This window comes from Talpa europaea (genome assembly GCF_964194135.1).
Source record: "Talpa europaea genome assembly, chromosome: 5".
In the NCBI taxonomy this organism is placed as follows: Eukaryota; Metazoa; Chordata; class Mammalia; order Eulipotyphla; family Talpidae; genus Talpa; species Talpa europaea.
The window spans coordinates 55,708,731-55,852,909 of record NC_140071.1 but is presented as its reverse complement, the minus strand read 5'-3'; the positions used below and the strand labels follow the sequence as shown (position 1 = coordinate 55,852,909).

The window sequence follows — 144,179 nt, the reverse complement described above, 5'->3', positions numbered from 1 at the left end:
CAATAATAAGTAAAAGTAAAACAGCAAAGAGGAAGCAAAGGTCAAGTAATGGCGTGATTTATTCCTCTTTCTAAAAGGATGCAGTCTGAATATGAACAAGCCACTCAAATATTTAACAAGGTTTTCAGGAAGAAATAAAGATATCCCTCACTGACAGCAAGCTTTGCATTTTTATATTTTACATCAGATTCCTTCTTACATTCAATGAGTCATTACTGAGCCTCTTTAGAGACAGGACATTATGCTAATGTAGTACTATTATTTATGTAAGCTATTGTATTTTCTTTACTATATTTATCAGGGTTCCTTTGGTTGCCAGTGACAGAAACCCAATCCAAACTAATCAATATTCAAAAAAAATAAACAAAAAACCTTGGCTCACATACCTGAAAAATCATGCAACTTTAGTACAGATCCAGATGCTTAACATTGTCTGGAATCTCTCTCCATTGCTTGGTTCTTCATTTCTCTTTGTTAACCTTATTCTTAACTGTTTCTACCATTGCATTTGCTAAATGGCCACAAGCAGTTGCAATCTAATGTCTATCAACTTAGAACCTTGGTGAAAAACTATGTTTTTGCAGTAATTTCAACTAAAATAACTGGTGTTCATTGCCTTGAATTAACTCAGTTTGTGTCATGTGTCTATTCTTGAACCAGTATTGTTTCTAGAGAGAACCAATACACTGATTTGTCAAGTCCATGTCTGGCCCTGAAAACAAGAAAGAATGAAGCCCCACCCAAATGACCACGAATTAAATAAGGAACCACTGGTTCCCCAATTTAACAAGGGGAGTGGGTATTCAGGAATAAAAATTATACCTATTTTACATATATATCAAAAAAACTATAGACTAAAATAAGACAAATACATGAACAGTTATTACCACTCTCTCTCTCTCAGTATCTATCTAACTTTAAAGACACATGCACATAGCAGTATGATGGCAATTTAAACCGATTCTTTAGGAGAATAAAATGTAGTTATTCCCAATTTCAATGGTGTAAGTGCTCCCACAATAGCCAATTTTTAGTCTAGTAAAATATGTCACTGAAAGTGAAATTGTGAAAAGATGCATCCTCACATTCAGTTCTTTTGAGCCCACATGAACTATATCAAGCATATACTGTAATAATTAAAAATAAGACAAATTGGGCCTCCCTGGTGGTGCAGGCAGTTGAGCACCTCATTGTGAAGCTATCTGCAGCCTCTGCAGCGTGAGTTCGATCCTGGCTGGCGGGGGAGAAACCCACATGGCACAGCAGACCTCTCCTGTCTCGCCTGCTTCGCCCCTCAGCAGTGTATTTTGTCAGTCTGCCTGTTTTGTTCCCCATTCTGTCTCTGGTGAAACCTCTCACTCTCCTGCACATCTGGCCTGTACCCTGGTTCTTGTATAAATAAATAAATCTTTAAAAAAAAATAAGAGAAATTGCTTCCACTTGAGGTGATCAGAGGAGGCTTAATACAGAATGTGGCATATCATCTGACCTTTAAAGGACTGATAGATTTTCAAGTTTACTTTATTAGTGGTAAGAAAAAAGTAAATAGAAGCAGATCAAAGAACCAGAGTTGGAAAAATTATACATTTCAGGAAACTAAATATAGTTTGGTTTTGAATAATCAGGTTATATCACCTTTATCACTTTATCGAGGTAGTCTTGACACAACATTTCATAAGGAAATGAGTGTTGGGCCGAAGTTTTCTATATTCTGAGGGTCCCATAGATAGAATTTAGAAGCTGTCCTAATGTTCTATCTTCTAAAGTCATCTCATTACTTCAACCCCTCTATATCAAAGTTGATTTATGTATAAATGTAAATATAACAACTCCAGTCATTTCAATTTAAAATACTAGTCGCATTGCCTCAAGAGAAGCACAGCGAGAGAAATAATAGAAAATAACATTTGCATAAAGGAGGAATATAGGCTTTGAATTTCAGTTCTGACATATAAAATTCTCAAGAGCATCACGCCTGTCTTTACAATAAGAAAAAGTTGAACAAACTGAAAACTAATAACTTTTCTTGGACATCCCATCCAGAGAACTGAAGTTAGTGGGCAAACCACCACCCCAAAATTTGTATTATAAAATGAATCCAGAAAGTTATAGGCAAGATGTGGTCATCTTGGACAGAAGCTGCTAGACACATAAACTGATAGGGAAGCTTAAGCGGTAATTGTAATGATTTGTTAGAAATTGAATGTGAGCTAGTATGAGAATGAAAATTCCCGGAGGTCACAGTCTTAGAGCAGACCCACACTTTCAAGGGTTTTCTGCCAAGTAAAACCAACATGTTCCACAGAAACAGTCTGTGAAAACATTCAAAATGAAATAGTCCCCAAGTGTTCTGTATGACAAAGTCCTGCTCAACAGAAAAAGACTTTACCAGAGCCTTGTCCTGGCTAGGAGGACATTTTCTACCCTCCAACTCACTGTAGCTTTCCTGTGTGAAGGAAATAATTGTGAAGGTCATAGACTTGAGACACAGAACCACTGAACATATTAGAGAATGATTTATCTACCCTACATTTACCACCACACCAATGAGACTCCTGTTTCACAACAGTGGATTATCACTCAAAAAGGGGCAAGACACAAACTCTCTCTGAGGCATATGTAGGGAAGCCCAAGGTAAAGAGGTCAGACAAAACAAGCCTGTTAGATGAATTTCAATACATTGCCACTGCAGCAGACATTAAATGCAGTTCAATTCCTAACTGTATTATCACAAATCCTCACATTAAGACCTATGCAGGGCCTCCCCTGGTGGCGCAGCCGTTGAGCGCTGGGCTGCGAAGCTGCCCGCAGCCTCTGCAGCGCTGGTTCGATCCCCGGCCACCAGCGAGGGTCCCACATAGTGTGACAGACCTCTCCTGCCGCCCGCTGCTCCCCTCAGAAGTGTATTTCGTCAGTCTGCCTCTTCTGTTCCCCGCTCTGGCTCTGGTGAATTCTCTCACCCTCCACATTTCTGACTGTATCCAGTGCCTGTATAAATAAATAAATCTTTAGAAAAAAATAAAGACCTATGCACAGCAATTCCTATGACTCATTACTCCAAACACATATTCAGCTTTCAGCAAAAAAGTTACATGGCATGCCAAAAGGCATAGGAAAAACAAAATCAGAAAAGACAATACAACTGTTATAGCCAGATTCAGATATGACACTGATGTAGGAATGAACAGAAAGTAACTCAAACAACTATGAATAATATGTCAAAGTTTCTAATGAAAAAAGCAGTGAGCATGCAAGAACAGATGAGGCATCTAAGCAGAAATGGACACTAAGAAAAAAATCAAAAGGAAATGCTAGAAACTTAAGAAAAAATAAAGAGTGTAGAACAAAAGTGAAGAATGCCTTTGATAAAATGGTAAGTGGACTGAATGTGATCAAGGAAAGTATCAGTGAGTTTGAAGATATGTTAAGAAGTAGTTCCTCTGGGGTGGGGTTTGATCACTGATAGTTCAAATTTTGTTGAGAGCTCAAGAGAGCATGTCTCACTACCTAGAACTTTCAGGGACTGCCACTTCTTATCAAAAGTAATAGTGGAACGGTGTTAGTAAAGTTAAGGTTGACACTTGCCCTAACTTTGCTATACTCTACAATGTTCTTCATGATCCGTACCCTTCCAACCTTTGTATGGCATGATCTCTGGGTCTTATATTATGCATTTACAATTTCATACACATGAAGTTAAGTTCCTGTATTATCTGTCTTGAAATGTATTTACATTACAAATTTTATATAATTATGAATTTTAGACATTGCCTTTGTGGAAGGAAGAACAGACTCCAGGGAGGAAATAGAGGGTGGAGGCCCATCTTGTTAATCCTGAAATCATATCTCTGCCACTACTCAAAAGGGCAACCCTGCCAGGGATTTTTATTACCCTGCTCTTCTGGCACAGGTGAGGACAGAGATCTGAGTACAGCAGTGTCAGAACGGTAAACAGTGGGGGATTGCAGGGTAAAGGGCAGGCTGAGGTTAGGGGACTGAAGAGCTATGGCGCCTGTGGTATCAGGACAACCTCATTAAATTGTTACATCCAAGGACAGGAAGAACATGGAGAGAGTTTCAGGGAGATCATTAGAGTGAATCCAGGGTCTAGGAAATCAAATTCTGTGTGAAAAGGTTACATAAATTTGGGTTGTTCAGCACAGAAAAGAGATGGCAATAAAGATTTTTAACATCAAGCAATAAAAAGAAAATGGTGAGTAGACAGTCCTTTTGCAGAAAACAGAATTCAGAACATAACTTTAGAACATAATGGGGTGAATTCAGAACATCTAGTGTTTTATGTTTAAGTGTGTTATCTGAAAGAAGGTGGAAACTGAATCGTCTTATCAGCTACGGCTAGTTTCATCCTATTTTGAAGACCAGAAGTGATAACTATATTCCATACCTATATTGCAGCTAAGAAGATCTATCTTAGCTTGCATTCTGTTAACTATTTGCTTTCATCAAGGAATTCTGACAACTAATTTATTTATCTATGAAATGTGAATAGAGTAAAATCTCTTTCCAAAATCATTCACTAGGTCACTTTGATATAGAAGTCAGTCTGTCATATACCCTATCCAAAGAGTGCTTGATTATTGACAAATCAAAGTATCATACTATAAAAGGTTCTTATCTGTAAAGCAATCCCACAGTACAAAACTCAAGGACAATGCTGTTATTCAGAAATCAAGGGTAGTGGTTATCTTCCACAGCAAATACTCTACTGGTGCAAATGGGATCACTATGAAGAAGTGCACGTTAGTTCTATGAAAAGAAAATGGCTCTCACCAGATAACCCGAGGCTGCATAAAAGCATTCCACTGACTTACTGTCTTAACAAGCTCCAACTGTACTAGCTCCCTAGTGCTTCAGAGGACCATCCAGCAACTCTTGAGGCTAATTCTGGTTCTTACATTAATGTGTGTGTGCGCACTCATCTTCTAAAATTGTTGAAATTAGAGTCCACTTTAGTTAACTAAATGACTTTCATACAGAATCCAAGAATTTTTTTAATTTAAAGGTATTTTACTTTTGTTTCTTACCCAAACAAAGATGTTATTCACCTCAAATCAATATCTGTCTCATAAATTCATCTTTTTCAAGATGCCTAGTAAGATTCTTTTATCACAAATTCTGATAAAATGGAAAGCCTTATATGTTTTAGAAATCTTTGACTTATTTCAAATAATCTATTCGACCCTTACCCTTTCACTCTAATGAGAATAATATATCAAAGGGACAGTAAAGGAGAAAGAGGATCATTAAATCAAAATATGCTGCAAAAGATATGAAGTGTGCAATATTCATAAGAACACTAAGGAACATTGACTGGTGGGAACAAAAGATGAGGGATAATATCTGAAACAACTGCGGCACAAACAATTCAGGAGAATGAATAGAATAATTGTTCTCCATTGATATCAGCGGATGTAGAGTGGAAAGGGAAGGAGCTTAACAGTAAATCTGGTTTTATTTATCATCTTCTGGAAGGTAGTTTTAAAGCGGTAATAGAACTGATCATGACTTTGAGAGCCATACAGGGAGACTAAGATACATGTAACTTTGATTTTAAAGTATCTAAATAGGAATGTTTCCCTTTTTTGAGATCTCAAATATTTTATTCATTCCTAACCTCCAAGTTTGACATTGTATCAAATCCCTGATAAATTTTCTTCTGAAAACCGGGTCTTCTTCAAGTATCCCTAAATAAAATGACTGAATACAGTAGTTATGCAAACCAAAATCCTTTGCATCATCCTCCTTCTCACTCACCCCTTCTACCCACACATATTCGAAATCTCATGAATAGGGCCTCCCCTGTGGTGCAGCGGGTTGAGCACTGGGTTGCGAAGCTGCCCACAGTCTCTGCAGTGCTGGTTGGATCCCTGGCTGCTCCCCAGCCACCCGGCGAGGGTCGCACATGGCGCAGGAGACCTCTCCTGCCGCCCGCTGCTCCCGTCAGCAGTGTATTTCATTGGTCTGCCTCTTCTGCTCCCCGCTCTGGCTCTGGTGAATTCTCTCACCCTCCCGCGCTTCTGACTGTACCCAGTGATTGTATAAATAAATAAATGAATAAATAAATCTTTAAAAACAAAAACAAAAACAAATCTCATGAATCCATCACCTTCTTTCCATTTCTGCTATCAACAATAAGAAAAGTCCTAGCTACCACGGTCTCTTCCTTGCACTAACCTAAGTGGTTATGCTACATCTGCTCTTGCTATCCTCACATGTCAGTCAAAGTGATCTTAAAATGCAATTGTATTACAGTCACTCTTTTCTTGAAGCCTAGCCATATATGCCATTTGCTCTTGGGATGAAAACAAATCTCCCATTTTTTGCCTCCAATGCTCTATATGATTTGGCCCCTTCCCCTTCCCATCTCTCCAATATTTCTTTGCACCATTTTTTCCTTTCACTCATTCTCTGCATTCCAGCCAATCTGACCCTTTCTGCACATTGTTTACACCACGCTCACTCCCCAGGACAGGATATTCAACAAGCCATTCTCTTATACCTGAAAGTTCTGTTATCCTTATTCAATTAATTAATATCTATACATTTTCATCTCTCAGTGATATCATGTGCATAGACTATTTTGAGAACATCAGAGGAAGCACAGAACATATTCTGGGAGAAAGCCAAAGAAGACTTCCTGAAAGTCTGGGGGTTCTAATCTGATTCATGAAAGAGTTGAATCAACTGAAGAAGGGGGAAAAAGTATTGCTGGCAAGGGAACAACAGGGACAATGCAACAGAGTGTTTGGTACAGTTGGACCCAAAGGTTGAGGGAGCAGCTGGAAAGAGATGAAGTGGTAGAAGTACAAGAGATCACTGTACATAAGGTAGATAGCCTGTGGGGGAGCATTAGATATTTTAGGATAAGGACAAAGAATAATAGATTCATTTTAAATTAAATGAGTTGCCCATTGTCACCATTCAATTAAAACACTTCAACTAAGACCTAAGTTTCCTAACACTCAGACTGTATGTCCTTCTACAAGCCTAGCAACCGGAATAAGCTAGGGACTTTTTGAAACACAGATTGTTGGACCCCAACACCAGAGTTTCTGATTTGCCAGCTCTGAGACGTGCCCAGGAATTTGTATTCTGTTAAGTTTCCCAGTGGTACTGATGCTTCTGGTCCAGGGAATGCACTTAAAGTGAGATGCACAAGACCAAGTCACTCAATTAGTTAAACAAAGAGTCAGTCAAAGAAATTTGGTTCTAGAAAAAATAAGAAAGGAAACCTGAGGCACAGAAACACCAGAACGATAATGGGCAACATAAGAATCATTTGTGTTTAGTTTAGGAGCATTTTCTTTTCTTAGTAGCAAACATAACCTTAGGCTGAAAATTAATCAATCCCCTGTGTCTCATTTCCTTACCTGTAAAATAAGGTCATTAAATCAGATGGGTTCTAACATACCCTCCAGTTCTAAATGTTTACAATCTTACAATGTACTTTCTTCTATTTTGCTAAAGTTTTTATTTAATTATTTTTCACTCCATAAATATATAGCTCACATGTAATAGGAAGAGGAGGAACAGCCCAGAGGTTCCTGGGAAGTGGGTAAGAATTAAGACAGGCATCCTTTTTATGGCCAACACCAACAAAAAAGGCTAGGCCATCACGTTAAACACATATGCCTAGATGGATGGTCATTAATCAAACACCAAGATAAAATTATGTAGTTTGCTAAAATTCTCAACTTTTACACAGTTAACAACTCAAGTTTTTGAGATAGTCTTCTAAATAATTGTCTTTGAAACATCCTAATGTTATTATCTCTTTACCTAACACCCCAACTTCACCTTCTTTACCAAAAATGCCACCTTCTTAGCTAAGGTCCCCATGGCGAGACAAATTTTAAAGCACCATGAAAACAATGACCAGAGTCTATGTAATATTCATAAGTAGGTCATGTTCTTTCCACAACAACATCAAAAAGTGTTTTAATAAGATTTTATATAATTCCAACTTTACTACTTTTGTTTAAGTCACACTCTTATTTAAATTGGTCCCTTAAGACCACCTGATTGTCACATTTTTATTTCCCAATGATTAGGTATTGGAATTAATGTATCCAACGTTTTCCTGTATTGACTTTCTGTCCAATTAATATCCTCTGAATAATAACTTATTCATGTTAAGTTGACAGATTTTTTTTAAAGATTTATTTACTTATACAAGAACTGGGGTACAGGCCAGAGGTGTGGGAGGGTGAGAGAATTCAGAGACAGAGCGGGGAACAGAATAGGCAGAGGGACCAAAGACAGTGCTGAAGGGAGCAGTGGGCAAGGCAGGACGGTCTGCTGTGCCATGTGGATATCTCCCTGGCCAGCCGGGAATCGAACATGCGCTGCAGAGGCTGTGGACAGCTTCAGAGTGCTGCGCTCAACCTGCTGCACCACCAGGGAGGCCCTAAATTGACAGATTTTAAATAAATGATATAAATTTGTCACAGACTTAATATTGGGGGAAATAATAATGGACTGCAGTTAGAGTTGAGGCGAGGCCAAAAGATGAGAAGCAGTGATTCAGTAAATACATTATACTGGGGACAAATAATGCACGTCAGGAGGAATCTAATTTTCCATCAGTGAAATAGACTCATTGATAGATCTCTTCTGTCTTTGGTGTGCTTTCTTTAATTTGACCTCTATGCTTAGCAAAAATAAATCCTTTCTATTTTTAAATGCTTTCCCTCAAAGTACTCTTGTTATTTTCCCTTTGACCCACCTTTTTTTTTAAATCACACACTTCTGAGTGTCTCTGATGCCCAGGGTGAAAATCAAATTCTTTGTGGAGGCTCTAATAGATTAAAAGTAACAAAATCCAAGCTCAAATTAGGTTACGCAAAAATAGAATAATTTACTGAAAGGATACCAGATTAATTCTCATAAATGACGAGATGCAGGTCCAGGGAAACTCAGATGAACTTGGTGACTGAAATCAGAGGCCTATGCAAAATCAGTTCTCTCTCCCTTAGGCAATTGTGAGAGAGAGAGAGAATGAGAGAGAGAGAGAGAGAGAGAGAGAGAGAGAGAGAGAGAGAGAGAGAACATTGACTTACAACACCATATATGATTTAGGGGTATAGGTTCACATTTCTATGATGAATGTAAGTAATCACACCTCACTTAGGTTCTTTATGTAGGTTCACTCTCCCATACCAAAGGAACTTTCTGCTACTTGCTAACCTAATAAGCAAAAGGGTTTTTTCCCTATTTTTAAGTAAATATACAGGAATAGACCCAGATTCTTCCTGGTCAGGTCACGTGCCATCACTTGTTCTAACCACTTTAGCAAAGGATCATGGTATTATGTCAGGCCCACTCTGGATGGCATCCCACCGGTAAGCTGGTTAAGGTGTCAAAAGACAAGTGTCTTGATTGGTAGCTTCCTGCTTGTATGGAGAGAGGTATTTTCCCAAACAGACCCTGAATTCTCTACTATTGAAATATAACATTTCACCTCAAGGATATCTAGACAATCAGAACAGATCATAGCTGTGAACGATTAGTCTTACTTTATTTAGTTTGCACAGACAAAACGACAGCCTTACTCCCTAGCAGGAACATCCTATGGAAACTCCATAGCAAGCCCTTGGCAGCAGCTCCTGAAGGGACAACCTCCTCTGTGGTGGCAGCTGTGAGGAGCAGCAGTTTTCAGCAGCAACTCCTGCCAACAGCACTGACACTCTTCTCTTCCAGAATAGCTTCCAGTTACCTCCAGAGATGCATGACCTAGGGAAATGCTCCCAGTACCACATCCAGAGGAAGTTCCCAGAGAGCTGTGCTGTGCTGGCAGCATCCATGCTGCATTATTCTTTCAAGGAACTTGCTCCAAGTGCCCAGAAATGCATAGGAAAACTAGTCAATGAGATGCACCTGGTGTCAAACCTCAGCTGCTTCTTCAGTAGCCTCTTACTCGCCCCGAGTCAGGAGACAGGTCAGGCCCCTTCGGGAGCACTTTCATAACACCAAATTGAACCCCAAGGGCTAAAGTGTTGAAAGGCCTCCTCCTGCTGAAAAAATGCTGTTCATATCCACGTTTCCAGTAGATTCTCTAAGAGCTTTTTTTTTTATTTGTCTCTACATAGGCAACTTGATTATATTTTTTCCTGCCCAAGATTAACATCCATGATGTATTTCTGGAAGAGCATGTTAGAAATAAACACTATTCTGCAAAAGCTAAATTGACACATCTCCGAAGTAGATAGACAGATGGTCACAGGCACAGAAAAAATGCCCACCATCACTTATCATCAGGGAAATGCACCTCAAAACTACAGTGTGATGCCATCTCACACCTGAGGCTCTATCTAAAAGACTAGAAACAAATGTTGGCAAGGGTGTGGAGAAAAAGTCACCCTCATATGCTGCTGGTAGAAATGTAATCTGGTCCAGCAGCTCCCTATGGAAAACAGAATGGAGGTTTCTCAAAATATTAAGAATAGATCTACCATAAGACAAGACAATCCCTCCCTTAGGTATTGACCCAAAGAATGCAAATCTGAAGGGGTATGTGCTCTCTGATGTTCATTGTAGCACCTTTTACAATAGACAAGTTATGGAAACAACCTCAGTGCCCAACAACAGAGAAGTGGATTAAGATGTAGTACATGTACACAGAGAAATACTAGTCAGCATCCTTATTCAGATAAGAAAGATAAACTCTTGCCATTCATAATAAAATGGATGGAATTAGAGGGGATTATGCCATATCAAATAAGACAGAAAGAAAAAGATAAATACTAGTGGTTTCACTCATACATGGAATAGAGAGAAACAAAAGAAAGGGTCAGACAAAACCAAACCAAAAACAAACCCTAGAAATCTGACTGTAAAATTGAGAATACAAAGGTGAGGGTGGAGAATAGAAAGGGGAGGGGCATCAATGGGCTACGAGAGAGAACTGTGGGTGTCTTGGTGATGGAAGTGGTGGGGTAACAAACATCTGAAGAGTTGCTATCCATTTCATTTGTATCTAGCTCTGGTCATTTCTGCCAGAAGATAAGAAGTAAAAATGAACAGAAACTTCAAGAACTAAAATACATTTAGACAGTCTGCGTATAATAGAGAAGCGATTGATGACACCATGTGGAATGCGCACTGAAGCACATACGATGGAATTGCACCAGACCATTATTTTATTCTTTTGTCAACATTAGCCCCTCTCTTGCCTTTCCTCTTGTTTCCCTCCTCTTATCCTTTTTGGAGAAGACAAGCGGAATGGTGTATCCATAGTCTTGGCTGCTTATGAATTTTATGGTCAAAGTTTTGTTCCACTGAATGACACAGAAAAGTGATCATGTTAGTCTTGCTTGGGGTAGCCAAGGACCTACTGATGAACCTGTAAGTTGGGAAGAGATCACAATGGTTTCCAATTTGTCACTATCCAACAGGATCTGAAACTAGACCTCTCCAAATAACAGCTCTTGCTTTCCTTTGTACGTTCACCCCTCCAACCATTTTTTTCCCCAAACTTCTCCATCCTAACAAATGGTGGCTCTTATTGCCTGTTTGTTCAATCATCCAGTCACCCTTTAATCTGATCTTTCATATCCCTCATTTAACATATCAGCAACTCCCTACCTTCAAAATATACTCAGAACTTCACCTTATTTCACTACCTTCATTCTATCATGATGGTACAAGTTGTAATTATTCCCTGTCTCCTGCAAACTATCCCCTCTTGTCCCTTGCCTTTCCTCTAGTCTATTCATGGTATAAACCCTCAGAGTTTTGACTTATTTAAATATGTTGTTTCAGGAATCTGCTCTATTCAAAATTCTCCATCAGTTTCCAGAGTTATATAAATATACATACATATTATATATAAACCTACTTGTGTGCACATATGTGTGTTGTATGTATATATATGTATATAGCTACACACACGGCCCTGTACAATCTGTTCCCTCCTGCCCGACCACACTTAGCTCTCTGACCTATGTTCTACCACTCCCCTTCCATCACTCTTATCCCATGTTTCAGCCACACTGGTTCCCTTGAAAATCCTTAAATATGCAAAACGGCCTCCTGCCTCAGTATTTATCATTCTCTTTGCTTCTTCTCTCCTGTCCTTTAGATATCACAGAAACCTGACCTGACATTATCTAAATGTAGGTGCCACACTCCTAATCTCTCTTCCCGGATTTTTTTGCACACTACATATTTTACTCATTTATATATTTCTTGTCTGTCTTACCCTAACTCATGCACACAAGATGTTGATCTGTTTCATTCTCTCCTGCATATCCAGTGTCCAATATCTCTGGCACATAGAAGTTTCTCAGTAAATATTATTTTTTTTTTTAAAGAAAGTATACAGCTTTTGTACTACACTCCAGCATTTGGTCAGACATTATTATAACACATTTCCAGAAGACGCTGAACACATATTTTTGAGCATCTTCACCAGAAGGGGGCAGCAAAGCTTCACCAGCTCAGCAAGTAGCCACCATGCTGGGTCAGCAATTTAGAGGAGACAACTGACGGAAGATTAGGCAAACCAGGCTTGCCTCGGAAGCTGGGCTTAAAAGAGACCAAAGAGCTGGCTGGCTAGGACTATGCCCTTACCAAAAGGCAAGGAGAGACACAGGAAAAGAGGAAGACAAGTTTTGTCCAGAGTGACACCCACACTGGGGATTCATAGGAAGAACAGAGTATTACAGAACTAGTTGCAGAGAATTAGGCAAATTATCTCATCACAGTGAGGCAAACCTATCAGTAATGGCCACAGAGGTACACTTCTCAAATACAAGTCTATTTATCTTTATAAAGTAGTGAAAATGTACCTAACTCTAAAGAAGACAGGTTGCTAATTGTGCAGGTCCCAACAAGTGTGATACCTCTTCTTTGAGGGTCATGTTTCTTTTAATCATTGAAATGCTCCACATATAAGTCAATTAAAAACAAAGATGGCAAGTGCTCGTGTCCACGTTACTGCAAAAGAAAACCAGATGTTGTTGTCTTTGAATTATCAAAATAAGTTAAAATAATTCTAGCCATAAATGATCAGAAAAATTCTATTTTCTATAACCTTACATACCTCGGTTCTGTCAGGTCCTTCCGCGTTGCCATTGAGGATGTTCAAGTGTGTTACATTGTAGAGGCTCTATTTGCTCTAGTACATTACAGAAAATTACCTCAAATAGGAATCTATCCTGCCAAAGAAAGCTTTTTGGGAGACCTTCACATTACCTAGTTTTACAACAAATGCTTAGGAAAATGCTAGGATTGTCTTGTATCTGTTAACAGCACTTTAGGGGAACACAGAAACAGAACAATGGGAAGCAAAAGAAAGCCTCCATGGTACAGGAATTCTTACACTCTGCCAGGGGCGTCATCTGCAGCTGAAATCTCAGTGGGGAACTCGGGGCACGTGGGAAGATGTGCCATCTGGGAGGCTCTGACTTATCTCATTTCTCTATGTCCTATGCCACTAAAGAAAAAGTACATCCTCTAAATACACCCATTTTCTTTGTACCAGTCATATCACTATCCCATTATGATGCCCTGCTTGCATGCTCCCTGGTAATGAGCTGAATAGTAAGCTGTTAAAAAACAAGGGACAATCAGTTGGAAGTGCTTACCACATGGTAATGCTTAATAAATAAATATGGTACTTTTCCTTTCATCAGGGAAAAGCGTTAACCTTTTCAAATACTAGGAAATAACTGAAATCATTTATATTTTCAAAATTGTAACCTTTTAATACTTTGAAGCAAGATATACACATTGCAGTGGGCACAAATTTATTTCATCTGTCTGATCGTAATCATTTCTTTTTATCCAGTTCCTATCATGTTTGGCTCTTATGGGCAAGATTTTCCATTTAATTTCTTTTAATTCCATCTCCTTTTCCTCTTGACTACTCCTTGGACCCTTTCTTTCTTTCTTTCTTTCTTTCTTTCTTTCTTTCTTTCTTTCTTTCTTTCTTTCTTTCTTTCTTTCTTTCTTTCTTTCTTTCTTTCTTTCTTTCTTTCTTTCTTTCTTTCTTTCTTTCTTTCTTTCTTTCTTTCTTTCTTTCTTTCTTTCTTTCTTTCTTTCTTTCTTTCTTTCTTTCTTTCTTTCTTTCTTTCTTTCTTTCTTTCTTTCTTTCTTTCTTTCTTTCTTTCTTTCTTTCTTTCTTTCTTTCTTTCTTTCTTTCTTTCTTTCTTTCTTTCTTTCTTTCTTTCTTTCTTTCTTTCTTTCTTTCTTTCTTTCTTTCTTTCTTTCTTTCTTTCTTTCTTTCTTTCTTTCTTTCTTTCTTTCTTTCTTTCTTTCTTTCTTTCTTTCTTTCTTTCTTTCTTTCTTTCTTTCTTTCTTTCTTTCTTTCTTTCTTTCTTTCTTTCTTTCTTTCTTTCTTTCTTTCTTTCTTTCGATTTATTTATATATGGGCCTCCCCTGGTGGCACAGGCGGTTGAGCGCTGGGTTGCGAAGCTGCCCGCAGCCTATGCAGCGCCGGTTCGATCCCCGGCCGCCAGCTAGGGTCTCACAGGGCTCGCACACAGACCTCTCCTGCAGCACCCACTGCTCCCCGGAGTAGTGTATTTCATTAGTCTGCCTGTTCTGTTTCCCGCTCTGACTCTGGTGAATTCTCTCACCCTCCCTCGCTTCTGACTGTACCCAGTGCTTGTATAAATAAATAAATAAATAAAAAGCTTAAGATTTATTTATTTATGCATACAAGAACTGGGTACAGGCCAGAGATGGGGGGGCAGGTAAGAAGATTCACCAGAGACAGAGTGGGGAGCAGAGCAGGTGGATCTACTGAAATACACTGCTTAGGGGAGCAGCAAGTAAGACAGGAGAGGTCTGCTCTGCCATGTGGGTCATCTCCCTGCCCCTAGCATCGAACTGTGCTGCAGTGGCAGCGGAGAGCTTCATAGTGTTGCAACTTAATTCCTTGTGCCACCAGGGAGGCCCTGGACCCTTTTCAGTACCCCTTGGCTTAACTATGAAAACACCATCAAAAATCAATTTGAAATCCCCAAAATCCTTTCTAGTCAGAATTGCAAAAGACTGAATACATATTCTGACTCCATTTAGAAATCAAAAGTAAAGCTCTAGAGTTATTTAGATTTACTGTATTTGATAAAAATCCTTCAATTGAATGATTAAAGCCAATAATAATTTAATGGGATTTTTAATGCTGAAATTTTAAATTAAATTACTTCTTTAAATTAAAATAACCCATCACTAAATATGACTATATTTTTTTCTCAAAGTTTATTTATAATCTTGAGATTTAATAAATAAGCACTAAAGATGTTAATGAAGATTATAAACTGAATGTTTGAAAACTCATCTAAGCCAGCTTAATCATTTCTAATAATCAGATAAATTTTAGTATATAACAATAGCCTGGTTCAAAAGTGATATATCAGAACTATAGGTCCCCCCCCCTCAATATCTTGCTCCCAGATAGAATATTACATTACAAATAAATCTCAGGTCAAAATTTGCCACAGCTATAAATACTAGAGGACCAGTAGGGAAAAATATTGACAAGATGTATTTTTCATCCTTAAAAGGAAAGAAAATTCTGACAAATTCTACAATATGAATGAGACTTGAGGACATTATGCTAAATGAAATGAACCAGTCACCCAAGGCAAATACTGTATAATTTTGCTTAAATGAGTGAGTAGTCAAAACCATAGAAACAAAAACTAGAAAGGTAATTGCAAGGGGCTGAGGGAAGGGAGAACAGGAGTTATTGTCAAAGGGACAGAGTTTCAGTTTTATAAGATGAAAAGTGTTCTGGAGATCTGTGGTGAGGATGATAACCAAAATTTGAATGTATTTAATACCGCTCAATGGTAAGCTTTAAAATGGTGAAGGTGGAAAAGTGTATGTTATCTGTATTTTACCAAATTTTAAAAATTAAGGAGGAAAAAGGTAATTAACCTATTCATAAGCTCAATTATGTCCTTTTAGGTGCTTTTCAAGAAAGATTCTCAGGGCAGATACAGCAATATTCTAGTTGAAGGATTCTGGCAGCCTTTTGGTAAAACAGAGGCCTCCAAAAATATCTAGACACTTGACCCACCACAGTCCTTAAGTGTAGGATTAGGGTACTCTCAAGAAATTGCTAGATTCTTGTTTATCTGTGCATATTAAATGTGAAGGTAACTGAGCAGTTCTTTTTGCCAATTTGTATAACATAAACCCTTATCGGGGTGAAAAGAGTTCTACACTGGATACTTTGAGAAACTTCTACTGAGCTCTTTGGAGAGAACCACACCCACAAACTCATCAATGAATTCTCATTGCTTTGGAGATTAAGATTAAAATATTTACCATTATCAGTGAACATAGAAAACAAAGCATCTATGATAGCCAGTGAAATCCTGTATGATTTAACCTTTTTTAAAATCTTGCCAGTCTCATTTTACATTATATTCCCAAAGACTTTTTTTTCTAGTTTCTTGAACTGAAATTCATCATTCAGTCACAGAGCATAGGCTCTGTGACTACAATGTGACTACAATACTTAGAATTTCCCATTTCATCCCATTGCCCATTATCTTTTCTTCATATTGATCTCAAGCAGCACTTCTTCAGTCTGAGCTCCTAGACTTAGAAAAACCCTTCAGGTATAGTGTTCCTCATACTACCTGTACCTCTTTTATGCAGCACTTATCATTTTAATTTTTTTTTATGTATCATTTCACTGTCTCCTATACTAGGCTGAAACTTCCAGAAATGTTGAAACATCTTTGTTTTATTTATCATAGAATTCCAAGTATGTGATATATAGTAGTTGCCTATTAAATATTTGTTTCATAACAAAAATGATGAAACTTAATAGAGATAAGTGTAAGCTCTGTATTTTGCTCAAAGTCTGAATGAATAAGAGGAACTGGATTTCAGTTTATGATAAGTTCAATATAAACGAAGGGCAGTACTACCACGAGAAAGCTACTGTAATCTCTGACTACACTGAGGCACATGAATGTAAGGGGCAAGGAAAAACACAACTCTGCTGTCCTCTGTGCTGCCAGACTGTCCTTGGCAAGGTGCTTTTGTGCTTGCTGCTCCTGGAATGCTCAGTCCTTGTGTATCCACATGGCTTACCTTTATCTCTTTCAGATCTTTGCTCAAATATCACAGCATCAATGAGGGTCCCAATAGGAAACAATGCATTTGAAATAGGATACTTCAAGCAAACCTTATGAACAAAAGGACTATTTTCCAAATTTCGGGTGCAAGGAAAGCATAAAAGTTGGTGGAACCCACACACCCTTCACCCCCGCCCCACCTCCCTTCCAAGGTCTCAAGGGACAAGGGAAGGGGATAGTTACAGGAACCAGAAGGGAAGAGAGTCTTGCGGAGCTAGTAGCCTTGGGGGGAACTGTAACTGTCAATTTTACAGACACCACCGAGGATCTTCACTCAGTGACACCTCCCTCTCCCCCTTTCCTCCAGTGTCTTACTAGGGAATCCAGGAATTACCCCAAACAGGAAATCAGATGTCACTGGAAATATTGATCAAGTCTGTAGTCCAGCCTCCTAAGATGGAGCATAGGAAGGTTAAGAGAATGGACTAGATCTAGAGAGGCAGATAGAATATAACTGGCACAGTCATGTTTTCAGTGAGGTCCTTGCTTACCACTATTTTAAATCATAACAACAATATGTTGTTGTGAAGGAAATGTCCTATTTTCCTTCAATACTTAATTTTTCTCCATAGCACATTTTACTTTTTAAACTTTTGTCCTGCTTTTTTAATTTAACATACTATATTGTTTACTTATCATTTGCTGTCTTTTCCCCATTAGAATGTAAACTCCATGGGGCAAGGGATTTTTTTTCTGTTTGGTTCACTGCTGTATCTTTCCACTATAGATATACCACTTGACATACGTGCAATAAAAAGCTCTTGCATGAATGGATGCAATAGGTCTTCAGCTCTACATTTTCAAGGAGGGGCATCAAATATTAGAGGCATGCACTAGGACAGTGAAGGGTCTGGCCTACATATGCCATAAATGGTTAAGGGTCTGATCTCATTTAGCCAAGGAAAGGAATGCAAACGGACTACCTTCAAAATCATATAGGGCTAGTAGTTGGAGGCTAGTCCCATAAAATAAATTTATTCTATTAATGTTTTCAATCAGAAGATAGAATTAAGGGCAGTGAATAAAATGTTATTCAGGGCAAAGGTTTCAGATAAATATAATAAAGAACTGTTGCTTAATTAGAGTTGTATACTAACAAGACAAAGAAAATATGCCTTATTCAGAAGTAAATTGCCCACCACACCATTGGAGAATCCTAACAGAAGTGAGTGGCTCTCTTCTAGGATATCATGGAAGCAATTGCTGAATTGGATGGAAAGTTGAACTAAATTCCCTATAGAAATGCATCAAATATATATTTTGACTGAATGTTTATATCAGAATGAATGTTTATATCTGTTTATAACAGAATGTTTATATCAGTATTTGCCCAACTTTAAGGTCAAAACTGAATATCACTGTCATAGCATAAATTCTTGGATATCAAAATGAAGCTGGAATTTTATTTTAACATGTTAATTAAATGTTATTAAATGATAAGTTATTTTTTAAAGTGTAGCTTTATGATACGATCATTAATCATCACGTAGCAACAAAGCTAGGTGGGTTTCTAGGTGGCCACTGCACTGAACATTTACGATATTAAATGCTCACCCTCACAAGTGGTTGGTGAAGATGCAAGAGATGCTTTTGCTGGACTTCCAGGATAGGATATCTCCATTACATTATTATGATTCCCTTCTCTCTAATAATAACCAACCAAAGTTTTTCCCTTTGAACTTTCTTAACATCCCTTGTTATCTTTCTCAACCCAAAGATTCTGCTGTTGCTGATGGCTGTAACTTTGATGATAACCCCATACATTGAAGCCCGTGTCCTACTTGAACAAAATGCTCCCTGAAGCAGACTTAATTTAGTGGCACTTACTCTTTTTTTTTTCTTTCAGTTATTCGTTGCCTCACAGACTCACTTGAGATTTTCTTTCTTGAGCCTTAGCTCTAGTAACATAACGAAATGGTAGTATAATTGGTTTTCAAAACAATAAATGTATATTTATTGTTCAGATATCTCTGTATTATCAGATACGCTCCTCTACTCAGCAATGTGACTGTTTGGCCCGCCAAAGAATGAGAAATTAAAGATGAATTCCATCTCAAGACTGTAGACGCTGATTAGAAAAGCAAGGCCAAATTTCTATGCATCCCTAATTTTCAGTCTTAAATGAAATTCTGTTATTCAGAATTCTGTTTTTCAGAATTCAGTCTGTAATTCTGTTATTTTGCAGATAAGGAAACTGAGTTCACACAGGTTCAGTGGTTTGAACAGAAGTAGCACAGGTAGTTAATGAAACAACCAGGCTTTGATCTTCCATCATAATGCATTGATTCTGTCCCACTGTGCATATTCCTGGGAAAAACTATTAAATATATAATTAAACTGTCCAATTTCATGGCTGCAGTGTGTCTAGAACTTTCTCCCATAATTAATACCCTGTCAGAACAAATCTCAAACCATAATGTTTTTTTTATTAAGAAAAGAATTACTGATATGGACTTCTTTACTTACTGGGTAGCTACAGTAATATTAGCAAATGAAAAGAACTGACTGGGAACTCATGATCCCTTCAGTAAAGTGCAGAAATGACAGCCACTCTGAACATTAAAGGATACTGGACAGAAATACACGAAATATTCACCAGTATGAATGATGCTACTTTGGTGAATTTGTGAATTGCATGTCCACAATGCCTAAGGTCTTCAACTTAAATGTCAGGACACACTTCAAGTTTGGCTTTTTGCAGGAAAGCAATAGGCCGCTCCAGACCTTGCTGCTGCCGGAGAATGAGCTAGAGTGAGGAGTCACAATGTGTAACGGGTTCTATTAGGTTAGATTACTGTGGGAAGACAACGCATATAAATCATACCTGTTTTCTTTTTCTCCGCTCTCCCTCTTTCTTGTTCTCTGATAAGCGGCAATTGCTTACACAAACCATTTCATCTAAATTTTGAAGCCAAATAACTATCTTTTGTAATGAATTGGTAACATAACATTTGAAGACAGAATTTTTGAAACTAGCAATATTGGCAACATTAAAAAAATGAATTGGTTATGAAAGATTTCTTTGAATTATTAACTCAGAAAAGACAGCTCTTAAGATAAGGGCAGTAGACTGAAAGTGATTGGAAAGTTACTTCAATTATATGGGAAGAACTGTTTAAATGAAAAGTTAGTGGTAAAAATGTTTATCCTTTACAAGAAATGAATGTCATTAATTCTACCCTATGGTTTTTGTAGTAGCTTCCCAAATTGTAAAAGAGTTACTATTAAAAAACAAAATATTAAAATTATTTCTTTCTATAAGACAGTCACATATTATTCTCATTTGATAATCATGACGATGGACTAACATTTACCATGTAAGACAAGCCATTTTTATAAGTGAGGTAACTCAGAGTTATGTGATTTGCTAAGGCTCGAGTAGCTGAAAATCACAGTCTTCTTTGATATTCTCACAATATCATGCTTTTCTTTGAAAGAAGTTTTTTCCTTTATGTATTTTAAGGGCTGGGGAATAACAATACCTAGTACAAAAAATTCTGACTTTTTAATGTTTAATATTAGTTTTAAAACTACATTAATTATTTTGGCCAAGATTTATTATAAAATATATTACGCATTCTATTGTAATATATAACTATATTATATAGAATTATAATTTTAATATAACCAACATGGTATTAATTATAAACTCAGGATATTTACTGTTACTAGAATATATTAAATGGAATTTCATTTCATTTCAGTAGTAATAACATACAAATTAGCAGTTACTGGTCAGCTGAAAATAAGAAGTAAGATTTTTTCCCAGCTTTATATGCTCACTTAGTCTTACATATCCTGAAGAGAGTTAAAACAAAAATAAGTGATCTTTTCCTGAGGTTTCTTCCCAACTCCACTTCTGTTTCCCACAAATCTCCAGGAGTGTTGCTTTCCATTCTTAATAACTTTAGCACTAGCTTCATAATTTTACTACTGCAGGAACATTCATATATGTAGGGATTACTTTGCCAGTATCTTTCTGGCCTCATTGCACCCCTGCCCAGTCTGAGTCCCTTGAATCACTGTCTCAACAGAGCTTTTATAAAACCTTCATTCCTTTGATCCTTGTCCTTTGACCATGTTCACTTTTTCAGTCCTGAGCACAATATAAATCAGCTCATGGTGCTGTCTTTGTTTTCTTCCTGGGATAGTGAACATTTTGAAGTCTCAAAGTCTACATAGAGATTTTTCAAACCTCTGATAAGCTCTAAGATTCAGTAATCTTTTATTCTGTGTTTGATTATCTATACATTCACCAGGAAAAAATGGATATATTTTACTTTTATTGATATTTCATTGGTTTACAATATTTTATATGAAATAGAAGTATAGGATCACCCACTTCAGGTGATGTTACCCCACCACACCACTACCAAGACTCCCATAGTCCTCCACCAGAGTCGATTGTGCCTCTTCCCCACTTTGTTCTATCCCTTCCCTATCTTTTGCCTGCCCTACCCTACCTCAATTATACAGTCAGACTTCTAGGGTGTGTTATTGGCTTGGTGCTATCTAACCATTTGTTTTCTTTCTCTATTTTCCACATATAAATGACAACATCCAATATTTGTCTTTCTCCTTCTAACATATTTTGTTTAGAATAAACCCCTCCAAATGGCCAGAATTTACCTTTTTTATAGCTGAGTAGTATTTCATTGTGTATATGTATGTATATGTGTATGTATGTGTGTGTAGGTGTATGTATCACATTAACCTGATCCATTCATCAATATTTAGGCATAAAGGTTGTTTCCATAGCTCTGCTATTGCAAATAATGCTACAATGAGCATAAAAGAGCATAGCTTCAATTACAGTTTTTGCATTCTGTGGGTAGATAACTTGGAGTGGAACTGCTGTGTCATATGGTTGATCCATTTTGATATTTTGAGAAATCTTTATACTGTCTTCCATGGGGTCTGGATCAGTCTACATTCCCAGCAGCAGTGTTTGAGGGTTTCTTAACTCCACATCCTCACCAATACTTGTTTCTGGTCTTTTTGATATGGGTCATTTTCACAGGTATGATGTTATATCTCCTTATGCTTTTGACTAGCATTTCCCTGATGACTAATGATGAGTGGTTTTTCATATGCCTATTATCCATCTCTATGTCATCTTTGAAGAAGTGCCTAAATAGCTCTTCTGCCCATTTTTCAACTAGATTATCAGCTTTCTATTTGTTGAGCTGTATAAGTGTTTTTGTAGATCTTGAATACAAGCCCCTTGTTGGATCTATGGTGTGAATTTTTTCCTCCCGCTCAGTTGGGTTTCATTTTGTTTCAGTGATAGTTTCTTTTTCTGTGTTGGCAAGGTTGAGAACAACTGCTCTGAAAACTCATTTTTCAAATAGCTATGTAAACATGGGATAGCAAATTCAATTTTACTTTCTCACAACAAAACATTTATAAGTATTCTATACTAAAGTTTTATATGAAATTCAATATTTACTGAGTGTCCTGTGTTTTATTTACTAAATTTGTCAACGGTGACTTTTTAAATGTGTCATTTCTGTGACTTTATTCTTTCACTTTATATGAAATAAGAGACTAAATTACATTTCTTAATCAGAATATCTTATGACTTTTTGTCTTTTTTCCTTTTTCAAGACTGCAATAAATTTTGTGCCACTAAAGCTATATTTATTTTTTAAAAAAATAAAAAAAGCATTGCCAGTTTAGCCAAGTCTTTGTTTCTAGAAACTACCTATATTCTCCCTGGTGTTTTCCATGTGGTTCCCTTCAGCAATGGAAGGCATAATTTCTCTAACATCAGGTCCTCCCTATGACCTAGAGGTTAAGCCTCAGTGCTATTGCCGCTACTGCCTGAGTTCAATCCAGGCCAGAGAGCTAACTCACATATGGTACAACAGACCTCTTCTGTCTCCCCTTAGCAGTATATTTCAGTAAATCTGCCTGTTCTGCTCCCCACTCTGTCTCTGGTGAATCCTCTCCTGCCCTCACCCCGGCACCTCTGGCCTACACCCCAATTCTTCTACACATAAATAAATTCCAAAAAATTTCTCTGACTTCTGCCACACCTTTCTGACTCTAGTTGGAGAGAGTTTTCTGTTTCTAAAGAATCATGTCATCAGATTGGGCCTACCTGGGTAATCTAGGGTAATCTTCCTATTTGAGTCCATAACTTAAATTACATCAGTGTAATATAACATATTCACTGGTTCCAGTGATAATGTGGACATCTTTTGAGGGCTACTCTGCCTACCAAACTGTCTTTGGTATAATCTTCATTGCAATTTGAGAACTGTAAGACCCCCGTCTAGTGAAGCATATCCTCGAATTGTTTCCCGAGAAAGGATGGTGAAAAGAATATGTAAAACTTTGCATATCTGACTTTAAAATCAGATTTTTTTAAAAAATCTCATATTTTATTAATTTCTACATTGGAAATCATTTTCCCTCAAAATTTGTCTTCTTTGGATTATGTTTCTGTCAAAAAGTCCAATGCCATTTTATTTTCTGAATCTTCAGAAATGATCAACACTGTCTTCCCTGGAAGCTAAGATATTCTCTTTAACCAATGTGCTTTGAAATGTCACAATAACATGCTTTAACATAATTTCTAATCATTGAGAGCATGTGTCCTATTGTCTGCCTTTAATTCTGAAAACTGTTTTATTATGTTTGCTTTCCTTGCTTGATTGCCTTGGTTAGAACCTGCAGTACAATATTAAATACACCAGGAAGAGTGGACATTCTTATCTTCGATGGTAGGTGAAAATGTTCTTCCTTTACTGTTTAGTATATTAGTTATGGGTTTTTCACAGATGTCCCTTATTGGGTTAAAGAAATCTCTTTAGATTCCTAGTTTGTTGAATGTTTTATAATGAAAACAAGTCATCAAATAATGTTTCTTCATCCACTGAGAAAACCCAGTGGGTTTTGAGCCTTATTTTAAGATAAAAATAAAAAGTTATTCTATTATCAAGGCATTACATTGATAAATTTTGTATATTAAACCAACCCTGCATTCCTGAGATAAATCTCATTTGATCATGTTGTAAAATGCTTTCATATGTTGATGGATTTAGTTTGCTAGTTTTTGTTACGTATTTTTGTGTTAGCACTCACAAGTTACATTGGTGTGTATTTTTCTTTTCCTGTGATGTGTTTGGTTTTGTTATAGATTTTTTTATCAGCTTTGCAGGTGGGAAATCATTGTATATGGACACTGTAAACAAGTGGAAAATTTTCTATCTGTCAAGGAAAGCTATACTGTCTTTTGAGTTACTCTTCTAGCTCACTGGTCAAGTAATAAAACTTGTTTTTATATTCCAAAGCTTATTTACAGCCTTTTGATCACTTCTTTTCATTGTTGTGAATCCAGTTTATGAAGCACTGTCAACAGTTACTACAAGTGGCCCCCTCCCTTCACTCCTTGAATAAACACTGATGATTTACCTCTGGCATCAACACACCTACCAACTGAAATTTATCGAGAGTCCAGTGGCGTCCACTCACTTCAGGGGTTAATCCCTGTTGCACACAGGTGGAACCCTAGGCACAAGCAGGTAAGCAACAAAGACAGTGCCATCAGCAAGGAGAGCTACAACCAGGTAGTGCTGCTGCCTCGGGAAGAGGCTTAGGTATGAAGATGGGTCGCTGGGACGCCTGTGAATGTCAGCAGCTAATAGAGGCAGCAGGAGGAACTCCAGGAGGCGTTGGGTGCGGTAGGGGAGAAGGCACAGGCAAGTTCTGCTGCGTAGGTAAGAAGACCGGGGACAGCAACTTTCCCACGGTTCCGCCCGCGCCGCGGCGGCCGCGTGCGCCGGGTCAGAGCCGGGCGCCGCCCACACGCCTCCGGGGCCGGAACCCGCAGAGGTGGGTGCGCGGGGCCGCCGGCGACGCGGGGCGCTCGGGTGCTGAGGCCACAGCCGAGGGCTCCGGGCGGCCGGCGCCGCTCGAGCGCTTTCCGCGGGGTTTGGCTCCTGTCGCTTCCCGTCTCCCGAACTGGCACCGCCGCCGCCGGGGCCGCGCGAGTCCTCGGAGCCGGGCTGCTGGCGGCGGGGCGCGCCGGGAGGGGGCGCGGAGCCGGTGGCTCCGGGACGCGGACGCAGGTGAGGGCCGGCGGCTGGACGCGGCCCGGGCGCCTGCGGGAGCCGTGTGGCCTCGGTCGGCCCGGCCGCGGCGGCTCGGGGCCCCCAGCTCGCCCCGGCGAGGACGCGCGGAGGGCAGGGCAGGGCAGGGCTGGGCTGGGCTGGGCTGGCCCCGTCGCCTCCTGCCCGGCCTCAGGTGACACGGCGGCGGCTTAACTTTCACACCTGAGGTTCTCCCGGAGGCCCCAGGTCCCCCGCGCGCGAGTGGAATTACGCGGGGTCTGGATACCTGAGCCCTAGCGGGGAGGCTCGGGGGCGTGGTGGGGGAGGGCAGGGCGCCAGCCCCGGGCCGGGATCCGGCCGTGGGCTCCGGGGTCGCGAGTGGGGCGGCCTCCGGGTTGGGGGACTGCGTGATGTTTCATCTCACAGATGGTGGGAAGAGTCGGCACACACCCCCTCCCAAGGCCGGTTCCCTCGGCTCAGATCCACTTTCTTTTGTCTGGTGTCGGCTTCTCAGCTGTTTTTGTTGCAGCCTTGGGTCCGGAGTGTAGACTTTCTGCTAAGGCAGAAGTCCTAAGTCAGCTCTAAAATGCAGCGAGGAGGGGGTGGGAGAGGGTCCTTTGTGTGTGTGTGTGTGTGAGTGTGTGTGCTGTGGGTGGGTGGGGGGTGGTATTAGCCTTAATTCCCACTAACACGTAGATATTACCGTGTTCTTTCCGAGATAGTGCTCAATATTACTGTAGCATCACATAGTTTTAAGTGCACCGGGAGAGCATTAATTAGTTAACTTCAAAGGAACATTGTGTGGGCAGGTGACTATTAAATTGCTCCATTTTATAGACCAGCCGGCTGAGGCACCCTCAAGGAAAAGTGATTATATCAAAACTAAGTAGTCAGCCCTTGTGGGAGCTGGGACTAGAACTTGTCTGAGAGTTGTCTTCGTTTAAGTCCCTCAATCTCAAACAAAATATTTGAGGTTCAAAGAGTGACAGTCTAATACTCATTAGACTTTTATTTACTCATTAATTACCAAAATCTTTCTTAAAAATAAGGTTGAGTCCTTTCAGACGCCTGCAATATACCCCTAAAAGTGATACTTATAAAAAATCACAATTATTTCAGTTCTTAAATCGGATCACTAGAGTAGTGGTAAAGAGTAAATTCTTGTGCCTTTCACCTGTTAAATCGCTGATCGCTATATAAATGTGATTATCATATATTTAGTGATTATCATAGCAGAGACCCTACATATTTTTTTTTTGATGAATAAATAGTACAGAGGCCGGCTTTTAGGTATCTCTGAATATTGAGCAACAAACTTACTTTTCTCGTGCAGCATAATTAAAAATTTATAGTAGTTATTTAAATAATTTCAGCGAAATTAACCGGTAATTGTGTATATTAGGTTGTTGTGCTTTCTTATCTCCCCAGAGCTGTCAACAATTTAAAAGTTCCCCTAGAGATTGCTCTTAAATGATTTTGCTAATAGATCTTTTATTGTCCCACTTTGCCTCTTTCATTTATATATTTGGCTTTTCAAAGTGACTATTTTTTTCTTATAAAATTCAAGGAAGAGCATTGTGAAAAAAAGCTTGTTTTCTTGGTAAAACAGACTTATCCAGGACTTTTATGAGTTTGTCTGAAGATAGACACCAGTCTTTAATAAGTAACTCTCATACATCAAACAAGAATTCTTCCAGTTAAGTATCCAGTGAATCAATACTTTATTATTTTAATAGATCTCTGTAATATTTTACAACACACTACCACTTTTAATGCCTTTTTCAAGCAACATAAAGCTAAAAATTTTTTACTAAAATTTGCTAACTACATGGCACACATTTTGGTGCATAATATGCCTGAACTTATTCATCATAGAATAAACACAATTCTCTTTCATCATGCCATCATCAAAAAATAAAAAAATGATAATATGTTTCCTCTGGTGAATTAATGAAGTAACTCTGGGAAATATTTTAAATTCCATGGAAGTTGCTTTGTGACTTCAAAGGGTGACTATAGAATCTTGACCATCCCCCTCCCCCCCAAGACTCCCCACCCCACTGCTGCCATTTATGTTTTTAAGCAATGATTATTCCAGGTAGACTCTTTAGGGAGATATTGTTATTCAGTTATTTTGACTCTTTTGAACTTTCTAGTCATTTAACAAGCAACAATAAAAAATTATTTTAGAATCATTTTTCCTCTTTATAAACACTTATTTTTTGCTTTTTTTTTTCTTAATTAGAAAACTATACAACTCAGTTTAAGCACCTAAGCTTGGCAGAATGACTTCTGCATGGTATTGAAACTTAAGTTCTACCTTTAAGATTTTCTCACTCTTAAGAATATTTGAAAGGTTATATTGAAGATTATGAAGGGAATTTCAAAAGTGCAGATTAAAAAACAGTTTTAAATAATAGCAACATTGTTACAATAAGTTTGCAAGTTTCCCAGAGTGTCTGCTCTGAAGGGGGTAATGCTTACTTATAGGCAGAAGTTTTATATTTTTGTGTACTTTTGCACATACTTAAACATTGTGGAACTAATGATTTATATTGTAACCTACTAATAAGTAGAATGCAATCAATAAATAATATATAGTACTGGAACAGCAATAAATTGGGGGTGTTTTATATAGAGGTTTGAACTTCACATAAATGCAAGTTTACACCTTTATAAAAATTTAGAATAATACAGTTTGGCTGTACATATATACTTTGAGAGAAATATAGCTTGAGTGAAAATGATATCAACAAAATAGAAAACTGCAGTTTGCAAAAAAATCAGCAGCAAGTTTTTATGTATATATGCAACAAACTTTCCTGGGTATACGAATACCAGATACATTTATTTTTCATTATTTTGCTGTTGAAAAATTTGGAACTATATCCTCTTTATTGTGGACCATATACTATAATGTCAGAAGTCTGTTGTAACTATACTAGCAATTAAGGAGGTAGTGGTCTGGTCCCCTAAACTCATAATTAAATGTAAACATATGAAATTGTTTTCTGTAGGATCAGTTAGAAAGAAGGAATTTTCTGTGCAGCCTGTAGCTTGAGAACAGAGGCAATACTGTTTCTGCAAATATGTGCCATTCTACTACATAATATGCATAATCATGAGTGTATAAAAAGGGGTGATACTCAGATGGAAAAAAAAAGTTGTATTATTTAGCTTTCAGATCTGTCATCTTAACTAGTAACTTACATGGTAACTTTGAGAGAAATCAGATTTTGAGGTACAGACTGTTGAAGTGACTTGTACATTACCAGCAGACAAGCAGATGGCTCCTCCTAGAACAGCCCATTTTAAGATGAGCAAATGTGATGGTAAACATTATCTCCTAGCTATCTACATCATGGTATGTCTCCCAGATAATGGGCCATACCCATCTCATCCCATCCATGAATTCCACCTTGCCTCTGGCCCTCAACTTTAATTGCTACCTTTAGGCAAAGGGTTGTTTCCTCTGCAAGGAAGGAGATGCAGGGAAGAGATGAGGATATATGTTTTATGTATAACATGATGGTTTTTGTTAGTGTAGAAACAAATAGTTCATTTTTAAGGTATAGTCACAACTTCCCCTCATCAAAATAACCCCAATGAAATAGGGATATAAAAATGCTCTCACACTAAAAGATTTTGACCCTAGTATATAAGAAAGTGTACAAAAATAGAATTAAAAAGGTCCAAAATTAAATATCCATGATATGATAGATATTAACTTAATTGACAAGGTGTTTGCTTGCTTTCTCATATTTTAGGACAATATTGAGGGAATGACTTGAGGAAACTGAGGAAACTGGAGCTGTTGCCTTTTAAAATCTTGAAAAATTTCTCCATAGCAGGCAAAACTGTTAAAGATTATTTTTTTATAAAAGAACTGCCCTCAAGTTCTGTAATCACTTTACCTAGTTATTTCACTGATAGATTGATAGCTAGAAAACTTTAGAAGCAACCCATCAATCATTAGCACAGATTTTAAAAGCATCTTCAAAATATCCATCATAAAATTGCTGAGATAAGCATGAGAATTATTCTGAATTAGAATTGCTTGGCCTTTGCAAAAAAAAAAAAAAAATTATTTGGAATTGAAGTAGGAACACCCATTTAAGCAACATGGAATGAGCAGCCTCCAGGGTAACCTTTTGAAGATGGAGAATGAAATGAAAACTCACATAAAGCCAAAAAACAAGAGTACTCTTAAAAAACACACACAAAATGGGGGAAGTACCCTTAATTAAGAAGCATATGGGGCCTCCCCGCTGGCGCAGCGGTTGAGCGCTGGGTTGCGAAGCTGCCCGCAGCTTCTGCAGCGCTGGTTCGATCCCCGGCTGCTCCCCGGCCACCTGAGGAGGGTCCCACATGGCGCGCAGGCCTCTCCTGCCGCCCGCTGCTCCCCTCAGCAGTGTACTTCGGTCCTTCTGCCTGTTCTGCTCCCAGCTCTGGCTCTGGTGAATTCTCTCACCCTCCCGCGCTTCTGACTGTACCCAGTGCATGTATAAACAAAAAACAAACAAAAAAATAAATAAATAAAACATGCCTCTATTAAAAAAAAAAAAAAAGAAGCATATGGTCCTCAATTGGGAGGAATTTCTCTTTATCAACAACTCCATATCCCCATCCTATCCTCCCTCTTGGCACAGACTGCTTGATAAATATAGGCTAAGACTTCATTCTGCCCTTTGAGTCAGTTGGCTCAGATACTTAGGTTCTCTATCAACCAGAAAATTGGTAAGGCATCCCTCTCTACCTTTCACACACTGCTCTATGAGGCAGGAACTGCTGAATTTTCCTTCACATCTGTGTTCCCAACAAATTCCAGGAAGCCACTAAGCAAAGTGTATGGGATTTGTAGTGGTTGCCACAGAGCAGGTGGAGTCCTGGGACACAACATACCTACCAGGATTGGCAATTAGTTTTTTGTTGTTGTTTTTTTTTAATGGGTCATGTAGGTTCCTCGCCTATGGAAACATAATAAAGGATAGTACAATATGCCCCTCTGAAGCATAGAGTAGAGAAGTAGGTGGCGAAGACCTGTTAGAGACAATGAAACCAGATCAAATGCTTTGTGCTTCAATGAGCTCTGCTACTGTAAATCTAAGCAGGCTGGTGTGGGGGGTAGGGGGAGTGACCAGGGGTGATTTCCTTGCCTTGTCTGCTTCACACTATGGGCAGATCTCCTCATGACTGAAATGTATAGTGAGAAAAAGAAATATAGCAACCTGAAATGAAACCTCTGAAATGCTGTGGAACAAAGGAAGATGTATTATTGAAAGGAATTGTAACATAACATTGATTTCAAAGACTTGAAAGGTGGTAGTTGCACAAATACTATGTTTTATATCCACAGTGCTCAATCTGTACTTCATAGGCTCTGTAAGTAGTGAAATATTTAATCCTGTCATTGTTCTTTTCAGGATGATATTTTGAGATTTCTTTTAATTTTTTGTATGAGGGGAAAAGTACAACTGCTGCTTTCTGGAATTAGGTGATTCTCAAAATATAAATGTTAATGAAGTTTTACAAGTTGCATCTGATTTTGCTGGGGTTTTCAGTAATCACCATTAAAAGTTTTACTGTAAATATGGATGTTGGAATTACTGAGACTCATAAATGATTGTTCATGTTGTGTGGCAGAAGTCTGGGAACATTTAAAGGCTAGCTTAGCCCTATTCAGTAGCCTCGAAGGACCTCAATGACTGGGAAGACAGAAGAAACCCCAAGTGCGGTGTGGTTGTTTTAGGATTATGTGCCACATATTCATCTTAGTACATGGTCTAACAGCATTATCCATGCTGCAGGAATATCTAGAACAGCTGGTTGTCATGGTGTTTACTGCCAGACAATAGTAAACATAAGAACAGAAGAATGGGCCTCCCCGGTGTCACAGCGGTTGAGCGCTGGGTTGCAAAGCTGCCTGGAACCTCTGCAGCAAGGTTTGGTCCCTGGCTGCTCCCCGGCCACCGGAGGAGGGTCCCACATAGCGCGCAGACCTCTCCTACCGCCCACTGCTCCCCTCAGCAGTGTACTTCGGTTCTTCTGCCTGCTCTGCTCCCTGCTCTGGCTCTGGTGAGTTCTCTCACCCTCCTGAGCTTCTGACTGTACCCAGTGCTTATATAAATAAATAAATCAATCTTTAAAAAAAAAAAGAACAGGAGAATAAATGACAACAAACTATGTATGTCATGTTGTGGCCTCCATACCTCCAAAGAAAGGAGGGCAAGCACACAGTGGCAAAGCACATGTTGAAAGTAAAAATCTACCAATATCCATATGTTAAGATAGGCATGTGTGCACAGTTTATGTGAACTCTTAAGTTATTGTGCCCTGTTTTATTTTAGAATGGCTTAACGAATAGTACTTCTGATATCACCCAAAAATAGATCCAGAATGAGTATAGATCTTGCAACCTGGAACCTAGTTACTGCTTCCATGCTTTACTGTCTACTTTTCTTAGTTAAGATAGGAGCATATAGGCAAGGCAGCCAATGACTTTTGTTCCTCTTCTATTAAGTGACTTAAAAATCACTTTCTCCACATCTCAACTTAGGACTATCTGAAAGTGCTTCAGTGTACTCATTCCTCTTGTCCTTAGACACCTGAAATGTCTAAGGACAAATTCTCAAAAACATGAGAATGTTCTCCTTACAAAATGGTGGAAATAGTTTGGGAACTTCTCATAGGCCTCAGTTTTGTCATCCGTAACATGGAATTAACAATCCCTACCTCACAGGAGTGTCCTGATAATTAAAGGAGCTAATGCTACTTAATAAGTACTGTACTGATAAAAAGTAGCTAGTATTTAAAATAATACCAACCCTTTGACTTCATGTTTACATGTAGAGATTTTAGTTTAAAAATAGGAAATATACCATGTTTTGGACCATTATTAATTTTCAAAAAGAATTACTTTCTGATGGATAATTTCATATAAAGGATTATACATAAATTAAATAGATGCAGTAACATATAGACGCCCAACCATCTTTGTTATTATGAAATTCAAACTGTGTTTTACAGCAGTCTCTAAAAAGTCAATCTTTATAATAGCTTTATGAGGCTAGTGAGACTGGCTTTATTTGGTGGTGGTGCTAAATTTATCCTGGTGATGCTTATTACCAGTATCCTTGCTTTAAGCAGAGTAAGGAAAGACTTTTTGATCTATGCTTGCTTGCTTGCTTATTCCCTTATTCATTTGACTAACACAGTGCTAGCTCCACAGCAGATTAAACTGCCAAGGAGTTTGCACTCAGCAAGGAAAAGAGACACAAAACAAGTAAGTAAATGTGTGATAAATGTTCTGAAGGAGAGCAACAAAGGCCTTGGGTGGGAAATAGGTTAAAGATGACACTCTTTTCTCCCCCAGGAAGGAGCATTTAAGCTGAGACTTGAAGGAGATGGTGTTGCTCCCTAGAGACTCGAGGCAAACTTTCCAGAGATGCAGGGAGAAGAACAGGAGAAAGAGGCCAGAGAAACTTTAAGAACCCTGGACTGCTGGGCTGTGTAGCAGACTAGAACTGAATGTAAGCAGCAGCCAGCTCAGTAGAGCACTGGGAAGTTCCCGAAGGAAGAAGGAAAATAACAATTTGTGTTTCATTTTCAACAAGGACTCTACCTTCAATGTGGAGAGTAAAATGGTTCATATTTTCAGAAAATAAAACCTTGGTGACTAGAACGAGAATTTTGGGCATTTTTTATGTTGTCACATTGAAGATAAATATTATTTTATAAGAACATTCAAACATCTAAAGCACTTTTCCCTACTAACACTTATTATCCACTCTCATCCTTCTCCCTCACACATCCCCTTCAGCTTAGATGTCTCACTTCATTTATTAATGTCTGGTAGCTTTTTTAAAGAATTTTACTTTGTGGAATCATCTGTTCTGTCCATTATTTGTCATTGTCATTCTGATTTGCTTTACTACAGTAGTTCCTTTGAACTGCTGCCATTTTGTTGTAAATTGCAACATTTCATCTTTCCTTATGGCTCAAGAGTATTCTATAGTGTGGCTAGACCACATCTTATTGATCCAGTATTCTATCAATGGGCTTTTGGGCTGCTTCCATGTTGGAGCTTTTGTAAATAGTGCTGCAATAAACATTATAGACCATATAGGTTTTATTTTGTTTGTTTTTGCTTTGATTTAGGTTCTTTGGGTAGATGGCCAGGAGTAGGATTACTGGATCATATGGTATTTTCATTTTTATTTTTCAAAGGTGAATCCAGATCCCTTTCCAAAATGTCCACACCAGTTTACATTCCCATCAACAGGGTATTAAGTTTCCTCTTTTTACATCTTCTCTAGCAGTTGTTAGGGTTTTGTTGTTTTGTTTCTAATATGTGCCATTCTCTGCTGAGCCTTAAGATCTCATGGAATTTTACCTTGCTCTGTTTTAGATTTGCTTGTAAATCTTCTAATTTCTCCCTTTTGGAATGGAAATGTCAACCCTATGCTTGCCCCACCATTTTGTTTTGAAAGTACACTTGTCTGGTTTCTAGCTGGACAGGAATTTTGCCTCAGTATGTATCAGACCTCAAGTCTTACTTGTGCTGAATGCTAATATTTTACCATAAAAAATAAATAGCAAAAAAGGTAAATGAAGGTAAATTAACAAAAAAGGTAAATTCCATGTCATCTGTAACATGGAATTAACAATCCCTACCTTACAGGAGTGTCCTGATAATTAAAGGAGCTAATGCTACTGTACTTTTTTCAATACTGTACTGAAAAAAAGTAGCTAGTATTTAAAATAATACCAACCCTTTGACTTCATGTTTACATGTAGAGATTTTAGTTTAAAAATAGGAAATATACCATATTTTGTACTATTATTAATTTTTAAAAAGAATTACTTTCTGATGGATAATTTCATATAAAGGATTATAAGTAAATTAAATAGATGCAGTAACATATAGACACCCAACCATCTTTTTTATTATGAAATTCAAACTGTGTTTTACAGCAGTCTCTAAAAAGTCAATATAATAGCTTTGTGAGATTAAAGCTATTAATCTCATAGCTCAAAGAACTATGTCTCCTCAAAGAGACTTCTTTGTGGAGGTTATAATTCCAGTAGTTGATTTTACAGAAATTTTCTATCAAATTTATTGTAAATATGTTTCTCCATAGGGACTCATCGACTCCTCTTACGTATTTTAAAGGATATTGGTGGGAAGTAAGATTTTCATAGGCAACATTTTTGGGAGCTATTTGCATGAAGTAGCAGTTCTCAAAATATAGTGCATTGCCCCTGATGTTTCTAGACTTTCCATAGAATCAGATCAGCCCATTTTCTCGGTAATTTACTATATTAATATTTTTCCTTAATAATACAAAGCAATAGTAAGTAAAATTTGAAGCAAAACTTGATTCCCTTAGCAGAATCAAGGCAGTGGAACAAACTATACTAGTAGTCATTTTATTTCTCACCGCCGTATATATGCAGTTTAAAAACTACTTATTGAAACAGTAAATATTATTGACTTTGTTAAATGTTTAGTGATATACTGAAGGCCAATGACAATCTTGAGGAAAAGTCCTTGTTCAGTTATTTTAGTTGAAAACTCAACTATCTACCCTTCCATGGCGCACCATTTTTACTTGAATGATTGATAAACTATGGTCATACAGGCATGGATTTCTGGAAGTATTTGTTGCAAGTGGCAGGATTTGGCCTTTAAACAAAAAATTATGTTGGAAAACTTGTATCTACTACTAGTAGTTTTCTTGCCAAAAATTAAACTTTTTTGCTGACTAACAAATACTAGTTTTTGGAATTTTTTTTTAATTTTAACAATTTTTTTAATATATAAATTTTTTTTATTTTTATATTCCCCATACAATTGTGACCCCCTTATTGACCCCAATCCTTCCCCTCCCCGCCCCCCACCCCCCATAGAGTGTCTCTGGTTCATAGTTGTTTGTTGATTTTGATTTTTACTTTCTTATAGTTATTCTTTTTCCTAGTCTCTTATTTAAGTTTTCTAGATTCCTGTTAGGAGTGAGACCATCCGGTATTTTTCTTTTTCTTTCTGGAATATTAATTTAAAGAAATGTTTCCATTTTGGGGAAATATGCACAACTCAGTCAACCATTATTTTCTAAATACCCAGTATATTGTGGAAGTACCAGAAAGCCACAGGTATATCAAGATAGGTAGTGACATACAGCAAGAGGATTTATGAGCAGGTAATCAAGAGAAAATCAAGCAGATATAGGTAGCTAGCTTGGCTCAGGTCAGAAGGGATAGGTGATCAGAAGGTTACTGTGACAAGGAATATGACATAGGTCTGAAGAATTAGGTTCCAAGGGGAATACTCCATCTTTAGAAAACATGTGTAGCTGGATCTGATCAGACAGAAGTGGAGTAACAGAAAAGGAACAGGATCTGGGAAAAAAAGCGAAAGACTACTATTCCTGGATTTTTAGGGCTTATCAACCTGTAAGTTCCACTGCAGTCATATGAACACTAATGTCAGGATTCTATCATTTGTTAGCATCTGTTGACTCAGACATCAGCCCCCTGGTAAAGTCCTTTCAAGTATTTTTGAGCATTTTGACACATCAGTAGTTACTCAGCAAGTTCATTTCTATATTATGTTGTGCTGTTTGACAGGATCAGCCTGTCTGTGCTTCTCTGCTTGCTTTAGTAGTTCTCTAGATGCTGACCACAAGTCCTCAGAGTAGTAAAGCCATATGATATATGCTAACCAAAATTGTTTAAACCCCAATGTTTTACAGAGCTGAGTTCAGAAAACAGTTTCCAGTTGTTTACTTATATTGCTCTTCTCTTCTAAAACCCATGTAATGTCTAGGATTGTGAGTTTGAGATGGATGTGAGTTAGTTGCCAACAATATAGTATATTCATATCTGTTCAAAGATTAATATTTAGTTAATATGTTTGTTTTCCATGGTTGACTCTTTATTTTAATAAATTTCCTTCATAGAAGCCTCCTCAGCTTTCCTATAAATATAGCACTGTTGGGTAACCTCTGGTTCTCAAGTTCAGTATGTAAACACAGGCTTATTTTTTCCCATGGATTCCTTATGTCCCTTTGCAAAAGGACTTGTATTTGGTTTTGGAATTGGAATCGGAACACTTCGAATTGGAAAAAGCCTTCTTGTAAGCTGAGATCTCTTCCAGATCTTGTTCATTTGATCTTAACAGATATTTGTTGAAGGTCTTTTTTGATTATAAAAATAGAGAACTGAATATAGTGCTTTTTTAAAACTCACAGTTAAATTTTAAGACACATACAGATAGTGTAATACTACATGACTAGTGCTATTATATAGGTGTGTGCAAATTGATATGGCAACACAGAAAAGAGTAATAGTATTTTTCTAGGGCATGCCTGTAAATGGAAACTTTAAGCTCAACCTCAAAGGATGAAAGGATAGCTTTAAATGAAGTCAGGGGCAGGGGAAAGAGAAAATGACATCACAGGAAGAAAGAATAGTAAATTTGAAAGTGGGAAAGCAGAAAATAGGTATTTATAGGGAATCACCTACTATGCTTGTTTAATATGCATATTCCTACCTTAGAAACATTGAATTAGAATCTCTGGGGGATTTGGACCTACATTTAAATAAACTTTCCAGGTGATTTTTATATCATAGCTTTGAGAATATGACTTTGAGCTGGGATCTCAATGATGAGAGGACATCCAGCCATGCAAAGATCTGGGGTTTGGAGGTCTAGACAAGTGCTATCCAATAGGACTATTATGTAATTCATATATGTAATTTAAAAATTCTAGTAGCCACACTAAAGACTGAGTGAAGTTAATTTTTACAAAATATGTTAACAGTATATTAAAATTACTACTTCAGAATGAAAGTAATTTAAAATATATTAATAACATATTAATATAAAAACTTACCATTCTTATATTTATACTACGTATCCATAATCCAATGTGTATTTTGCACTTACTACATATGTCAGGGTCAGATTTGCCACATTTCAAGTGCTCAGTAACACATCTAATCAGTAGCTATTATATAGAGTAGCACAGATCTAGACAGGGAATAGTACAAAGGCCCTGGAAGAGATTCATGCAGAGTTGTGCATTTGACATCTGTAAATTGAAAATATTGGTCTAGAGCTTTGGAATAAGATCAAAACCAGATACACAGGTTTAAAAATCATTGCTACAGGAGAGTTGTCACACAATAATTTTCAGTGACGATTTATTAGAATCACTTATCAGACTTTTGCTAACTAATGATATATGACTTGCACCACCAGGAGAGCTTGGGAAAATCTTGGTGGCATTGGGGGGTGGAGAGGAGTGTGTGCCTATCAGGCTGTGGGAGAACAGATAAGGAGTTTCTGAATAGTTGATTCTGATCCTTCACTGCAGTCTCCACTCCTGCCTGACAACCTCTGGTGGTTAAAAGGGAGATGACGATAAACGATGCTAAGAAACACGTTGGAAAGGTGAAAGGAGTGCCGTAGAAGTTAAGTAATAGAGGCGAGGGTGGGGGGAAGAGGAGGACCTGTTAAGCAAGAGGAGGCAGGACATTTGCAAGTTTAAGGTTATTTATGATCATTTAGGACAAATAGAGTGGTTTATTGGCTAAGATGCTTCTGAAGATGAGTCCATGAAATACAACTGCTGCCTAGCTACCTGAAGGTAAAAGCTAGATGGACTACAAGAGGGTCTTGCTGGGTGCTCCCCACCAGAGTTCTTGTGTGTGTGTGTGTGTGTGTGTGGTGGTGGTCTATTTTTTCCCTGATTTTTTTAATTTTATATATTTTTACATCATTTTTCATTTTTGTACAATGTATGCATTTTCATCTTGGTTATAGTCCCTGTAAAATTCCTGCCACCCTTGTTCTGATTCTACTCCATTCTCCCCCCTTGTAGTGTGTCTCTGGTTTATAGTTGCCTGTTGATTTTGATTTTTACTTTATTATAATTAGTCTTTTTCCAAAAAAGAAAACAAAAAATACCGGATGGTCTGATTCACAGCAGGAATTTAGCAAACTGCCAGAGTTCTTTAAATCCTTCCTTTATATTTGGTTAGGATACATCTACATTCCCCCTCCTACAGACCTTACAGCTGTTGCAATTTAGTCACTTGTTTATACACATACATTTCTGTCCTCACCCTCCCCACACTATAGGATAACTTGGGAAACTTTTATTTTAATAAAATTTATTTTTTTAAATACCCATATCTGACTCCATCCCCATCTCAGAATAAGTTGAAATTTCTGGAAATAGGACACAGGCATCACTGTTTCTTGAAGCTTGCCAAACAATTCTAATTAACTGGGGTAGAAAAGTATTGCTTTATAACATAGTGTGTACCTCTGTGACAAAAACAAGTTTTACTCATCTTTGTAACTCCAGAGTTTGACTCATTGTGTAGCATATGGTTGGTTACCTCTCAGAAAATGTTTGTTAAATATATAAAAATGGAATAACTAACAAATGAGGAAATGTGGCCAAGGAAGTAGATGGTCCTTGTGGATGACCAAATATATTAACATACCTTTCTCATAATGAACAGTCATCAAGCAAATTAAGTGTACCTATTTTGGAATCCTTACTCATGTTAAAACTATTACTCCAAATAGGTTCAATTAAAAGTATTAACATAAAATCTGAGGTATAAAAATTGACTATGAAATTGGTAGGGCTATTCTCAAAGTATTAATGTTTGACTACCAGACAACAAGATGTAGCATAGATAACTGTTCCACTGTACAATATACAAGAGGAATTATTTTATTTAGAATAAAAGATTTTCCTATCAGTTTAAAGTTTTCACAGAATTAACTAAAACTCAGTAACTCCTGCTATATTTATAACAATGTCATGACTATTCAGTATATCCTATTTACAAGAACATTTATAGCTTACTTTGTCACTTTGTTAAAGCCATTGCAGTAACTTATTTGACTCTTGAATAGTTGTCTCTTGCTACTTTTTAGTGAGAGATAGATGGAAAGAAATAGACATAAAGTGTTCTCCAAAAATATAGCATGTTGGTTGTTACTAACATAATGCCACCATCCTAGTTAAATGGCATTTTCAATACTCGCGATAGTTTATAGAGTGCCTCTAACCTAAGATCTGGTAACTAGTGATTACCTCAATAAGTGATAATTCTATTTCTTCTGCTTCCAAAATAGCTAATACTTTGCTAAGGGTTTACTTTAATATTCTAAAAATGCATTTATTTTCCCACAGATGCAAAGAAGTGAAGAATTAATAACTAAAAATGATAATCAAGAAGAAACAAGTATTCTTCGTTGTTGGAAATGTAGAAAATGTGTAGCAAGTTCTGGTTGTTTCATGAAATGTCTTGGGAATGAAGTGCTTACAGTGAGTATTGCCAACTACAATCATTTTCCTAGTAAAGAATGCTTTGTGCACACCCACACTTGTGCCAATATGACCTTCCACACCCGATCTACTTATACATTATTTTACAAGACCCATTGAAAACATTTCAAAGTGGTTTCCATTTGGAAATGTTTTTATTTCAAAAGCCACCCCCACTTCCACAGTCACAGTTAGTGTTACTGTTAGCTGCTAACAATAACATAATCTTAAAAGTTTTAAGTTCAATATTCTAGACCTAAGCTGTAGATTACAGTCATGTTTTTTAAGCTCTGCCATAATGGGCATTAATCATCACCAATTAGATTCAAGATCCTATTAAGAAATGAAAAGCCTGTAATATATTTATTTTTAAAGTATTCATATGGGCCTAGGAAGAGAAAGTTCATGTATCATTTAGAAGTCACTATAGGAAAACCTGAGTAATATTTTAAAATATTTAATTGGTCATCCTAGTAAAAATAAATGTTCTTAAAAAATAAAACCAAGGGCCTCCCTGGTGGCACAGCGGTTGAGCGCTGGGTTGCGAGGCTGCCCACAGCCTCTGTAGCGCCGGTTCGATCCCCAGCTGCCAGGGAGGGTCCCACATGGCACGCAGACCTCTCCTGCCACCCACTGCTCCCCTCAGCAGTGTATTTTGTCGGTCTCCCTGTTCTGTTCCCCACTCTGGCTCTGGTGAATTCTCTTACCCTCCCGCGCTTCTGACTGTACCCAGTGCTTGTATAAATAAATAAATAAAATCTTTTAAAAATAAATAAATAAATAATAAACCCAAAATCCCTCAGCTTCTCTATGAGCAGCATGAAAGAGGCAGTTAGAATTAGTTGCAAACTTGCTAGTAATCCATGGACTTTACAGGGAATTCTCAATTTAACAGAGAATAACTGTATCTCCTGTCATTGTGTTCTTCCCTTCTTTGAGAGATACTCAGTTGTTTTGTTTTGTTTTTTTTTTTTTTTGGTTGTTTGCTAATTTTGTTTTGTGCATCATCTACTTTTTTTTTTTTTTTTTGAAAGATCCATCCATTTATACATACAAGAACTGGGGTACAGGCCAGAATTTTGGGGGGTGAGAGGATTCACCAGAGATAGAGTGGGGAACAGAACAGGCAGATCGACTGAAACACACTGCTGAGGGGAGCAGCGGACAAGCCAGGAGAGGTCTGCTGCACCATGTGGGTCACCTCCCTGGCCGGGGATTGAACTTGTGCTATAGTGGCTGCGGTGAGCTTCATAGGTTGCATCTCAACCCCTTGCACCACCAGGGAGGCCCTGTGCATCATCTACTTTCAATCCTGATTGTTTTCCCCCATTCTAACAAAGTAGCCAACTTGAACTGATAATAGTGGATAACTCTGGTTGCATACTTGTCACTATATGCCAAATACTTTTTAAAAAGTGACAGAATATTTTAATTGGAAAAATCATTCTCTGGGCCTCCCAGGTGGCTCAGCAGTTGAGCGCTGGGTTGTGAAGCTGCCCGCAGCCTCTGCAGTGCTGGTTCGATCCCTGGCTGCTCCCTGGCCACTGGAGGAGGGTCCCACATGGTGCGCAGACCTCTCCTGCCGCCCCCTGCTCCCCTCAGCAGGGTACTTCAGTCCTGCCTGCTCTGCTCCCCGCTCTGGCTCTGGTGAATTCTCTCACCATCCCGTGCTTCTGACTGTACCCAGTGTTTGTCTAAATCAATCAATCAATCAATCAATCAATCTTGTATAAATAAATAAATCTTAAAAAAATCATTCTCTGCCATAAACACTTTATTAGGTGTAATTTATACAGAATAAAAATATTATGTATATTGTTGATAAATTTTTTCAGCTCTGCCATGAATCAGCTCTGCTATTTCCATTACTTCCGAAAGTTGCCTTCCGAAAGTTGCCTTACACAGAAAGTTGCAATTCTGTGTCTCACAAGACATCTACTGTACTGATGATGTCTCTCACCATAGACTAGTTTTGCCTATTCTTGGCCTTCATTCAAATGGTATCAAATAACATATACTCTTTTGTGGCTGACTTATTTTGCTTAATGTAATATTTTAGGGATTTTTTTTTTAAAGATTCATTTATTTATACAAGCACTGGGTACAGTCAGAAGTGTGGGAGGGTGAGAGAATTCACCAGAGCTAGAGCGGGGAACAGAACAGGCAGACCTAGAAGTGCACTGCTGAGGGGAGCAGCGGGCGGCAGGAGAGGTCTGCGTGCCATGTGGGACCTTCACCGGTGGCCGGGGATCGAACTGGCGCTACAGAGGCTGCGGGCAGCATTGCAACCCAGCGTTCAACCACTGTGCCACCGGGGAGGCCCTAGGGATTAATTTATGATTTGTACCTATTAGTGGTTTGCTCCCTTTTTTACTGGGTGATATGTCATTTATAAATATACTACAACTTGTTTTTTTTCTGCTGATGGACATTTGAGTCTCCAGTTTAGGGTTATGAATAAAACTACTACTGATAATCTTGTAAAGGACTTTCTGTGTGTTTTGTTGTTGTTGTTGTTGGTATATACATAGGAATGAATTTTGGGTGACACAGTTTTTTCCAAAATGAATACCTATAATAGCAATGATGAGAATTCATTTGCTTTACACCTTTGCCAACACATGATATTTTCAGATTTGGTAATTCAGTCATTTTTATATATAGATATATATAGATATATAGACATATAGTGGTATATCACTATAATTTTAATTTGCATTTCCTTAGTGACTAATGATAAGTGCCTTTTTATATGCCTATTAATTAAGCATTGTTTTAAATTATTCCTTACAGCAACTTTTTGAGCAAGATAATATATCGTCTTCATTTTACAGAAGATTAAATAATTCGACTCAGAGAATACTTCTATGTCCTATATCCTGTAAGCACTGAGGCCTGTGAGTCAGGGCTCTTAATTGCCACACTTTTTGTGCCTTTTTCCTCTTCCTTAGAATATAATGCAATTTTACACCATTCTAGTAGAGTGACTGATTCTTTTATTTACCTGGAGAACTCCCAGTCATTAATTCATTAAACAAATATTTACTGAGCAAGAATATTTAAACATTAGTATAGGATACATTAAGATGCTCTGTGGAAGAGAGTGATACATAATCAAAAAAGCATTCTGATCCTCTAGGCGCTTTAAACTCTAATTGAAAATAGACCAACCAGTGTAGCCTGATTTAATAAGTACTATACAGAGGAATGCAAACAAACTACTGCTTGGACTTGTCACAGAAGACCTCCCAGGAGAGGTAACATAGTTTATATATATAGATAGATAGTTATCTATGATGTGTGTATGTATTTATGTATATATCTATTTACAACTTTTATAGTTTATAAACCATAAAGTTCACCCATTATTAAAACAATAATTCGAGGATTTTCAGTAAATTTTTGAATTGTACAACTACCACTATAACATAGTATTAAAAACTTTTCATTACCCCAAAAGTTTCCTCATGCCCATTTTTATGTATATACATAATTAAAAATACTGAAATTATACCATAAAATAAAAATGTTTACCTTACTATAATATGTATGGTATACATATACATTGCACATACTAAATATTTATAATTATATAAAAATTATGTATTAAAATATATATAATTAAGACATACATATTTAAAACTTACTAACTACCATGCTAAGGAATAATTCAATATCATTGTTAAATCCAGAGGGAAGAATGAGTATATAATCAGACAGGGATGTTGAGAAGACTTTAAGTATTGGTAATATATTTATGAAGCTGAGTAGTGAATATATTGGTATTTGCTTCTATTTAAGTCTTTCTTGAAACTATACAAACATGTTTTACATTTTACAAATGTATACATTTCATAAAAAGAGTAGAGATGAACATAAAAGGATCTGTTTTGGTTAAAGGAAACTGCAAAACAAAGTATTTAGTCTAAAAGTAATTTTGTCAGCTACCATGCTACTACTAAAATTATCACCTGTCAGGTTACCTAGATTTATTATCTATCTATGCAATTTAAAATGAGTATCTACAAAATGGTTGTTTTTGAAAATGTTTGCTCTCTTTAAATGAAACCACACTATCGGTAGATACTTATCTGGAAATTTTCTGGAAATTCAGTATCACCATGTTTAGTATAGCTCCAGTTTATTTTCTCTTTTGTATAGTGTTCCACTGTATTCATTTATCACAATTTATAATTCATTCTACCATTGATAGACACTTGAGTTATATAGAGTTGTTTTGTTCATACAGACAGTGCTGCTATGAGCTTTCTTATACCGATCTTGGCATATGGGGGCAGGACTCTGTTACTACAAGTGTGTATATGCATTTTCAGCCTTACTAGATGATGCTAAGCTGCTTTCCAAGGACAGTTCCAAGAGCAATGGTTGAGCATTGCTGTGATTTCACATCTTCACCAATGTTTAATATCTTCTCATTCTAAGTCCATTTGTACTTTCTGTGAACTGTTTTCTTTCTTGCCTGTTTTTCTATAAAGTGGTTTTGTTTTGAATTTTTAAAGTTCTTTATGTATTCGAAATACTAATCCTTTATTGGTTATTGTACTGCTAATATCTTTTGCCAGCTTACATACTACTAGTGGTAACTTTTTATGAGCAAAAGTTGATAATATGATGCAGATGAATTCATTAACCACTTCCTCTATGTTTTATACATTTTGTGTAAGAAATCTTTCTATACCCTAATAGGAAGATCTTTTTCTTCCTTCTTCTGAAAACCAAAGTTGACATAGGCAAGTTTATTGTGGGCCCCTCTGAGCAACAGGTTTATTTCTCATTCACTCTTATACTGAGATTGTAACCATGTTTATGTAGTGGGTTCCCCCTCAGGAGCTCTCCCTGTGAGCAAATTCTGGACTTTGTCTTTTGTTTTCCATATCCCATGCAGACATAAAATAGCCCTAAAAACATAAAATAGCCCTAAATAGAGGATCAGGAAACTGGGAAACAGTATGCATAGCTGTTGGCTCCAGATCCATACTTCTGTAGCCCTCACTAAAGCCAGGAAATAGAATCCTCACTCTGCCTTTCAACCCCCATAATACTAGGAACTAAGCTCTGAAATCAGTGTAATTTCTACTGCAGAATATCAAAGTACCTCCCAAACCAAGTTTACCAGAAGAAACAGTGCAGCAAAGTAACAAGAAAAACCCTAGAAATAAATCAAACAAACAAAATAATAGAAAGGTCCTTCATGTATGAAGTCTGACTGTGAGGGTGATTAGTTTCCAGTTTTACTTTTATAGTTCATTTTTATACAGTTTTGGACATGTCAAGTTTATGGGACAATAGAGATTTCTAGAAGGTGACTGGTTGTATTGATAAGGGTCTCTGAACAGAGGTCTGGACTAAAAGCATGGATTTGGGAATCACAGGCATATATATGGTGAGTGAAGATGTTAGAGTAAATGAGATAACCATGTAGAGTGTGAATGGAGTGAGAAAGAAGAGGACCTGGGAACATTGAAAGAGAAGACAGAAGAGTTCACAAAGAAAAAAAAAAAAAGACCAGTGAGAAAAACAGAACTGAAAAATCAGGATACAGTGTTATGAAAGTTAAGAGATGGACATCTTCCAGGAGGAATTGGTTAATAATTTGAATGCTGTAAGGAGATGAAAAAGACCAGCGTCTTCAATGTGCAGGTTGGGCACTGCACAGCTTTAGAGGATGCTAGTCTTTGAAAGATGCCAGATTGATGCAAAGTTGGCATTCAAGCTATATGACCATATTAATAGATCCTGAAAGTTAAAAGTGCATTTTGTTTTAGTGAAGAGATCATTGGTCAATATTCACTATCTTTATGAGAGTACTAGGTGAAGTTACGAGATTCCAGTGAATTGAGGAAAATGGAAACTGAGGAATAATCTACACTATAAAGTATTATAATTAGTTGGTATGTCTCTTTTTTTCTGTCTTTTTAGTACAACCACCCATACAGTTGTGGCCGTGAGTGTTGAATTGATTATTGCATTATATACCTCCTCCTTCACCTTTTTTCTTTAGAAATTTTGCTCATTTTCTCTGAGGCTTTATTATCTTGGTGTGGTCTCTTTCTGTCATGACTAAAATAATGAAATAAATCATTTTTTCATCTTTTTACACTTAATATTTTTAATTTTCTCTTTTCTAAGTGTTGGCACAGATTTCTTCCATATTGAATCTTACCACATGATATGGACTGAATTCTGGGCCACCACAAATTCATATGTGAAGTCCTAACCACCAATGTGACTATAATGCAGATAGATCTTTAAGGAGGTAATTACCATTAATTGAGGTTGTGGGACAAAATATTCATGTAATATGTAACTGATAAGGGCTACATGCATACCTCTGTTCATTTCACTGCTATTTCCTATAGCCAAGTTATGGAGAAAACCTAATTGCCCAGTGACACTTGAGTGGATAAAGATGTGGTATATAAACAAAATGGAATGCCACTCAGCTATTTTTAAAAAAGGTGAAATCTTGCTATATGCCTTCTGGAACTGCAGAGGATTATGCTAAGAGAGAGATAAGTACGAATAGATTTCATTCACATGTGAAATATATGAATATAACTCATATGTAAAATATAAAGAAACAAAACAAAGAAATAGAAAAAAACGCATTGGAATTCAGCTTCAGAATTGAGACTGTTAGAGGGGAGGGTTGGGAGAAGGGATCTCTGTGGACTATGGTTGAGAAATATGGGTGTGTCAGTGATGAGCATTTTGTGGAAATCCACATCTGAAGAAGTATGTACATGGATGTCTAAATCATATACCATGTTGTAAACCAACCTCATCTCAATTAAAAATAGTACAACTTTAAAAAATGAGATTTATCTCTTTTTCCTACGTTGTGGAAACAGCATAGGTATCATCTGCAAGCTAAGAATAAAGCTCTTCCTCATTCTGAACATATGGGCACTCTGATCTCAGATTTCTAACCTCCAGAATAATAAGGAATAAATGCCTGTTGCTTAGGCTACCCAGTTTATGGTATTTTGTTATTGCAGTTCAAGCAGACAGATACAACAACAGGTCCTATAGTAGGTACTGACAATTCAAAGAAAAGCTGAGGAGAGTTTTCCTATCTTTGTAAAGCTTTTAGGCCAGCTGTCAATCATGTAAATATTAAATTACTAGCGGTATGATTGACAAAAGGAAAAAGTAGAGAAACCAAAATAGGCTTGGACTTAGTTGTAAGGGAAAGGATTCTCTGAGGAAATGTCTTGCATGGAGATATAGTGGATGAATAAGTGAGGGCAGTACAGGAGGAAACATTCCAAGTTTTGGGAACAGTATATTCAAAGGACCTGTGTTGGAGAGAATATGATGTCTCTATGGAACCAGAAGATTTCAAATGATTGGAGTTCAGATTCAATAGGAACTTTGGCAAGATTTGAGACTAGAAAGATAGGTATTGATTAGATAATTTATGGTTTTATAAGCCAATTTAAGGACTTTGATCGTTCTCCTAAGGCCTGAGGAGTGACACTGACCATTGAATTTTAAAAAGATCATTTTTGCTATTGCGTGAAGAGTAAATCAGAAGGTAGCAACAATGGATGCATAGGATTGACCTTAAGTGAAGCTTTCAATTTTTTCTCATTCTGACTTTTTGAGAAAAAAAGTGTTATTATCCTTGAGGTACCCTTCAAAATACAAAAAGCCAGGCAGTCTAATATTATTTGATTCCTTTACATCTCTAAAACTTTAAATATTTAATTAGTAATGTTACTCTAAATGACATTTTTTGTTAGCTGATATCTTTACCTGTAGTGTTTACAGTTGCAGTAAATGATATAGTTGACTCATTTTTAATGAATTAGCTAAGTGAATTTTATTAAGATTGGAAATTCCAAGTGTTAGACATCTTGCAAAGTGTTACATAAATACTAAATTGTTTGTCAATTTTTTACATTTAATCTGTTCAACTTAATTAAAAATCTTAAAGATAATTAAGTGATAAATAAGATAATGCATAAAATTTGTAATTTTATTTTTTATTTTTTTAAAGATTTATTTATTTATTTATACAAGCACTGGGTACAGTCAGAAGCGCGGGAGGGTGAGAGAATTCACCAGAGCCAGAGCGGGGAGCAGAGCAGGCAGAAGGACCGAAGTACACTGCTGAGGGGAGCAGTGGGCGGCAGGAGAGGTCTGCGCGCCATGTGGGACCCTCGCCGGCGGCCAGGGATCGAACCCGTGTTGCAGAGGCTGCAGGCAGCTTCGCAGCCCAGTGCTCAACCGCTGCGCCACCAGGGGAGGCCCAAAATTTGTAATTTTAAATTAAAAGATCCCACCAACTAAATGGCACAGCAACTGGAAACATTTCCTACTCTTAAAATAATGCATTAGCTCCCCCTGCTGCTGGAACAGATTATTTCATTTACAAATTATTTTAGTATTTTACTGACAGCATTAAGTAAAATAGTCTCTTAATTACTTTCTCCCCCTTCCTTTCCATATTGTGATAAATCTGACACTTGAAAAAATATGACCAGTAATATATTTTTTTAAATTCTAATAAAAGGTTTTCAAATTCTCAGTTCAGTTCGATCCCAAGTAGAATGTTACCACTATTTTAAAGTCTTTAAATTTCTCAAGTTGCTTCCTATTTAATCACTCATCTTAAATTAGATTCACTGAAACTTTTTATTACAGATATTTGTGTGCTCTTATAAAATTAAATTATGGTAGACTTATAAACTTAATTTCATAGTTTATATCAAATATCAGTAAAAATTACATGAACTTAAATATCATATATTTTCTAAGATTGTAAATACAGGTGAAGTGGTTGGCAGTCTCATTTATAATTAAGGACTCTTTGTTTCACTTTGTCTTCATTTGACATATCTAAGTTTTCATACAAAGAAAAAGAATACTCTTCACTCTTAAGCCAGCATTTTATGCTTTTCCCACCAGTATCAATTCCTGTAATTGATTTTCCCTCTTTCATTGGGTATTAAAATATGCTTTAACACTACACCCAAGATGATAAAGCATACATTGTATAAAAATGAAGAATGATCTAAAAATATATAAATTTAAAAAAATAAAATATGCTTTAACTTTTAACTATTTAGAGAAAAATGTCTACTTGCTTTATATTTACAGATGTCAAATGAAAGAGATCAGGTTGGGCATTGCATATCAGAATTAGCCTGATATGAGTTTCAACATATAAGTTAATATCTTTTTTGGTTAATTAAATTCCTCCTGTTTTTTGTTTGGTTTGTAAGCCTCAGGAAGAATAGCAGTATGGCACCTTAAAACAAAACATGCTCAGGTAAAGATGAACAATTTCAAATAATATATATCAGAGATTTATTTCATTAGTACAAATTATAACACTCTATTTGTATTTTGTACTATTTCAATGAAAATAGGGATTGGCTCTCCATGGTTCATCTTCTAGTCTTGCTGGTATTGATTTCCATTTTTATTAGGCTTTTTCAGACACTCTGAAAATTGCCTGATATTTCTCTGCTCCAAGTATTCTTGTTTGGAAACAGGGATCTTTTTGCTTTTCGTTTCTACCACTTTGGCATGGGCTATTCTTTGTGGTGTTATCTGTTACAAACTTAGACACTGGATACCGTTGTTTCTCTCATTAATCTCTCAGAGGTTTGAATAAATTTCTGGTCCACTGAAATCTCCCCTCCTGTACTTTCTAGTTGAGCTATTGATTTTTTTTAAAAAAAATATATTTTTTTATAGGTTTTGTGTTTTTGTAACTTTTCTTCCATTACATAATATCTTCTTCATACTGCCATGCACTTGCCTAGCCCTCTCTCATAGGTAATTTCAAGGCACACATCTCCACCCTGGCCTGCCATGCATTTTTTTTTTTTTGACATGTTGGGAGACCATACTGTCTCTACTATATATCACATTTATTTCTACAGTTCTACCTCAGTTATAAGCTGAAATGTCTTTTTGAAATTTTTGTTGATCTTAATTCTTAAACAGCTGACATTTAAGCAGGGCTTTTTTTTCTATCGACACAATTGCTCCTCTCCCCTCCCCTCTTGTACTTTCCTTGCATATCTTGCTAGAGAATATAGCTCCTTTATTCTGTCACTAGAAGAATGCGGACAGAGTCAGAGATTGAAGGCTGTGGAAAGTTGTCCTGAATGGCACTATTTTTTTCTCGACAGAAAAAAAGTATAGGGAGTTGGATTTGTCTATTCAATAATTACAGCTAAATTTTAGTGAAATGGGAGTTTTCTTCTTAAAATCACAGATAGTTATTTCCTGAAAAAAGAACATTTTTCTTTGTGAATTTGTTTTGGAGGGTGAGTGAGATGAGCTATAATTGCATTTACATTTTTGTGTTTTACTCAAATGTGAAATTCATAAAACAAATCCTGAACTGGTCATGAGTAATATTTTATATTTTGATAAAACAGGATAGACATGATGCAACTGATGAACAAAATATGTGTCATGTGTGGCACTTGAATGTAGACACCCTTCCAGAATGGATAAATTGCCTGATACAAAACGTAAGTCCCCTAATTTTATAATGAAATTAGGAATATGATATCTTCAGAATATTATGTCCTTGTGTTAGAACTATTTCTGAGTTGCATTATTTCAGGAGATATGGAAGGGTGTGTAACCCTTGATTACACTTATTAGTGTCTTCATTATGACTGGAGCACTCTAGCTTTTTTACCTCAGATTTTGCACTGGTATTTATCCTTCCTCAATTATTCTTCACACAGTTAATAACTTGTTCCCTCATTTCCATAGATTTTCACTTTCAGTGAGACACTGCTGGGCCAGTCTATCTGCTGCCCTTCCCTTCTGCTATCACTCTTCACGTTTGCTTTCTCCCTTCTCTGCTTTATATACCTGTTTGTATTTGCACACAAATAATGAGAATATTATATAGAATATATATATAAATGTAATACTTGTAAATATGCATAAGTGTATATATATGGCATACCTCGTTATGTAGACACTTATCCACACACACTTAATGGATTACTTATTTTGTTAATTGCCTTGCTTCCCTACTAGAATACAAATGCCATGAAGTTAGGGGTTTTTATGTTTTGTCATTGCTGAATCCCTAGCACCAAGAACAATATTGAATAAGTGAAATATCCTATATATATCATTCATGTATACACATATATAAAATAAATTTGATAATAAATGACTTATTGCACAGTCCAAATCAAAATGCCCCACTTGCAAGGTTTCTTAATGAAATATTATAAAAGCAAGACACACACGTCTTAGAAAGGTATAAGAAATATGATTTTTTTAGAAAAATATAGTTGCTTTAATCTACTGACTAGCTTACATTTTTGTTAAAAAAAATACATTTGATAGATATGCCTTGCATCTGTTCTTTCATTGTATGATTTCTTGGGAAAATGCCAGTGTACTGCTATGTAAGTCCTGAACTTCACAAAATGTTTTAAGGCACTGCAGATGTTCTACTATCTCCACTGAAAAGATAATTTTAAACCAGTTCACTATTAATTTCCAATTGTGTATAGAAAATGCACTATCTGATGATGCAACTAATATCTGCTGCTTGTATGTAAAAAAAGGCAGGAAGAGCTTTATTCTTTGGTTGGATAAAGTTCTGTCCCACAGTGCTTGGTATGCAAGAAGTGTATCAAAACAGACACTTTTCTGTGAGATTTTACTTGCAAATTAAGCTCTGTAGACTGATCTGCTTCCTGGTTCCATAGTGCATTTTTCCTTTCATTAGTTCACACTGTATCCATATTCAACCTATTGTTTAATAGGCTCTTTTAGAATTCTTAGGAGTATTGTTTAGGTGGGCATAATGTGCAATATGTTATCATTCTAGAACTTCATAACTGCTTATCTATATTTATTAGAAGACTTGTTTCTATTTGCTGTTTTTTTTTCTACTAGTGAAAAACAGAAAGCTAGCTTTTTCTATGGCATAGAAAACTTTCCTGTGATCAGATTTAAAAAACACACACACACACACACACACAAAAAAAACCCTCATTCTTTTTGATTACTTTACAATGAAAGTATTGCCTTCATTTTCGTTTATTACCTGTAGGCCCAGTGGACAGTTGGAAAACTGAATTGCCCTTTCTGTGGGGCCCGTTTAGGGGGCTTTAATTTTGTCAGCACTCCAGAATGTTCCTGTGGCCAGCTTGCAGCTGTACATCTCTCCAAGAGCCGTACCGATTATCAGCTAACACGGACAGGCCGACAAATGAAACCATCTCTGAAGTACTTGTCACATCCTAGAGTTCAGGGTTCTGACAAGGAAACTCTGCTGACAGGTGGCAATTCCAAAAGCAGAAATCACGGACTTTTAAACATGGCCCAAAATAATAATGGCCCTGGAAGATTAACAGAAGCACTCTGCCTGGAGGTACGATCAACGTATTTTGAGATGAAGAAGGAAAAACTGCTGTTCAAAGCTTCAGATCCAAAATACCAGCTTTTTGTTCCCCAGCTTGTGACTGGCAAATGCACTCCAAGAGCTTTTCATAGAAAATCACATAGTCTGGATTTGAACATCAGTGAGAAACTGACTTTATTACCCACTTTATATGAAATACATAGTAAGACCACTGCCTATCCCAGGCTAAATGAAACACAGCCTATTGACCTTTCAGGCTTGCCTTTAGAAGCTAGTAAAAATAGCTGTTCCTTTCAGATTTCATCAAGTTTTGATCCTAATATGCTGCTGCAAAGATTTTCAGTGGCTCCCTGTGAGACTCAGACACAAAGAGGAGGAGAATTTCAGTGTGGTCTAGAAGCTTCTGCAGTGTACTCTGACCATACTAGTTCTAACAACCTGACTTTCCTGATGGACCTACCCTCAACTGGCAGGAGCATGCTGGAGGCCTCGGACCAGGAAGAGCACCTGTCCCCCTTGGACTTTCTACACCCAGGCAGTTTTTCATTGGGTGCCATTAATCAGAGGCTCAGTAAGAGAGACAGGAGCAAACTGAAAAATTTGAGAAGGAAACAGCGAAGGCATGAAAGATGGCTGCAGAAGCAGGTAATTTTTTAGAGTTTACTAAAAAACTTTTATCATAAATGTTGAGGTCTGGGAGAGGAATTAGCTTTTGAATACTTGTGTAAAGAAAACTTAGTCTTAATAATTTTTGAAATGACATTTCTTTCTAGGTGGACTTAATAATCATGTAGCTCTGTTAGAATGTATATGTCTAACCCTTTTTCTGTGCTAACACATGTGTAGGCCTTTTTAAAGTTTTTCCCAATTCTACTAATATCATAAAGGAACATTAATCTCTGATTACTGAAACTAGATCATCATATACATTTTTAGTTAGGATTGTTTGCAGTGATTGTATTTCACTAAGCAAATACAATCAAGTAACAAATTCATTCACTTTCACATTACATTTAGGTTAAATATTTTCAAAGTGCCTTATTAATTTATGTGCCTATATGATCCAGATATGGCTAAATTTTGAAAATGATCTAAAGGATAATTGGCCTCATGGTAACTTTGTAGGAGAGTGTGATTCTTCATGGTAGAAACTGCTCCTCTACCCATAATGATATGTTCAAGGATGCAGTGTGTGAAAGAACTGGGGAAAACCAATTAAAGCCAATAGATGAGGTATTCATGAAAAGTTGGAAACTTGAGGACTAGTAATTTCTATATAATACTATTTCACAAACTGCCTGTATCATTTATTTGTTCATAATAGATAATAATCTTTATTAATCAGTGGACTGTAAACTAACAGTATCCACAGAGCTAACATACAGAATGCTATAACTTTATATTATTTTAAAAAATTAAGTAAATTCATTATTGCTTAGATCCTAATCACAGACTGCATAAAATAAAATTACTACATTACTTTACATCTTGTAGTTAGTGTAATAATTATAGGTAACTGTCTATATTTTTGAATGGTTGCTGAAAAGAGCATCCAATTTGGTTTATTTATAAGTATTGAAGTACTGTGGCTTCAAACTCTATAATGTAGAATATAACAAATGCATATATTTATGCATCATCATAGTATATACTTTAATTTAGTGAATCTATAAAATTCAAAAATGTTATAGAAAATCTTACTTGAATTTAGATAAATTGGGGATGATCATATGTTAAGTGAATATTCCCTAACAACTGGGAATTTAAAAGAAGAATGAAGTTATATTTGTTCTGTACTGTAAACACATGCAAATAGCATCTTTGCAATTTCAAAAATGTGTTTCTTTCTTGGATTGGGTATTTCTGAAAACCTGAGGCATATGATTATTCATTTCTGAACATAGAAACACTTTTTTACAGAGTCTAGAACAGAGCAAGACCAAAGTTAATGTCTATTTTTTATGAAATTACTTTTATTCATTAACACCAAGTGATTTAACCAATCTGCTTAGCTAATTGATCAAGCCAGGAGATAAATTCCAGAAAGAGTTAATGCCTAAGATGAATGGCTTTGCTATTCAGCTTACTCCATTTTTAATAAAAATTAGTTAATTCTATAAACATTGATCAAATATCTGTTTGAGATACCATGCCTCTGGGAAATTATGACTTTGGGTAAAAATGACTTCAATACAGTTCCTATTCTTTTTTAAAATGAGAAAGATAAGCATGCAAAATATAAAGAAAATTTACCTATTAATAATGTCTAGGTTTAAAATAATTGGTTGGGAAATCTGTATTTCTAATTTTCATTTGGCATTTTTGATGATTTTTTATGAAAGCTAAATAGCTTTCTATGATAGTGCCATGATAGAAAATGTTAATGATACTGAAAAATTAAATTTTTGAAGCTTATAGATATTGAGATTGATACTGAAGTAGAAAATACATCCAGTTTTCAGTATTTTTGTTTAGCAGTTGTTGAATGAGCATCTATTTTGGGAAAAGACAATGTTGAGCTAAATTCAGTCAAAAAAACACCCCCTTTTTATTTAGCAAAAAAAAAACCCTTTTTATTTTGTAATTATCATGCAACAAAAATGATTTATTCTTGGTACACAATTCAGTAGTCTAAATATGTTTATAGATTCATGTAACCACCATCACAATGAGGATATAAAACAGTTCCATCATACTAAAAGCCTTCTTGTGCCTTTGTAATTGTGCCGTGATTGTATTTTTATAATCATACCCTCATACCAACTCTGATCCCCTGAAAACTAATAATCTGTTCTCCATTCCTTCTGTCTTTTTGATAATGCTATAAAATAATGTTATAAAACTGGAATCATGTTATAAAATATGTATCTTTTGACACTGACATTTTTTACTCAGCATAATTACCTGTGAAATTTATTACAGTTGTTGCACATATTATTGTTCAGTGGTATTCCATTATATATGAATGAACTAGTTTATGCATTTTTCTGTTGAAAGACAGGTGAGTTTGTTCCAGGTTTTGGCAATTATGACTAGAGCTGTATAAACATTTATGTTCAGGTTTTTGTGTGAATCCAAGTTTTCATTTCTTTAGGGTAAGTAGCTAGGAGTGGGACTGCTGAATCATAATGATAGTGAATATTTACCTTTATAAAAACTGTAAATTGTTTTCCAAAATAACTGTTATCATTTTCTTTTTAATCCAAGCAGCAATAAGTGAAAGCTCCATTTGCTGTGCATCCTTGCATAACCTGGTAGTCTCAATATTTTTTATTTTGTCAGGTACTAGTTATGTGGTAGTATCACAATTATAATTTTAATTTGCATTTTTCTAACACCATTTCCCTAATGATGCCGAACATTTTTCAATGTGCTTATTTTTGCCTTTTACAGATATTCTTTAATGAGGTATGTATCAAAATATTTTCGTCATTTTTTTAAATTGGGTTGTGTTCCTCATGTTGAGTTTTGAGAGTTCTTCATGTATTTGGGTATGTCCTTTTTGGGTTTGTGATTTGTAAAGATTTTCTCCCAGTCTGTAGCTTGTCTTTATTCTCTGAATATTTTCCCCTATTGAGCAGACATGTTTAATTTTGATGAAGTCCAATTTCTCAAAATTTTTTTGTGGATTATACTTTTCGTGTCATAACTTAGAACTCTTCCTAACCCTAGATTATGAAACTTCATCCTATGGTTTCTTCTAAATGTTTTATAATTTTTAGTTTTACATTGAAAATGATGATTCATTATGAGTTTTTTAAAAATAAGATTGAGGAGATGGAGATGCATCATTTTGCACAGCAATGCTTGGTTGTTCCAGCACCATTTGTTGAAAATACTTTCTCCACTGAAACAAATGCTTTTGCAACTTTTTCAATAATCAGTTTCTGTGTATGGCAGGGTGTATTTCTGTACTCTCTATCCTCTATCAATAGCCACTTTTTCTTGGTTATTGTAGCTTTATAATAAGTCATAAAGTAGGGTTTCATGATTCCTTCAATTTCTATTGTAGTTCCTTTACTTTCCACGTAAAATTTAGAATCAGCCTGTTCATATTTTTATACAATTTTTTATGCATACAAGAACTGGGGTACAGGCCACAGATGCGGGGCGGGGAGTGTTGAGAGGATTCACCAGAGACAGAGTGGGGAAGAGAACAGGCAGACTGACTGAAATACACTGCTGAGAGGAGCAGCTGGTGAGACAGGAGAGGTCTGCTTCGCGTGTGGGTTGCAAGGGATCACAGGGGATCACACTCCTATTGCAGAGGCTGCAGATTGCTTCATAGTGTGGTGCTTAACCCCTTGCACCACCAGAGAGGTCCAGCCTGTTCATATTTTTAAAAAATTCTGTTGGCATTTCATCACATTAAATCTAAAGATCAACTTGGAAAGACTAATGTACTTTCTATGATATTTTTTAATCCATGAATATTGTATGTCTCTCCTTTTTTATGAAGATCCTCTTTGATTTCTTTTATCAGTGTTTTTCAGCTTTCAGCAATCAGAACCTATGCATGTTTTGTTATACCTAAATGTTTACTTATTGTTGTTATTATTTATTTTAAAAAATTTGGTTTACAATTATAAATTGCTGTTATACAAAATATGATTGATTTTTGTTTTGACTTTGTCTTGTGATGTTAGGAATAAGGTCTTTCATATCTTTTGTCAGATTTATCACTAAGTATTTATATTTTTATACTCTTGGTAGATAGTATTGTTTTATTAGATTTCAGTTTCTAATGGTTCATTGATAATATATAGAAATACAATTAATTGAGTTTTGCTTGTATATCCTATAAGCTTTCTAAGCTCACCTATAAGGAATAGTAATATTTTTGTAGATTCCATTGCATTTTCTATTTGGATGATCATGCTATGTGCAAATAGACAACCTTACTTTTTCCAATCTGGATTTATTTTTCTTTTTTGCACTATTGAACTAGTTAGTACATCCAGTAAAATGTTGAGTAGAAGTGTTAAGAACAGACAGCCATGTCTTTTTCTTGTTAGGAGGAAAACATTCAGTTTTTCACCATTAAGTATATGTTAGTTGTAGGTGAATGGCCTTTATCAGGATGAGGTTTCCTTTTATTCCTAGTTTGCTGAAAGTTTTATTATGAAAGGATGTTGAATTTTTTGTCACATGCTGTTTCTGTATCAGTTGGTCTGACTGTATGTTTTCAATGTCGATATTGATTGTAATTACTGAGCTAGTTTTTCATTCCCATTGTAAATACCATTTTATTATGCTGTACTTTTCTTTCTATATATTGCTAAATACTAGTTGTCAATGTTTTTAAGGGTTTATTATTTTTTGCCTCTGCACATAAAGGATATTGGTCTGAAGGTTTTCTATTTTTATAATGTGTCTTGTTTTGGTATCAAGGTAGTTGGTCTTATAAAATGAGTTAGGCAATGTTCTTTACATTCTTGAAAATACTATGGAAAATAATTTTTTTACTTATTTTTTTAATATTTTATTTTATATAATTCTTACATCATTTTTAATTTTTTGCACAATGTATGCATTTTCATTTTGGTTATATTCCCCATACAATTGCACCCCCCCCTTATTTTGACCCTAATCCTTCCTCTCCCCTGCCTCCCCCCGATAGTGTGTCTCTGGTTTATAGTTGCTTGTTGATTTTGATTTTTACTTTATATTAATTAGTCTTTTTCCTGGTCCCTTATTTAGGTTTTCTAAATTCCTGCTATGAGTGAGACCCTCCAGTATTTTTCTTTTTCTCTCTGACTTATTTCGCTGAGCATGATCCCTTCTAGCTCCACCCATGTTGCTGCAAACTGCACATGTTTATCTTTTTTGATTGCTGAGTAATATTCCATTGTATATATGTACCACATCTTCTTTATCCAATCATCTATATTTGGATTGTTTTCATAGCTTAGCTATTGTAAATAGTGCTGCTATAAACATAAGGATGCAGGTGCCCTTTGGAGTTAATGTTTCTGTGTCATTTGGGTAAATACCTAGGAGTGGAATTGCTGGATCATATGGAAGCTCTATCTTTAGTAGGTCAAGAAATCGCCACACAGCTCTCCACAATGGTTGGACCAGTTTGCACTCCCACTAACAATGCAGGAGAGTTCCTTTTACTCCACAATCTCACCAACATTTGTTGTTGCTTGTTTTTTTAATATGTGCCATTCTCACTGGTATAAGATGGTATCTCATTGTAGTTTTGATTTGCATTTCCCTGATTACAAGTGATGTTGAACATTTTTTCATATGCCTGTTAGCTATTTACATTTCCTCTTTGGAGAAGTTTCTTTTTAGCTCTTCTGCCCATTTTTTGACTGAATTATTTTCTTTGTTTTTGTTGAGTCTCATCAGCTCTTTGTAGATTTTTGTGATCAGTCCTATATCATTAGTATTGGGTGCAAACATTTTCTCCCAGTCGGTGGGGTTTCTCTTTGTTTTGGTTATTGTCTATTTTGCTGTGCAGAAGCTCTTTAATTTGATGTAGTCCCAGCAGTTTATCTTTGCCTTAGTGAAGGCACTGCTTTGGGTGATGTGTCTGTAAAGATATCTTTGAGGCACATGTCATGTAGTGTTTCGCCTATATTTCCTTCTATATATTTTGTGGTTTCAGGCCTTATGTCTAATTCTTTAATCCATTTTGAGTGTTAGTTTTTGTGCATGGTGTGAGGTAGTAGTCAAGCTTCATTCTTTTGCATGTAGCAACCCAGTTTTCCCAGCACCATTTATTGAACAAACTTTCTTTGCTCCAGTGCATATTCTTTGCTCCTTTGTCAAAGATTAGTTGACCATAAATCTGTGGGTTTATTTCTGGATTTTCTATTTGGTTTCATTGATCGGTGTGTCTGTTCTGGTTCCAATACCGTGCAGTTTTGATGATTATGGCTTTGTAGTATAGTTTGAAGTCTGGGACTGCGATGCCTCCATTCCCTTCTTTTTTTTTCAGGAGAGCTTTGGCAATTCAGCATTTTTGGTGATTCCATATGAATTTCATCAATAATTGTTCTATTTTTTTTGAAGAATGTCATTGAAATTTTTATTGGAATAGCACTGAATCTGTAAATTGCTTTTGGTAGGATGGCCATTTTGATAATGTTAATTCTTCCAACCCATGAGCAGGGGATGTGTTTCCATTTCTTTGTGTCTTCTTCTATTTAACAGTGTTTTATAGTTTTCTTTGTATAGGTCCTTTACCTCTTTTGTTAGGTTTATTCCCAAGTATTTGATTTTTTGTTTCAATAATAAAAGGGATGGTTTTTTTGATTTCTTCTTCTTCAAATTTATTGTTTGTGTATAGGAAGGCTACTGATTTTTGCGTGTGGATTTTATATCCTGCCACTTTTGATTAATTTTGTATCCTGCCACTGATTGATTAATTAGTTTTTCTGTGGAGTTTTTGGGGTTCTCTATGTATATTATCATATCATCTGTGAATAGTGATATTTTTCACTTTTCGTTCCCTATTTGGATTCCTTGTATGTCTTTCTCTTGTCTTATTGCTCTAGCTAGGACTTCCAGTATTAGATTGAAAAGCAGTGGTGAGAGTAGACATCCTTGTCTTGTTCCAAATCTTAATGGAAATGCTTTCAGCTTTTCACCAGTGAGAATGATATTGGCTGTGGGCTCCTCATATAGGGCCTTTATGATGTTGAGGTATGTTCCTTGTATCCCGAGAGTTTCAAGGGCCTTTATCATAAATGAGTGTTGTGCTTTGTTGAAAGCTTTGTCAGCATCTATTGATATTATTATATGGTTTTTATATTTCTTTTTGTTGATGTATTAGATACCATTGATTGATTTTCGGATGTTGAACCATTCTTGTGTCCCTAGAATAAATCCTACTTGGTCGTGGTGAATTATCTTATGGATACATTGTTGGATTCTGATAGCTAAAATTTTATTGAGGATTTTTGCATGAGTGTTCATTAGAGAGATTGGCCTGTAGTTTTCTTTTTTTGTGTTGTCCTTGTTCGGTTTTGGTATTAGTGTAATATTGGCTTCATAGAATGTGATGGTATAATCCCTTCCTTCTCAATTTTTTGAAAGAGGTTGTGAAGGATAGGCACTAATTCGTTTCTGAATGTTTGGTAGAATTCATTTGTAAATCCATCAGGTCATGGGCTTTTGTTTTTGGGGAGGTTTTTGATTATCATTTCAATTTTGCTGCTTGTAATTGGTCTGTTTAGGTATTCTATTTCTTCTTTAGCTTTGGGTTATTGTAGAGCTGTAGGAATTTGTCTATCTCTTCTAGATTGTTGAACTTGTTTGCATATGACTGTTCATAGTAGTTTCTGATTATTCTTTTGATTTCTCCTCTTTCATTTGTGATCCTATTTATTTGTGCTTTCTCCCTTTTCCTTTGTGAGCCTGGCTAGGGGTTTGTCTATTTTATTTATTTTTTCGAAGAACCAGCTCTTGGTTTCATTGATCTTTTGGATTGTTTTTTTAGTTTTGATTTCATTTATTTCTGCTTTGATTTTTATTATTTCTTTTCTTCTTCTGGTTTTGGGGGTTTTTTGTTGTTCTTTTTCTAGTTCTTTGAGCTGTGAGATTAGATTGTTTCTTTGAGTTCTTTCTTGTTTCTTGATGTGAGCCTCTATTACTATATATTTTCCTCTTATTACTGCTTTTGCTGCATCCCATATGTTTAGGAAATTGGTGTCCTCGTTGTCATTCAACTCAAAGTATTTTTTAATTTCTTCTTTGATCTCATTAGTCCAGTGGTCTTCCAGTAGTGTGGGTTTCAATCTCCATGAGGTAGGAGAGTTCCTTGCCTTCTTTTTATGGTTTATTTCTAGTTTGATGCCTTCATGGTCAGAGAAGATGGTTGGTATGATTTCATTCTTGGTGTACCTGTTGATGTTTGTCTTGTGTCCCAGTATGTGATCGATCCTGGAGAATGATCCATGTGCACTTGAGAAAAATGTGTACTCAGATTTTTTGGGTTTAGTGTTCTATAGATGTCTGTTAAGCACATGAGCTCTAGATCCTTATTTAGTCCTTACTTATTTTTTGTCTCATTGATCTATCCATTGTTGATAGTGGTGTGTTGTAGTCTCCAACAACATATGTGTTTTCTCTGATGTCTGTTTTCAGAGATGATAATAGCTGTCTGATATATTTTGGTGCTTCTTCATTTGGTGAGTATATGTTAATGAGTGTTATTTCTTCTTGAAGTATTGTCCCCTTGATCATAATGTAGTGACCGTTGGGGTCTCTTTTTACCTTTGAAATGTTTTATCTCATGTAAGTATAGCTGTTCCTGCCTCTTTTTTTGGTCCATTTGCTTGTAGGATTGTTTTCCACCCTTTCACTTTGAGTCTGTTTTTATCTTTTGTAGTTAAATGTGTTTCCTGGAGACAGCAAATGTTTGGGTTTGGTTTCTTAATCCAGACTGCGACTCTGTGTCTTTTTATTGAAGAGTTTATTCCATTTACATTTAGAGTTAATATTGATATGTTAGTGTCTGTATTTGCCATCGTGTTTTTCTTTCCTCTGATTTTATTTATTTATTCTTTTAATAAATTTTCTTTTTTTGGCCTTGTTTTGTTGTTATTCATCCCTCTGTTGGTTCTGGCCAGAAGTCCAGTGAGGCAGTGGTACTTTGAGTATGTTAATGGTCACTGTCACAGAATATCTCCTCCTTTTGTGTTTGTTTAATTCCAAAGGTGTGTTTTGAAGTCCCCCAGACTTCCCTGGAGGTGAGGCGGCTGGATTGCACTATGGGCTCCAAATCGCTGGATCCCCCTCTGGGCTCCATATCCCTGCCCAGTGGGACCAGGCTTGTGGGGGCCTCCAGCTCACCTCTGACTGCGCAAGGAGTCTGCTTCTGGTTTCAAGCAGTCTTTATTGAAGAAAGGTCCCTATTCTAAAATGGCGAGTCGGAGACACACTTTCCTGCTCACATGTGGTCTGCCCTGGCTGTGGATGCCCACTCCCCTTCTGGGCTCGGATTGCTGGCCAGACGGGCCTGCCATGGGGGTGCTTCCCAGCTTACCTCTGGCTGCGCAGGGAGCCTTCTTCCGGTTTCAAGCAGTCTTTATTGAAGGAAGGTCCCTGTTCAAGAATGGCAAGTTGGAGACGCACTTTCCTGCATGTGCGGTCTCTACTTAATTATTTTGTAATAAAAGTTTTTGCTCCTGAAGATTTCCTTTTTGGAAGGTTTTTAACTATGAATTCAGTTTCTTTAATAACTATAGGGAAATTCATGTTACCAGTTTCATATTGGCCTTGTGTGGTGGTGGCCTAAGTGTGGTGGCTTATAATTTTCAATGAATTACCTATAGAAGGTTCTTGAATAATGTCATTATAATGACATATAATTCATTATAATGTTTATGGAAAAAAATCCCAGCTAATGCTGAATAAAAAATGACATTATTCAAGGACCTGCATTTCATTGTATGTCTTTCACTTAAAGTAGACTTCAAGAATCTATTAATTACCTTAAGTGAGGACTTAACTGTATTCCTTTATTATTCTTTTATTTTTTTTTATTTATTTATTATTTGTTTGTTTGTTTGGTTTATACATGCACTGGGTACAGTCAGAAGCGCGGGAGGGTGAGAGAATTCACCAGAGCCAGAGCGGGGAGCAGAGCAGGCAGAAGGACTGAAGTACACTGCTGAGGGGAGCAGCAGGCGGCAGGAGAGGTCTGTGCACCATGTGGGACCCTCCTCCGGTGGCCGGGGAGCAGCCGGGGATCGAACCGGCGCCGCAGAGGCCGCGGGCAGCTTCGCAACCCAGCGCTCTACCACTGCGCCACCGGGGAGGCCCTATTATTCTTTTAAAGCCTTTTAAATCTTCAGTGATAGTCCCTTTTTAATCTTGACAATGGCAATTTGTGTCTTCTCTACTTTATATATATATATATAGAGAGAGAGAGAGAGAGAGGTTTACTAATTTTATTCATCTTTTTAAAGAACCAGCATTTGGTTTTGATTATTTTCTCTATTTTCAATTTTCAAAATTACTATTTTCTGCTCTTAGCTTTATTATTTACTTTCTTCTACTTGCTTTGAATTTATTTTGCTTTCAAAGTTTTTATGATAGAAATATATTGATTGGAAATCTTTCTTTTTCCTCATGTAAGCAATTAATGCTATAAATTTCCCTTTAATTTACTGCATTAGCTACATCCTATGAGTTTTGTGTTTTATTCTTAATTTAATTCACTTCAAACTGTTTTGTAATTTTCTTTTTTTTTTTTTTTAAGATTTATTTATTTATTTATACAAGCACTGGGTACAGTCAGAAGCACAGGAGGGTAAGACAATTCACCAGAGCCAGAGCAGGGAGCAGAACAGGCAGACAGAAAAAGTACACTGCTGAGCAGGGGAGCAGCAAGTGGCAGGAGAGGTCTACACACCATGTGGGACCCTCGCCCGGAGGCTGGGGATCGAACCTGCGCTGCAAAGGCTGCGGGTAGCTTCGCAACCCAGTGCTCAACCGCTGCGCCACCAGGGAGGCCCTGTTTTGTAATTTTCTTTGAGATTTCCTTTGGACCAGTTTGTCTGAGTGGTTAGTATAATCAAAAAAAAGGCTAAAAAATCAGCATTTTAGAAAAGTTAATAAAAATTTTCACTTAAAGTAGACTTTAAGAACCTATTAGCTATGAAATGTTTCCTTCTTTGGACTGAGAGAGGATAAAGCTGCCATTAATATAGTTGCATAGTACTTTTAAATAATTCAATTTTAAAATTAAAGTATTTCTGTGTTTGCATTTCTTACCTTAGGTCAATGTGATATAAATTAAGGAAAGTGTCTCTTTAAAGCCCTTGGAAAACTACTTTGAAAAGACCTTAAATTTCTGTGGCGGATTGTATACAAGAATACAAAATAACTGACCAAATATCATGGTTTGTATTAAATCACTGAACCATCTATTATATCACATTTTTCTCAGTAAATTAAGTGAGTTGCAACTACTTGTATTTTTGAAAAAGTGTGATTTAGGCACTGGGGAGAATACAGAGCAATGCACTGAAGACCTGCTAATATAGGTTTATCTAGGAAAGATAAATACTTTCTTCAAAGGCAGTAAGTTTAATGTTCATGGATTTGTGTATAGGGATCATTTTGAGGAGTATATTTAATATCTCGTCACTTCATTCATTATCTTCAAATTACACCTAAATTATATTCCAGAAACATATTTGGTTGTTTTTCTAAAGAGGACTTTTTTATGCTTCTGATTTTTATAGTTATCTGCATTTTGAACAGTTATTCCCCATTCATTCTCTTCCTCAAGCAGAAAATTAATGTTTTATTGAAGTGAAAAGCCTCAGTAATGAAAATATGACAATTTTAATTAGATGACACAGATTTTGGTGGTTTTAATAAATGGAAAAACATAGCCATGAAATGGCCTTTAGGAAAGGCAATAAATTGGAAAGAACATCATGCATGACCTTTAGTCATGTATGAGACAGATCAATGTTTATTTCTCACTCTACTTTGTTTCAAATTATTATTTCAGTTAAAGCTAGTCATTGTCTTCATTTTATTAATAAAAAAATTATTTGGGGCTTTCTCAAGGAGGTTCTTCCTTGATGGGACTTCCAGGAAATCACCATTTAGTAAGATACATAACTAAATATCTTGCTGACTTCCTACCATTTTAATTTCAAAATGTAGATAAATGAATAGGTATGGAGCAAAATTGCACAGAATTATGTAATTTTATGTTACCTTAAATACTTATATTAGTATAAATTTTCAAAAGATTAGCACAAAACTGTACATAATAGGTGATCAAGAATTTTTTTTTAATTAAAAAAATACAATTCAGATTGAGTATGTATTATAGAAAAAGATTTAGAGTAGTTTTAGATTTATAGAAAAGTTGTGAATTCAGTAGCGTTTCCATATGCCTCATCCCCAGTGTCCTCTATGATTATTATTTTACATTAGAATGGTATATCTGTCACAATAAACCAACATGTAAACATTATTAACTAAAATTAATATTTTACTCAAATCTCCTTAGTTTTTATCTAATGTTCTTTTTTTGTTTCAAGTTCCCATTCAGGTGAGCACATTACATTAATTGTACTTATTCTCATTAGGCATCTCTTGGCTTTGACAGTTTCTTGGACTTTCCCTATTTTTGATAATCTTCAGTTTTGAGGAATATTAGCTGATATTGTGTAGAATGTCCTTCAGTTGAGGTGGTCTGACATTTTTCTCATGATTAAACCTGAGTTATGGGTTGTGTCAAGATCAGCCCACATTCAGTGGTTTGCTTACAGGACTCACAGAACTCAGCCTATATAATCATACTCACAACTGTTTTATCACATTGAAAAAATCAAACAAACAGCAAAGGGAAAAGGTACACAGGGTGAAATCTAGAAGAAACCAGGTGCCACCTTCCAAGAATCCTCTCCAAGAATTCATTGAATAATGAATTTAATTCCCCCAATAATGCATTGTGACTATACATGTGAAATGTTGTGTACCAGGAAATCTCATTATTGACTCAGTGCCCAGAGTCGTTATTGTGGGCTGGTCACATAGACACCATCTGCCTGGCACAGACCCAAATTCCAGAGTCTAGAGGGAAAGCAGGTGTTCAGTATAAATCATAGTGTTTGTGCAAATATTTTACACACAGTGAGACACCCTTACCAATTAGGATGATGAAACCTTCCAGAAATTCAAGTTCTGAGATGCCAGTCAACAGCCAACCTTGTATGTGCAGACAGACCTGCTATATTAATTCTTTTTTGTACTTGGATTTTTGAGAGGAAGACCACAAAGGTAAAATGCTATTCTCATCACATTATATGTTCATATCAAAAATATATACCAGCCTGATGTCAACTTAGTGTTTTGAAAGTTTTGGAGCAGAGGGAAACATATCATGGTCATATATCCTATATGTGTTGGTTTTCTGTTGCCACTGCCATAAATTACCACAAAAATGGTAGCTTAAACCAATGCACAGTTTTTCATCTTATATTTCTGGAGTTCATTGTCTGAGGATGGATGTTATGAGGCTAAAATCAAGCTATTAGCAGGGCTGCATTTCTTCTGCAGATACTAGAGTAGAATCTATTCCTTGTTTTTTCTAGTTTCCAAGATCTGTCCACATTCTTTGGCTTGTGGCCTCTTCAGAATGACATGACTCCAATTTGGTTTCCTTTGTCACCCCTGTTTAAGGGCCCCTGTCTTTACATGGGCCCACCTAGGCAATCCAAAGTAATCTTCCCATTTAAGATCCTTAATTTAATCATAATTGCAAAGTCTCTTTTGGCATGTAAAGTAACCTAGTCATAAATTCCAGGGATTAGGACATAAACACCTTTAGAGAGCCATTATTCTATCACTTCTTACTACATGCTGAATATTTTTCTGAGTTCTTCATTTATTCCTGAACCACTTTATGAGATAATTTATATTATCACATTTTTATGGATGAAAAATCTGAGTAGTTAAATAACTTCCCTATGTTCACAAATCTAGAATGTGGCAAATCAAGGTTCCAAAGTTTATGTTCAGCTTTTTAAAAATCCTCACACATTTTATTCTTTCATGAATCACAAAATATTTTAGTATTGCTTATCTTTCTTCTTCATTCATCCTTTTCCTCATTTAAGTAATTCTCATTAGGTAGCTCACTCCTTGTTAGCAATTATCCTAAATATTGTGTGTATAACAATGAGTGAAATAATGATTTCTCCCCTAAGTAACCTTTGGGTAAATGGATGAGACACATGTGCACATAATCATTTTCTTATGCATTTTATAAATGCCATAGCATAGTGAATTTTTAATTCTGATCAATAGTTTACTCAATCCAGGATTGCTTGAGCCAAGACCTTGAGTGGCAACCGAGACCCAAGAGTAGTAAAAAGTAAGCTTGATTGGGAGAGGGAAGGAAGATTGTACAGAAGTGGTTACCTATGAGGCTAATTATGAGGGGGAGGAAGAATGTAATCTGGGGTGCTACATGGGGTCTCCAAGTCTGTTAGATATAGTTTACTTATTAAGATGGGTGGTACTTCACAGTTGTTATCTTCTGTTTTATTCTATTTTGTATGTCTCCAATATTTAATAATATATTAAAGAATCAGTTATAAATCATACTACTCTGATGCTATGCCCTTTTTATTATTTTTTATATCAAATCTTAAATCATTTACCTTTGTTCTCTTTGTGGCAAAGCTAGAGCATCTAACAGATAATATAGACCGGCATTCTTTCACTTAAGAGGCTCAGTCCTCAATAATGCTTTTCTAATACTGCACAGGAATAAAAATTGAATACTTAATAATACAACAGAAAAAATTTTCACAAAAAATAATTAAATATCTGTGCTGCACTGGAATATGCTATTCAACTCTAAAATCCTATGCTTTTAAGACCCTCTCTGGAGTGCTAGCAATAGCTTGTAAAGGTAATGTGGATTATCTTGTTTTCCAACACCAGAGGGCACCAAATTTCCTCTTGCAGCTAAACGATCAAAATCATTTCTTTGCATCAAAGAATTTCATATTCAGGGGTAGAATATGGAGTGGTATATTTTTAGTCTTTTGACAGATAAGTAGAATCATTGTGATTTGTGAAAAGGAATTTACAGAATAGTAAGGCAGTAAATTGTTGACAGATAAGAATCTGTCAGTGCTTTTACGAAGCTACTTTTCAGGGCTAATTATTTTTGGTTTGTTAGAGGAAATAAAAGAGCTACTCTGGGATAATGCTTGAGAGATTGCCTTGAAGCAGTTATGCACACTCCATCTATTCTGGTTTTAAGTTTCAGGTGACATGTGCAATTTTCTGGAAGTAAGCATGTCCCCAAAAGTCAGAAAAAAAAAATCAGTGGCAAATGTTGTGTGCTCTGTGTAGAGTGGGATGCTGCCAGAGGAAAGAAAAATGACATAAGCCAGTAGATCACAGTGAACACTCCATACCTCAATATTTAACAGAATTTTTTAACTTGCATTTGATAAACCATCCCTCCTCCTTTGTTGCATAAAAGTGTTTGGGATGATTTGATGTTGTATTAGTTTCCTTTCACTGCTATAACAAACTGCCATAAAATCATGTGTTTAAAAAGCACAAATTCTTTAGTGTTTCTGGGAATCAAAGTCTGAAATAGTTCCAATGGGCTAAAATCCAGTTGTTGTTAGGGCTTCATTTATTTCTGGAGGCTCTAGAGGAAATCTGTTTTCTTACCTTTTGTGGTTTGTTGACTAATAATTTGGGGAATGGTAATAGTTGAGATCTGTTAAAGAGTCCTTGCTTTCTCAAAAAGGAATAACTGAATTCTGCTCTACAAGTCAGCAGTCTGTGCCACCCCTAACTTTCATGCAGGTGGCAGCATCCAACCTAGCCTGGATGATTGTGCTTACTATGCGCGTTAAACCCAGAGAGGAAAGTAAAGAAAATGGATGTCTCACCTCATGCAAAATAGCAAAAAGCCTTTCTTTTTAAGATTTATTTATTTATGCATACAAGAGCTGGAGTACGAGCCAGAGGTATGGGGGGCGAGAGGATTCACCAGAGACAGAGTGGGGAACAGAACACGCAGATTGACCGAAGTACACTGCTGAGGGGAGCAGCAGGTGAGCCAGGAGAGGTCCGCTGTGCCATATGGTAGCTCCCTCGCTAGCCAGGGATCAAACTCGTGCTGCAGAGGCTGGGAACCATTTCATAGTGTGGTGCTTAACCCCTTGCATCACCAGGGAGGCCCAGCAAAAAGCCTTTGTAGTCACTATCAGTATGTGTGAATCAAAGAGTGGTGCTCATTTTAGCACACATACATAGTATGACTAGGCCAGAGTCTGGTAAGACTGTAGGAAAGAACTCAATGATAGATTTATAGGTCATGAAAAGGAGACCTTTGGCAATGGTAATAAATGACAGCAGGTTTGCATTTTAAGAGAGATTACACTTCTGGGCACATTGTGGAGAGTCAGATAAGGTGTCTAGAAACCAGAGATCAGAAAGTGAAATACCAGTCTAGTGAGGACTTTCATAATATGATTAGGAATTGAGAAAAACATTAATGATATGATAGAGGAACTAAATCAAGGTAGAATTTAAGAAATTCTTAAATGTCTAAATGTCCTACCAAAAACATTTCAAACCTGAATTATCCAAAAGTACACTAACAATATACTGGGATGTGAAAATTGATTATCCTTAGCAGTCCATCCTATAGCATATTACCAGGAAAATTATCTCAAACACAGGTTATTATAATTTTTTCTGAGTTTGATATTAATATGTTTGTATTTTCTGATTCGTTACTAGAGAAATTGAGGCATGTGAAATTATAATTTGGAGTGAGGAGATCTGGGGAAGGAATTGTGAAAACAGCTAAAATAAGATGAAACTATGGGTAAAGTAAAGTACACAAAATTTACATAGCCAGTACAAAGAAGGAAATGACTAAAGATCATGGTGCCTACATAGTAAAAATTAGTTGCTTGGGAAACTAATATTTTTGGTAGTACTGAGAAGCAATCTTATTTAAGCCTCTCAAAAAAAATGGCAAACCATGTTCTCAGTAGCTTTCCTTGTAGTAAAAAAAAAAAAAAATTGGAGAACTGCTTTTATATTGTACATTAATCATAGCCTCATGCAGTTCTGTAAGGAATCAGTGTCATCAAGGTAGATAACTATCATCCATTCTTTTCAGGAAGTGTTTGAGTACCTATGTTACATCAGGCTGTGTGCTAAACACTAGGAATATAAGAGAACAAATTACGTATGTCTTCTGCCCTCACTGGAGTTCATAGTCTATTAGTGAAGATATTAAACAAGTACATACAGTGTTTGTACTGGTATAAAGAGGCATAGGGTACCTGCATATACTTGGCAGTGAAGTATAGAGGTCACCAATGTAGCCCTTGAGGAAATGATGTTTTACTGAAGCATGTGGTGTTAATCAGTGGAGGAAAAAAAGAATGTTTCAAGCATAGAATTGCAGGGAGTTCAAAACTATATTCTCTTGCTGGTGTTCTAGTCACCAATTAAGGACAAAAAATATATAGTAAAAATGAGATACCATAGTAAAGTAAGTAAAGTTAAAATAAGTAAGATCTTGAGAGTTGAGAGTGAATTCAAATTGGAAAAACTTCTATGGCAGAACTTGCACTGAGTTTTTTATAGTTACTAAGCCATTTAAGTGGATCGGCCTTGGGTCAGATTAACTCAATAGTATTGATGATAGATGCAATAAAAATTATAATGGCTAGAGGGCTGCTTTACCCTTGAAAGAGTTTATGGTTCAATAATTCATTTTCAACAGATCAAGGCTAGACTTATGGCAATGCAGCCAAGTTTTCCTAACAACTTATTTAGCCAAAAACTATATTAATTTACTTGAATATTTAAAGTTTACTTACTTTATCTCTCTGTGGTTCCATATACTTGTTACCTTCCAAGTATGGTAAATCTTTCAGGCCACAATTTATATCTTTCAGATATTAAAGGATGACCTCTAGTTTTTAGGAGTCAGATAAGATAATGGTGATAAGCATGGGCTCTGTTCCTAGACTGGAGGTCTTAATCCTAGTCTTAGTATCTATTATTTAAGTAATTTTAAATACATTTAAAATCTGTCAGTTTCTTTGCTAAAATGAGCTAATAATTCCCCCTACCACATATAATGTCTGTGAGGATTTCATGAGCTAATAAAGTATTTACATGATGATATGGTATCCACAAGAAACCATTTAATCATTAAAAAAAAAGAAAACCAGCCAATTCTTATATTCACTTACTATAAGCCAAGTTCTGTTTTAAGTACCTTATGACTATTAGTGCATATAATTTTTTGGAACCATCCTAGAAAGTTTTTACTCATTCCCTCTTTACAGATCAGGAAACTGATTTACATATAAAGAGGTTTAAATATCTAATGCAAAGTCTGAATTTGGGGGGTATGACTCTAAAACCAATATATTTTTTATGTCTTTATTAAGCAAAATTATCCTTGTTTTTAAATGCCAAAAATAGAACATTCAAATAAGGAAAAGACCTCTGAAAATTTTTCATTATCTACTCCTGTGTATGCATATATTCAAGTATAATAATTTTGCCAATACTATTTTCTAGCCTTCTTTTTCTTAATAATAGTATTCTGTAAACATTTTCTATAACATTAACTACACATCTATATCAGTATTTTACTGGCTATGTCATACTTCCTTTTCTGGATATGTCATAATTTATTTAACTTTCTCCTTCTTTAGTCATTTTGTCAGTGTATACTTTTTGGCTGATACAATCTATTCTTTTCATATATTTCCATTTCCTCAGGATAAATTTCTAGAAGTTACTATTGGTAGGCACATTATCATTTAACTTTATACTGCTTGTTCCTGTGCATTCGCTACACTGTCATTATTCCCCCAAAGACTACAGGCCCTTTAGCTGGACTCTCAAGCTTTCAGCCAGGAGACTGACATCTCAGTAAGAGACCCTGGCTTTCTTAATATTCAAATAAGTCTTTTTTTTCTAGTGTCAATTATCAGTTGACAATTTTTTAATTTTGAAGATAAACTTTTTAATAGTGATTTGTGCTTTCTGGGTGTTTTATTTGATTTTGGTTTTGAAGAACTTAATATTGCTTCTCCTACTAAATAGACCTATATTTTTAAAGAAAGCACTGTCCCTTATAATATAGGTCTCCCAACAGTATCTCAGGTATTAGGGCTTTTATAAATAGTATAGTTTAGGACATGCTTCTCAAATAGGATCCATGGACAGGTACCATCAGCATCACCTGAGAACTTGTTAGAATTACACCATTCTGAGTCCTTCTCTATCCACTGAATCATAATCAGCATTTTAATAAATCCCCTAGGTAGTTCATGTGCTCTTTAGTGTTTGAGAATCATTACTTTAGGCTATTTTGTTCCCAGCTCTCATTGTCATTTAGAAACAGCTCACTTTCCTCCTGGTAGTGATTGTTTTTGCTTATATTGCATTTTTCTGTCTGCTAGTAAATACTACAATTTATTTGGGAAAGCTTGCTATTTTGTATGTGTCTGGCTCAAGACAAGAATGGAATATATTTTATAAGGCAACTGTCTTTTAAAGTATTGTTCCTCAGTTGAGTTAGAAGCCATTGTATTGATTGTGGCATTTTAAAGCAAGCTGAATTATTAATTTGACTTCATTTGGCAAATAGAAACATTTTAAAATCAGAGCTCTTAAGAAACATGGTTCGCTCTCTCATGGAGCTATTATCTTTCTCATAAAGGTATACTAGAACTAATGAATATTTTATATTGTATCTGCCTAGATATAAGTAACTATTATCTTAAAATACAAGCATTACCTTCATCTGAAAATGCTTATTTTGAAAATTGTTTCAAGGGTAGCAAATCTGCATTTAAAATGAGTAACATGAGAGAAGTTATACTTCAGATTACAATTCTTTGCTGAACATAACAGATTATATATATTTTTATACATTTATTACATCATTTGTATGGGGACTATAACCAACATGAAAATGCATGCATTGTACAGATTATATTTTGAGATATTACCTTTTCAAATCTTAGATAAAAAACTAAACTACTACTTATCCACCAATTTATATGGGTATCCCTCACTACTTAAGCTCAGGAACCAAACAGATTTGAACACACCTTGGGAAATACACATTTTCTGTGTATTCTTGCTCCTTGTTATTTGAACTCAGGAACCAAATAAATTCAAATAGTAAATTACACTTGTGTCCTTCTTCCATGCTAAACAGCTGTGCAATAAATACACATAAGGCTATAATATATAGTAGCATTTCACTAGTTATCTCTTACACAAAATGTTAATTTGTGTTTCCATGGTATATTATAGATGGAAATTAAGTCTTCTTTTTGGAGACTTGAAATGCCTGTCAGTATGATCTAGGGTCTGTGTAAATCCCCTATGAAAAAAAATCAATTACAACTTGCTTAAACCAGCATTTCTAGTACAACTATATGACAAGGACCAGCAGGCCATATGCCAAAATGTTGAGGATCACACATTGTATATATAATAGAGCTTATGAGAGCTTTAACCATATGAGTCTTAGATACCTCATCTGTAAACTGGATTTTAGATTTAAACAAGCTTCCAAGTATCAGAGTACCTGATACAATGCAAACTTGGTAACAAGGCTACTTCAAATGCCTACACAATAATTACTCACTAAACTTGGGATTTACTATAATGTCCTGCCCTGAGATTCTGTCTTCTCTCTGATGACATCACTGATAATTTGCCCCCTCATTCAGTCTGCTTTAACCAGATTGGTCTCCTCAGTGTCTCTTAAGAATACCAATCACTTATTGTTCCTTCTCCATGGAAAACTGTATCTTTAGGTAGCCACATGAATCTCTGACTTCATTCACATTGCTATACGAATGTCACTTCCTTTTATTGACAAGTCTAAATGACTTGCTTACTACCCCTCACGTACATTCTCTATCCTTACACTGTTGATTTTTTTCCATGGCACTTATTAGTACCTACCATATATTTGTTTTATTGTTTCTCTTTCCCCCCTGGACTTTAAGTTCCACAAGAATAGGTCTTTCGAGTTTGTATTTACTACTGTACATATACAAATTCAGTAAGAATAAATGGCAAACATTTTATTAAAATATAGAAATTCCATTATTATTTGGGCCTTTCACAGTTGTATTTTAACATAAATATATAACTTTGAAGCTATAATAAATACAATTGGGGCAGATATTGTTAGTTCACTAATTTAGCACTTATTTCTAGTCTCTACCTTCCCTGCTTTACAATGGAGGACATGCCCCCCACACACATAAAAAACCACAAAACAACCCTAAAAACTAACTGCCAGTCTCCTTAATAGCTAGGACAGACTGTGTAGCATAATTTGGGTCAATGAATAGCAGAAATCTCCCAGGACCTTCTAGAAAAGGTGTTTTTTTTTTTGTTTTGTTTTTTTGTTTGTTTTTTCTGTGTGCAAAAGGGTCAAATGTGATTAGTTCAGATACCTATTCTTGTTTTAAACAAGAACAAAATGCCTAAAGCTATGGAAACCACCTCACAGTCTATGGCCTCAGACTTATTAGTACATGAGAAAATAAAACTCTTTGTTTATGCCACATATAATACGTTACTGTGTCTATTCTATTTGAAAACTTTATTAACACATAAAAATCTGTGTGAGGATGATAAGCTCAGTGTTTGGCACATAGTAAATGATTCTTATATTGCAACAACTGTTACTATTTCATGCCTTTGAATATTAAGAAGTGAGAAATGGTCATATTCTAAATACTTTTAACCACCCAAGCAACCCTAGTGGATTTGATGATGTTCATTTTCAGTATAGACTGCATTATAAATTAAGAGTGTCCAAAAAAAGTTTAAGTTTTTTAGACCTGTAGTTAAGTAACTATGTAATTGAGAAAGTTCAAAAGTCTCATTGTAGTGAATAATCTTATGAAATATTAATTCAGGCCCCCTTCTTACATGTAACCTTCCTTGCTATTCCTCCACCATTCGGTCTCATCATTCAGTTGGAACACATGCATTGTCCACAAATAGTGGACAAACTTTTCAGGCAAAAGAAGTCAGTGAAGTAGATATTCTGGGATTTTTTATTTGCTTGCTTGTTTGTTGTTGATAATAATGGTGTTTTTAATTTTCTGCAAAATCAAGAGTCTAGAAAGCAACAGATTTTTATTTGTAAGAACTAAGCTTTTTGACAGAAGAAAAGTTTTGAGAAAGTCCAAAGACAGAGTCCCGAAAAGAGTAAAACATGAACTTTATGCCATAAAAAATTGATCAAAAAAAAAAAAATGAAGGATGACTGACATAGAAATTGATTTTCTGGCAATCGTAGTTAAAAAAACATTTTTTACTAGGGGAAGGAGACCTTCATCCATCTTTTTTGCACCCTGCAAAGGTTTGGGAAAAGAAACCAAGTGAAAACCAAGATAAAAATCAGGGCTCATGGAGATAGCTAGTTTTAAAGAAAAGTTATCTAATTTCAGTTGCAGGTGTTAAGCTGGTTGTACATGTATATGGGTGTGAGGACATCTACCCAGAGTTTAGTTGTCCTGAGCATGGACAAAAAGGACATATCTGAAGGGAGAATAGTGAACCTATGATCTGAGGACATATCTGAAGGGAGAATAGTGAACCTATGATCCATGAGGAAACACAACATTAAAATAATGTCTATGGGAGGGGGGAGAGATAAAGAAAGAAACAGAGACCTTAAAGAAATAATAGAGGAAAACTTCCCAAACTTAGAAAAGGAACTAAATATACAAGTCCACGAAGTTCAAAGTATACCAGATTAAACAAAATGAGACCTGCACCAAGACACAGAGTAATGACTTCCAAGTGTTCAAGACAAAAGAGAGAATATTGATGCTAACTAGGAGAAAGAAGCACATAACACATAAAGGAAACTTGATCAGGCTAACAGTGAAATTCTCTGAAGAAACATGGTGGGCAAGGATAGAATGAAATGATTTGATCAAAATACATAAAGCTAAGAAAATTTCCAGCCAAGAATACTCTATTTTGCAAGGTCCCCCTTCAGCAATGAGGGAGAAATATATGCCTTCTCAAACAAAGAGAAGCTTAAAGGAGTTTGCAAACACTAGTCACCCACTCCAGAAATGTTCAGAGGAGCTCATATCTAAACTAAAAAGAAGAACACACACAAAAAATTTAACAAAGAGATAGGACAACAAAATTAAGGACAAAGCAAGAACAGATTTTCATATATCAATAATTACTATAAATGTAAATGGAATAAATGGAACTTACCAATTAAAAGGCAGAGAGTGCATAGTTGGATTAGGAAACAGAATTAAACCTTCTGCTGTCTCCAGGAAACACATGTGAGTTCCAAAGATAAACATAGAATAAAGGGTTGGAAAACAGTACCCCAAGTAAATGATACCCAAAGGAAGAGAGGGGCAGTCATATTAATATCAGAGAAAATAGATTTCCAGCTATAAAATGAAACAAGAGACAGGGATGGACACTATATAATGATTATGAGAACATTAAGAAGACATAACAATCGTCAGTGAATACTCATGAAATAAAGGCGCATCAAAATATATAAGGCAATTACTGTCATATCTGAAAGCAGACATTGGGCTATTGTGACAGGGGACTTCAATATCCTGCTTTCACTAATGAACAGATGGACCACACAGAAAATAAATGAGGACACAATAACCTTAAACAAAGAATTATACCACATAGGCTTATTAGACACTTATAGGTCACTGGACCCCAAGAAAGGTGAATACACATTTTTCTTAAGTCCAGGTGTGACATTCTCCAGGATTGACCACACATTGGATTACAAGATAAGTATTGACAAACTCAGGAAGACTGAAATCATACCAAGCATTTTCTCTGACTAAAAAGGTACCAAACTAGAAATCAACCACAGAAAGTGAGCAGGAAAAACCTTTAATACATGGAGACTGAACAATACACTATTGAATGGCTATTGGGTTAATGAAGAAACAAAATACAAATGACAGTGAGGACACAGCATTCAAGAAAAAGCAGTACTAAGCAAAAGTAGTACTAAGAAGGAATATATACAGCAGTATAGTCCACATCAAGAAACAAGAAAGAGCTCGAATATTGATAATTAACCTTATCTCTTACCTCAAGGAATTAGAAAAAAGAACAAATAAAACTAAAAGCCTTTAGAAGAAATAAATGAAATAGAAGTTAAAAAAACAGTCCAAAAGATTAATGAAACCAAAAGCTGGTTCTATTTAAAGTAAATGAAAGACAAACCTCTACCTAGGCTCACAAAAAAAAAAAAAGGGTAAAATTCAAATAAATAGAAAAAAAAAAAGAGGAGAATTTACAACAGCCATTGCCAAAATTCAGAGAATAATAAGAAATGACTATGACATTATATGCTATTAAGTTCAGTAACCTAAAAGAAAAGGACAAATTCTTAGAATTATACAACTATACAATTATTATATCATATGCTTTTCTTATTATAACTTTTTTTAGTTTATTTCTATATTTCATGTATTTAAAATACTTTATTTTTAAAAGAAACTGTTCATAGAAATTACAAGTTTGTCAAGAAATCTATGGCACCCAAAAAAAGGGGGAGACTGAATAGGGAAAAAATTGAAAACCTGAACAGAGCAGTGACAAAAAAAGGAAATTGAAACAGTAGTAAAACTTTATTGCCTTGGGCCTCCCCCATGTGGCAGCGGTTGAGTGCTAGGTTGCGAGGCTGCCCACAGCCTCTGCAGCACCAGTTCGATTTCCAGCCACCGGGTGAGGGTCCCACATGGCCCGCAGACCTCTCCTGCCGCCCGCTGCTCTCCTCAGCAGTGTGTTTCGTCGGTCTGCCTGTTCTGTTCCCAGCTCCAGCTCTGGTGAATTCTCTCACCCTCCTTTGCTTCTGACTGTACCCAGTGCTTGTATAAATGTATAAATAAATAAATAAATCTTTAAAAAAAAAACTATTGCCTTATAATGACACATTTCCTTGAGTTTTCAAGGTGCCATGTCTTTATTTTTCCATCTGCCCATTTTAATATTTTAGATTTCCCTCTTTTTTAAGTATTTGTAGCAGTAACTTAGAGATTTGCAGTAATTCTACTTTTCCAGAAGGTATTTTTTGCTATAGGATATTTTTTAAGCACTTCCCTCTTTCTGTGATTTTAAATGTTTGGCCTTTCCAAGTTTCTGTATTTACAAAAACTTGATCTTGGGGCTGCTAAGTCAGAGGGACCTGAAAGAGCCCAATTTGCTGATGTAAGTGTGAGGTGAGGGGCTAACTGATATTTGTGGTACCGCCAATCCTTCCCTGCAGTTCCAGACCCATGTCTGCACTCTGCATACTTCTCCCTTTAGTTCAAAAATTATAAAATTGTACATATTTTATACCTTTTTATATAAAATGTGTGCTTTTACCCTTTCTCCCCCTTTTTTTGGGTGCCATAGACTTCTTGACAAACTTGTAAATTCTGTGGACCATTTCTTTTAAAAATAAAGTATTGTAAATATATGAAATACAGAAATAAACTTAAAAAGTTATAATAAGAAAAGTATATGATATAATAATATATGTACTACTTTATTACAGCATTAAAAGGGATCTAGCAATGGGTCTAACTGCTATTATTAATCATCCCAGTATAAATGATATTTGGAAGTTACCTGCAATAACCGTAATGTCATACAAAACTGTCTTTGATTTCTGTTGGTAATAATCATAGGTATAAATACTGCTGAGATTTGCCTCCTGTAATTATCATTGAAGGAAATGATAAATTTCAAATAGAAGTTAGACAATATAGATATGTAGTTTATTTCCCCATTCTAGTTCCTGAACCTTCCCTATATTCTATCCATGGATTGAAGTTTAAGAAATCTTAATTACAGATACTATTAACCATAAATTTATTGATGGTCCTTATTGATTTCCCTGTGTATTAATTTAGGTTCACAAGGTGATGAAATGAATTCAAACGATACTTTTACTTTTCACTAGAATTATTTTTAAACAGTCCCTTATCTTATTTTGATTTTATTGGTCAATTAACAAAGCATCTGAGTGTTATTTATAGGTTAAACTCTAACTATAGTACTAATTTTCAGAGTTTATCCTCTTCCAGCCACATTATCAATTCGAAAGCAATGAAATATTTGCATTCAAATTTTTGCTGCTTTTTTAAGTGTAATTATATCCCACTCCCTCCACTCTTCTATTATAAATTTCCAAATGTCTTAGGTAAAGAAAGTTTGTGTGGAGGAGACAAAAATCTCTCTGTATATCCCCTGCTGATATTTTAACATCAACATTTCTTATACTACCACCTAAGTGAATTTTTAACTTTTCAAATCAAAATGAATCTTATCCATGAAGCAGAACAGCATACCAAATTAAGGCTGAAATTTTCAACTTTTGGGAACCATCAGATTAATTCCAAAAGAACCAATATATTCTTATTTCTTTCCTAAGAAAAAATTAATATCTGCTCTTGCCCATTTCTCTATAATGTAGGAGCCAAAAACCTGGTCCAGACCCATATCTTCTGTTTGGATTGAAGCAACAGCCTTGAGGAACGTGTCCTGCCTTCAGTTCCTGTTAACTTCTGTTGGTTATATGTAGAACTGGGAGATCTTCCTTAAACATTCCTCTTTATTACAAGAACCATTCCCTGAAATATATACCGATTCACAACACAGCATCAATATCCTCTGTCAGGGAACTGCCAATCCACATTTAACTATTATTATTTCCTCTAATGTCTCTGCTATCTGTTACATATCTGCATTTAGATTTCTAATTCTCATGTCCATAGCCTTGCTCAAACCATTCTTACCTCACATGTGCCTTTCTTCAGTAGTTGCTATCTTTCATTTCCTTTAAGCAATGATTTCAAACAACCCATCTAATGACACATTTTTAAATTAACTCCATCCTACTCTAGTCACTTTTTGGACATGACTTTACTATTTTTGTGCTGTCTTCATTTATATATTTCCTCCATTGGAAATTATCACACCTCTCTGTCATAATTTTTAAGAGGAAATGCGTGGCAGTTTTGTTCTCCCTAAAATTTCCCCTGTGATGGGTTGTCATTGCCAGCAGCAGCCCACATGTGGCAAACTTAAGGTACCTCATTTGTGTTTCCTTGTGTCCCCAAGAGCACTATAGTGTCTTTTTAGTATTCCTGCATGCCCAGGTAAAAGCTTGAAAATTATTTGTTTGTTCCTTTCTAAGTAGATATGAAAACGATGTTCAAAAGATCTTACCAAAGGCTCCCTGATGTATTTCCCTGAGATAAGTTGCTCTTCTAGCAAACCACTATTTGTCTAAACTGGGAAAGTAGGGGGGCCATTAGAGGAAATCACATGCCTTTGGAAATTGTGGTTAACACCACAGTTGTTTACCTCTTTATTTTTTAATTGCAAATTTATTTTTGAAATAAAGCTGATTTTCAAATGGAGTACATATCGTTTTGGCATATATGTAAAGCAGTGACCTACTTTTTCAACTTTAGTTTGAGACTTAATTTTCAGTTATTTGTGGACTTTCACTGTAAGAAACTATAAGCATTTGCTGTCTGTGGATCAGGTAAACCTTACCCACTATGATTATATGATAAGAGTTTCCTCCTCTCTCCCTTCTCCTTCCTAACGCAGCCACAAAAGTAAGACTTCTTTGGTGCCTTTTAAAAAGAAACTAGTATATTGTGGGCCTCCCTGGTGGTGCAGCGGTTGAGCGCTGGGTTGTGAAGCTGCCCTCAGGCTCTGCAGCACCGGTTCAATCCCCAGCTGCTCCCCTGCCACTGGAGGAGGGTCCCACATGGCGCGCAGACCTCTCCTGCCGCCCGCTGCTCCCCTCAGCAGTGTACTTCGGTCCTTCTGCCTGCTCTGCTCCCCGCTCTGGCTCTGGTGAATTCTCTCACCCTCCTGCGCTTCTGGCTGTACCCAGTGCTTGTATAAATAAATAAATCTTTAAAAAAAAAAAAAGATTTTTACCCAAAAAATAAATAAATAAATAAAAAGAAACTAGTATATTTCATAGACAGACATGAGATGTTGTCATTTGAATAAATGGGTAGACCACTGTCTTAGACTTGTCTGTATTTATCACATTTTAGTAGGTAGTCGTGTTGATAACTAGCCCCGTCTATCTGAGAAGTTAAATAGGGGGCCAAGTTTTAGACCATCAAACCAGTGTAAATGTATATCCTTCCTCTTCAATTTGACAAATCTGGACAAGGAAAGGGGGACTTAATTAAGTGAATGTACTTTCATTTCCCTGCACACTCATCTAAACAGTAAACAAATAATTGCAAAATATTCTTACCTTTCTCCCCTAGGAATTCAAAGTCAGATTCTGGATTATATTTGCAAAATATACCCATAACCTTAAAAAAGGGCATTCATTTAATATACTCTGGTGTCAGCATCTTTATTGGGCATCTCATTTAATTCTGAGAACAAATCTATGAAGTAAGTAGTATTATTCCCATGTGCAAAGAAGTAAACTGAAACTCAGGTTAAATAATTTGTCTAAGATCACAAAATACTGAGAAAATTGGGAATTTAATGTCTTTCTGAGGCATACACTTTAAGTATTTAAAAATTTATTTATCTTGGGCCTCCCCAGTGGCACAGCGGGTTGAGTGCTGCACTGTGAAGCTGTCTGCAGCCTCTGCAGCGCAGATTCAATTCCAGACTGGACAGGGAAATTTCCATGTGGCATGGCAGACCTCTCCTGCCTCGCCCACCTACAGCTCCCCTCAGCAGTGTCTTCGGTCGTCTGCCTGTTCTGCTCCCCACTCTCTCTGGTGAATTCTCTCATCCTCCCGCACCTCTGACCTGTACGCCAGTTCTTGTATAAATAAATAAATCTTAAAAAAAATTATTTATCTTAACTATAATTAAATGTTTAGCTCTTTAATTTGCTTCTCCCAACTAGATTTTGAAATACTGAGAAAAGGATATAATTTAGAAATCTTCGCTCATATTAAAATTACCAACTGGTAAATTCAGCTAATATTGATAAACATAATAGTAAAAAGTATGAGCACAAAATAATTGACATATTCTATTCATACTGTGCCATTGACATATTAGCTAATGGTCTTATAAATACTTTGAACATATTTTTATAAATATATTTATAAAATTTATATTTAAAATATAAATATTTTAATAAATATAAATATTTTATATATAAATTATAAAATATAAATATTTTATATAATATAGATATTTAAATATAATTCATGGTCTTTGATCTCTAAATGGAAAGATACGGAACAAGATTAGACAATAATATACTTTATTTGAAGGAGTTAGATATTTCATATGCTTGGTCTTCTATACCAATGTATTAATCTGAAATAAAGTATAAATAGATGAATTAGGTATGTATAAACTAAACAAAAAAACTTCTACTGCATATGAACCAGATTAAATCACTCATTAAAAAAATCATGAAGTGTAATGTGTATGAATACATGTTATTGGTGTTTGCCACCATTTTAACTATGCTGAATTCTTTTAATGTTGAACATTTGATAAAACATGTATGTTGTTTTGATGTTAATTGCAATTAATACATATCACTTTCAATTTATATTTTGTTTGTGACCAAAGTATAAAAATTAATTACTCCATTGTACTAGTTCTGCTGCTATTCATTAATTTAATAAACATTTAAGTGTTTACTGGGTGCAAGGTCTTGTGCTAAGAAACATAACATAGTAGTGGAAAGTGACATACATGATCCTTGCTGTTGTGGGTGTTAAAATTTTGTGGAGACATATAAATAAATTAAATATTACATTGTGATAAATTCAGGGAAGAAGAGATTCAAAATGCTACAATAGTAATATAATGCTGAGCTAAGAATTACATTCAACAAATTTATATTTAGGGAGTATGTGCCAGGATTTTCCCTTGTTTTTTAAAAATTAGCCAATGGGAATAAATCACAAAGAATTTTTAGAATGTTAAAAGGTACTTTATGTAACCCTACAGAAAAAAAAAGTATATGGGGATTTAATAACTTCTGAAATTAATGACATTGAAGTCTGAGATTTGATCATATCTTCCATTGATTACAGCATTTAAAATATACTGTGCACTAAAACAGAGTTTCTTTTTTTTTTTTTTTTGTGCTTTTTCAAACATTTGCCAGTTATTTATTTATTTTTTTTTTTATAAATTTTATTGTTATATTCCCCATACAATTGCAGCCCCCCCATTCTGACCCCAATCCCTCCCCTCCCGCCCCTGCCCCCCTAAAAGTGTCTCTGGTTCATAGTTTTTTGTTGATTTTGATTTTCACTTTCTTATAGTTATTCATTTTCCTGGTCCCTTATTTAAGTTTTCTAGATTCCTGCTATGAGTGAGACCATCCGGTATTTTTCTTTTTCTTTTTGGCTTATTTCGCTGAGCATGATCCCTTCCAGCGCCATCCATGTTGCAGCAAATTGCATGTGTTTATCTTTTTTGAATGCTGAGTAATATTCCATGGTATATATGTACCACATCTTCTTGATCCAGTCATCTATTTTTGGGCATTTGGGTTGTTTCCAAAGCTTAGCTATTGTAAACAGTGCTGCTATAAACATAGGGGTGCAGGTGTTCTTTGGAATTGATGTTTCTGTGTCCTTTGGGTAAATACCTAGGAGTGGAATTGCTGGATCATATGGAAGCTCTATGTTTAGTAGGTCCAGAAATCTCCACACAGCTTTCCACAGTGGTTGGACCAGTTTGCACTCCCACCAACAGTGCAGAAGAGTTCCTTTTTCTCCACACCCTCGCCAACATTTGTTGTTGCTAGTTTTTTTAATATGTGCCATTCTCACTGGTGTAAGATGGTATCTCATGGTAGTTTTGATTTGCATTTCCCTGATGACAAGTGATGTTGAACATTTTTTCATATGCCTGTTGGCCATTTGCATTTCCTCTTCAGAGAAGTTTCTTTTAAGCTCTTCTGCCCATTTTTTGACTGGATTCTTTTCTTTGTTGTTGTTGAGTCTCATCAGCTCTTTGCAGATTTTTGTGATCAGTCCTTTATCATTAGTGTTGGGTGCAAAAATGTTCTCCCAGTTGGTGGGGTTTCTCTTTGTTTTTGTTATTGTCTCTTTTGCTGTGCAAAAGCTCTTTAATTTGATGTAGTCCCAGCTGTTTATCTTTGCCTTCACTATCACTGCTTTGGGTGATGTGTCTGTAAAGATGTCTTTGATGTGCAAATCACGTAGTGTTTCGCCTATATTTCCTTCTATATATTTTATGGTTTCAGGTCTTATGTCTAGTTCTTTAATCCATTTTGAGTTGATTTTTGTGTATGGTGTGAGGTGGTGGTCAAGCTTCATTCTTTTGCATGTAGCGACCCAGTTTTCCCAGCACCATTTATTGAACAAACTTTCTTTGCTCCAATGCATATTCTTTGCTCCTTTGTCAAAGATTAGTTGACCATAAATCTGTGGGTTTATTTCTGGATTTTCTATTCGATTCCATTGGTCTGTATGTCTGTTCTTGTTCCAATACCATGCAGTTTTGATGATTATGGCTTTGTAGTATAGTTTGAAGTCTGGGAGTCTGATGCCTCCATTCCCTTCTTTTTTTTTCAGGAGAGCTTTGGCTATTTGGGGTTTTTTGTGATTCCATATGAATTTCATCAATAATTGTTCTATTTCTTTGAAGAATGACATTGAAATTTTGATTGGAATAGCATTGAATCTAAAACAGAGTTTCTTAACCTTATCACTGTTGACATTTTGTACTGGAAGATTTTGTAATGGAAGCTGCCTATGCATTATAGGATGTCAGCAGCATTCCTGGCCTCAACATACTAATGCAGTAGTTGCACAGGGACTTAGTAGTCCTCTTACACCCCCAGGCATCTAGTCCTAACAATAAGGAATGTTGCAGACATTGCCCAAGGTCTCATTGGGGCATAATCACTCTTGTTACCACTTCTATATAATATTTGGCATCTTTCATGAAGGGTAAAATATAGAGGTTTATAAAATGTTTACAGTGGGAAAATATACTGTGATCTTACTGATTTTTTTTAAATGTCCAAAATGTTTTATTTTTATCATTTCATATTCTTTTTTTTATTTTATAAAATAAATTTTATTTTTATATTCCCCCATACAATTGCAAACGCCCCATTCTGACCCCAATCCTTCCCCTCCCGCCCCCCACCCCCCAAAAAGTGTCTCTGGTTCATAGTTTTTTGTTGATTTTGATTTTCACTTTCTTATATTCATTTTCCTGGTCCCTTATTTAAGTTTTCTAGATTCCTGCTATGAGTGAGACCATCCGGTATTTTTCTTTTTCTTTTTGGCTTATTTCGCTGAGCATGATCCCTTCTGATATTTTTATAAGACATGCATACACACATCAAAAACAAAATTCAAATAGCATAAAATATTAACAATGGTTATCTTGGTTATCAAAATAAAGTGTGATTTGGGGTTTTATTTTCTTTGTATGTTTCCTGCATTTATTGCCTTTTTAATCAGAACCATGTACTCATAATATAAGCCATTTAACTGGAAGCTTCAATGTCTTAATCAACTCAGATTGCTCTAACAAAAATGCAACATACAAGTGTATTAAACAAATATTTATTTCTTACATTTCTGGAAACCGGTAGATTTATTGTGTGGTAAGGACCTACCTCCTAGTTCATATGTGTCATGTATCCTTATGTTGTAAGAGGCAAGGGAGCCCTCTAGGGTCTCCTTTATAGGAGCACTAATCCCAATTATGAAGACGCCACTCTTACATTTCAAACAACTCCGAAAGACCACACCTTTGAATGCCATCAAATTGAGAGTTAGAATTTCAAGATATAAATGTGGGAGGAAGAAAAACAAACATATAGGTCATAACATACAATAATACATGCAGATAAGACAATATTTTAAATTTTGATTTAGAATAGTCTAGATAGCATAGTGTTTGAAAGGCTGAAGTACATGTGTATATGAACTAAATTTTTACTGATGTCCATGATATTGGGATAAAGCAAGTGCCTAATAGTTTGTTGTGTAACTATCAGTGCAAGGAACATAATACCCCCCTAAACTTGAAGCACTATTTTGGAGAACTGGATCGTTCTACTTTCTGCCTGTAATAGTTACTTATCAAAAAGACTTGCTTATTCCCAGAATGGAGGTTTAAAAACTAGGACAGCACACACTGGATACAATAGAGTGAATAAATGTGACTTCCCTTAGTAACATGTTGCTGACTAGCCTACAGAAAGGTAATGTGTCTCAAGATTTTTCCTGTTCTTCTTAGAGGTTTTTTTGTTTTTAAAAAATAGGTATTAGTTGGCAATTTGTTCTTCTCAGGGTATTCTTTTGTTGCTGTTTTATTTCTCATTGTGACACAAATGAAGATTTCACACACATACTCAGGATCATCTCTAGGTTTATACATAACTTCTAACTCCCCACCTATAACCCTTCTTCCTTTTACCCCCAGTCAAGAAAGAAAATTAGAATGCAAATAGTTTTAGAGTATAGGGATAATATAATAGCTTCAGTATAAGAATTGAAAAACTAAATTATTTGCAAACATCAGTAATTTATTAAATACATTCGTTATTCCATTCAAGTATTGAGTGGCTACTGCATGGCAAGGACTATATTAGGCACAGACTTAAAGTCTAGTGGGAATGGCATACATTAAGTAAACCCTGTAACAAGTATGTCAAATCCAAACTGTAATAAATTCTCTGAAGAAGTACATCTTGTTATGAGAGCATCTAAGTAGGGGACCTATTTCAGGTTAAGGAGACAGAGAATATGTTCCTGAAAGTGTCTTTTTTCGCCAAGGACTAATCAGTGAGTAGGAGTTAACTATGTTAAGTTATGAGAAATCAACATTCCAAATAAACCAACCACATGCTCCAAGATTTTATGATAAAGGAGGATAGTATATTTAAGGAAGTGAAAAAAATAACTCAGAGGGCAATAGTGCAGGTGGTAGACGTGAAGTTGGTGAGATTGGATGGGGTAGAAGGGACAATAGTATAAATATTGGTTCTTTAGTCTAAGACCAATAGGACGGAACTGTAATTTTTAAACCATGGAGTAGCATGATAAGAGAGGGCAGTTTGAAAAAATTATTTTGGCAATCTGTACAAAAGTTGATAGATGTGAAAAGAATGTAATGATCTATTAGTAATTCATTGAAGCAATCCAGGCAAAGAGAGAGTAGTAGTTAAGATAGAAAATACAGGAATGGATTCAAGAGAAATTTGAGTACTAGAATAAACAGGATTTACTGACAAATTGGGAAGAAATATCAAGCTCTATTTCTAGCTTGAGGAACAAGATCAATTCAGTAAGCTGAAGAAAATTAGAAGTGCCTTAGTTATGGAGAGAAGACTGTGAGTTCAGTTTGTTACATAATGAATTGAAGTGTCTTTAGGATTACACAATGGAAATACTAAGTAGATACTTAAACATATAGTTTTAGAGCTCTAAAGAGAGATAAAGGGTTTGAGCTCTAATATTTGTATAAAGGTATTATCAGAAACTATAGGGTTATTGCCTAGGGAAATTATACAGCTTGAGAAGAAACAAGAAGGCACTCTAGAGCTAAACATTATGGAGCTCTATAAAACTCCTTATAAACATAAAGCTCTAACTTTATGCAAGTAAAGATAAATATTCACTTGATGAATGAACAAAAAAAAGAAAGAACATTATGTCATAAAATCAAGAGAAGTGACCTATATTTCAAGACAACATTGTCAAATGCAGCCATGAAAGTCAAGCAAGATGAAAAGTATCTATTGGGTCTAGTGACAGCTGGAAATGGATTGAAGAAACTTTGCAGAAGTGAAAAAATTTAGTGAGCAAGTAGAAAAAATCCTTTTGAGAAGTTTGTGCCAAGAAGGGGAGGGAGGGAAGATGGTAGTTGGAACAATGCAAAAAACTAAGGGAATTTTTTTTTTTTTTAACGTGAGACATCAGAGAAAGAGAAGTTGTATCCAGGAATATGAAAGTAATGGCCAATGGAAAAGGTTTTTAGAAGAGTAGAATACAGTTAATTATTAGAGAAATGTATAGAGTCTTACTTGAAAGACTTTTAGAGATGCCTTGATTTTAGTTCTGTACTAGATGGTTTCTAAAATTCCTTATAGCCCTATTCCATGCTTGAAAGGACTCAAGGAAGACTTTATCTAAGGTAAGCTGAGAATCCTAAATATTAAATGATCTGTATGTTTTCTAATTTACTAATTCTTCATTAGTCTTTTTCATATTTACAGTCTTTATTTGGATTCTTTTTAAAAATTTTGTCTTTGTTTTTATTATAATTTGCATTAATATCCTGTTCTTATCTGATTGATTATAAGCCTCTTTTAAAATCTCATTAAACATACTTACTTTAAAGTTTCTTTTATATTTCTCAATTATACATAGTCATTCAAAAGTGAATTTTCATTCATACAATTACTTAATACATTTTAATTGGAGGTTTGTTTTACTGTATATTGTGTAAGTTTTGACTGTGAGTTATCTTTAGTGGGAGTTGTTCCCTATGAACCTAATGCCCTAAATTGTAGTAGAAAGCCCCTAGGGCCAGTTTTGTGTTTGACTTTGCTATGGTAATATAGCTTTGACTAATGCAAAATTTATCATAATGTTATTTTTCATTATGTTTTCCAAGCGTCTTGGGAAGTGCTCATTCAGACCTCATGCCCACAGTTAGTGCATATTTGGATTGCTGGTTTCCTTCTACTGACTCTTTGTCCAGAGTACCTCACTTCTATATCATGTTCCTTAGAACAGACCTTTTTAGCTCGCTGCTGTACATATTGCCTAGAGCTTTGACGCCCACTTATTTCTTCAACATATATATTAGTTTCTGAACATTTTATCAAGCATTTTAATTTACATGCATATCTCATTTTATTGCACTTTGCTTTATTACTCTTCACAAAAAGACTTCCAGTTGTTTATTTAAATATATGTGTATTTGTATATATATATATATATACAAATATATTTAAATTATATTTATTGAGGGACCATTGGGTTGCAACATTACATGTTTTGGAATGTAGGTATATAGGGTCACACTTCTATATATGTATGTTATGATACCACAGCCACCACTAAAGCCTCAATAATCTTCTGCCATGGTCCATTGGGCCCCATCCTTCCTTTTCTTCCATCTGCATCCTCCCCTTGTGGTAACCTCAGTGCTGTAGTCCGATTTCAATGACTTGGGCATTTTTTAAACTATTTCTTTATTTTGATATTTTTATATTCCATATATAGATGAAAAAATTCTGTATTTGTCTTTCTCCTTCAGACATTTTTCCTTTAGCATAATCCCCTCTTTCTCTACCCATGTTGGGAAAGACAAGAGTTCATCTTTTCAATAGACTTCTCAGTGGAATTCCATTGTGTGTATATATACCATATCTTCTTTATTCACTCATCTTCACTGAGCAGTTAAGATGGTTCTACAGTTTGGCTATTGGAAATAGTTCTGCAGTGAACAAGGAGTGTGTATTTCTCTTCTAATTAGTGTTTTTGTGTTTTCAGATAGAAATCTAGTAGATGAGGCTTGCAGGATCATATGGTAAATCTGTTTTTACTATTTGCTACATCTCCATACTATTTGTTCTACATTGAAGCTGGACTAGTCTACATTCCCACCAACAGTACATAAGGGTTCCTTTTTCTCCACATCCTTGGAAACACTTGTTTTTGTTGTTTGTTTGTTTGTTTGATATGGGCCATTCTCACAGATATTGTTCTGATTACATTCCCTGGTGATAAGTGATGATATTTTTTAATGTGTCTTTCAGCCATCTGTATGTCCTCTATGAAGAAGTGTCTATTTAGATATTCTTCCATTTTTTTTTGATTGGGTTATTTTGTTGTTTTTGAGTTGTGTAAGGTCTTTGTAGACTTTGTATACTAGCCCCTTGTTGGATGTATGGTGTGCAAATAATTTCTCCAGGGACTCATTTTCTTTTTTTTTTTTTTAAATAAGGAGATCTATATTCTTTTTTTTTAAGATTTTTTATTTATTTATACAAGCACTGGGTACAGTCAGAAGCATGGGAGGGTGAGAGAATTCACCAGAGCCAGAGCAGGGAACAGAACAGGCTGACCAACGAAACACACTGCTGAAGGGAGCAGCAGGCAGCAGGAGAGGTCTGCACACCATGTGGGACCCTCGCCTGGTGGCCGGGGATCGAACAGACACTACAGAGGCTGCGGGCAGCCTCGCAGCCCAGCTCTCAACCACTGCGCCACCGGGGAGGCCCGGGAATCATTTTCTTTTAATAATGTTTTAGTTTGCTATGCAGAAGCTTCTTAATTTGATGTATTCCCCATTTGTTTATTTTTGCTTTTGTTTCCCTTGCCATTGGAATCATGTCCCTCAAAGACAACAGTGAGGCTAGTGGCACACAGTGTTTTGCTTGTTTTCTTTCACGTGTTTTAGAATTTCAGATTCTACATCTAATTCATTTTGAGTTAATTTATTGTGTATGGTATCAGACAGTAGCCTAATTTCACTCTTTCACATGTGGTTGTTCAATTTTCCCAGTAAATTTGTTGAAGATACTTTCCTTTTCTCCATTTTATTGTCTTGGTTTCTCTGTCATAAATTAACTGTTCATATAAGTAAATGTTTTGTTTTTTTTTTTTTTTCTAGGCTCCTAGTTCTGTTCCATTGGTCTGTGTGACTATTTTTATTCCAATATACTTTTGTGGTTACTTTTGCTTTGTACTATAAAGTCTTTTGGTTTTGGGGTTTTTTTTTTTTTTTTGCTTTTGGTCATAATTTCTTGGGCCAGGGCCTCCCTGGTGGTGCAGGGGTTAAAGTCTTAACGCTATGAAGTTATCACCAGCCACTGCAGTATGAGTTCTATCCCCAGCCAAGGAGCTGACCCACATGATGCAGCAGACCTCTCCTGTCTTGCCCGCTGCTCCCTTCAGCAGTGTATTTCAGTAGATCTACCTGTTCTGCTCCCCACTCTGCCTGTGGTGAATCTTCTCACCCCCTGCACCTCTGGCCTACACCCTAGTCCTTGTATGCAAATCAACTCAAAATGGATTAAAGAACTAGACATAAGACCTGAAACCATAAAATATATAGAAGGAAATATAGGCGAAACACTACGTGATTTGCACATCAAAGACATCTTTACAGACACATCACCCAAAGCAGTGATAGTGAAGGCAAAGATCAACAGCTGGGACTACATCAAATTAAAGAGCTTCTGCACAGCAAAAGAGACAATAACAAAACAAAGAGAAACCCCACCAACTGGGAGAACATTTTTGCACCCAACACTAATGATAAAGGACTGATCACAAAAATCTGCAAAGAGCTGATGAGACTCAACAACAACAAAGAAAAGAATCCAGTCAAAAAATGGGCAGAAGAGCTAAAAAGAAACTTCTCTGAAGAGGAAATGCAAATGGCCAACAGGCATATGAAAAAATGTTTAACATCACTTGCCATCAGGGAAATGCAAATCAAAACTACCATGAGATACCATCTTACACCAGTGAGAATGGCACATATTAAAAAAACTAGCAACAACAAATGCTGGCGAGGGTGTGGAGAAAAAGGAACTCTTCTGCACTGTTGGTGGGAGTGCAAACTGGTCCAACCACTGTGGAAAGCTGTGTGGAGATTTCTGGACCTACTAAACATAGAGCTTCCATATGATCCAGCAATTCCACTCCTAGGTATTTACCCAAAGGACACAGAAACATAAATAAAAATAAATCTTAAAAAAAATAGTTGCTTGGGCTATTCCAGGTCTTCTGTGGTTCCATATAAATGTCAGTGTACTGCACACGCTATTTCCTAGAATAAAGGTATTGGAATTTTGATAGGGATTGCAGTGAATCTGTAGATTGTATTGGGTAAGATGGCCTTTTTAACAATGTTAATTCTTTCAGGTCATGAGTATAGAATATCTTTCCATGTCCTTATTTCTTCTTTCATTTCTTTTAACAATGTCTTACAATTTTTGTTGTACAGGTTAATTCAGTTTCCCTTCCTTTGTTAATTCAATTTCCAGATACTTAATTCTTTTTGACACAATTGTAAATGAGTTTGCATTCTTGATTTCCTTCTGTTTTAGTTTTTGTTTGCACATAGGAATGCAACAGATTTTTATATATTGAGGTTATAGTCTGCTGATTGTTTCTAATACTCTTTTTAGAGGATTATTTAGGGTTTTCTATATATTAGGTTGTCTGCAAATAGTGATACTTTTTCTTCTTCTTTTCTAATTTGGATTTTTTTATTCTTTCCTCTTCCCCAATAGCTCTAGCTAGGACTTCCAGTACCATGTTGAATAATAGTAATAACAGTGAGTAGCCATGTCTTGTGTCTCAGAGGAAAAACTCAATGGTTAAAATATATTTTTATGACTAATATGGAAGCTAGCATATGTTAGAAATCCAAAGCTGTCAGATTTGGAATGTGTACTTATGTAAATCTGAAGTCATATTTGAGGCTAGAAATATAGATTTTTATGACACAACAATGACATTTATGAAAATTTACATTTCCTTAAGAATCAGGAATGAAAAGAATTCTGGACATATATGTCTGTATATTTACAGTAACTTCCATCTGCTGTTTCTTAATCACTGCTATTTTTTGATAACCTTAATATCTAAATTTTCCATGATATAACATGTATTTTGTAGCAGATATATGAAAAATGCAATAGAAGAAGATTTAGAGGTAGGCCTATTCAAGTTATATGAAGAGATTAAATGATATAATGAAAAACCACAAGAGGGAAGACTTTTTTCTAGGAATAAATCATAGTCCATAAAGTTAGATTTTTAGGAACTATAATCATTATTTTTAATTGAAGTTATTTGAACATTAAAAGCATATGATGGATATTTATTGAATGAGTGATTGAGTTTAGTTTCTGTTTTTTTACCCTCATTCTATTGAAGGCTATAATCCAAGACTTAATCAGTATAGGACCTTCTCCCCTCCTTTCTCCTTAGGTCTGTGTTCTAAGCTCCTAGGGCCTGCCAGATATCAGCATATTGGCAGATGGGGTAGATATTTGGCCTGGTTGATACCTCCTGATCAGTTTTACCTGGCTACTTTTTTACTTGTACTGACGGAAAGATCTTTACTGTCTATTCAGTGCCAAATCAGTGTAGTCCTCTGCTTCTCTTTTACCATGCCAAGCATGAGAGAATTCTGAGATGTTACTTTCTCCTAAGATTATATTCTGGGGACTGATGGTTATAGGCTTCTCTGCTGTCAAAACCCCTAACCTGATGAGATTTTTTCTGTCCTGTCCATCATTCTCCCAGGGGTTTTACGCTGAGGTAAAATATGTTGTGCTCTCTTAGAAGTCCACTACAGCCTTTCCCCAAACCCAAAGAATTTTCATCTACTATGTGTTAAGTATAAGGAAAGAGGGCTAAGAAGAGCAGGAAAGAGGTCTTCCAAATCTATCATTTATGTAGATTTTGAAAATCTACAGCCCAAACTTTAATGATTTAATGTTTATATTATCTGCTTATTGCTTTGTCATTTATTCCTTGAGACAGTAAAATATGTGCTCCTGTCTGAATGGTGATGAAGAGTCATGGTAATCAGAATACAAAACAAAACACACAATGGTTACTATATAAATTTTTTTTGCTACAAAGAAACAAAGAAAATAAAGGGAAAAGGCTGGAAAAGATGCCTGGGAAGTTTATTAAATGAGAAGAAAGATGACTACAAGATCTCCTTATCTCTAAAGTAATATGTGACATGCGGTGGCTTAGGAGTATCTAGATTTAGTGGTTCTGAAACTGACTGTCAGGGGTAAGGACTGTCACTGGAGGCAGAAAAATGACTTTTGTTATAGAAGTGTTCTCTTTCAGTGATATCCCAATGGGACTTCTCACTTGTCTAGTAGTTAGAAACTAAGATCTTTTTTTAAATCTTTAAAAAAAAAAATAGGGGAATACAATTAAAATAAAACTGAATTCAAGGCATATGATATTTTAAGGCTTTTGGGGAAAAAAATAAAGTGATTGATAGTAATGTCAATGTAGCCTACTCCAATCAAATGAAAATTAGCTCCTGCTGGTTTTGCTTTCCAGATGTTTTGAATTCCCAGGGCAACCACTCTGATTAGGGCCCTTGAACCTTGGTGCATGACCTAATTACTACTTTTCTCTGCCACTTACCACTCATAGTCTTTAAAATATCTTTTTTCTTCTCTTTTTAAAGGATTAGTTCATAGGTTTTACTTGTTTAATCTGTTCACCACAGCATCCCCAGTAAATATGTACTCTGACTATGTACTGAATTGTGCCCCCTCCCAATTCAAATGTTGATTGTGTCCTTGTCCACAATGTGATTATACTTGGACATAGGGTTGTTTTTAAGAGGTAATTAATTAACTGAGGTCTAAGGTAAAGTCCTACCTAATCTGATAGGATTGTTGGCCTGATAAGACAGACACCTCTCTGTACATACAGAGGAAAGGTCATGTGAGCACATAGCCAGAAGGTAACTGTCTGCAAGTCAGGAAGAGAGTTCTTAACAGAATCCAAACATACTGGCATCCTGATCTTGTCACCCCCAGATCTGTGAGAAATAAATTTCTTCTGGCTAAGTCAACCACCTGAAATCATGTTTAAGTTAGTCATAAATATTTGTTGATTGTGTTGGAAATTAGCAGTATTATATTACTTTCAGAAAATGGTGAGATTTCTCAAGCTAGCAGAATGATTTTTCTAACCATTCAGTCTCTATCACGCCTACATAGTTCTGCCATTGCCCAGCCCAAAACAACCATATGCAGTACACAAGTACATACAAACATGACTGCATTCTAATGGAATAGTATTTTCAACAACAGGCAGTTTACCCATTCCTGGCTAATAGCAACTAACCCATCTTAGCTCCCCATGAAATATTCCTACTCCTTATTGTAAAAACTGGCATTCGTTTAGAGTGATAGGTACCTCCTCTATTATTTCTCCATCTTGTCCCCTTGCCTCAAATCTCCTTTCTACTTCTCTCCTTAATTCCAACTTCTTTTCTTCCTGCCAAGCCCATTAATTAAGATTTAAGAAAATATTAAATAATCAAGAAAAAAAAGTCTGTATTCACAGTGGTCTTATAATAAAGAGGGGCATATTTAGACAGTCAATATAGATATTGTGAAAGATATAAAAAGGGATAGTGGGTGTATAATGGAGGAGGTAAACATTTTGCAAAATGTAGAATAGTAAAAGAGTGATCAGGCCTCAAAGATGAAATAAGTTAGAACACTAAGAAATGAGACTGGGGAGACTGCAAGATCAAGAAGAGGGAAGACAAGAAAGAAAGAAAAGAAATTAAATCTGAAATAGAGAAAGCAGATATGAGATCATCCTATTTCTACAAAATATGTTATCTAGGTTTTTAAATAGAGGGATCAACATCTACTAGCTTACAGAGATACTCATGATATGCTGGTAAGTAAAAAAAAAAAGTCATCATGCACTTATGTATACATATGCTTTTATATTTTGTGTAAATCAAGAGAAGATATGAAAGGATTCACTTGTACTGCCTCTGAGATTGTTATATATGGAAGATCCAGAGTGGGGTAGAGATGGTTTATTGTGATTTTAGTTGTAAATAACAGAAACATGACTGATAAGAACTTGAGTTGGTATTACTTTTTCATGTAGAAAGTCTAGAGATACTTTCTGTAATCAAGAATGAAGGCTCTGACTGTCTCCACTTTCCTTCTGTTCTCATGCATATTGCCTCATGTAGCAAAATGACAAAGATCAAAATATCATCATGTTGAAGAAAGGAAAAGGGATGTTAACTATTTCTTCCCCTTTCAAATTGGAAACGCAAAACTTTCCAGACACTTTTAGCATACATTTCCTCATATCTCATTGGCTAAAGTTGAGCTAACTAGAGACATTAGAAAGCCTCAGTATTTCTGGGTTTACAACAGAGAATGCTTGTTAAAAAAGAGGAGTTGCTTAGAAAAGTGTTGATTATCCAACCTATAGTGTCTGCACAGTTTTCTTTGCTTTTATAAGTTACTGTATTGTATTGTTTCATTTGTTACTGTTTGTTACTCTATATTTAGAAAATAAAGCTCCAAATTCAAACTTGCCATCAGCCAACCAGCTGGGCTTTTAGCAGAAAAGGGTCATATTTCTGCCCTTCAGTGTGTCATGTGAAGAAACACAAAAAAGATGCTGAATTTTTAACATAGTGACCTCCTCCACTAGTTAGTAATCATGGTTTGGTCAGTTACCTGTAAACTAATTTGCCTGATTTTTAAGTCCTTTATCTGAGGTTGGATGGAGGTTTCTCTGGACTGAAAAAAGAGCATGAAAATTTCCTCCCTTCTGAGAGACACAAGCAGAAATGTATTCCATATTCTATTCAAAAAGAGCTATCAGGTAGCAGTGTAGAGCATGAACTGCAGAGATCTTGAAAGAGGAAACTCTTAAGTTCAGACAAGAAATAATGAAGAATGAACTGAGGCAGTAATAATGATAAGAAAAAAAGATGTAAAACTAGAATAAGCAAGTGGAGTGTATATGAACTTATTGATAGTGAGATGTAAAAAGTAAAAAAAAAAATGTAAACAATTGCTAAATTTCTTTCTTGAACAAATAATGATTCACATGTGGTAAGTCACTAAGATTTTGAATAAGGTGCAGATTTAAGGGAAAAGTTAACTTATCTCTGAATATGGCATGCTTTTCTATGCCTGAGTTAAAAATCCACAGAGAAAGGGTATCTACTAAACTAAAAGATATCCATAGATTAATGGATTCTTTTAGGGTTTAGCAGAGTGATCTGGGTTAAAAAAATAGAGATTATTGAGTAATCAGCATAACAAGTAATGGCAAAAACATTGGAACTAAAGGTAAAATTGCTCAAGGAGTACATGTACTGTTAGAAAAGAAAATATGGAACTACAGAATGCCAGCATTTAAATAGGTGGCTAAAGGAAGAAAGGCCAGAAGTATGAAACTGGCTTAGAAATTAAAAGAAACTCCATTCAAGTAGCATTCTTGAAAAGGACAATTTTAAGAGAAGAACCTTGCCGACAATGTTAAATACCACAGAACTGTCAAATACAATGATTACTAAAAATAGTCTACTGGATGTGGCAATTGGGTCATGGATGACTTTTGGCTACAGCAGATTTATTTTTAATTGTGAATAGTGGAAAAGAACAGACAGAAATAATCTTTTCTTTCTAGGAACTTTATTCTGAAAGGAAGGAGAGACGTGATTGTAGATAGATGTAAATGTATCATACAAGAAGTTATTTTCCATTGGCTTTTAATAGAAGAGATCTGTACATGTGTATCTCCTTCAGGGAGAACATGTTGAGAGAGGGTAATCATTCATTTTGTTTAAAAAAAATGAAAGACATGTTCATACATTGGAAAAAAACTAGGAAGATAGATAGTTAATGTGTGAATTTTTCACTGGGTTCTTCTATTTTCAGCTTCTCACCTTAAATACAGCTTGATTTTTAGTGACAAATAATCTATCCTTTGCCGGGAAGCCTTAGTGTGTTATATTCACCTTCCTCCTATGGCTGTCATTAGTATTATATTTTTTTATCCTTGGCTTTTAATAACAACAGTAATGTGTTTTGGTGTGGGTCTTTTTGCACTTAGAAATTTGGGTGTTCTATCGGCTTTCCTAATAGTTCTGTCCTAAGGTGTGCGAAATTCTCAGCTATTTTTTTCTTTAAGTTCTGAGTTTCTTTTTCTTCTGCGTTACCCAGTAACCTCTCTTATAGTGGAGGTCTGATGATCTCATAGAGTTTCTTCATTCTTCCTAATTCTTCTTGCTCTTTCCTCTTCCAACTGAGTTATTACAGGAATTTTATCTTCAATTTCACTGATTCTCCCTTTTACAAAACTGGGCCTACTTATTATACTTTCCATGGAATTTTTCATTTAATTCATTGAGGTGGTTTATTTGCAGCATTTCTATTTTAGAATGTTTTTATATGACTTCAGTCTGCTTGAACAACTTCTGCTGCTCTGTTTGCTTTTTAATTGCTGTTTCATTCTTTGTTCAGTTTATATGCTAAATCTCGTTTGTCTTCATAATAATTATTTTAAATTTACTGTCCATTAGACTTCCCATGTCTCTGTCATTAAGAGTGCATTCTGAAGATTTATGCTTCTCATTTATTCTGCACAGGGCATTTACTGTTTTATCGGTAGGTGGTGCTGTGATTCTAGTGTTGGAGTTCTGTTTTGTTTTTTAGGACCACAATTGTGTTGGTGAGATGGGTCATTCATGCATTGTCTTGGTTGGAGTGGGGAAGGAGAGGTAGAGGCAGCCCGACCCCAAATCCCATGCCATATTCTGTCTCTTTCTGATTCTGTTCTCAATTTGTGCTCAATTTGAGCACAAAAATTGTGCTGTTCCAGGCCTAGCCACAGATATCTGCAGCCAGTGACAACTAGCTCCAAGTATTGACTTCCCTGGGTCTACATGGAGCAAGGGGAGGACAGTAAGCCTTTATGTCCAGTGCTGCTGAAATTGCTGAGTTTTAGTGTTGCTCAAACTTGGCAGAAAATGTGGCTTTTCCATTCCTCTGAAAAAGGAGCTCATGGGGTCCTAGTGATGTGTTTCCCCAAAGCTTTGAAATTTCCCCAGTTATTCCATACCACAGCCAGACAACCTGCTAGGCAGAGATACCGGGCATATTTTATAGCTCGCATATGCTAAGTCTTGTTGTATGGGAGATAAACTTCCCTGCTTCTTCTAGGGGGACGGGGAGGGACCTCCACTTGCCACAGTAGTCTGTGAAAATTCACAAAAATTTTAAAGTCCAATCACAGCTTCCAGCTTTGGGAGGGGATGCTGTGTTTTCCCCACTTCTGTGTAGGATTCTAAAAACTTTGTCACTAAAGTATTGGAATTGCCCCTGAGTTCCATGCTGCAGCAGATAAGGTACCTTCCTGGGTGGGTGGTAGCGCAGTTTTTCTGGCTGGCAAAGACTGAGACTTGGTACAAACTTCCTTGCTTCTCCTGGAACTGGAAGAGGATCTCAGCCCGCTGTACTACTCTGTGAGAATTCACAGGGATTCAGTGTCTGAACATGGCCTCTAGCTTGGGGGTGGGGGTCCTTCCCTGCAGTAGTTCTAGAGACCTGTACCCTAAGTAATTCAGATCCTTCACCCATTTCTTCACTCCAGCCCTACCAGTGGCAGCAGCATTGCCTGAACTCCAGCAGTAACTTTGTATTCTGCCACTGCTGTTTGTTGTCTCACCCACCCTCCCCAGACTCTGCTAAAGGGTTTTAAGCCACTCAGCTTTAAAAATGCAAGTGCATGGGAAATCAGATATACCCAGGTGATAAGTTGAAGTTGATGCAAGGTGTATGAGATATTCAGTTGTTCTCTGTATATCCTTAAGGGTACATTTTCCTGACATAGCTTACTCTATCCTGTTTTCTGGGCATGTCCTGACATTCATATTAGTTTGAAATGGCAGAAAGTTACAAGCCTGAAACTCCTTTCACACAGCTCCTGCTTTTTCTTTATTTCCCACAAGAATATTTTTTGGAGTTAATCATTTTGATTATCTATTACATTTTAGGAACCTTACCATTATGCAAATCAGGAAGTAGGTGTAGTTGACTTTTATAGTACGTTCTAGAAATCACATGAAAATTTAATTTTATATATTAATAAATTATTGGGGTATGATATTCCCACTAAAAATTAAATTATCAAACTATTGAGTACATGGAGATAAAGCCTGTACCAAACTGTTGGCCTCATATTGTCTCTGTTCTAAATATACTATCCTTTAATAATGGAAGCTCATGCTGTTTTGATTGTGGGGAACAAGAATTTACGGAGTGAAACTAAAGGAAATAAAGAACAAACAAACCTGGGTTAGGGTGTTCTTGTCCTTAGAATGGATAGACAAAAAATTAAATGGTGTATGTGTATGTGTGTGGCCTGCTATCAAAATCCTTAATAACATGCTATACTGATATAATGATTTTAGGTCACCAAACCTTTTCACATTTTACATATGATGGTATGATAACAATGGGTATACAAAGAAGTAGATTAGGGGAAAATCTGTTATTTAAATACAGGAAGGATGAAGCTCAAAAATATCACGTGATTTGCCCATTGTTTTGAAAGAGTTGCATGTGGGCTATAGAGAATGGTAAGGATATCTGCTTTCATTTAGATAATGTCTTCTGAGAAGGACGAAGTAATATTTTAGGTGAGACCTAATGGAATGAGAAAAGTGACAGCTGTTTATAAAGATAAGGGAAAATATTTGAGGCAAAGGAAATAGCAAGTGTAAAGTTATGTGGAATAGTTAAAAAGAGAAAAGGCAAGTATGCTAAATAGCAGAAAGTACAACTTATTGAAGCAAACTATAATTTAATCTACATTTGGAGACCGATTTTTTTTGTATACCACATGAGAAAAAATATATAGTTTTCAAATCCTACTTTCCTTGATACTTGTATTTTCATCAGATTGTTCTGGGAAATACAATTTTCATAACAGAGGAAAAGGAACCAAGAAAGAAGTAAGTGCTAACCTATAATGCTTATGCTTAAGATGGCACGTATTATTTCCACTTATATTCTATTGGCCAGAATAAGTCACATGACCAACCTGAGGAAGATGAAACAGCAAAGTATGTTTTCTTAAAAGAGGGAATCTAAACAAATAATTGGATATAGCAATATAATTTACAAAGATATAATCTATATATATGATACTCTTAGCCAAAAATATTTTTCTCTCTTACACATGCAAAATAATTACCCACTCCATATAATGGTAAGTGATAAATCCTTTCCTAGACTCAAATGCAAAATTTTGTAATAATTTTGTATCAAGTCTGGATCTAACCCTTCTGAGCCTTCTCTCAATCCTATGAATGCTAGAATTTCTGAATTCTGTTATTCTCCTTTCATTGATGTTTATGAACCTAAAAATAGCTATTTTGAAAAAGTGTTATGCTGATTATGATATCACAGTGGAAATGCAGATTCAATAGAAAATCAGGAATTTTGAGAAAGTATAGGTTCTAATTTTTAAATACAAGATAATTTTTCTAAAAGTACTATAGAAACTATAAAAATATGAATTTAAATATTTTTGAGTGAAAAGAAAAAGAGTAACAAGTATAGCAGTAAAGACATTTTTGAAAGGGAGATATGCTTACTGCAGATAAGAAGAAAACAGAAAGATCATGTCATCTATATGTAAGAAGGAAACTTGTATAACATTACATATAATGAGGATACCAAAGAAAGAAAGGAACAGAATATTTGAAACAATAATGACTGAGAATTTCCCCCAAATGAATGTAATATACCAAACCACAGATCCTGAAGCTCAGAGAAATTCAGATACTTATCTAGTTCTAGTCAATTTTGTGTACCTCTAACTGCATCAAAGTTCTTCCCTTAACTACAATTTTCACGAATTTTTTACCCCATATCACTGTGCTGTGCCTTTCCCTCTCAAATTAGACTTTCTGAAACAAAGGTTAGGTAATAAACCAAAAACCGAAAACAAAGTTTTGTTGTAAGAGATGAGTCTTAATGGACCTTCATCTTTTAAAGTCTTTATGACTTTGGATTTTCTTAATATTTGAGACTGCAAATTTGTTGCTTTTCTCTATTCTTTATCTCCTTCTGTTAATCCATTAATAAAAGCATAAAGTATTAGATTGAACTGTATAATATCATCATTACTGTGAGACTAAAATGTCAGATATCAGCAATTTCATATGATTTAAACTAATAAAAATCCTATTACCAACCACTTCCCCCAGAGCAATATACTCATAAGCACATAGTCTGCCCTTCATATTATTTCAGATGACAGTTTTACCAAATGTTTAGTCACTGCATAATCTGATTCTCCATCTTTCAGTTTCTGATTACCAGTTAGTTTCCTCACTCTCTGCAAACAAGTGCCTCATATTTTAGATTTTGTTTGGACAGCATAATACTCTGAGTTGACAACTTATCTATTGGGAACACTAGCTCCCATCACTGACAAACATCATATCAGAGTGATTTTATGTAATTGTACTCATGTAAATTTCTACTCAGCACACAGTTCTTTTCTCAGTAATAATCCAGGGATCCAGGTTCATATTTCTATCATCTTCTATCGTAACTCATTTGCATCAATCTGGATGGTAAAAGCAGGTAGGATCTATCACCAGTGAGACGTTTATCATGGGGCTAAGCCTTGACTCACCCTATTTTACAAAGAATTCAGTCAGATCAGTCAGTCACTTCTTGCCATACCTAATTGACAGGAAGCCTGGATATGTGGTCTGGCTGTGGAACAGCAAGAATAAGAAATGGGCTTAGTAAACAATTGTAAGTGAGCAAATGAATTTCAATGGGCTTTAATAACATTTTAATTTAAAAATATCAAGAAGTAGATATAACATATACTTTAATCTGAACACTGCTAAATATTAGCCTGACTCTTGAGGATAGGAAACATTCTTTCTGTCCTTAAGTTATGATCATTGCAGATCAAACTAAATACTAACCAATTGCAAAACGTAACTGGGATAAGATACTCTAAGCTAGCATTGGTGACACAGAGACACGAATATGATGGTAGGTTACAGAAGCAAATATTGGGAAATTCACACTCAAGCTTTTTCATTGTATGGCTCCAGACTTCAGTTGAGGCCCCACTAATTCTGTTTTTCCTGTGGTTTGCGTCTTTGTAGTTATCAAATACTAACTTACATTTTAAATCTTAGGGTATTATTTCAGATTTTTAGTAAAGCAAGAACATAAGCTAGGGAAAATAGATGTTTTTGAAACATTCAGAGACATAACTCTATAACTGTATTTATGCCTAGCAAAGTGATTGATGTAAAACACAATTAAGATGTAATAATTTTTAATATATCCATAATTTCCTATTAATGAGATGTTTTGATAAGTTGAATATTTGTATTAAGTGACCCACTATGAACCACCAGCTTTAAAATAATTACAAGATTAAAAATAGAACTAAAACCTTACCCCATATCACTGCAAATTTGAGACTGCAAATTTGTTGCTTTTCTCTATTCTTTATCTCCTTCTGTTAATCCATTAATAAAAGCATAAAGTATTAAATTGAACTGCATAATAACATCATTACTGTGGGACTAAAATGTCAGATATCAGCAATTTCATATGATTTAAACTAATAAAAATCCTATTACCAACCACTTCCCCCAGAAGGTCCTTACCCTTTCCTTGGTGCTTTAGAGGCCACTCCAGGGTCTTATAGATCTTGTTTAATTATTTTAATTGTATTTATCATCTCATAGAACTATAAATATAATGCTGACAGGTCTACTGATGTTATGATATATCTAGGAATGACTATTTTGGTTTTTGTTACCTGCGTTCATATTCTAGAGCTACCATTTACTATCTATGTAAATTCAATTAATTTATTTAATCTTTACTTTTTAATGTATACCTTTAATCTATGCTTCAATTATTTAGAAGTAATAATATGCTGAACCCATGGGTATATTAGGTAGGGTGTCTGTGTGTGTGTGTGTGCGTTAACTAAGTGTGTTAGAACCAAGATTTTTTTCCCCAGCCACCATTCTTTATATCCCATGTCCTTTTCCTCCCCAACCCTCTTAACCTCAGAGCCCTCACTACATTTATTGATGTCCACTGGTTTTTTAAAGTTTCATGTTATCTTACTGTCTACCATGTAAATGTCCAGTATTTGTTTTTATCATTCTGACTTGTTTTGTAACACATAAGTCTCTCAAATTCCCAGCATTTCATCCTTTCTTATCTAAATATAAGAAGACATTAAGTTGGTGGCAAGAAAGAAGTCATGGTTACTTAGGAAATGCTGCTGAGAGACTTGGGAAGATTATTCAAGAAAGCATGCTAGAATTGATTGATAGTGACTTACCGAGCATTTTCAGCAAGTATTTAGAGAAAGTCAAGTTAGACTGAGTAGAAATATACTCAGGCAATGAGGAAATGTACACGCAATGAGGAAATATACAGGCAGTGAGGAAAAAGAAATCACATGTAACAGGATCAAGTCTCTTGTGAAACTTCGCTGATTAAGAGAATAAAGGAATGCAGCATGAGCTGGAGAGGTCTGGTTTTTTTTTTTTTTTACATGTTTACTTTTGTATGAGAGATACTAGAGCTGTATTATTTATGCTCAACCTTATATTATTATGTATCTTATATAGTCAATCTTATATTATTAAGATTGAACTAGTTGAGAAAGGTAGTGAAGTAGTAACTTGGAGATAAAATAGTGGCTTAAATATGTAAACTACCAAGATAATTTTTGAAAATTTTTAATCAATGAATGGCTAAATCAGGTTTATATATTTCAAAACTTAAGCAAAGATTTCTCACTCTTCCTAAATTTATCTGTAGGCTCATGCAGTTCCAATAAAAATTCCAACTTTTTAAAAAGAACTTGACAAGGATATTCCAAATTTAATATGGTCCTAGACTAGGACAAGAATAGTCCAGATACTCTTGAAGAATCACAAAAAGATGAAAAGATTTTATCAGATATTGAGGCTTATTATAAAGCTACAATAAGAGACTGCGATAATGGCATAGGAATAGACAGTAAGCTAATAGAAGCCTTAAAAACCAACCCATGCTTATGTGGTCTCTAAGTAAATAGCAAAATGGCATTTCAGAGAGAGGAGGAAAGTTCTTGCAATAAATGAACTGTACTAGTTAATAACTACATAAATATAAAAATAAAATTAACACCTAATGCATATCATATATTTAAAATCTATTATGAAATGCTAAATAATACTATCTTGATGACCATGGGAAAGGATAAGAGTTCTAAAATAAGATAAAAATTCTAAAATAAGATTGTTATTGTAAAGGAAAATTTTTCTTTAAAATTAAGAACTTCGGGCCTCCCCTGGTGGCGCAGCAGTGGAGCGCTGGGCTATGAAGCTGCCCACAGCCTCTGCAGTGCTGGTTCGATCCCCGGCCACTGGGGAGGGTCCCACATGGTGCAACAGACCTCTCCTGCCATGCCCGCTGCTCCCCTTAGCAGTGTATTTCGTCAGTCTGCCTGTTCTGTTCCCTGCTCTGGCTCTGGTGAATTCTCTCACCCTTCCGCACTTCTGACTGTACCCAGTGCTTGTATAAATAAATAAATAAATCTTTAAATAAAATAAAATTAAGAACTTCATTCCATCATAGAATACCATGAAAAGAATGAAGAGACATACCAAAGAAAGGAAAAAATATTTGCAACATATCTAACCAGTAACCACAAATAATTAAACTAAGCAAAATTGCCTACAAGTCTATAAGAAAGTCAGACAACTCAATTAAAAATAAATATGCTAAATACTCAAATAAAAGAAAATTACCAACAAGTAGCAGAAAAGCTGGCAGAAGAGAAGCAAAGTCATCTAGATAAATTAAATATTAGTTTAGGGCCTCCCTGGTGGCGCAGCGGTTGAGCGCTGGGTTGCGAAGCTGCCCGCGGCGCCGCCGGTTCCATCCCTGGCTGCTCCCCGGCCACCGGAGGAGGGTCCCACATGGTGCGCAGACCTCTCCTTCCGCACGCTGCTCCCCTCAGCAGTGTACTTTGTCATTCTGCGTGTTCTGTTCCCCACTCTGTCTCTGGTGAATTCTCACCCTCCCGAGCTTCTAACTGTACCCAGTGCATGTATAAACAAACAAACAAACAAACAAATAAATAAAACATGCCTCTATAAAAAAAATCTTTAAAAAAAATTAAATATTAGTTTATACAATAGAAAGGTTTTTCTGCATTCTTAATTTCTGTATGCTTCACTTACACTTTTACATTTCATGTAACATAAAAATTGCCTGCAGTCAAAGGTCCACTCAAGTAATTAATCATTGATTTCCATTTTTTCACAAACATCAATGTGAGGAAAAGAGAAAAGATTAAACTGTGTAGGTTCCCATTGTGATTCAGTGGACTGAGTCTAGACTTAGTTTAAGGAAATGTTTCTTAGGCTCCAGCAAAAACTAGAGGACCTGGAAAATAGGATAGGCAGAACAGGATGGCAGGAGCAGGGAGGAAGATGGCCTAAACTGATATTTATCATGTGCTAAGCACTGTGTTAAATGCTTTAAGTGGTTTTACTTTATTTAATCCTAACAGCCTCCTGTATGAGACAGATGTGAGGTTAATAGGAATTGGGCTACCAGATCTTATGCTGCTAACCTCTGATCTGCCTCTTTCCTAAAAACCTTTTAAGTAGCTTCCTTCTTAATTATTCCATTGGGGGTGGAGGGTGATTATTATATTTTCCATCTGCAAGACTGATCTCAGTGCAGTGTCTTTGACTTGTCTACCTCGTAACATACTTTCGATTTTGACCTTTTCTTGGCCTTGAGGTTCATAAAGTTTAGAAAAGAGAGTATTCCCTTGTATTGTAGGAGCATGAAATATGATATATTCTTGCCCTCCTTTTCATCATGTGTCAATGTCCATATAGGGCTCCATAACCTTGTTACTATCCACTTATGCTGTGTTGGCAATGGGATACATGTGAAATGTGTAATCCTGGAACTGTATACATCTAACACCTAACTGGTGCTTGTTAAATATAGGTATATTTAATGTATTTAGGTATATTTAGCATTAAATAAAAATACTGAAACGAATAAATTAAGACTTCTGGGTGTTTCATATATGTTTTCAGTTTCTTCTTATTTTGTAAAGTAGAATTTCTATATTATATTTCTAATAAACATTTTCATTCTTTTTAATAAAATAAAATCAGTCTCTCATTCTTAAGGAATCGAGTCTCATTGACTAAGAAAAAATTGTTCTTGCTTATGTTTTGCAGAGTTTGAATACTGAGATGAGTACAGATGATGACAATGAATATGCAGAGGAAAAGGAAAGCTATATCTGTGCAGTCTGCCTAGATGTTTATTTCAACCCCTACATGTGTTATCCTTGCCACCATATCTTCTGTGAGCCCTGCTTACGGACTCTAGCCAAAGACAATCCTGCAAACACTCCATGCCCACTGTGTCGGACAATTATTTCTAGAGTCTTTTTCCAAAAAGGTAACTGTTCTCATTCATTAACATGATTGCCTGATTATTCTGAATACCTTTATGGTTTGATGAAGCCCCATTTGTTTGTTCTTGCTTTTGTTTCTCTTGCTGAGTTGAATCCCAAAGGGCATCACTGAAGCCAGTGTCATGTCATACTTGTGAGAATAGCCCATATCAAAAAGACTAAAAACAAGTGTTGGTGAGGACATTGAAAAAAAGGAACCCTTATAAACTGTTGGTGGGAATGTAGATTGGTCCAGTCACTGTGAAAAATGGAATGGAGGTTTCTCAAAATATTAAAAATATATCTACTATATAACCTGGCAATAGTCCTCCTAGATATCTATCTTAATGCAATTGCAAAACACTATTCTAAAGGATATATGCACTCCTATTGCAGCACTATTTACAATTGAGTGAATTAAGAATATTTGATATATATACACAAAGGACTACTATTGAGCTCCCTTTTAACAAATACCCACTGATGCAATCTAATCTTTTCTATGCACTAGAATTCAGTAACACTTCCAAATAAGTTTTCAATATAAAAGAGGGTAGAGCAATGGCTACAATATACTTTCTGGAAGAGGACAATGTGGAAGAAGAGGAGAAGGATAAAGAGAGAGGAATCAGAATTCTTAAGTTATAAACTCTTCATTTGGTTTATATTATCTCTCACAATGAAATCATCATCATTTACTCAGTGTCCTGTTTATCTCATTTACTAGGGCATTTAGAGAGCTGCAAGTCAATTTGCCAAGAGTTCATTGTTAACTCAATACCATTCATCTCACATAATTTTTAATTTCTCAGAAAATACCCTGAATTACAGTCATTGTTACTTAAGTCCTACAAGAATTACTGCTGTTGATGAATGATTTTTCTTAAAGATTTATTTGTTTGTTTGTTTGTTTGTTTATACAAGCACTGGGTACAGTCAGAAGCACAGGAGGATGAGAGAATTCACCAGAGCCAGAGCAGGGAGCAGAACAGGCAGAAGGACCCAAGTACACTGCTGAGGGGAGCAGTGGGCACGGCAGGAGAGGTCTGCACGCCATGTGGGACCCTCGCCGGTGGCCGGGGATCTAAACGGCGCTGCCACCAGGAAGGCCCTGTTGATGAATGATTTATAAGCCATTAGATAACGTCCTCCATTCTTTTCACCCATATGAATGGCACTGAGAAGTTCTTAACTAGGTGATGGTGCTGTTCACACGTAGTGGGCAAAGTAGACTTGAATAAATAGCTGTGCGTTGCTACAGAAAATACAATGAAACTATCCAACCTCAAATTATTTGACCATTGAACACATGAGGATAAAAATTCACTAGCCATAACCACCCCCAACATACACAACAAGTATACAAGACTATGAAAACACTTTTTCATCAGTGTGTGCTTGAATAACTGGTTCTTGGATATGGAATGGGAAAAGTAGTTAAAGGGAATTGCAGGTTTAATACATAAACTCACTTGCCTATAGTAGTCTATTTTTTATTTTGTTTCTTTTTTGTTTACATGTAAACTTTGTGACAATCTGTTTTCCTTGTGAATTACTTAAGTAAGAATTAATCCAAGATAGTAATTAAGAGAAACAGAAAATTTAGGTTTAAGCAGAAGCACGAAGCCTGAAATAGGAAACTGAGGAAATGCTACAGGTAATAATTATGGGATGAAAGTAAGAGGGAACACTGATGGATGCTTAATATACTTCTTAGATTAGTAACCAACTCTGCACTGTTCCCTCTAAGAAGAATTTCTCCATTAAACAACTCAGATCATGCCCTACTTTCCATGGCTCATATAGACACCATACAGAAAGCTATACATACATATGTATTAAAGAGACTGATGATAGTCTATATATAGATTATATATGTTATACACTATAGAGAAAGACTTCATACATAGTCTTTTTTTCTTTCTCTTTCTCATTAGCAAGCATTTTAAGAGACTGAAAATTTAGTTTTACATTTTAAAAGTTTTACATTTTAAAGCTTCTTCAAATCATAGCATTAGACTCAGTAAATGCTCTACTTATCACATATAGAATTAAAAAGGTTATGAAGTAAACATGTCTAAAGTGTGTTTTTCCTTTTCATTATCACTCCTGAACCCTGACCACACTCTGACTTTCCTGTTACTATGCTTATACATAATTCCTCTTTTTTTGCCTATATGCTTTGTTCATCTTTTAATCCTCAGTCTTCTTGAGGGCAAGGATTATGGCTTTTTCATCACTGTGTCCTCCATATCTGGTATCGTGTCTGTCATAGAAGCTATTCAGTAGATGTCTGTTCTATGTGTATGTACATCAAGTTACTTCAAATGTGAATATGAGGGAACTATGTTTGCTTGAGTTAAAAAAACGATTGAATCTCCTTTTGTCGTCAGCCTTAAAGAGATCTGAATTTATTCTCAGAACACTGTGATAATCATTTTTCATTTTCTTACCATTTTATTCAATTGAATACATTAAAATACTATTTTCTTTTCTTTAGAACTTAACAATGCCACAAAAACATTCTTTGCTAAAGAATATTTGAAAATAAAACAAAGCTTTCAGAAATCCAACTCTGCAAAATGGCCTCTACCAAGCTGCAGAAAAGCATTCCATCTTTTTGGAGGTAAGGCAACAAATGCAAAAAAGAATAAAAAAGAAGTCTGGTAATTTTCACCAAAGTCTCTCCTTAAAGCTCTTTTCTCTGTGTCTTAAAAATGGAAATAGATTTCTGTATTGATCAATTTTAAGTAAGGATTTTACTAAGTATCCTTGTTGAAAACTTCAGGTATGCATATGAAAAAAAATGAGACCGGGGCCTCCCTGGTGGCACAAGGGGTTTAGACGCAGCGATATAAAGCTATCCGCAGGCACTGCAGCACGAGTTTGATCCCTGGCCAGGGAGGAATCCACATGGTGCAGCAGACCTCTTCTGTCTTGCCTGTTGTTCCCCTTAGCAGTACATTTCAGTCAATCCTCCTGTTCTGTTCTCTACTCTGTCTCTGGTGAATCCCCTCACCCCCTGCACCTCTGGCCTGTACCCCAGTTCTTGTATGCAAAAATAAATAAATATTTTTAAAAAGAGAGAAAGAAATAAGACTATGATAAAAGCAAATTTGAGAGAAATGCATGATTAAGTTTACTTTGTTTTGCTTTTTGTAATTTTTAATATGTAGATAATTCAATTCATCTCAAAAGTAACAGATTTGATTTAAAAAACACTGGTATTTATAAAGATTCTAATACAATATCATAACTAAGTTAATATTTTACAGTTGTACAACAAGTTTAGGGCAAGTAGAAAGTGGAAGAACCTTGGTATAGAGAGTATCTCATATGTCTAATAAAAAAGGAAAACCAGTTTTTGGGTCTAAGGTTGAACCTGTTATCTGACGGCAGGGACATCATGGAAAAAACTTTTGTTTCTCTTTTCTGAATTGTAAAATGGGAACAGTTGTATCTATGAATGTCATTGTTATGAGGATCAAATGAGCTAATGTGAAGTCACATTTTAAATAACTAATTGTGCTAATAGATATAAGGAATTATCAAAGTATGGAATAGTCAAGGTTATCTCTAATAACTTTTTCACCTTTGAGAGTTTGTTACTGTATAATGATTATCTTACAATATAAATATAAAATGTAATTTAGAATATATATACTAAATGTCATTTTAAATCTTTTTAAAGACAATGGTCTATCAGAACATGAACTACTGTGCAGTTTTAGTATTTACTCCTTATGTTATTATGAGCTTTGGTTGTAAAGGTTCAGATATGAGATCTTCAGGGATTACTGATCTCCCAGGAACAGAAGAAACACCTACATAAGATGACCAGTAAGATCAATACAGCAAAACCCATTATCCATAGATTTGGCATAGAAACATTTAAATTTTATTTATGTCACAAAATACAGTATGAAATCAAAATAAGAATACCTTAAAGGATTTCATGTCAAAGAAGAGAAAATTTATAATATGAATTATATGCTTTAAAATGTTCCTTTGTATCCTATCTTCTTCTCTACACCCAACTTTTTAAAAGAATGAAGCACCTTTCTGCTAACCCTGCAATTTCCTTTGTCTTTTTATATTCTCTCTCACTGAAGCTATAATTTAAACAGTTATTTCTATGTGATTTCCTTATTTGTCCTCCCCATAGAAGTTCCACAGATCTTAACTTTTTTATAAGTATTTATGGAGGAGGTTCAAAGTAGTTTTATTATACAATCTAACTTAAGAAATGTATTACTATAAGGAGCTTAACAGTGCTGAGCTGTCAGGCTCAGCCAAAATGGAAAGAGTTAAGTCTTTAGTCTCTTGGTGAAGTGGTAGAAGCAAGAGTCTAAAACCAGAGGAAATGTTGGCTTCCCCTATTCCATTTTTCCTCATGCACCAGCACAGCTGTGGCTGTCTCTTACTGCTGAGGGAGCTCCAGATAAGAATCTGGCAATTCAGTGGTCCCTGGAGCATGTATGTTTGGGGAGAAAAGGGTGGGTGGAGACTAGGAATGGGAAGAGTTAGGAGTGGAAAAGTACTAGATATTAATTCAGAGTGGGGTCTCCCCTTTGTGCATGCAGTAGAGGTCTTGGTAAAGGCACCGATACAAGCCCTCGAAGCCTCAAATAAAGGACCTGGAACTACAGGTGCTGGGACTAGGAATGCAAATATACAAAAGAACTTCACTGTCCACAGGGACGGAGACCTTGACCACAACTCCTTTAGGGACTGTAATGTACTGACTATACATCAAGTTGGGTGTGAGGAGGGCAGCTCTCTCCTCAAGGCTTACAAGTAAGACTTATGTAATTGTCTATGATTAGGCCTGAAAAGTCATTCAGGATTTTAATCACAAACCAGATTTATTAATAACCAATATTATTAAGTACAGAAGCATCTTCTGTACTTTTTGTTTACTTCTTGCTTCCATGAGGTTTGTATTTTTCATATCTTTATACTAGCTACTTATATATACTAAATGTTATTTAATCTTGCTTGTTTTGAACTTTTGCAGCAGTAACTGTTCTTCTGCATGTATATGTGTCCTTCTGCAGTTGCTTTGTCATTCTGTGTTTTTTCTTGAGTTCATTCATTTCAAGAAATGTAACCACATTCATTTTTATTTCTATACTATTGTACATTATGTGAATATGGCACAATTTATCCTATGCAAACAACTGAGTTGCTGCTTTTGTTATTATAAACAATGCTGATGTAAATGTTCTTTTCATATCTCCTGGAGCTTAAGAATTCCTATAGGATAAGTGTCAGTGGAAAACTAGTGGGTCATAGGAAAAGCACATCTTTACCTTGATAACCTAAGCCAGATCATTTCCTTAAATGACTGTACTGATTAACCCCAGCATGTCATCACATTTGATATTTTCTGTCCTTTATATTTTTCCAGTCTAATAGGTATAAAATCATATTCCCTTAGAGTTTAATTTCCCTCACTCGAATTACTAACTTTACATATTGGCCATTGCATTTCTTCTTCAATGAAATGACTGCTTATAAGTTTTGTTCATTTTCCTATTTGGTTGTATTATTCTTGTTTATTTTTGAGAGTCATAAAGTGTTTTCTGGTGACTGCTTTTTCTGTTGACTATGTGAATGGCATCTATCCTCTCCTAGTTATGGTGTTTCTCTTTATGATATCTTAAGTTCTGGCTGTTCATTTTCTTCATCATCTTTCCATCTATATGCCTTCAGAAATTTTTCTCTACTCCAGGGGCACACAGATATTTTCCTGTGCATTTTTCAATAGTTGTAAACATTTCTGAGATTGATTCATGTTATTGTTTCCTATATTTTGGAAGGGGGGTGGTGGTTTTGGTGTGTTGTTTTGCTGTGTTGTAAGTAGGCATCCAATTACTTTGGGATTTTTTCCTATTTAATTATTATTTTTTATTGAAAATAATTAGTTATTTCCCAAATGCTCCATAGTACTCATCTGGTGTATTTTAAATTTTTATGTATGTGAATCTATTTCTGAGAACTTTATTTGGTTCTATTGGCTTATTTGCTTATTCTTTTGTCAATTCCATACTGTGTTAATTACTACAGCTTTATACTAAATCTTGATACCCTCTTCCTTCAAACTTGTTGTAATGCAAGAGTATCTTAGCTAAAAGCAAATTTTGGCTCTTTGCTCTTCCATGTAAATTTTAGCATTCTGCTGTGAAATTTTATGAAAAATGCCATGGGCTTGAGGAAGGGAGGTCCTACTCAATGTATGAGTCAGTTTGGAGACACCTGACACCTTACTCTGATAACATTCTCTATCTACAAACTGGTTTTTCTTTGATTTAGGTTTTCTAAATTTTTAGTATCTTATGATAAAGTTTCATAATTTTCTTTACAAATATATTATACATATTTTGGTTAGATTTATTCCTTTGTATTTGCTAAGTTTTTGTCCTCTTCTCAAATGCAGAGTTTTGCCAGTCCTACTTCCTGATTTATGGCATATCATCATTAGTAATTCAAACAGTCATTTTCTTTTTCCCCATATCCTACTTTCTATTATATTGGATTTATTTTATGTGTATCTCTTTTTTTTGGTTTCCTTATATAATGTGTACTGTTGTTTTCTGCATTTTTTAATTTATGAAAATGATGTTTTATATTGTATTCTATTTTTTATTTCTTTCACCTAGCACTATACTTTTAGATTCATCTAGTTGATATATGTACCTCCACTCTTTGGTTCTCCTTAAAGCTTATTACAGTATGCATCTACCACCTTCCATCTGTACACAGACTAGAATACAGAATACCTTTAAATCTCTAAGTTAATTCTTAACTTTAATTAGTACTACTACTACTTGTACTACTTGTAGTAGTACTAATGAATATCCTAGTTGCACCTAGTTGCGCAGCGTGTAGACTCAGGAGCAGAACATCTAGGTCACAGAATATCAATATACTTAGCTTCACTAAATAATGCCAGCAGTTCTTGCAAATGGCCAGTATACATACTTATCAATAGTGCTTGAAAGTTGGAAAAACATACAACAAAGGGAGATGACCCAGTGTTGACAAAGAATAGGAATTAGGAACCCTTGTTATATCATGCCTGTATATCTGATGTCTAATAATTTGATATCACTTCAAATGCTTTTTAGCCTTTAGAATACCAATTTTGTGACTGTTTTCTTCATTATTTTAAGAGGTTTCTATTTTCTAGGTTATCAGTTTTCCAGAATTTCTTACATTTTCTAGATATTAACCCCTTAAGCCTTACAAATTTTTATTCCATTTTATCATCTGAATATTAAATTTTCCCATGGTATCCCTCATTGAAAGAAATTCTTAACTTTAACGTAATTAAATCTTTTTAAATTTTATTTGTGTTTTGAAGTTTTATTTAAGAAATTCTTCCCCAACCCCAGGTCAGAAAGGTTTCCTTAGCTTCCATTATGTTAACTTTACAGTTTTACTTTTCTCATTGTGAGATTTAATCCAGAGTCTATCTCTTATGTTATAGAAAGTTATCTTTCTTCAAATAGCCCACTTTTTTTTTTTTGAAATTTATTTTAAATGATGCTTGGTCTTTTAAAGTATTTCCTAACTATTGTTGCACAAAAATGTTACTGGTTGAGATTTTGACCTGATACTTAGCAGCCTTCCTAAATGATCTTACTAAGTCCATTTATAGGGATTGGGGAGCATTCAGTGAAGACAATTATATCTGTATTATCTTCAAATAAGTACAACATATCTTTCTATCTAATACGTATGTTTTTTTTCCCTTGCTGTACTTCCTGAGTTAGGATATCTATTTGATGTTGAAGAGCAAAAGTGCAGCATCCCTGATTTTAAAAGGAATATTTGTAATATTTGCATTGAATAGAATGTGTTTTTGAGGTAGGTAGATACCCTTCATCAGGCTTTAAGAAGGATTCCATTTGTTCCCAGTTTGCTGACATCTTTTTCTTACATGAATTATTAATTTTGTGAATTTTTTCCAGTATTTTTGAGGTGATCATAATGACTTTACTCTGTTAATGTATAATATTCGTAGATTGTGATAGATTTTCTAATGTTAACCTGCTGTTACACTTCTGCTTCTTTCGTACACTGCCAAATTTGGTTTGCTAATTCTTTGAATTCATTCAGCCATGAAGTTATTTTGTACTTACTAGAATAGACCCATTCTTTTTCATTCTACTAGGCATTGTCTTGGAGATAATGATGAGTGAGCAGATATATTTTAATTTTCGTTCTTCTTACAAATATATACTTTGAATAATGGAAAGAGTTAACACTCCAGAGAAATGTGAGCTATCACTTTACATCTCTCATCAGGTGCTAATTCTTAGTTCCCTGAAATATCTACCATTTCCAGGTGTTGCATCCTCTGTTTATTAGTATCCAACTGACATTATCAATCATGATATTTCAGTTGATTCCCTAAAAAAAAATTTTACCTATTACGCAAACTAGCTTAGAAGTTATTTTTTACAAAAAAAAATTTTTTTGACAAAAAATAAAAAGTTCTATATTGCTGATTATTTTTTCTAAATATAGTCAAGTCAAAAAATGGGAACAAAACATTTAATGATTTAAATGACTTAAAATGTTGTATCTCCAAATATTGACTATTGTAAATAGTGCTGTAACAAACATAGGGTTATAGGTTTCCTTTCTTGTTTTTCTGACTGTAATAGAAATATGAAGCAGAAAGGCAAGTGTTTGAGACTTATTTATGACAAACCCCTTCATTTCTTGTGCATGATTTAGAAATTGCTTTATTTGGTCTGAAGGTGTTAGATTGATTCTGCATGTCTGAACATGCTCAGTATAAATAAAAGAATATCCACATGGAAAAGAGTGTTTTTCACTAATAGAAAACAAAACAGTACATGTTCCAACAACAGGAGTTTGAATATAACCTAGAAATCTGCCTTCTCAGAAAGTTGGAAGTAAGTCAGAGATTTTAAATGTTCTGTAGACTTGGTGCTGCCTTTTAGAAGAACTTTTACATTTCCCCCAAAACTAGAATAATTTAGTTCACAAGATAGTATATTTGAAAGGGCCTACAAATTCTAAAGTGTCTTTTTCTTTTCCAGTTACAGAATTAAGCCCTATTTTTGCTACAGGATTTACTCGTGAGTTTAAATTTTATTTCAGAGGATGACCCAGTAATAAGCCCTACATTAACATAAACTACTTTAAAAACAAGTAGTTATATACAATCCCACTAAATTGTAAAATCATAGATTCAGAAGAGTCAGAGAAGATACATAATTAACTTCTCCAACCAACACAGAATAGGCTCAACAATCACACCCAGAAATGAACTTGTACACTCTGCCTGTAACATGCAATGACAGGGAATTCACTACCTGAAAAAGTAAGCTTGTCCATTTTAACTACTCTATCAGAAAAATTTCTATGCTGAACAAAATCTTACTTCTCACAGGTTTCTGTTATTGGTTCATTTTTACTCCATATGACCATTCTTCGAATATACAAGGATATGTTTGATTTTTTTTTTTTTGCAAATCTTCATTCCATATACTAAATTTCCACATTCCTTCAGCTATTTCTCATGAAAACTAGTTTCAGTGTCTTGATTGATCCAGAAATGCTGACAACAGAGTTACCCAAATCATGTCAATTACATTCTGATAAAATAATCTAAGGGTACAATGCCTAGAAACAGAAAGAACTAAGATTGATAGACTTATCAGTGCAACTAGTACCTGTAACAGATTTGTAAAGTGCTAGATCTTGTTTCTGTAGATTGTTTGCATTCCTTTTAATGTTACCCAGGATGATTCTCATGTTGGGTCACTGAATCCATAGGCTGTTTAGAGCTGAATAGTTCAATTAGGCAGTAAACTCAAAATTAAGTTTAGGGTCCAGATAAATTATAGAAATTGTAAATTTGGTCAAATATCTTCATTTCATAACTGGCATTTTTAAAACTACCAGTAGTGTTTTAGTCCCTCTCTCTTCCTCTTCCCCCCACCACAAACATAGACACACACCCAAATCAATCCCCCTCATTATTTTTTTTCTATCTAGAACTTGTTTATTAATTCCATATGAAGTTGGATATTGAAAATGCTATCTTGATTTAAAAATGTGTATATATGACAAGTGCATACATACACACATACTTTTAAAGTCCACCCTACCACAAGATCACTGAAATTTACAAATACAAATTCTCCAAATTCTCATGGTGGGAGAGGGAACACCATGTAGTCTTTACCTTGGCCCTGAGTTCACAGTTCTAATACTGTGCTTTCTCAACTAACCTAAAGAATAGATGGCACAAAATTAAAATGTTGGAACATGAAATAAGATAAGCAGGTACATGACACTAGATTTTTTTTAAGTTTCGGTTAAGAACGGCTAGGAAGGCAGTAAAGGAACTCAGGACAGCCAAACTCAAACTGAACTATCAGTGTCTAATAAATGGTATAAGTTAATTTTTAAAAATGCTTCAGAAAAATGCTTCAGCAAAAAATCTTGCTGGGAAACTGGTCAATCTTGGGATAAAAATTCTAGATTAAGGATGTGGACCTTAAGAGAGGTAAAGGAAAACTTAACTCTATTTCTGAGACTTTGTCATCATGTTATCCCAGTTTTGTAATCACACTGATGTTGTTCTCTTGTGGGTGATGAAGGATACTCATCCCTAGCACACTGAAGTGTGCAAGGGGTATAAAAATATACTAAGACTGAATCTGGGTCTGTGCAGTGGCTGCAGGTTATTATTTGTGATGTGTTGTCCTTTTGTTCCAAATCATCAGAAAATGTGGAAAATTATAGATATCCACTATTCTGAGATATAGTGGCAAAAGAGGATGCAGAACTGTCCTCTCCTGGTTCAGCAGTGAAGAACAGCAATCTTGTTTGATCATCAGCTACAATCTTGTTTGATCATTGGCATTAGTATATGAGGAGGCCAAATTGGAGGGATGCATATGCCCTGATTCTGAGGACAATGAAGAAGAAAACCACAGAATCCTGGGGAATCCCAGGGGTAGACATTGGTCAAACTTATTTCTGACAATAACAGCAGTGGGGATTTCCTCTTCTGAGCAAAATATAAGTGATAGCAAGTGATAATTCTCAATGGCAGTATCTTGGGGGGGGTAACAAATTATAAAATTCATACTTATAAATAAATCAGAGAGAGTTTTGTAAAATTAAAGAAGACTGAATGAGTTGAAATTCCAATATGGGGAAGTTCCCCCAGGAAGTCTAATACTGCCAGCTATTTGCTTCACGAGAAGAATTTCCTGAGTCTGAGAATTATCAGGGGATTAATGTTGCCATAGGCTAAGAACTCAAGTAGGGATAAAGAAATCAGCAAGGTTTTGATAACCATATGGAGTGACATGTGAGATTGGAAAAAGAGTGCAAACCTGTAGCCAAGTTTCCCCATATGACATATGCTGATACCAGTGCAATACAATAGGCTATGTAGTTAGCCCAAAAAGCAGAATGAAATCCCCTACAGCCTCATAGAATTTAGGCAGAAGTTCATAATATTGGGGGGGGGGGCTTAACACATTTCCCATATTGAAATATGAAGAGGATGGAGGGTAGAACTCGATAAAGTGCCTTTTATGTAGTTGTCTGTGTGAAGGGTGCTCTCCGGGGTCCTACAGTGCACAACAAGTGAACTCCTAAGTTGTAACAACCCAAGTGCCCTGGTCCTGGCTCATTTTCCTGTGCAGGCAGTGAGCTTGCTCAATAGCCTCTTAGCTTGAAAGTAGCTCACTTACACAAATCTAGGCATTATTATCAGCCCTTCCTCTCAAAGACCTCCTATCAAAAAATCCAATGAAATAAGCCAAATGAAATAACTGGTGAATTGTACCAAATATTTATAGAAATAACACCAATCTTTCTGTAAATCTTCAAAAAAACTGAAGAGAAGGGAACACTTCCTAATTCAATATGAAAAGCTAAAGACATAAGAAAATTATAAACCAATATCCCTTATGAATATAGATGCACAAACCCTCAAAAAGTTCTATTAAAATGATTTAAATAGCATATTAAAAGAATTATACACTATGGTGTTTTTGCAAGGAATACAGGGGTGGGTTAAGAGAAGAAAACCAATCTAATATACCATATTAATAAAATGAAGGGGAAAATCATCTTGATTGATGCATAAAAGACATTTGACAAAATCAAGCACCCTTTCATGATAAACTTAGGATTAGATGGGAACATCCTCAACATGATAAATGGAATTTATGAAAAACTCATAACTAATATCAAACTCAGTTTGAAAGTCTGAAAGCTTTTCCCCTAAGATTATGAATATGACAAAGATGTCCTATTTCACCACTGCTATTCAACATTGTGCTAGAAATTTTACCAGAGCAATTAGATAATAAACACAAATAAAAGGCATCCAAATTGGAAAGATGTAAATTAATCTCTGTTTACAAACAGCATATCTGATACATAGAAAATCCTAAAGAATCTATGAAAATTTTTACACCTAATAAACACATTAAGCAAAGTTATAGGTCATGAGATTAACACAAAAAATCATTGTGTTTATCACATTGGAATATTAAGAAAGTAACTTCATCTGTAAGAATAAATAACTAGGACAACTTTTAACTAAGGATGTGAAAGACTTGCACTAAAAACAACATTGCTGAAAAAAAATTTTAAAGAACTAAAGTAGAAGGATAGCTCATTTTCATGAACTAGGAGACAATAGTGTTAAGATAGCAGTCCTAACCAAAGCTAAGCTATCTATAGATTCAACAGAATTCCTATGAAAATTATAATAGCCATTTTTCATAGAAATGAAAAGCTTATCCTCATATTTGCATGGAACTTCAAGGGGGTCCTGAATAACCAAGACAATTTAAAAAAAAAGGACAACATTGTAGGATTCACACTTCCCATTTCAATACTACAAAGCTATCAAAACTTTGTGGTACTGGTATAAGGAGAGACATATAAATCAACTGAATAAAGAGTCAGTATGTCTGTGATCAACTGGTTTTTTGACAAGGGTGTTAAATTCATTCAATCAGGAAAAATGACTCTTCAACAGATAGTCATGAAACAATTCAATTTCTACATGCAAAAGAATAAAGTTGAACTCTTCTCTCATACCATCTGCATTGAGTCCTCACTTAACATAATTGATAGACTATTAGAAACTGTGACATTAAGTGAAACAATTTATATGCTGAAAGCAGGTCCCAGAATAATACCATTTTGTTCAATGTCAGCCAGGGTGGTGGTGTTTTTTTTTTTCCTCATTAATATCATAATAAAACAACTTTGAATGAAACAGTGTTATTTAAGGACTTGCCATACAAAAATTAACTGCAAATTAATAGACTAATGACCTAAATATAAGGGTGAAAACTGTTAAACTCTTAGAAATAGAGGTCAGTCTCCTAATCAGTGGATTCTTAGGTATTATACCAAAAGCATGAGCAATACAATTTAACTTCATCAAAATGTAAAATTTTGTTATCAAAACAGTATCATGAAGGTGACAAGGCAACCTACATAAAAGGTGAAAATATTTGCAAAACATAACATCTGATAAGATTTAAATAGCCAGAATATATAAAGAACTCAGCAAGAAAACAAACATCTCAATTTAAAACTTGGCAACTGACTTGAATAGACATTGCTCAAAAAAAGATTACCAATAGGCACTAAGTACATATAAAGATGTTCAACATCATTAGGTAAATGAATGCAAGTCAAACCCATAGTGAAATTCACACCTACCAGGGTAACTATAATAAAAAAGAAAAAGAAATTGGCAAGAATGTGGAAAATTGTAATCCTTATATTTCGTTGATAGCAATGGAAAATGATGCATCCCACTATGAAACAAGTTTAGCGTTTCCTCCTCAGAAAGCTAAACACAGAATTATCATATGACTCAACAATTCTACTGGGAATATACCCAAAAGAATTAAAAACAGGGGCTAAAACAGATACTTGTGTGCTAATATTCATTGCGGCATTACTTACTACAGCCAAAAGATGAAAACAACCCAGATATCTATAAACAAATTAATGGATAAATAAACTGTAGTATATACATACAATGGAACATTATTTGGTCATAAAAAGGAATGAAGTTCTGATGCATGCTACCATATAAGTGAACACTGAAAACATTATATTAAGCAAAATAAGCAAGACAAAAATGGATGGATTTATATGATCCCGTTTACATAAGGTGTCTGAAATGGGCAAAGTTACAGAGAAAGAAATTAGAGATAACCAAGGGCTGTAGAGAGTAGGAAAGTGAATTACTCTTTAATGACTGCAGAGTTCCTCCTTGTGGTATGGTAATGAAAAAAATTTTGGGGAGACAGGGTAGTGATTATATAACTTTGTTAATGTAATAAATGTCACTGAATTAAATACTAAGAGTGGTGAAAATGGCAACTTTCATGGTATATGTTTTACAACAATGAAAGTTTTCAAAAAAGGCAAAGCATTTAAAAATGTTTTCATTTTGCCTTATAACTTTATAAACTATACTGGAAATAAAGCAGGTATATAGAATGATAAATAATCTGTAAAATATTTAACTTACTCAATATAAAAAGTTAATATTGTAGGATTAGTACATTTGACTCTGGAATCAAAGATATAGGAAAGATAAAATTTTAAATTCATTTTGCATTCACTTTTCAAGTATATTTAACAGAATAACTCTATACCTACTTGTGCCTATAAAAATATCACTCCACCTCTGCTAAGGCCTACTTATATCAATCAACTTTTGACACAACAAAATTATTATGTAATATGAAGAATACAGAGCAGTAAAACACTGTGCTTCAACCTTTTGTCTGTCCCATCACACATGAGGAATAGGATAAATTCCTTTAAAATACTGATCTCAGGGCTCTCTAAATTAACCTCTAAAGAATATTTTTCATAAGAACTACAAAATATATCTCAAATATATTCATAATAACATCTACTGCTGAAAATACATTTAAGAGGCCTAATTTGGGATATTCTCAAAAAAATACGCTCATTATTCTAGTCTCTAAAGTCTATCCTTGTTTATAAGCACTTGTACATCCTGTTAACAAGCACATTTTGAGTACCCTATAAGCACTGTTCAAATTGCTTACTGCAAAAATTAATAATTGTTGACAGTCTTTCTGACTCTGAAAGAATCTTCAAAATAACAGAGCCTATTCCATGGTGTTTAATGCTGAACATAAATTTAAGCCATATTCTGTAGGAAAAAAAAATAGCCTTTTCTAGGAGACGAGAGAAATACTTCAGAGCTAAAACTTTTTCCAAAACAGAATTTAAGAGGAGGCAGAAGTACCTGTTTAAGATTCTGGAATGCTGGTTTTCTTTCTATTCTTTCTAAATCTGATGACTTGAAGATTTTCTTCACAGTTCCTTCTCACTCTTTGATATCACACAATGAATTTCTTCAAGAAGTTTTTATCTTTTCTTCTATTTCATTAGGGAAAATAAGTCATAGTCAACTTTCATGATTATCACCCTTTAACAGTTTTGTAAGTTACTTCATCTATCAGAATTCATAGTAACACTAATGAAAGAATTTCTCCCTGAACCCCCAAGTGCTCTCCATCATCCAAAACTCTGGGACCTTGGAAACAGATTAACGTCTGCCTAGTACATTGCTAGGTTTTATGAAGGAAGAAGAAAGATTGCTCAACATCTCAAACCATTATGTTCTACCCAGAAGTAACACACTCACAGATTTAAAAAAAAAAAAAAGAAAACCATGTGAACATCTCAGTAAATACACAAAACTATTTTGATTTGACCAAATAGTCAGTTTCATATTGGCACAAAAAATCAAATTTTATGAGTTCTTGAAGGGTATGATTTTCACCTCACTATGCTTTTTTCCCCACAATAATATATGGCCAAAAATGTATGAACTATGTGTCTGTATTGTGTTCTTTAAAATAACATAGTTATCAACATTACCTTGATTTTAAAAAATGCACTACAAATAAAATAGCATAATTTAAAATGTACTAATAGTATTGGATACTCTTTAAACCATATATTAATTCCAAACTAATTCTCAGTTTATCATGAATAAGAGGTTGTGATTAGGTGTGAATAAAATTTAGTTCCTGGTACAGAATCTTCTCACTCAACAGAGTTGAAAAGTCCTTTCAGAGTTGAGAAATCCTTCACATTTTTTGGAACAAAAAAACCCCTAATAACCAAAACAATTTTGAGAAAGAACAGAGACTCATCATAGGTCCTGGTTTCAGATTGTATTGCAAAACTACAGTAATCAAAACTGATGGTACTGCCATAAAAACAGATACATAGAACAGTGAGACAAAACAGAGAGCTCAACAATAAATTCACAAATATACAATTAATCAATTTTGAATAAGGACGCTTAAATGGGGAAAGGATAGTTTCTTCAGTAAATGGTACTGAAGAAATGGACTGCCACATGCAAAAGAATAAAATCAGACTCCTATCTTTAAAAATTAAAAAATATGTATTTAAAATGGAAAATCAAAAAATCAATGCAAAGTGTATATGCAAGATTTAAACATAAAACCTGAAGCCATAAAACTCTAGGATAAAATGCAGGGGGTTGAGTCTTTGACATGGACCTTTGCAATGATTTTTTTTTTTTGGATATTACTGCAAAAACTCAGGTAACAAAAGCAAAAATAAACAAATGGGACTATATCAAACTCAAAAGCTCTGACTAGCAAATAATCAAAAAAATAAAAAGGCAACCCACAGGAAAATGTTTGCAAATTATATATTAGATAAGAGGTTAATATCAAAATAGATTAGGAATTCTTATAACTCAGTAGCAAAAAAATCAAATAATTTTAAATTGGTTAATTGATTTTACAATGGGCAAAGGACATAAAGACATTCCCATAGAATTTCATTTCACTAAACCAAATCATCATGTTTTATACCGTAAGTATATAAAATTTGTATTTAAAAAAATACATAACATACATAAATAGTAACTTAGGATCATTCATATTGATCAAGTAAGTCTGACATTAAATAGCCAATACTTGTGCCCAGTTGTGACCACAAGCAGAATAAGCAGCCTGATCTACAACATGATACTAAATATTACTCAATTGTTACAATGTGTTAACCAGATTCTCTTTCAAGCTTGAGCTTCACAGAACCTTTATCACTGGAGTTAATGGCAAATATCAGAATTAGATCTTTTCTACTCAGTTTAATGTAGTGACCTGTCTCACTAACATTAATCAGCATAGAAATACCTAAAGTAGGAAAAAATACCTAAAATAGGTAAAAGATTAAGTAAAAAGCTAAAAATTTAAAAAGCAGGAGAGATTTTTCTTATAGAATTTCTCTGAAATAACAGCAAATTTCTCAGTATTTAAGGTACAGGGAGTGATAGAAACTACAAATTTATAGTAACTGTTTTAACTGTTCTAAAAATAAAATGAATAAATTTAGAAAATGTTGTGTGAAACACAATTCTTTTGAGTGATCAGATGGTATAGATGAGAAATCTGGGACCCAAAGAAATCAAGTAACTTGCCCCCCAAAGTTAGAGAACATGGATAGTATCCTTACTCCATAGTCCAGGCTTTTTGCTGTTTTTACTGCCTGGACCCTTTAAACTCTTAACTGAGAGACTTCTGATAATTGCTTATCATTGAAAAGTCTGGAACCCAATATATGAATCAGTGAAGTCAAAATATGGCGCCTGTGTTCAAAATATGGTTTTATGAGCACTTACCTGAATTTAATGAGCTTTAACATAATGTGTTCATACATCTAGGTTTCCACAGACGAGCAGCTCCAGTTACAAGAAGACAATTCCCACATGGTGCACACAGAATGGATTATCTACATTTTGAGGATGATAGCCGTGGATGGTGGTTTGACATGGATATGGTGATCATTTATATTTATTCAGTGAACTGGGTCATTGGATTCATTGTTTTCTGCTTTCTTTGCTACTTTTTCTTTCCGTTTTAGGAATTTTCATACCTTGCTACAGTGGAACAATCATAATGATGTAGATAGCATTTACTGAAACATTTATTAAATATCCTTTGAAGTTTTTATAATGTTGCATTATATAAATTGTTGGTGTTTATAGAAAGTCTAAGGATCATGGGCTTATTTATTAATGTCTTTCGTGTAACAAACTAATTATTCAAGAACTTTGTTCTGTCTAGCACTTAGCAGCAATGCACTATTAATTTCTAATTTCTTGGTTTATGATTTGTGGACTCTAATTTTGCAAATGTCACTTTTATATTTACCCTGACTGTAAAGACTGAGGTTTTCCTCTCTATTTAAAAATAGTAAAAATGCAAAATGAAGTGATAATCTAGATAGATAGAATCTTTATTGATAAACTATTTAGCCAATCACTACTTATTCTCAGGCAAATTATATGCATTAAAGATAGTCCATGTTCTCTGGGAACTAATCTGGCAGGGTATATTCAGTTTGTAATTATGTCTTGTTCTATTACCAAGAAAGTTTACTATCATTTTTTAACAGATCTGTAATAGCTATAGTGCAGCATTTTTAATTATTACAAGAACAGTGTATCAAATACAAAAATAACTGAAACTAACAACCACCAGTACACATTTAGAGAAATGTATTAACACTTTCAAATTGCAGGATTACTCACCCAAAGAAATGAAACATTTACTGATTTTGTAATCTAAAAGAGCAGTGCATGTTCAAAATGTAATTCATTGATTTAACTAGGAGAGTGTCAAATATATTGTAAATGTGCAATAAAGAATGGCTTTTAAATTTTTTCACTGTTATTAAATGATTTAATTACATCTGGAATGAAGAATTACTGGAAGTAAGTTTATGGATTATAGAAAGAAAATCCGACATATATTTTCATTATTATAGTAATCCTTGGCATTAGTTTTTCCCTTATTTAAAAAAAAAAAAGAAAGAAAATCTGAATTATCCTAGGGAGGAGAGGAAATGGAGCAAATACCCTAATTTTAAGAGTGAGAAAACTAAAGTCCAAAGAAATAAGCTTATTTATTTCAGTCACTTAAATGGTCTTTGTGTAACACTAAAACAGGTTTAGATTTTAAACTACTTATTCAACATTCCTGTGATGCAATAAGCATATTTTTACATAAGGAGGTAAAATTCTCACGGCACTAAAAATACTACCACCATCCAAACAAATTAGGATGGAACAGGCTTCAGCATTCATTGTTGAATTCTGTTTGCTAAGATCTTATTGAAAATTTTTGCATCTATGTTCATCAGGGATCTAAGTCTGTAGTTTTATGGTCAATGAAATAAATATTTGTTATCAATTTTGGCATTGATTAGTTTTCTTAACACTTAAAATGATACAGACGATACCTACTTAGGAAATTTGAATCACAGTGTAATTTCTTGTATTATTTTATAAAAGTAATTGTTTTATCAGTAAATCAGCCCTAAAATAGTGCTCTTAATCATTTTTCCAGTTATACTTTTTAGATACAGCATGCCATTTCATATCAACAAGGGGGAAAAGTAGCCTCATTTTATTTAGTTATGATTTTGTATAATAGTACCATAAATAGATTAATCTAGCCAATAAATCATAATGTTTAGCTAGAGTACCACTGAGCTATATCTCTGATCATAGCCCTTAGAATATCTCGCCAAAGTATCCTTAAGCCCATCAAAAGGCTCTTTAATAGATTTACTTCAAAAAAATTTTTTTAACTTTTATGTGTATGATATGGTACACACATTAATGGTCTTACAGATTAATTAGACTTTTCAACTACAATTTAATAAAATAATGTTTACATAGGGCTATTTTTGATGTGATATAAACTTTTTTTTAATATTTTGAAGTCTTTTCAATGCTTACAGTACAGGCACTAAAATACAGCAAATGCTACCATGTTTTTCTTTCCAAATATATTAACAGGTAGTCTGTGCCTAAGCTGTTTTAAGAAAATCTACCTTTTAAATTTTTAATTCAAATATATTTTCTCACAGAAAAAAAGGTATTTGGATTCTCAAATTAATCCACAAAATTCTTTATAAATCGCTATACTGTATTAAAGGCACATCACTAATGTATTGGGGTGTCAGAAAAGTCATGATGCATTTTTTTCTTTGAAAAACACATCAAAAAAATGTATCATGACTTTTCCGACAAACCAATAATTTTTCAACCACACTTAACTCCCATCTAGAGCATGAGTTTTCCAATTTATAGCTCCAGTCACCTGGAATACATTTATATCATTCAGCAGTCACACTCTGTATATAATAACATGGTGGACAGAGGAACATTCTCCTTGTAGCCACCTGAATGTGAAAAAATACACTTATATAACAGAAAGAGGCTTAGAATAGCACAGTAAAAGAGATGTGTATAATATGAACCACATACACAATTTTATATATCCTAATAGTCACATATAAAAGCAAAAAGAAACCAGTTAATTTAAATTTTAACCCAGTATATTAAAAAATGTTGCCATTTTAACATATAATCAATATAAAATCAATTTTAGAATTAGTAATGAGATATTTACTGTCTTATCTCATATCACTCCTTCAAATCCAGTGTTTATTGCGCACAGCACATCTCAGTTTGAAGTAGACACATTTCAAGTGCTCAGCAGGCACATGTGGTCAGTATCTGTCACTGTATTTGGACAGCGCAGGCTTTTATCAATGGGTTTGATAAAAGAAGGAAAATCACTACATGTAAAATATTATAAAGAATTTATTGTAGGAATTGAACCGTATACAATTGAAGAGCTGGGGAAGTTAAGGTCTAAAAAGAATGTGAATCAGAGAAAATAAGTTTTCCTAAAACATTAGAACAGGGAGGTTTCAATGATATGGAATCTAAGCTAATTTACCCATTTAAGTGGAACCACAAAGATGAGCTGGTGTCTATAAAGCTATTGCTTCAATGCAGATACTGTTAACCCATAGCCAAAGGCTAAGTGGGAGGCTTCAGGATGTTCTTGTTCAGAAGCCCAGCTGTCAGGAAGAGCAGAATGCAAATCAGGGAAGAATACAGGCAAACTGGAACTTGCTTTCTCCTTATATCAATTTCTTATTTTCTCTAGCTGTTTTGTTTCTGCCTTTCAAATATCATGTACATTTCTCCTTTGGCCACTCTTCCTAGCATCATATAAGAAAGGAAATACTGAGAAAAGTATTTCCAATTTAACTAAATAGGTACAGTCAGAGTCACTACAATGAAACCACATAGGAAAAGGAGTCTGGGAACATGTTCTAACTTTGCCAAAGCACCAAAGTCAACTATGTCTAACCAATGACAGAGGCAGCTGTAAACTGAATCACGTATTAAGTCAGCCATTTGTGCGGTGGTTATACATGATATAAGAAGGAATTAACATCTATTCAGTGCTAAATATATACCAAATAATTATCAAGGTGCTATGCATACAGCATATTTTTTTCTCAAAGACTTCTATTACCACATCCATTTGATAGGCAAGAAATTTTGTTGGACCTCCCTGGTGGCATGAGGGGTTAAGAACCGCACTAGGAAGCAATCCGCAGCCTCTGCAACACAAGTTCAATCCCCGACCAGGGAGCAACCCACATGGCAAAGCAGACCTCTCCTGACTCACCTACTGCTCCCCTCAGCAGTGTATTTCAGTCAGTCTGCCTGTTCTGTTCCCCACTCTGGCTCTGGTGAATCCTCTCACCTCCCTGCATCTCTGGCCTGTACCTCAGCTCTTGTATGCAGAAATAAAAATAAATCTTAAAAAACAAACAAACAAAAAAAAAAACTAAAAAAAAAGGAAGTCTTTGATCTAAAAGAAGTTAAGTAACTTTCCTAAAGTCACATACCTACAAAGTGGTATCACCAGTAGTTAAACCCAGATATGCACAGTTCTTAGGTTAGACTACCATACAGTCTAAGAATTCCATTTCCTAATTAAGGATTTTGCTAACAGCAACTGAATATAAAAAAATAATAATAATTCACAGGCATTCATCCTTAGTTAAATTTCTAGTAATACTTTGTTCTGTCGCATGTCAAGGTAGCCCTTCCAAGGTGAAGGATAAGTATTGCATCTGACCTTCCTACCACTAAACAAGGATATGATGTTTGGGTCCTCTCTGAATTTTGGAGGTAACAAATACCACATTGGATGTGCTACTCCAACACATTTACCAAGTGACTCAAAAAACTGCCAGGCTAAGAGAAGGCTCTTTAACAGTTCTACACTGCTATGCAAACTAATGTCACTTGGACCACAAGATCTGGCACATCCTTTAACAGTCAATGGTAGATGGTATTGCTGGCTTGAAGCTTTGCAAACTTCAACAGGTAAATTACAACACAGACCCTTATTAGAGACTGAACATTTGACCATGAGCCACTAAGTTACCATGATACCCAAGCTGCCCATTATGAGCGGGGTGTTTTGTGACCCACCACGCCATAATGTATCTCGATACATATATATGAAATAAATGTGCCCATTATATATACACATAACAAAGTTGAAATGGCTTACACAATTCTGGAAGCTGGTTAAGCAAATACAGATTACGCAGGAGGATTGTCAGAAATGAAAATCACTGGAAGGCTGACATTCCGCAGACACTGACTAAAGCTGCTACACAGACATAGACTTTGTTTCTTGCTTTAGGAAGGTCTGAGTCCACTTTTAAAACCTTTCACTGATCAAGTCAGGTCCAGCCAGAATAATCTCCCTACTGACTGATTAGGGACTTTATACCTGAAACATACAGCTTATGCTCTTGAACGTAATTAATCACTCAATGATAAAAAAATAATTTAAAAAGCTCTGAATGCTTAGAAATTAGGCAATGCAAATCTAAATGAGTGTGTGTTAAAGAAAAAGCCACCATGGAATTTTGAAGTGAATAATTATAAAATTACACTAGAACCTAAAGACTTTAGCTAAAGCAGTACTTAGTGGGCAGTACATATCTTAAAATACATGTAACAGAAAAACAACTATTGAAAGGTGTGTGGTCAAGTTTCCACCTCAGGAAGAGCTACAGAACAAACAGTGAAGTAAGCTGAAAGAAATAACTAACAAAGCAGTGAAATAAAGAGCAAGCACGAGGGTGGTAACATGCATTGAGAGCTGTGTGAACGTGTACTCCTCAAACAGACATACAGTAGTGGAAACCAGCAACTTTTGTTTAAACAAAAGTTTTCATTTCTCTTTCCAGCTCTCCATAGACCCTGGTTCCAGGTTTCCCCCTCAGAAGTCCTCTCTCTAACATCTGGCCCAGAAAACCACACGACCACTACTACCTGGAGGGGGCTGCAACAGCGCTCAAGGTCTGTGTGTGAGAAATTCCCAGTTTCCAAGCCCCTTTTCCAAGTTTACTGAGATAGCACCCCCCATTTCCTCTTGGGTACCGGGCAGGGAAGATGACTGCTCACACATGGCAGCATCTCCTACAGGTGCTGCGGCCTCAGTTCCATCCTGTAAACATCATTGAAATAAAGGATGATCAATTCTTAGGGTCGACATCTCCTTACCTGTCCTCCCAGATCACTCATCTCTGAGGATTGAGGTGCTAATGCAGCAGGAGCCTCCAACAGGGCCTCCATAGCTCCGAAAATGACTCAGCCGCAGCCTCAGGGACTCTGGCCTGCACAGAGGCCTGGTTGCCAGCCCCAGTGCACATGGCTCGTGGCGCCGCCTCCTTTCCAGTCTGTGGCTTCCAAGTGCTGCCTCCTCACCAGGCACTGGGCCCATCAGAAACCCTGGCGCACCTGGTTTCTTCTCTTTTTACAACACCTGAAAAGGTTGTCAAGCTATGGGGAAAGAAGCTCTTGTTTCTGGGAGTGCAAAACTCATTGGTTTAAAATTGTGCTGGTCTTAAGCTCAGTGAAATAAGTCAGAAGGTGTAGGGTAAGGTAAAAAGTATCAGGCTTTTCTGCCCTCCCGCCATTAGGCTAGATGACGGAACCCTGCGGTCCTGAATGCATGTCTGATGGTGGGCACCTGGAGTAGGGTGTGGGCATAGGTAGATGGGATTCACCTGGGCTGAGACTGGGCTTTTAGGGGCGGCGTCACGGGGGCACCAGCAGAAGCCCAGAGAAGAGAAGCAGTAGAAGCAGAGAAGCAGAAACAGAACCACAAGAAGCAGAACCACGAGAGGAGGCCAGAGAGCCCAGACAGAGTGAAGACTTGCTGGGGGCTAGGACGCCTGCCAGCTTCCCAGCCCCCCATTGCCCCTGCCTGCTGTGTACCTGATAAACCCCAATAAAAGCCTGCAAAAGCCACTGAGGACTCCTGGACTCTTTCCTCCTTTACCCGGTCTGCTGGGATCATAGAAAACCTGCTCAGTGGCCCATCCTGCCCTTACAGAAGGAAAAAGAAAAATATCCAAAGGTTTCATGTATAGGGGAATAGAGGGGAACAAAATAAGGGATCAGGAAAAAAATAACAATACTAAATAAAAAAGCAAAAGTAACTGGCAACTATAAATCAGAGACATTCTGCAGGAGGGGAAGGGAGAGGAGGCAAAACAAGGGTGGGAAGAGCACGAGCACAAGGGACTATGGCGATGGTTCACAGGTGAATGGGTGGTGGGAATTTTATGGGGCCTACACCTGAGAGGAAAGCAAACATTGTACAAAAATGAACAATTATGTAAAAAATATATTCATGCATTCGTTAATAAAAAATAAAATTGTGCTGGACAAATGATTTTTGACTGTGAACTTCACAGATCTTCTCAGTAGGGATTTTCCCCTCTTCACAGGAAGTTAGTTAACATGCCCCTCTCCTTTGTCCTCTCCTCTACCCCGCTTTCCACCCACCCCCCACTTCCCTTCCCTGCCCCCCTCTCCTTTTATTAATATGAACAGAATAAACAGAGCCCTTGCCCTTAGGGAGACCACATTGGATTGTCTTAAAATCCCCTTGATCTCTTTCTTGCCTGTCTTTTCCACAGTACTCGAGGCCCTTTTCTGCCTCTACCATAATCTTGCTGTGCCTTATTCTTTCACTGAGCACTCCAAGTTTTCCGATTTACTACATGATTTCTCAGCTGTACTTACTATCACATCTAATACACCACACTGAAATACCACACTGAGATACTGTCTTCAGTAGTGTGGGCTCTGGCATTCCTCCTGAGAACAGAGTAAGGGAAAACTGATATTTATATTGAATTATATCTTATAGTAGTTATGAAATGATGGAATCTCATCTGATCTGTAAGGTACCCCAGACTGCTGCAATCCACTGGCATGTCGCCAGATGTTCAATTGTTTAATTGAACCTGTATTAAATTGGTACATCTAGAAGAATACAAAGTGCCAGATTTGATACAATGAGAAAAATAAAGCTTAAAAAGTGAACATTTTAAAAATTGAGATGGTGGCCAAAGATCTGTCCTTCCAATCAGCTATAAGCCACGTATATTCAATAGATAGTTGTACAGACTCTTTAGCTTAGTGTATGAGGTTAGTGTATGAATGTGGGTATAAAATTGCTTTTTTAAAAATAACTAAATCCAATGTACATTTCAAAATTACACTGTTTAGAGTTTATTCCCAGAATGTGTATATGGTTTAACATCAGAAAAACCATTAATTTTACTCATCATGTTAATATATTGAAAAATAAAACTGAAGTGATTGTGGGTAATGATGTAAAAAAAAGTACTTGCTAAGCTAAGTAGTATTATTAAAAAAATCATAAAAATCTAGAGAATTAGGGAACTTTAACTTGATGAAACAACAGCAAATTTTACATAGTAAACAACGTATAAATATGTTTCCTATAAAATCATAAATAAGACTGACCACTGTTACCACCACTGTTTAACAGAGAGACCCCACAAAGCTTTGTAAGAAAAAGAAAAGCAGTTGGGCCTCCGTAGTGGCACAGGGGTTAAAGACAGTGATATCAAGCAATGGACAGCCACTGCAGCATGAGTTTGATCCCCGTTGGCTAGGGAGCTGACACACATGGCGCAGCAGAGCCCTCCTGTCTCATTCGCTACTCCCCATCAGCAGTGTTTTTCAGTAGATTTTCCTGTTCTGCTCCCCACTCTCTCTGGTGACTCCTCTCACCCCCTGCACCTCTGGCTTACACCTCAGTTCTTGTATGCATAAATAAATAAATCTTTAGAAAAAGGAAAAGGAAGAAATGAGGCAAGGAAGACAGAATGCAAGAATAATACAGTGAGCATGTGAATAAGTGACAAAACCCACACGATCACATCAACAGACAGAGAAAAATCACAAAATCCAGTTATTGTTATCAAAAAATTACAAATAGGAATCAACTTCCTTGACTTGATAAAGGGCATCTCTGTAAAACCTACATTTCATATCGCAATGAATGTTAAGAGTCTGAATGCTTTCTCCTACAATTAGGAGATTCTATCCTGTATTAAATTGGATGTTCCATTCAGTGCAATCAGACAAGAAAAAGAAATATAAGACATCCAAATTATAAAGAAAGAAGTAAAACTCTATTTATATATGATATGTTCTTGTATGTAGAAAATTCTAAGGAATTCACATAAATGAAAACTTGTGAACTAAAAAATCAGTCTTACTTCAATATACTATGAATAATCAACCTAAAAATGAGATAAAGATGATTTCATTTATTATCGAATCAAAACAAACAAAATTTAACCAAAAAAAAAAAATGGGAGACTTATTTACCAAAAGTCACCAAAAATTTTTGAGAAAAAGTGAAAAATATCTAAATAAAGAGAAAGGGGCATTCCATGTTCATAGATCTGAAGGCCCAATAGTATTAAGATGTTAATGCCTCCTAATTATCTATAGTTCAATTTATTTCTTATCGAATCCATAGAGACTCTTGTACAGACATTGACAAGCTGATTCTAAAATTTCTGTGAAACTGGAAAGGACCAAAACTACCAAATTTTTTTGACCAAGAAGAATATTGATTTTTAGTTCATATTTTCCTTTAATTCTATGACTATGCTGATAGTATTTGCTATGAAATCTTGGTCTCTAATTTACCATCTGTGCCCATTTGGAATCACTTTTACTGACTCATATATTCCCCAAGTATGGGCTCACATTTTCCTGTTTCTTTGCATGTCCAGTAATACTGATTTGGAAACTAGACTTTAAATAATGGCATATCTTAGTGACTCAGAATCCTGTTGTGTTCATCTGCAGATTTTTGTCTTTTCGTTCTATTGGGTAATTCACATACCTGGACAAATTACAAACTGTCTTCAATGAATTATACAGCAGCTGATAAATATCTTTTCTAATCTTAAGACTTAAAGTTACTGTTAGGTTATTAAACTAGAGTATATCCTATGCCTGTATAATTTCAAAGTCATCCTAGGATTTGGACAGACATTAAACTCATATTTGAGAACTTACCTCTCTGTCTCTTTGCTGTATTCCTCAGCCTCCTCCATACATGGACACCTTCGCCATCAGTCAGGACTTCAGGCAGAGTTTATACTCAAAGTTGAAGTTCTTACTCTTTGTTAGGCCCATGCAAAATTTCCCCTTATATTTACAGCTGGAAACAGCAACTCGGTAAAGCTGTGGGTTACATCTGCGGTTTTCTAGCCATGTAGTCTTGGGGATTAAGGAGAACCTTCAGGTCAACCCTTTCTCAGGCCAAGTGACAACTTTACAATTTTACTCCTCAGTTGCAGTTTTTCAAGGGAAAACTTTCCTCTCTATTTGAGATGCTTCCAGTACCTTTAAGTTGTTGCATTTTTAAATACTTTAGTCAGTTATTATAACTATTATCTATGATGTGATTCACATAATTACTTCATAGTCAGTTTCCCCTCATCTTTAAATATTTTGAAAATTATTTTAAATTCTATTAGAAGTCAGCTTTAAAGGTCTTATTTAAATTATATGGTTTTCTAATTGTTGAAGTCAATAAACAGCAGTATTTTTAAATTCTCCCTATTTGAGACCAACAAGGCTCACTTGTGCCTCTTGTGTTGGCACAAGAGGAGAGGACAGTGAAAGCAATCTGAATGGGTTCAGGAGAATTAAATGGAATAGAGAATTTAAAAATAAGAATAAAATTAACTTGAAGTTGGTCTGTTTTTTATTACCATGCACTAGCAATTCTAAACAATCTGATTGATTAAATACTACATCCCTCTCTCTTGGTATGCCATTGTTGTAACATATTTCAACACTACATCCTCCTACCAGCTGTTCTCACTTTTTCATAACAATGGCTGACAGTTGAGGTCTGTATTGTTGTTACTATATTTATAGCATGTAAATTCTTTTTCAAGAAAGTTAACATCAAGATATATCCCAGTTGCTTACTTCTAGTTTGGTTTCAATGCTCAAGCCTGCCCTATTATTTCTACATCATAGTTCTCAACTTTAGGTCACGAAGTTTGAGACTTGAGGTCTAGATTATTGCTATTGTGTTATATTTATTTTCGTATTCCATCTTTAAAGACTAGTTTAAATTTAACCAGATCAACTGCTGTTAATCATATTTAGCCTTATTTTTCTATATCTTCCATTCTTGAGCTCTTCATTCTCCTTCATCTGTGAATAGTTTTTTTCAAGAAAAAAATAGATCATTATGTATAAGAAAATGTCTTTTTTTAAGATTTATTTATTTATACAAGAACAGGGGTACAGGTCAGATGCGCGGGAGGGTGAGACGATTCACCAGAGACAGAGCGGGGAACAGAACAGGCAGACTGACTGAAATACACTGCTGAGGGGAGCAGCGGGCACCACAGGAGAGGTCTGCTTCGCCATGTGGGAATCTCGCCGGCTGGCCGGGGTCAAACCCGCACTGCAGAGGCTGCAGATAGCTTCAGAGTGTGGCGCTCAACTGCCTGCGCCACCAGGGAGGTCCAATGTCTTTCTTTTACATCCAAAACACATATACCTATGCATAACAGCTAAGCTGGGTGTAAAATTTGGGATATATGATCTTTCTCATTTATGACTCTATACATCTTACTTATTATCCTCTGGTATTTAATGTTGCAAAGGAAATCTGAAGTCAATCTGAATTTTGTTACTTTATAATTAACCTATTTTTCTATATTTGTGTTTGTGGGGTTTTTTGTCCTAATATTTGAAATATTTTGCAAGTGTATGTGTGGGTATATGTCTGTTTACATTTATTTTTACCTGGGATGCAAGGAACATTTACAATCTTTATACAAGAAGAAACAATGTGTTTTAGGGCATTAGGGAAACTACTGAAGTTGTGAGGCAGAATAAGAACTAAAGGGGGGGATTTACTTAGAGAGGGAATTGACGTTTCCCCCAAAGAATTTGATAATAGAAGAGGGATTCATATTTCTAAATTTTAAGTTTCAGGAATTTACATTGTTGATTCTGTGTTATTTATACTATATTATATGGTGATAGTCAAGTAATAATAAAATAAAGCACTTTCCTTTTGAAATTTCTGGATAAGCCAACTTCTATTTTTTTCTTGTTTTATATCTTCTTTTAGACATAATCTAAAAGCATGTTGTTATATCTTTTCTCCTACTAGTATTGTCATATCTCATACTTTCATTTAGAGCACAAAGTCAACATAGATTATTAAATCAGTCATTTAATTTTAAAATTAATAGAACCTCAATGTTTTAGTTAGCTATAACATTCAGGTATAATGTAGCTCTTTTTACTTCAATCAGATTATAATTAGAGACCTTAGTATAGAGTTTAAGTTCAATTACCTTGAAATAACAAAATAATTGTGTACATCCTTGAGCAAAGAGTGAAGGAAATAGATTACTCTTTGGCCTGAAAGGGAAAAACCTCAGTGGTGACATATTATATGAGTCTTTAAGATGCAAAGGTTTCTGTAAGGAGGATAGTGGCCTCATTTTACCCAAGCCATTGACTCCCACCCCCCACAAACAAAAATCAGTAGAACTGGTGATGGACTCTATACTGCCACTTTGAAAAAGACAACGGTACTGCTAAAATGGAAGTCAGACACATTCTCCTCCTGCCAGATTACCAGTGCAGAAACATCAGGTAAATCCTTCCAATTTCCGCAGAAATGGAGAGAAGACAGAATAAGCCAAGCAGAAGGGGCTGGAATCCATCCGAGTTTGATGTTGAAATCTTCATCTCACTGTCCTCTGGCAAGTTCCTCCTATTCCCCAATTTCTTCAGGATGGAAAAGCCCTAGATCATCTACATCTTGAGTAAGTTAGTTTTCCAAGCTAATTCTCTCCCCAGTTCTGTCAGATTTTTAATAAATTTAGGCACACCATCGTTTTGAAAAAAGTTTTTATTTTAACTCATCTATCTTCAAGTTTGGCAACACATGCTATTTATTTTCTATATTCACTAAGGAAATTGAATAAAATTGCTCCAGAGAGAAATTTAGAATATACATAAAGAACAATGTCCTGACTGCAACATTTTTTGGATGCTAGAAGCAGTTGTTAGAGGAATCGTGTATCTTCTAGAACCAGCCTTGGAGAAAAAACACAAGCCAGGTTCTGGACTGTCCTCCTTACTGGAAGATTGAATGTCCCTTACCACCTTCTGATGCATCAAGATTTCAGTAATCAACAGCTCAAATGTCTCAAAGTCAGTGAACAGTGTAATTTTGTAGTCTTTTCTTATTTTATTAAATTGATTATTTTATTAAACATATTCTAAGGTCCTAGATACTTTAAACCTGGATTTTATTTTCAGTATTGAACTGAGATTAACAATACTGAATTATAATTAAAGACTCTTGGAAAGATTGTAAAGACTCTTCTTAGTTGCCAAAATATCAGTAGATTTCCATTCATTTGCATATCAGACCACGTTCTTCCTTCTTTCCCTTGGTGCCTTTTTTAGAATAATTGTGCATTTTTATTAAAGCAACATTTATCTTTCTTATCCAGTGGTTCTTTCCTTCTTTTTCAAACATGTCCTTTAAAAAGCAAATGCCAACACCTGTCATTCTTTAACAACTACCCCATCTGTCTTTGCTCTCAAACTTGCGGCGCCTGCCTGCCTGCTTCTTCTACTCACCCTCTTTGCTCGCTTACACTTTGGGTTTTCTCCCTTCCACTCATGAGCTATCCACAACTTTCCATAATAACCTCTTTGCACCAAAAGGTATTTTATTCTTCTAAGTCCTTTTCCTCTGATATCTCTGGGACAACATGCAACTCACTCCTTGGAAGGGCTCCGCCCTTTGCCCTGGGTCAATGCATTTGGTGGCCAGTCCCCTGGACAGTCAGTCCCCTTCCCCTCCCTCTCAGACGCTTCCTGTCATTCCACTCATACCCATCACTATGTCTTCGAACTTAGTCATCCCTCTGCCTCTTTTCCCTGCTCCACTTACTCCTTCTTGGAAGCACATCCATTCTCATCCATTCATTGACCACATTTTGCTGCTGACTTATAAATTTACATTTCCAACCCAAACCTGTCACCTGCTCAAGTATTTCTGGTTGTCTAATTCTACTGAGCAAAGTTTTGTTGTTTGACTTTTAGGACTAGGAAATTACAATTCATCTTTTTTTCTCTCCTCCCTCCTCCAGCCTCAGTTCTGCAATAGCAAGAAACTTGCAAGTCCACTCTTTGGAGATGGGCTGCAGACACCCAGAGCTGCACGTGTGAGTGGGAGTACTGGGGTCACAGTGGGTGAGAGGGTAGCATGTGAGTGTGTGGAGGGATCACTGCTGATCTCAAGTGATTCTTTGCTAGTAAGAACTAAATCGGTAGCAGCCTTGAAAAAGAAGCTGGAAGGGTGAGGGGTAAGAATATAGCATCAAGATAAAGAGTCAAATTGGCACAAATGTAAAAGGCTAATGATATTGAACTGGCCAGAATGTGGAAAAATAAGCTCTTTCATAAATAGCCAGCACATAAATAATTTGTACATAATTTGTTACAGCCAGTTTGGAAAGAAATTTCAAAGTGTCTCTTACAAATGTTTATGCATATACTCTCTGACTCAGCAATTTTACTTCTTTTATATATATATTGATGTAATATATACCTCATATGAAGGAGATAGGTTTAATAATTTCATTGCAGCATTGTTAATGTTAAAATAATGGAAATAATCTGCATGTCTCAACTAGGGAATAGCTAGTAGGTTGTGATAGATCTATTATTGTAGAATATTAGACATAAGTACAAGATTGAGGTGGATGTACAATAATACAGAAGTCTCTCCAAAGACATAGTGTTGAGTAGAAAGAAAAAGGCATATTACAGAATGATACATACTATATATCCTTTCTGAAGTATATAAGTATATACACAATACTAAAATGCTGCCTGTTTTTTTAAGGAGACATAAGTATACGATGGTGTAATAGAAGATCTACACAGCAAATTGATAAGAAGGATTATCAGTTCATGGGAAGGCAGGAAAGGACTAAGGCTGTAAGGTGGTCAAAGAAGACTTTTTCCTGACATGAAACGTAACGTTTTATAATAAAGAAATTATGGTTATGTTAATTGTGTGATTTTCAAAGGAAGATAGGGAGAGAGACAGCAAAGAGGAACCAGGGAAAGAAACAAAGGTAGGAAGTGAAATGGCCAGAAATAAGCCAGGACACAGGTCGAAGGACAGTTAAGGAACTGGTTCTGCAGCACAGCTTGTCCACTGCAGTGTTCCTCCAAAACGTGTTTCAGCATATTTGGCAGGTCCGCAAGTGTCCTTAAAAGGCTAAATTGTGTTGGAAGGAGTGGCCACCGCAGACAGGGCTGATGGGGCCAGCAGAAGAAAATAGGGCCAGCAAAGCAGTGGCTGGCTAACGTCGGGATGTTGCAGGGGAAGTTTAGACCCGAACCGTGTTTGGCTATAAAGAGGGCTAGTCAAGGAAGAGGGTCACTGGGACCCATGGTCAAGGCAGCTGGAGTCCGGCCAGCTGGGTAGAGTTCCTGAGTGCCCCGCAGGCAGGGAAGGCTCTCAAGCGTGCTGGAGTTAGATGCAAATTTCAGGGATAATTATCAATGAGTTTGGTTATTTTCACAGGAGATTGAAAAACCTGTTGCTTTCTACCTTGGTAGAGTTCAGATTGTTTTCTAAACAGTCCTTTTATGAGGTAATGCTCTGACCTTAAAATCCTCTTAAACTCCCTGATTCTTACTGGCACAGTCAGGTCTTCCTCCACTTAGGTTATTTTCACAGCCTCATAAATGGTTTCACTATCTCTTCATTCCGACACATCCTACCTATAACTGCCAAATTAATCTTTTAAAGCATCACTTACCTCTTATTAATAATCAAGAAGTGACAATGGTCCTTTTTTGTCCTTGTCCAAACCAGCATCAGGATCAAATTTTTCTGTTTTGCACTAGAAGCTCTACATAGTGTGGAGCATGCCATTCGGAGCTAACATTAACTCCCACTCCACGATTAGCTTGCATGACTGTTCATCAGAACACTGGAGTTCAGCCCCCAAGTCTGCTCCTTCAAAAGTGTAGGAAGTCAAAGGTAGACATCAGATTAGTCCTTTGGGTGTGTTTGCTTTGCATTGTGACCCAAAATCATGCATATTATTGTTATCCAAAGAAAATTAAATTTCGTTTCTCAATTACTGCCTTCCTGTCCTAAACCAAGTTCATTGGTCTAGCTTCAATCTCACGCCCACTGTTAAACTAGCTATTGTGGCCATAGAATATAGTACTCTTATTGGTTAGGCCTGAGCCATGTGCCCACCCATAAGCCATGTGACAAAAAGTGAGAAGACATTTAGGTGACACTCTGCAAAGAGTAGACCCCAAATGTGGGAATTTCCTATGAAGGTAATAAAGCCCTAACTTCAGGCACCCTCATTTACAGGCTCCTTCCAAGACCAGGTATCTAATCTTATGTTTAAAATTCTGGATTTTGTTTATCAAAGACGGACCCCAAATTACATAAACCTTAGAAGTTACCAAACCTGGAACTACACATAAACAAAACCATTCAAGAACATTTGTGAAAATTCTCCGAATATTGTGCTTCCTCTTGTTCTCAATAGAAATAATCATTCATTAGTTTAGTCCCTAAATTCTTCACAATAACTTAACCTCTTGACACCAACAGAAACTTATTCATTCCCTACATATCTCTCAAGCTCTCAGAACCCAGCATCTTAATGTATTTCTCTCTACCTCTGTCACAGACCCACACAGACACTGTTTTTCATTTTGCCTCTCTTCGAACTTTCTCCCAGATGAAACCCGCCTCCCACCATGTCCTTTCACAAGAGCCTGCCCAGTTGGAGGTGCAGCTCTCTGGTTCGCGCTATGGTTCCTTGCAGCACCAATTTGAAGAAACTTACCAGTTTCTTAGCGGCAGTGCTTGTTTCACTCTAAACTAATCATCACTAAAAAGATTTCAATCAAACAAGTGTCAAGTCAAGATTAATTCTCTAAAATTATCACAGAGAGAACATGAAACCTAAGGTGAATGTTGTAGTGGAATGAATCTAGGATGTGCCTTGGGTCACCGCCATATACGTGCAGAGGACCTGTGATGGGGGCGGGGGAAGGCCAGAACCAGGTCTGGATCACCAGGAAGTGTGGCCTTGTTGTTGGGATTTCCAGTTGCACTTTACCCTTGCACTTGGCAGACAGCCCCAGGAATGTAAATTCATACTGTTTTGAATGTGGGGGAAGGTGAGGGAACTAAGCCTGCCTGCTGCTATTCTGATTACAGCATTTGTCCCTGAGAGAGACAGCTCTGGGAGTGATGCTATTTCTTCCCTTCTCAGAAAAATGGTCTGAACCATGTATCAGGGAAGGCCAAGGGACAGCTACACATGACAATTTCCACTTAATTCCCTGTGGGTTCCAAATCTATATCATCCTTCAAAGGTGGTATTGTGTTTGACCCATCCTTCCCCCCGCAACACATCACCACCTCCCGCAAGAAAAATGGCATAGAAACAAACCAGCAAAATCATGTTGTCTTTTTTTCCTTTTATTTTGCTGAAATTGTCTCTAGGCAGAAGGGGGGAGTATACACCAGATGGCTGTTGCTGGAGTAGAAACCTACTACTGAGGAGTTTTGATGTGCTTCAAAATGGTGACAGTCACTATTTCTTTGCATGAAAAGAGGATAAAATATCAGAGGGTGGCAAAGATTTCCAGAAGGCTGTTCTCCAGCATCCTGTCTTCTCTATGTCCACACACATGTAAAATGCAGTCCCTTTTCCCTCGTTCTCCAAAGTTCTGCCAATCTTGGGTTAAAGTTCTTTAAGTTCAGCAGCTCGGTATTCATTTACAGATTAATATTATCCATCGTACCTTAAAGCACCCGAGCCCCCTGGTAACCTTACTCCTTAGCATCCCCACCACTCAGTAAATCCCCACAAATCACCTTGTGTGTCCTCAACCTCTCCTCCCACACATGAGTAGAGAGAAAATTGAACATAGATCTGACTACGAGTTAATCTCTTTTACCTTCTGTAGTTCGGGAGACTTAGCTAACAGAAGAGTCTCTCACCCTGGTGTCTGCATCATCTATGCGCCCACAGGATCACAGCACATGGAGGTCTCAAGTGGAGACTGATGCTTTGCTGCCCTATTGTTTATTAGAGAAAAACGACACTCCATCTTTTGTGAGACAATGTACAAGGGCAGCTGACTATCATTCTCTTCTTCCTCAATCAAATATATGGTGTCATTTTCAACAGTACTTCTCCAGCTCTCCAGCACCGGCCAGGAGTTAGCACCAGGGCCCACAGGCTTAAGGACTCAGTCCCACAAGATTGGCCTCACTTCAGAAACCAGTTACAAATATCAAATCTCCAGGTTACCCACACTTCTGTTCAACTGGGTTTCAAATTAAGGGGTTCCCAGCAACCATCCCTCAGATTTGATAATTTGCTAGGATGACTCACAGAATCAGGAAAGTACTTTACTTACCCATTAATTATAAAGGATACAACTCGCAAATAGCCACAGGAGGACACCTATGGGCCAAGGTATGGGGGGGGGGGTGTCCTCCAACACTCATAGTTTCATCAACTCAGAAGCTCCCGGAACTTGTCATTTAACAGTTTTTAATGGAGGTTTCTTTACATAGCCATGACTTATCAAATCATTGACTATTCAGGACTGAATCAATCTCCAGCTCTTCTTGCCTTCCCAGAAGGTGGTAGAAGGGAGGTGGGGTAGGGCTGAGGTTGAAAGTTGCAAACTTGTAATCAAGACTTGATCTTTCTGGTGACAAGAAGCCCCATCACCTTTATCAATCAGGAAATTCCAAGACTTTTAGGAGCTCTGTGCCAGGAACTGGGACAAAACCAAATATTGTCTTTTTATGCTTTTTTATACCACATCATTCCATTATGCTTACTGTCTTGTAAAAAATAAAAAAAATATTCTAGAGATACCGTCCTTAGGTTGTTGGACTTCCTGGCTATTTCTGGATCTCCATCTTTGTGTATTATACTCCATGTCTCTTTAAAAGATTGACCAGGAACCTCCAATATGTTCTTCACTAGGCTTTCATTCCCCTGTCTCAGACCTCTTTTAACTATCCCCTCTAACTCATTCTTGGGAGCAAGCATCTTAGGGCACTGAAGTTGAATGCCCACTCCACCTCTTCTCCTTCCACAAGTATCTTAGGATGTCAGTGGGAAGGGTGAACTTAACTGCTCCAGGGCCTTAGTCCATTCATGCCAGCATCCTCTCCATTTTCCTGGGCCGCCTCCATTGGTCTCTGAGTTACTCAGTCACTGATGAAAGAGGGTGGTTTAGACCTCAGCAGGTATGTTGAGTCTAACTTATTCAAGTCTCTACTGGGAAACACTGGCAGCTGAGACTGGAATGCCAGACCAAGAGCTTTACTGGCTAACACTGGACTGAATGAGGTGAGGTAGAGTGCCTCTGTGCATTCTGCCCCTCTGGCCCCGCTAAGAAAGACAAAAAAAAAAAAACAAAAAACAAAAACCCAAAGCTCAAGGAAGACAGCTTTCCTTTCATATTATCAAGAGATCTTGCTTTTGAAGCAAATACCTCACATCCCCCTCCTTTGGGATCCTATGATATCTGAGGCACCAGACAGTCTGGGATGGTGCGGGCCTCAAGCCCACGCTGCTTGGTCTGAAATCCGTGTTTAGGACCCAGCATGTGGCAATGTGCTCTACTCTGATGACACTTTTTCTTTTCTAATAATAGACAGATGAAGTAATATTGCAATTGATGTTTCCGGGGATTTGATTGGATAAGTGCATAAACTGTGGAGGGGGAAGTGGGTTGTATGGACGGATCACATTAGTATTCCCATCCTATCAATGTGCTGGGCCGCGAACAACGTCAGCCAGACCGATTCCCTGCGTCTGCCAGTCCCGCCACGGATTCATTTGGGATCCTCAAAGAGACTAACCCGTAGAGACGTCGGATCAAGGCAGCCGATTAGAGCCAATTGCTTGCTTCGGGGACTGCCAGCCCTTGCAGGCCTGGCGACAGGGGAGGGAGGGCCGGCAAAGACAACCGAGGGCAGCTGCGAGAAGACACTGGAGCAAGCGCGACACCCGTCCCCCCAACCCCCCTTGAAGCGCAGGCTTTGAAAGCTGCTCCCCCATCTGAATGGAAACTCGGTACCGCCGGGCGGCGCGTTCCTTCTCGCCCAGGGCTGCAATTCATGCCAACGGAAAGGTGGTGCGAGCCCGCGCCAGTGCCCAGCTCCCGGGACAGGGCCGGCAATGCTGCTGAGCAGAACTTGAACGAGCCCCTTCCT

The 144,179-nt window shown here is 35.9% G+C and overlaps 1 protein-coding gene across 2 annotated transcripts; it reads left to right on the top strand.

Moving 5' to 3' along the window:
• Positions 1 to 39,393: 39,393 nt before the first annotated feature.
• Positions 39,394 to 124,506, top strand: RNF180 (ring finger protein 180; the record flags this gene model as incomplete). Of its 2 annotated transcripts, XM_084233411.1 has the most annotated exons (7): positions 39,394 to 39,528; positions 49,950 to 50,045; positions 51,602 to 52,558; positions 83,064 to 83,099; positions 106,298 to 106,523; positions 109,019 to 109,144; positions 124,307 to 124,506. In XM_084233411.1, 7 exons carry the CDS (start codon positions 39,394 to 39,396, stop codon positions 124,504 to 124,506), a joined length of 1,776 nt encoding a protein of 591 aa, XP_084089537.1. The 2 variants fall into 2 exon arrangements, with proteins under 2 accessions (XP_084089537.1, XP_084089538.1); XM_084233412.1 differs by lacking the exon at positions 83,064 to 83,099.
• Between the last annotated feature and the right edge of the window lie 19,673 nt (positions 124,507 to 144,179).